This window comes from Garra rufa, chromosome 14 (genome assembly GCF_049309525.1).
Source record: "Garra rufa chromosome 14, GarRuf1.0, whole genome shotgun sequence".
NCBI classification, from domain to species: domain Eukaryota; kingdom Metazoa; phylum Chordata; class Actinopteri; order Cypriniformes; family Cyprinidae; genus Garra; species Garra rufa.
Window position 1 is genome coordinate 4,209,084 of NC_133374.1, and position 120,232 is coordinate 4,329,315.

The 120,232-nt window shown below is 34.9% G+C and overlaps 3 protein-coding genes and 1 long non-coding RNA gene across 5 annotated transcripts in view; 3 read left to right on the forward strand and 1 right to left on the reverse strand.

The window, feature by feature from the left end:
• LOC141285445 (interleukin-1 receptor accessory protein-like) overlaps positions 1-31,491 on the forward strand; it is a 47,658-nt gene extending 16,167 nt beyond the window's left edge. Inside the window, exons 3-12 of the mRNA XM_073818458.1 lie at positions 1,186-1,274; positions 9,227-9,509; positions 14,298-14,484; positions 20,751-20,916; positions 22,196-22,267; positions 22,350-22,482; positions 22,555-22,703; positions 25,299-25,442; positions 27,197-27,340; positions 30,906-31,491. Of these exons, the coding sequence (XP_073674559.1) occupies positions 1,186-1,274; positions 9,227-9,509; positions 14,298-14,484; positions 20,751-20,916; positions 22,196-22,267; positions 22,350-22,482; positions 22,555-22,703; positions 25,299-25,442; positions 27,197-27,340; positions 30,906-31,333 (1,795 nt within the window). The 3' untranslated portion in view covers positions 31,334-31,491. The remainder of the gene's footprint in view (positions 1-1,185; positions 1,275-9,226; positions 9,510-14,297; positions 14,485-20,750; positions 20,917-22,195; positions 22,268-22,349; positions 22,483-22,554; positions 22,704-25,298; positions 25,443-27,196; positions 27,341-30,905) is intronic.
• Positions 31,492-53,858: 22,367 nt separating this feature from the next.
• On the forward strand, positions 53,859-83,355 carry LOC141284971 (T-lymphocyte activation antigen CD80). 2 transcript variants are annotated; one of them, XM_073818003.1, is made up of 7 exons: positions 53,859-55,034; positions 55,486-55,529; positions 55,671-55,991; positions 79,099-79,389; positions 80,862-80,984; positions 81,119-81,155; positions 82,321-83,355. In XM_073818003.1, the coding sequence occupies exons 1-7, from the start codon at positions 54,985-54,987 to the stop codon at positions 82,361-82,363; spliced, it is 909 nt and encodes a 302-aa protein (XP_073674104.1). In that variant the 5' UTR covers positions 53,859-54,984; the 3' UTR covers positions 82,364-83,355. The 2 variants fall into 2 exon arrangements, with proteins under 2 accessions (XP_073674104.1, XP_073674105.1); XM_073818004.1 differs by lacking the exons at positions 79,099-79,389; positions 80,862-80,984; positions 81,119-81,155; positions 82,321-83,355 and adding an exon at positions 57,103-57,581.
• On the forward strand, positions 74,684-77,842 carry LOC141284972 (uncharacterized). The gene is made up of 3 exons (XR_012338522.1): positions 74,684-74,764; positions 75,949-76,001; positions 77,711-77,842. It is a non-coding gene; the product is annotated as an uncharacterized lncRNA (long non-coding RNA).
• A 3,013-nt stretch (positions 83,356-86,368) lies between the features above and the next one.
• Positions 86,369-92,703, reverse strand: fzd4 (frizzled class receptor 4). The gene is made up of 2 exons (XM_073817543.1): positions 92,185-92,703; positions 86,369-88,502 (listed from the first exon to the last, which is right to left on the reverse strand). The coding sequence occupies exons 1-2, from the start codon at positions 92,419-92,421 to the stop codon at positions 87,168-87,170; spliced, it is 1,572 nt and encodes a 523-aa protein (XP_073673644.1). The 5' UTR covers positions 92,422-92,703; the 3' UTR covers positions 86,369-87,167.
• Positions 92,704-120,232: the final 27,529 nt, after the last annotated feature.

A 120,232-nucleotide genomic window follows, 5' to 3' on the forward strand; every position in this document is an offset into this window, starting at 1 on the left:
TCACTCAAGTTTTTCATCTAATTTTTATCTTGTATTTTAACTTTATTTCAGTTACTGAAAACAATTTTTAAGCTTAAGTATCAGTTAATAACAATACTGAATGCATGTTTTAAATATGTGCATTTTTAATAAGCATTTAAATATATTAAAAAACAACCAATTCATTGAAAAGAACATTTTTTTTATGTTTTTTGCAATTTTGTTATGCACTCGTTATCTTTTTATTCTTTTTTTTTGTTTGTTTTTAATGTTTTGTATAGCTTTAATTTTTCAGTTTTAATAATTTTAAATGAAAAGTAAGTTTGTCATTTAATATTTATATTTTACTTTATTTTATTTCAACTTTATTTTTAAATACTGAAAACAGTGTTTAATATAATTTAAAATATTTGGAAAAAAATCAACAGATTCATTGAAAAGATGTAACGCAAAAGAACAATTCAGCTTTAATTTTTTATATTTCAGTTTTCATTTTATTTTTAGTTTAAGTTTTAGTAATTTTATGTTTTTTTTGTAAATATGTTTTTAAATATCTATACAGCTTTGATTTTAGTTTTATTCATTTTTAGTATTTAAGCTTAAATTTCAGTTTTTCAGGTTTTTAGTTCAAGTTTTATTTTATTTCACGTTTATTGCAATTACAATTAATTACTGCAAATTAATTTGAATAGTTTAATAAACACTAACAACACTATGCATGTTTTAAATGCTTATGCATTTTAAATATATTTGAAGAAAGTAATTTTTTTAGGAACTTTTCAATGAATAAGTTGATCCAGTTCACATAATTTAAATTGTGCTGTTCTGTTTAAATCAAACAATTTGCTAATTACTGCAAGATAATCACATTAAATGTGATCTGCTTTGGCCTCTTTTGTAATCAGATATTTTCTAAAACAATGAAATTGTAATGTACATACAGTCATAACTACAAGTACTGCCACTATTTTTTTTGTTTAGCTTTGACTACAGTAAAAATCTGAATCTGTTTTAACACGCAATTCTTGCTTTTCTTTCTGATTCCATTAATTTCTCTCCTCCTCTGGCACTCTTAAAGCTGTCGCGTAGTAAAAACACCTTCAGGAGTGTTTTATGGAGTCTGATAATAAACTGAGTGAACGTCTGATGAAATGTAGGCAGCCGATTGAACACAAACTCATTTTCTCTCTCTCTCTCTCTGTCCAGGATGCCGTTGGTGTGCACACTTCTCTGCCTCTGCGTTTTAAAGATGGGCGGGTTCTCTGCATCTGTCACTCAAGCCAGCGTCCAATCAGGTGAGAGTTGAATCTGATTGAGTGGCTGTGATTGGTCGGTTCATGGCTGGTGAAAGATGAATCCTCTATTGCTCTCTTGCCTGGAGACTATATCCATCCTCCCAATCTATCAGCAACCAATCAGATCTCACATTTGAATTATTGATCCGATCAGCAGGCTCACATTAGATCTTCCCACCAATCAGCAGGAGCGTCTCCAGAGGTCTGTGTTAAATCACAGAATCTACATCTACATCTACAGAAATAGTGCTGAATGATGCAAAAAAAAAAGGAGAAAGAGTGAATGAATCTGGTGTAAATGTTTATAAGGCGGATGGAAATGAGTTTTCCAGCTCGTTTTTTTAAGCTTTGGATATCTATGGATGTTTATTTGCATATTTTGAAAGACCCAGAGCAACGGATGTTTTATATTCACTGTAGTACTATCAAATTCATTTTGCTTTATAATTTATGTTTGTTTATTTTCATTGGTGTTTGCTTGCTAAAACCAGAAACAAATTGAACTAACTGAAATAAAATAAAATATTAAAAACTTTTATTTCACATTTAGTTTGACTTAAATACTAAAATAACTGAAACGAAATTAGTTAAAAATATAACTAAAATTAATAGAAACTGTGAAGACATTTAAAATAAACTAATAAAAATGACAAAAATGAACAAAAAAAGTACTAAAACTTTCATAAAACATAAAATTTCAAATTCAAAATATTAACAAAATTATACTAGTATATCAAGGATACTAAATTAACACTTTACTACACTTATGTGTAATAACTTTTATCATTTTAATTAGTTTTCTTTATTATTTTTGATTACATTTTTTTTTACGTTTTCTAAATAGATTTTTTTATTTTATTTAAGATTTAGTCATTTTAGTACTCAAAATTAAATTTCAGTAAGTGGCCAAGGCCACATTTCTCCTTTTTTTAAAGGTTTTTATTTAATATTATTATATGTATTATCTTAGTTTGCTTTTGTCATTTTAATTATTTTTCTTTTTTTTTCATCTTTTGTTTATTTATCTTTTTACATTTTATATATATATATATATTTACATTTACTAAATATATATATATATTTACATTTACTAAATATATATATATATTTACATTTACTAAATATAATTTTTTGATTTTAAGATTTAGTAATTTTAGTAGTAAAAAATAAATTTCAGTTAGTTGCCACGGCCACATTTCAAATTTTCACATTTCTACTTTTTTTAATTTAATATTCATATTGTAGAGTTTTAAAGTTTATATAAAAAAAATGATTTTGAAAGAAGATTGAGACAAATGTTTTAGATTTTCAGTTTATTATAAATTTTACTTAATTTTAAGTTAAAGAGTTTACTCGTTTTGATTTGAGCTTGTCATATTAATTAGTTTTTGTTTTCTTTTTTCTTTTCTTTCTTTCTTTTTCTTTTAACTTTTTTTCTTTTATTTAATACTATATTATATATATATTTTTTTTATTCAGATTTACTAAGTTTAGTACTTAAAATTAAATTCCAGCTAGTTGCCAAGGCAACATTTCCAAAATTTTTGTTAAGTTTTAATATTTATATTAAATAATATGTGTAATAACTTAGTTTTAGTAATTTTGATTTGTGCTTTTGTTATTTTAATAAATTTTTGCATTTTCTTTTTTTTTCTTTGATCTTTTTAGATTTTCAGTTTATTTTAACTTTTAAATTTTAAAGTTTTTTGCGTTTTCTTTTTGTTCATTTATTTTTTTAAATATATTTTTTAATAGTTTTTTTATAAAATAAAAATAAAATATTTTATACACTATACACTTTTATTTTTATAAATAAAATATTTAAACACTGATTGCCAAGTTAGCATTTATAATTTTCATTTTGCGTTTTCTTTTTTATTTATTTATTTATTTATTTATTTTTTATAATTGTTTTCAAAATATTTATTTATTTATTTGAGATTTAGGCATTTTTTTTTTCTTTTATGCTAAAAATCTTTAGGAAATTAAGTAAAGATCATGTTCCATGAGGATTTTTTGTAAAATTCCTACTATAAATATATCAAAATTTAATTTTTGATTAGTAATATGCATTGTTAAGAACTTAATTTGGACAACTTTAAAGGTGAACACTCAACAAATTTATTAAAGCTTTGACTAAAACTAAAGTGAAATATAAAATGTAAAGCCTATATTATCTCAGTGATACTAAACACTGATTGCCAAGTTAGCATTTATAATTTTCATTTTGCGTTTTCTTTTTTTTATTTCTTTTTTTTATTTTTTTTTTTTATAATTGTTTTCAAAATTTTTAAATAGTTTTTTTATAAAATAAAATAAAATATTTATTTATTTATTTAAGATTTAGTCATTTTAGTATTTAAAATTAAATTTCAGTTAGTTGGCAAGGATTTTTATTTAATATTTATATGTGACCCTGGACCACAAAACCAGTCATAAGGTTAAATTTTACAAAACTGAGATGTATACATCATATGAAAGCTCAATAAATAAGGTTTCTATTGATGTATGGTTTGTTAGGATAGGACAGTATTTGGCCGAGATACATCTATTTGAAAATCTGGAATCTAAGGGTGCAAAAAATCAAAATGCTGAGAAAATCACCTTTAAAGTTGTCCAAATTAAGTTCTTAACAATGCATATTACTAATCAAAAATTACATTTTGATATATTTATAGTAGGAATTTTACAAAAAATCTTCATGGAACATGATCTTTACTTAATTTCCTAATGATTTTTGGCATAAAAGAAAAATCTATAATTTTGACCCATACAATGTATTTTTGGCTATTGCTACAAATATACCCCAGCGACTTAAGACTGGTTTTGTGGTCCAGGGTCACATATTGTAAAGTTTATATTAAAAACACAACATTAAACATTCAAAACCAGACAAGACTTGTAAACAATCTTTCAAAATAGGGTTTAACGTCTAAAAACGGCACTTTCTGAAATCATTGAATAATGATGCACAGAAAGTGATGTTTCCTCCCGAGCCAGTGGTGTTTTATAGTCTGCGTCTCAAACCGAAGGCTCTTCCCAGCGAGTCGATGACTTGACAGACGGTGTGATGTATGAAAGCGCCTCCTAAAGACACCGGCTTGGTGCTTTCAGAGCACCTTAACATCACGTCTAATGATGCAGAACCCATTGGAGTGAGTTTCAGCAGTAAGCAAATAACGCAGAGGCCTTATATTGATACAATAATGCAACAGCAGCTGTTTTCAGGCTTCGTCCAGCAGCTGTATCGCATGTGCCGTTGCATGTCATAATATTAGTGCGGTCACGGGATTACAGGCCGGTTGCACCTCTAGAAGCTGGGGTTAATTAAAAACGCTTCCCGCTGCGGGACAGGAAATGGATTGTTTCAGAGGAGGGTCATTTGTAATGGCGTGTGGGGCGTGTGAGCGCTTGTACTAAGACACTCTTAATAGGAAGACTAATCCCCTCCCAGTCGCAAAGTGACAGACCAATTACACACACACACACACACACACACACACACACCGCTGGTCCTCCCCCTCCGCCGGCCCACAGACACATCCTGACATCACCTGCCCATCTATATGTGTGTGTGTGTGTGTGTGTGTGAGGGGTACCAATGAGAATCTGTGTGTGTGCATGTGTTTGTTTGTGGTTTATTCACTGTCGCTTTGATTAGGGATGGTAATTTATTTAAATGGACTTTTTGACATTAGCAGAATCAGCGTTTACACTCATACAGATTGCCTTATCTTTCATTATTTTACAGAAATTGCGTTTGCATGGAGTGTGTGTGTGTTTATTTATATATTTTATATATCTGACCCTGGACCACAAAACCAGTCTTAAGTCGCTGGGGTATATTTGTAGCAATAGCCAAACATACATTGTATGGGTCAAAATTATAGATTTTTCTTTTATGCTAAAAATCATTAGGAAATTAAGTAAAGATCAAGTTCCATGAGGATTTTTTGTAAAATTCCTACTATAAATGTATCAAAATGTAATTTTTGATTAGTAATATGCATTGTTAAGAACTTAATTTGGACAACTTTAAAGGTGATTTTCTCAGTATTTTGATTTTTTTGCACCCTCAGATTCCAGATTTTCTAATAGACGTATCTTGGCCAAATATTGTCCTATCCTAACAAACCATATATCAATAGAAAGCTTATTTATTCAACTTTCATATGATGTATACATCTCAGTTTTGTAAAATTTAACCTTATGACTGGTTTTGTGGTCCAGGGTCACATGTTATATTTTATTATTTACTATATTATTTAATTATTTATAAAAAAAATATTTATCTTATTAATTTATTTCTTTATTTTGTTATTATAAAATTTTAAACTTTAAATTGTATTATTATTAAATTTTAAACTTGGCTTTTAAACTTTAAATAGACTTTTTGACATTTTAAATGTTTTAAAAAGGCTTTTATTTTTATGTTTTCAATGGCTTTTATTTATATATTTTTACTTTTTGTATTTTAATTTATTTTAAATGTAGTTTTAGGAATTTTGTAGTGTTCATTTTTATTTTTATGTTATTATTTTATATAGCTTTGACCTATATTTTAGCTAAAATATTTTTTAGCTTTTTTCATTTTAATGTTAGTTATAGTGATTTTTGTTAAACATTTGTCATTTTATTAGTTTGTTTTAGTTTTTAGTATTTCTAGTAATTTTATTATTTTAGTTCTGATATCAGCATGTAAACTTAATTTTTTTAAAGATTTTTTAAAATTCTAATCTATTTTATTTCTTCATGTTATTATTATTATATTTTACATTTTAATATATATATATATATATATATATGTATTACACAAATTATTTATATTATATAATTTTTTTTGACATTTTTATATTTTATTATTTACTATATTTAATTATTCATGAAAAATGTATTTATCTTATTAATTCATTTCTTTATTTTCAGTAATTGTACTACAATTACTAAAACTAAAATTATAAAGAAATACATATAATTATGCAAATTGTTAATAATATAAAAATATATTTTTACAGTTTTAGTAATTTTGTTACTTGTATTTCAGTTAATTGCCAACTGTTAACTAAAACTGATGAAAACACTCAACAAATTTATTAAAGCTTTGACTAAAAACTAAAATGAAATATAAAATGTAAAGCCTATATTATCTCAGTGATACTAAACACTGATTGCCAAGTTAGCATTTATAATTTTCATCTAAGTTTTGTTTAAGTGCATGTTATGCTGTATCATATTGATTAGGGATGGTAATTTATTTAAATAGACTTTTTGACGTTTAGCAGGTTCAGCATTTAAACAAATCACCTTATCTTTCATTATAATAATTCTCTTGCATGGTGAGCGTGTAAGAGAGAGAGAGAGCGAAAAGAGCATGCCTAGGTATTAATTTCATATTGATGCATTAGTTGCTGATGTGTGAGTTTTAAGCTGTAATTGATTCGGCCTTTTTAAGGTTTTAACTTTTACACCATGTTCATGTCATAAATTTGATAGCTCAATTACCTTATATTGATTCGCATGCAATAATGTGTGTGTGTGTGTGTGTGTGTGTGTGTGTGTGTGTGTGTGTGTGTGTGTGTGTAAGGGTTTGAGTGTATAAGTGTGTGTTTGAGCCCATGCGGAGGAAATGTAATTGCTCAGATGTGTCGCTTTCATAGCTCAGGTGATGTAATAATGAGTTATTAGTTCATTTCGGTGAAGTACATTATCAGTCAAAAGTTTGGAATAATTACAGTAAAATAAATACAGAAAAAATAGTGAAATATTATTACAATTTAAAATAACACTTGTCTATGTGAACATATTTTAAAATGTAATTTATTTGTGGGATTAAAGCTGAATTTATAAAGCTGTATGAGATTACAAAGGTATGTTTCTGAGGGTGTTTGTGTGGCTTTTATTTTTATATTTTCAGTTTTTTTAATTACATTTTTAGTTTTAGTAAGTTTGTAGTGTTTGTCATTTTATTTTTTTATTGTAGTCATTTTTATTTTAGTTTTTAGTGATTTTGTTACACGTGTATATTTGAATTTGTTTGTTTTTTCTTAAATATTCCTATATAGGTTTCATTTATTTTTAATTTCCGTTTTAGTAATTTTAGTATTTTAGTTTTGACATCTGCAATCAAACATTTAAGGTTTTTGATTTTTCATTTATTTTATTATATATTTTTATTGTTTTCTTATTCATTTTTATTTATTTATTTATTTTATTATTAATATGTTTTAAATTGTAGTTTGTGTTTTGAAATGGCTTATGCTTTTATATTTCCCTTTTTGGAGAATAATTTTGTAGTTTTTGTAGTGTAAGTTTGTCATTTTATTATAATAATGTTTATATTATTGCTTCTAAGCTTTTATTTATTGTTTTCAGTTTTTGTTCGAGTTATTTTTATTTTATTTTTAGTTATTTTGTTACACATTTATAATGCTAGTTTTACTGATTATAGTATTTTAGTTCTGAAATCTGCAATTAAACAAACAGGTTTTTTATTTTTCGTTTATTTATTATATAATTTAATATTTTGTCATTTTTATTTATTCATCAGCTTTTATTTATTTTTTGTAGTTTTTTTATTTAAATTTTTACTTTTATTTTTTATATTATTTATATTGTTGTTTTAATATTTTTATATAGCTTTATTTGACTTATATTTCAGTTTTAGTAATTTTAGCTTTTATTTTTTGTTTTCAGTTTTTATTTAAATTTTAGTTTTAGTGATTTTGTTGCACATTTATCATTTTATAGGTTTCTTTTTTATGTCAGATTTAGTAATTGTAATATTTTAGTTCTGACATCAGCAAGTAAACATTTCAGGTTTTTTATTTTTCATTTATTATATTATATATTTTTATTATTTTTTTTAGATTTTTTTATTATTTATTTTTATTCATTAACTTTTTGTTTGTGTTAGTAAATTTCTAATGTGCTTTTGTAATTTTTTTAATCAGTTTTTTTACATAATTAGGGGCCAAGCACCTTATTCCGCCATTGTGTCTATGGCAGCCCATAGAACCGCTTGCGGGAAAGTTGTATAATTTGGCACACTGATAGAGGACAGTCTGAAATGTCACCATAGCCAATTTGGATTCCCTAACTCAAACTCTCTAGCGCCACCACTTGTCTAAAGTTTCACTTTCTTTTTGCTAATAATTTTTGAACCGTAAGCCATAAAATCAAAATTCCAATTTTCTCTTAATCCTTCGCTCATGCCGAGTCGAATGAACACCAAAAAAAAATCGTAAGGTTTAGTTTTTTTCTATAATTAATTGTTTGTAAAACCTACTTTTTCGAACTCGTCCTAGACGGTTTGTCAGATTTTCACCAAAATTGAATCAGATCATCTTCAGACTGTGCTGACAAAACGTTATGGATTTCATGTTGATAGATTAAACCGTTTTCATACAGCGCCTCTATAAATTTTAGGCTTGATGTGAAAATGACTCTGAGGCTTTATCTTTGGAAAACTTTGACATAATGACACCAAACTTTGTGTGTACTTTTGTCACCTCACACTTAACTCACCACATCGATTTGATAACAGCGCCACCTGTTGGTCAAACGTTATAAGCATTAAATCATATCAGTTGGCGTTCTACATTATTTTTCTGTCATTTCAACTGAAATCATCTTAAAATGGCTTCCTTTTACTCATTGTTGCAGTTGGTCTGGGGTTCAATTCCATCCTTAGTTCCTCATTTTCCCTTATGAATGCTTGGCCCCAGCTATATTTATATATTGTATTTTTTTTATATAATTGTATTACTTACATTTCAGTTAACTGCCAACAGTTTTAATATAGTTGTCTAAATAAAATAAAATAAACTGCAACTAAAATATGTAAAAAAAACTTTTGCATGCCTAATTTAATTGAGTTTAACTTGATATTCTATACTAAGTGAAACTAAATCAGGTGTGTTTGTGAGGATGTTTGTGTTATTTGTGTGTTTCAGACGTTCAGTGTTACGACTGGGGCGTGCGGAGCGAGGGTTCGGTGCGGGTGTATGACGGCGAGGTGGCGTATCTCTACTGTCCGCTCTTCTCTCATCCCACGCTCTACAGCTACAGTCAGACTCAGAACAGCAGTCTGTCTCTGCTGTGGTACCGACACACAAACACACACGATCTGGAGCAGCCCATCAACCTCAAATTACACACACTGCACAAAGACCGCGAGTACCTGTGGATACAACCGGCCACGGCGCAGGACGCCGGAATCTACACCTGCATGCTCCGGTAAACACACTATACATACTAGACATGTGCACAGACACATGTAATCAAAACTGGTAGTACATCATGATGACTAATTCCTGCAACCCCTCATATATATTTATAAAATCAGTTTTCAGTGCCATTGTACTTGTAACCTTCAAAAGCAGCAGTGATAAAGTATCTTATAAAAGTGAGTACACCCTTCACATTTCAGCAACCATTTTAGTATATCTTCTCAAGGGACAATACTATAGAAATGAAACTTGGATATATTTTAGAGTAGTCAATGTGCAGCTTGTATAGCAGTATAGATTTACTGTCTTCTGCAAATCACTCAACATACAGCCATTATTGCCAAAATAGCTGACAACAAAATTGAGTACACCCTAAGTGTCAATATATTGTGTTAGCACCATTGTTATCTGGCACTGCCCCAATCATCCTGGGCATGGAATTGACCAGAGCTGCACAGGTTGATGCTGGGATCCTCTTCCACTCCTCTATAATCACGGAGCTGCTTGACGTTAGACACATGGTGCTTCTCCACCTTACGCTTGAGGATGCCCCACAGGTGCTTAATAGGGTTCAGGTCTGGAGACATACTTGGCCACCCCATCACCTTCAGCTTCCTCAGCAAGGCAGTTGTCATCTTGGTGGTGTGTTTGGGATCATTATGTTGGAAAACTGGTCTAGTTTCTGGAGAGAAGGCATCATGTTCTGCTTTAGAATGTACAGTCGTGGCCAAAAGTTTTGAGAATGACACAAATATTAGTTTTCACAAAGTTTGCTGCTCAACTGCTTTTAGATCTTTGTTTCAGTTGTTTCTGTGATGTACTGAAATATAATTACAAGCACTTGATACGTTTCAAAGGCTTTTATCGACAATTACATGGCATTTATGCAAAGAGTCAGTATTTGCAGTGTTGGCCCTTCTTTTCAAGACCTCTGCAATTCGACTGGGCATGCTCTCAATCAACTTCTGGGCCAAATCCTGACTGATAGCAACCCATTCTTTCATAATCACTTCTTGGAGTTTGTCAGAATTAGTGGGTTTTTGTTTGTCCACCCGCCTCTTGAGGTTTGACCACAAGTTCTCAATGGGATTAAGATCTGGGGAGTTTCCAGGCCATGAACCCAAAATTTAAACGTTTTGGTCCCCGAGCCACTTAGTTTTCACTTTTGCCTTATGGCACGGTGCTCCATCGTGCTGGAAAATGCATTGTTCTTCACCAAACTGTTGTTGGATTGTTGGAAGAAGTTGCTGTTGGAGGGTGTTTTGTTACCATTCTTTATTCATGGCTGTGTTTTTGGGCAAAATTGTGAGTGAGCCCACTCCCTTGGATGAGAAGCAACCCCACACATGAATGATCTCAGGATGCTTTACTGTTGGCATGACACAGGACTGATGGTAGCGCTCACCTTTTCTTCTCCGGACAAGCCTTTTTCCAGATGCCCCAAACAATCGGAAAGAGGCTTCATCTGAGAATATGACTTTGCCCCAGTCCTCAGCAGTCCATTCGCCATACTTTTAGCAGAAGATCAATCTGTCCCTGATGTTTTTTTTGGAGAGAATTGGCTTCTTTGCTGCCCTTCTTGACACCAGGCCATCTTCCAAAAGTCTTGGCCTCACTGTGCGTTCAGATGCGCTCACACCTGCCTGCTGCCATTCCTGAGCAAGCTCTGCACTGGTGGCACTCCGATCCCGCAGCTGAATCCTCTTTAGGAGACCATCCTGGTGCTTGCTGGACTTTCTTGGACGCCCTGAAGCCTTCTTAACAATGCAGTGGAAAGGTTTTTTTCGGGATTAAGTTCATTTTCATGGCAAAGAAGGACTATGCAATTCATCTGATCACTTTTCATAACATTCTGGAGTATATGCAAATTGCTATTATAAAAACTTAAGCAGCAACTTTTCCAATTTCCAATATTTATGTAATTCTCAAAACTTTTGGCCACGACTGTACAGTACATAATGGAATCCATGTTTCCCTCAATGAACTGCAGTTCACCAGTACCAGCAGCACTCATGCAACCCCTAGAACATGATGCTACCACCACCATGCTTGACTGTAGGCAAGACACAATTTTCTTAATACTCCTCACCAGGGCATCACCACACATGCTGGACACCATCTGAGCCAAACAAGTTTATTTTATAGTCTCATCAGACCACAGGACATGGTTCCGGTAATTCATGCTCTTGGATTGGTTGTCTTCAGCAAACTGTTTGCAGGCTTTCTTGTGAGCCAGCTTCAGATGAGGCTTCCTTCTGGGATGATGCCTATGCAAACCGACTTGTTGCAGTGTGCGGCGTATGGTCTGAGCACTGACAAGCTGACCTTCTACTTCTGCAACCTTTAAAGCAAAGCTGGCAGCACTCTTGCATCAGTTTTTTAAAGCCAGGTTCTGCACCTGACACACAGAACGAGTGCTAAACTTTGTTGATCGACCCTTGCAAGGCCTGTTCCGAATGAAACCCATCTTAGCAAAGCTCGGTATGACCCTGACCACTCTAGTGTAACTCGGTTTCAGGGTGTTACTGAACCTCTAATAGCCTTGGCCATCTTTGTGGAGAGCAACAATTCTAATTCTCATATCCTCAGAGAGTTCTTTGCCATGAAATGCCATGTTGAACATCCAGTGGTCAGTATGAGAGAATTGTACATAAAGCACCTAATTTGAACTGCTCTAATACAAGATACACAAGTTTGTATGGTCCTGTTCATCAGACAAAAACATAAACATGATGAATAGGACATACGTGGCTTTGCATGGTAAACAACATACTGCTGTTATCACTTAAGGTGAACTCACTTTTGTTGCCAGCTATTTTGACAGTAATGGCTGATTGTTGAGTTATTTTAAGAGGACAGGGCATAAAAAAAATACATATTTGGATTTTAAGATGTTGTCAAATCATGCAAGGAATTCCATCATGTTAGGTTTAAGTTCGGATTTAAATGAAATAAAATAAAATTAAATAATATAAAATTAAAATACATATTATTTGGATGTTAAAATGTTGTCAAATCATGTAAGTAATTCCATCATGTTAGGTTTAAGTTTGGATATAAATAAAATAAAATAAAATAAAATAAAATTAAAATACATATTATTTGGATGTTAAGATGTAACCAAATCATGCAAGTAATTCTATCATGTTAGGTTTAGCTTAGGATATAAATAAAATAAAATACAATAAAAATACATATAATTTGGATGTTAAGATGTAATCAAATAATGCAAGTAATTCTATCATGTTACTTCTAAGTTATATAATGTAAAGTACATAAAAGATATAAATGTATTAAATGTAACAATAATTATTATGAAAAATAAATATTATTTGACCTACATAGATTTGTGTAACAAAATCATGCAGGTTATTTCATTATATTATATTATATTATATTATATTATAGTGTTGTCAAAAATATCGATATTTCGATAAATATCGATACTGAAATATCTGAATGGTACCAATACTAATTTCCCGAAGTATTGATACTAGCCGAGCTGTCACTTTCACTTGATTATGAATCAGGTGTTATGCCAACTTCTGACCCCCGCCAGATTACTACCCCCCTAGTATTGGTAGGTTAGGGTTAGCGATTTCAACGAGAGGGGTAATAATTTGGCAGGGGTCGAAAATGGGCACAACACCGGCATTAAAATGTGTTCATCAAATAATATTAATCTATTAACCAGCATTTATGAACTATGAGCAATGCATTTGTTATAGAATATTTGAATCTTTGATAACGGTAGGTAATAGAAATACAACGGATCATGTTAGCTCTGGTCCAATAAAAAATATTAACAGATATAACTTACTAATGTATTAGTAAATTTTATTTTAAATGAACTTTTAACTAAGATTAATAAATGTTTTGGAAGTATTTTTCATTGTTTATTCATGTTAACTAATGTTAACAAATATCTATTACCATTAACTTAAGTTCTAAGATTAGTTAGATATTTCAGTTAATTTTAAAAGTGTGGTCTAAAAAGAAAAAAAAAAAGTTTACGACCTACACTACCAGTTGTATTTGAACAGCAAATAAAGTATGAAGCTCAAACTCAAATGAAGCCAAGAAGCTGAACAGGTCTGTAGCAGTGTACATATGCATATACCTCTTTGTCGAATATCGATACTATTTTAAAGGTATCGTATCGAAGTTAGAAATTCCAGTATTGTGACAACACTATTATATTATATGTGACCCTGGACCACAAAACCAGTCTTAAGTCGCTGGGGTATATTTGTAGCAATAGCCAAAAATACATTGTATGGGCCAAAATTATTGATTTTTCTTTTATGTCAAAAATCATTAGGAAATTAAGTAAAGATCATGTTACGTTAATATTTTTTGTAAAATTCCTACTGTAAACCAATCAAAATGTAATTTTTGATTAGTAGTATGCATTGTTAAGAACTTAATTTGGACAACTTTAAAGGTGATTTTCTCAGTATTTTGATTTTTTTGCACCCTTAGATTTCAGATTTTCAAATAGATGTATCTCGGTCAAATATTGTCCTATCCTAACAAACTATACATCAATAGAAAGCTTATTTATTGAGCTTTCATATGATGTATATATCTCAGTTTTGTAAAATTTAACCTTATGACTGGTTTTGTGGTGCAGGGTCACATATTGTATTGTATTATTTTTTAAATTATTTGGATCTAAATATAAACATGGAGCCAAATCAACCGAATCAGATTAGATTAGGATATAAATAGGATATATTATATAGATCTAAACCAGTCGTGCAGGTGATTTCATGCTGTTTTGTGTGTGTGGCAGCAACATTTCGTCGTGTGTGAAGATCGGTGTGGAGCTGGAGGTCATTCAGAAGAACGGCGAGTGTGACAGGAGCGCTCAACCTCACCTGAACCTGACTGTAGCGTTCCAGAGCGAACGAACCCTCTCCTGTCCAGACCTGAACACACTCACGCTGCCCAACAGCACACACACCGTCAGCTGGTACCACGTGAGTCTAGCTCTCTCTGTTTGTGTGTGTGAGAATAAACATCTGAGACTATCATAATTGAATGTGATACAGAAAACTCATCCGACCGTCATGCAGAAAATGCATTTCTTAATCTCCGGAGTCACACGGCTAATGAACTGAGAAGACGTGAACTCAAACAATCAGCATTATTCAGTTTGAAGGTTGTATGTGGGCAAAACTATCAAAATGCAAATTAGCACGGGCAATTTGTCTGTTTAAAGAGTCGTAACAATGCAAGAAACGACCTGTAGCGATACTGCGTATGAAGAAAGGTCTATTATCAATGCTAGTGCTCTTCAAAAAGACTAAATTACCTATATATACTTAAGATGAGCCACTGCTATTAGAATGGCATGGATTGCCATATATGGCAACTACAGTATAGCAAAATAAGCCCCGCCTTCCAAATAAATAAGCCAATTAGCAATCAGCAAAGTTTGACCTGGCGTTTATGTGAAACTTCCATACAGTCTTCACTCTGCACTGTACATCATGCACATTGGCTATTTTTAAATGTTATTTTAGAATAAGAAACAATATTTACGATACATTTCATGCCAGATTTTAGTGCTGTTTTGCAAAATGTTGTTTTGAGATTTTAGGATTTAATTGGAAATAGTAATTATAACTCGTATGACTTAAAATAGCTGTCTGAGTGAAAAATAAATAAAGGCAGCACTGCAGGTGTGTGCATTCAGCTTCAAATGCATTGTGCCCTGATCAAACTAGAAATCTATATTTCTTGTGCAGCTGGTTAAAGGTCATTTATAGTCAAATGTCAGTGTTTTAACCACATTTTTGGTGCAGTATGTAAAAGGAAGCTGTTGCTTGTAGGAATAACAGTTGCGGGCACATTTAATCCAGCATTGTGGCAATTTGCAAGTAATACCATCATTTTTTAAATAAATTTAAATTAAATTACATATTATTTTGGATGTTAAGATGTAATCAAATCATACAAGTAATTCCATCATTTTAGGAATAGGTTATAAAATAAAATAAAATACATATTATTTTGATGTTAAAACGTAATCAAATCATGCAAGTAATACCATCATGTTAGGAATAGGTTATAAAATAAAATAATTTGGTAGTTAAGATGTAATCAAAACATGCAAGTAATTCCATCATGTTGGGAATAGGTTAGAAAATTCAAAAATAAAAGAATTAAATTCAATATTATTTTGATGTTAAGATGTAATCAAATCATGCAAGTAATTCCATCATGTTAGGAATAGGTTATAAAATAAAATAATTTGGATGTTAAGATGTAATCAAATCATGCAAGTAATTCCATCATGTTAGGAATAGGTTATAAAATAAAATAATTTGGATGTTAAGATGTAATCAAATCATGCAAGTAATTCCATCATGTTAGGAATAGGTTATAAAATAAATAAGTAAAGTAAAATAAAATCAATTAAAATGCATATTATTTGGATGTTAAGATGTAATCAAATCATGCAAGTAATGCCGTCATGTTAGGAATAGGTTATAAATGAAAATTAAATACAATAAAATAAAAATAATTAAATTTAAATGCATATTATTTGGATGTTAAGACGTAGTTAAATCAAGTAATTCCATCATGTTAGAAATGGGTTATAAAACTATATAATATTTGGATGCTAAGATGTAATCAAATCATGCAGGTAATTAATTTAATTAAAATGCATATTATTTAGATCAGTGGTTCTCAACCTTTTTTGGGCCAGTGCCCCCCTACCCATTATCCAGGTCCCTCATCGCCCCCCATCAAATAAACATAGTCTAAATGTCCTTACTGAATATTAAAGTTGATTATTCTTATCATTATGTGTTTATAACAAGGAATGCTATTATATTTATAATAATTCAAATGTTTGGGGTCATTACGATTTTTAAGAAATTGGTTTAATTCAAGGATGCATTGAACTGATTAAAAAAACAGTGATGTACTTTTTTTACAGTAAATTATTTTAAAATAAGTGAAATAACATTCATTTACAGAGTTTTTAAGCAAGTAAACCAAATTTAAAAAAACTATAAAAATTCCTGTTTAGAACATATTCAAAAGGACATTTTTACATAAGTGATTTTAGTTTGTTCTTCCATTCCTGGAACTCTTGAACACCCTTTTTTTACTGCTGTGATATGTAAGGATATTTTCAATTAGCTTTTAGTGAAAAATAATATTTATCCCTTAGTTTTAGAAAATACCTAGCCTGGGTTTCCCCACGCTGCCTTGCGTGCAGCACGATTTTATTCACGCTGCTAGGCAGCCTGGAAACCATGGACCAAATTTTCACCTCAGATAGGGAACCAATCACAGAATGAGGAGGGAGCAGCAAGACGATGACGCCTTCTATGCGACTCACCGACAGTGTTGCCAGATTGGGCGGGTTTCCGCCCAATTGGGCTTCTTTTGATCGGCTTGGAGCGGAGAATAACGCATTGGGCGGGTAGACAAAATTTGGGCTGCTTTAAAAAAATAAAAGCCGCCCAATCAGCTGCTTTTTCCTTCGCTTTTATCATTAGTCATTGTTATTTTAATACCTTCGAGCTCAAAGTATCACAGTAATATAATGTGTAGTGCAGTCATCAACTCATTTTTGCTTAACGCAACCCTTACTGGTTTAGTTTAACAGAGACCTGTCAATCAATTTACGTCTTTAATGTTAGTGAGATGTGATGACTTGTGAGTGACGGGGTTTTGGCCCTATAACGGGCAAGATTTTGAATATGCAGCTTATTCATTTATTGATTTTAAGTAATTGCGGTGGCAAAGTGGCCTAAATATAAGTTACACGATAAAAAGTCTAAGTGGATTACACATGGTGAGAGATGAATAGAAGACTTCTAAATATAATTGTAACTGAAATAAGAAAACGTGGGTGTGTGCATGAACGTAAATGCCAGCTACATTACATTTGTTTCTCATCACTTTATTGTGCAATTTTTGCACAGAAATTGGCATATTTTTACTGTGGACATTGAAAATGATGCATGTGTTTTTCCAAGGGTTAAAGTCATCGGTTAATTTCCACTTTGAAAAGAAGACATTTTATGCATATTTTCGGACTGTTTTGATCCATAGACCTGTGAAATTGATTTATCTTTATTTTATTTTGTCATTATTCTTTTTTTAAAGAGATAAAAATGGTCCTTATCGACCTTGACCTGGCAATAAAATTCTCATTATTTTGGCAGTTAAAATTTGGGCTGGTTTTTGTTGAAGTGGGCGGGTTTTGGTGAGCTTTTGGGCTGGAAATCGTCAACCCGATCTGGCAACACTGCTCACCGAAGCATTTTGTTTATAAATATGGATCCAGCATGGCAGCAGACGCGAAGTTATCTTTCGATGCAGCCTTAGATAGTTACACACAAGACCGTTTCTCAATACCAAGTAACGTTACGCAAAGTTCGGACTTGCGTCCTTCGTAGTTCGGACTTGGAAGTCTGACTTGGGAGTAAGAACACCCGAGGATGTGAGGATGCAAGTCCTGCAATTCTGCAAATGGAACAGCAGTGTACTTGATAACGTCAGTCAGCTCGCCTTTTCTACTCTGGTTATCTTCACTGCTTCACTGTATGTATTTACAATAAGACGAAATATGATATCAACCACCTCTGCCTCTTTTCGTTTTCATTTAAACATATTAATAGCTGCAAAAACGTAGTTCAGGGAATGTACAACATTACAGTGAAACGAAATATTTTATATCAAACAGCATTGCCTCTTTTCTATTTCATTTAACGTTAAACATATTAATAGTGACAAAAATGTGGTTCATGCAACTCGTTACAAAACAATAATTACAATAAAAGGAAGTGATATCAAACACCACTGCCTCTTTGTTTTCTTCAAAATATAAGCCACAACTCTCTTTTCGTACTCATTTTAAAAATAATAAAACATGTTTATACGTGATTTAAGCTATATGTGCACTGTGTATAATACTCTATGTATAATAAAATGAAACATGACAAGCACAACTCTGCCTTTTTTGTTAAATGTCAGTTTTAATGAACAATGTAAGCCATTATAAAAGTATAAGTATAAAGTATAAGAGACTTATGTAATCGGAAATAAAGACAAAAGCAGACAATTCGGTCAAATGCATGCTAAAAAGTCAGCGTTGAATTACGATTGATAAATAATTTATGAAGCATAACTTTGTCCTCAGTCAAAACTCTTCGTCTTCCTTGTCGAATTACTGTGGCTCTACGTACGTCGTCTGGTATAATTGAAACGATTGGCTATGAGCTACGCACAGGTGCATTTGATAGACATTCGTAGCCCCCAATAAACGGCTCTGGGCATTCGTAAACCACGCCTCAAATACGAGAAAATGAACATGTGGTTCCCAGACCACGAATCATGACGATGTCATGACGTGGTTTGGCGTTAGCCAGGCTAGAAAATACCTTGTTTTTTAAAAATATATTGAATTCCCCTTTTTTCTGACACAGTGGACATGGTTTTTAATACCACATTTACACATGCAAAATATTTTACACATCTCAAATATTTTGAGAATATTTCAAAGTTTGCCTATGCATATAACTTAAAGAAAACTAAAGTACAACACTAAAAGTTCTATTTCTATATTCTATTTATTCTATATTCTATTTAACTTTTTTTTAATTGACAACAGTACAAAGAAAAGATTTCCAAAGTTTTCACTGACATGTATTTTATAAATAGGCCTATAAACAAACATTTTGTTCATCAAGTCTGCAACATAATAAGGCTGAAGCAGGAGCAGTAATACCACGCAGCACATGTGCAAATGCTAAACTAGCTGGGAACTCATTTCTGATATTACTCCGCCTGCTTCGGCCATATTACGGCAGCAAACTTCCTTGACTATTACGCCGGAATGGGAGTGTAGTTCCTAATCTTATCAGCCTAGAAACTTGCAGCTTTGCATTTCCACCGGTATTAGTACACGATATAACTACAGAAGTGTCAAGTTTTAAATACAACAAATATGGAAACTCGTTGGTCATTTTTGAACGTGATGCTATTGGTCTAATAGGATTCAATGATCTATGCTAAGCTATGCTAAAAGTGATATCACCAGAACAGGAGAACGGCTGAATGGATTTAAAAACGGTAAAAATCAACTTATTAACTCGGGGGGGGAGTTGGAGAATGAGCCTATTTCCAAAAAAAGGGGAGTGTTCCTTTAATCAGGTCAATTTTGGTGAAGATCAATGAACTGTGGCTTTAATCCAGCGTAAGCGGCGCAGCAAAAATAGACTCGACGCCGAAACGATCGCGGCACTGACGCTTCTGCTATGCGCTGCCGCGTGCGGTGTGAATGCTCTAATCTGTTAACATGGGCGCCGGGAAAAAATACGCGCTGCTTACGTCCTGCTTACGCATGCAGTGTGAAACCGCCGTAACCCTGACGGTGCGTTCACACTACAGAGTTAAATTTGCACTCAGTGCCGCTGGCAACGCTACAATGCACTGCTTTGGGGTGTGTCAAATGTAGGGCTGAGCATGCCTCTGAAAAACAATGTTCACACCCTATTTACGTTCCATTGTCTTCTTTTAACGGCGGTTCACAAACTAAACTGTAGCGTATAATAACAACATGCAAAGTTCATTTACTTTTGCGTGACTTTTTCAATAATATGTGATTTCAGCTCAGTAATCCACCAGTTTCGGAAACACGCGTCACAGTCTTTCCTTGCCAACTTCTCACAGCGATTGGTTGTCGCCCAGCGTTTTGCGCTCGAGATTTGCATAAAGTTGAGGAATGTCCAACCTTTTGACGCTCTCAGATGCTCTCAACGCTTTCTTCACGCCGCTTCCAATCCCAAAATGCACCACGCGACCGTTTACGCTCAACTTCCACATAAATGAATTGAAAACGCTCGCTTATGCTACAGATAACTTGACAAATAGATATAGAAAGTGCACCTTGATGCATTCAGTGTACAAACGGAGTTGGGATGTGGAAGACCAGTTTCAGCTCATACATTTCAGTTTAAACTCGTCATAACCAAACGCCCCCAAGAACATCTCAGCCGCCCCTTTTCAAAATTTTAGCTTTCAGCACCCCCCGATGTTCTCCGAACGCCCCCGTTGAGAAACACTGATTTAGATGTAATTAAATCATGAATACTTTTGCAAGGCACTCTATTTTTTGTATTTATTTTACCACGTCAACTCCCTTCTAGAGAGTGTGAAGTGATTTAAGAAATGTGGATCATGCAGTTCAGCTTGAAGGTTGACGTCTGTTTTTCTGTAGTTATGCAGGTCTGGTCAGTTTGTAGGAGACCGAGAGCAGAAAGGAGATGATGTGGTGATCTACAGGATGATGGGGCCGTTCAAGGGTCTCTACACGTGTGTGGTTTCATATCAGATGAACGGACGCACGCTCCAGTTCACACGCACCATTAACGTCATACCTGTTGGTACGATATTATTGTTTCCATTTGCCTCATTCTGGAAGCTTGTTTCTGACAATTTTTTTTTAATCTCATTTCTGCAAATCCTCACAATTCTTACTTTTTTCTTGCAATTTTGAGTTTTTTTTTCATGAAATTCTGAGTTTCTATCATAATTCTTAGTTAATACCTCGCAATTTGTAGTTTACACCTTGCAATTGACTTTTTATTTCGCAATTCTGAATTTTTCTTGTAATTCTGATTTTTTTTCTCGTAATTCTAACATTTTCTCACAGTTCTGATTTCATATCTTGTAATTCTGAGTTCATATCATAATTTTTAGTTTGTACCTGGCAATTTTTTTTCTCACAATTCTGACTTTTTCTCACGATTGAGTTTATTTCTTGCAATTCTGACTTTTTTGCGATTCTGTCTCGCAATACTAAGTTGATATTTCTTCATTCTTAGTTCATACCTCTCAATTTACGTTTTTTCTTGCAATTCTGACAATTTTGTCACAATTCTGAGTTTATTTCTTGCAATTCTGCCTTATTAATTGCAATTCTGATGTATTCTCACGGTTCTGACATTTTTTTGCAATTCTGAGTTTGTCTTGTAATTCCAAGTTCATATTTCATAATTCTTAGTTCATACCTCGCAATTGACTTTTTTTTTCTGATACTGATGTTTTTTCACCATTCTGACATTTTCTGAGTTTGTTTTTTGCAATTCTGCCTCTTTTATTACAATTCTGATGTATTCTCACAGTTCTGACATTTTTTTGCAATTCTGAGTTTGTCTTGTAATTCCAAGTTCATATTTCATAATTCTTAGTTCATACCTCGCAATTGACTTTTTTTTTCTGATACTAATGTTTTTTCATCATTCTGACATTTTCTGAGTTTGTTTTTTGCAATTCTGCCTCTTTTATTACAATTCTGATGTATTCTCACAGTTCTGACATTTTTTCGCAATTCTGAGTTTGTCTTGTTATTCCAAGTTCATATTTCATAATTCTTAGTTCATACCTCGCAATTGATTTTTTTTCTTGCAATTCTGACTTTATTTTCTTGCAGTTCTGAGTTGGTCTCAAATGACTTTTTTCTCACAATTCTGACAATTTTCTTGCAATTATAAGTTTATAGCTTGCAATTCTAAGTTCATATCTCATTGTTCTTAGTTTATACCTTGCAATTGACTTTTTCCCAAAATTCTGTGTTCTTTTTTTTTTTAACCCGTGGCAGAAAAAGCTTTCATACATTTAGTCTCATCTGAAGATTCACACGTCTCTCTCTCTCTCCTGTAGTTCCTGACGTGGGCAGTAAAGTTCCCATCATTCAGAATCCTGCAAGCGATCAGATCTACACAGTGACTCTGGGTGAGCATGCTCTTCTACTTCTTTCTTGTTGTTTTTGCTGTGCTTTCAGCAGTGTGCATCAGTAAACTTCTCCGCATTACAGGAGATACAGCGACGCTGACCTGTTGTGTGTACCTGCCTCACCTGTACAACGAAAAGCAGGACATCTGGTGGACCATCGACAACAAAACCGTGGAGCAACTCGGCGATCCACGATTCAGTTCACCTGAGGCCAAGTACGGAAGCGTTTGCGTTTTTTTTTTTTCACTTTTTCAATCTGAGTTTTACTGACTCATATGTGTGTGTAGGCTTGTGAGCTATGATTACGGTGACGAGAACAAAGAACGAGTCCTGTATGTGATGGATTTTTCAGCTGACGACCTGCAGAGGGAGTTTAACTGCTCTGCAAGAAACAGTCGCGGGTTCCACACCAGCAGAGCCATACTCAAAGCTGAACGTAATTACACACACTAACACAATGAACACACTGTTTGTTTGGGATCAATAAGATTTTTAATGCTTTTTGAAGGAGACAGAACTTCTGCTCAAGGCTGTGTTTATCTGATTAAAAATATAGGGAAAAAACTGCAATATTGTGAAATGTTAATGCAATTTTCTATTTTAATATACTTTAAAATATTACTCCATTTCAGCATTATTACTCCAGTATTCAGTGTCACACGATCCTTCAGAATTTATTTTTTGCGTATATGCTGCTTAATATTTTTTTTAAACCTGTCATACTTTTTTCAGTATTCTTTGATGAATAAAACATTAAAAAGAACAGAATTTATTTCAAATTGAAATTGAAAGTTTGGGGTCTGTAAATGTGTTCTTTCTTTCTCCCTTTGATACTTTTATTCAGCAACGATGTGTTAAATTGATAAAAAGTGATAGTAAAGACTTCTATTGTTAGAAAAGATTTCTATTTTGAATAAATGCTGTTCTTTTTAACTTTTTATACAAAGAATTCTGAAAAAGTACCACAGGTTCCAAAAAACAATCCAATCCAACTTATAAGTTATAAGTTTTCAACAGTGATAAAGTAATAAATCAGTATATTAGAATGATTTCTGAAGGATCATGTGACACTGAAGACTGGAGTAATGGATGATGAAAATCCAGCTGTGCATCACAGAAATAAATTATATTTTATATTTATTTTAAATAGCAATATTTCATAATACTCTTTATATGGGAAAAATATCAAAATAGATTTTAAAACGGCATTGTTACCATTGAACAAAATCACAAATTCTAAATAAAAACAAAATGTTTGATGAATATAAAGTTCAAAAGAACAGATTTTTTAAATAGATCAAAATAAATCTTTAACATTATAAATGTCTTTACTGTAACTTTTAATCAATTTAATGCTTACTTAATGCATTCTATTAAGCTTTATATTTATTCAAACTAAAACTTTTAGACCAAAACTTTTTTTTTAGTAATTTTAGTTTCTTCTACTCTAAATTTGTCATGAAAATACTGCTGATGTGGCATTAAAAGAATAATTTAATTAATACATTTTATCTGCATTTGGCACTTGTATAGAATCTGCAAAATATTAATGATTTTACCAAAATAAGAGGAATCATACAAAATGCATGTAATTGTTTATTTAGTACTGAACTGAATAAGATAATTCACAAAAAAGTATATAGTATATAGTGCACAAGAGAAAAAAATAGTTGAATTTTTAAAAATGACCCTGTTCAAAAATGTACATACCCTTGATTCGTAATACTGTGTTGTTACCTGAATGAGCCACAGCTGTGTTTTTTTGTTTAGTGATAGTTGTTCATGAGTCCCTTGTTTGTCCTGAACAGTTAAACTGCCTGCTGTTCTTCAGAAAAATCCTTCAGGTCAGGTTTTCCAGCATTTTTGTGTATTTGAACCCTTTCCAACAATAACTGTATGATTTTGAGATCCATCTTTTCACACTGAGGACAACCGAGGGACTCATATGCAACTATTACAGAAGGTTCAAACTCTCACTGATGCTCCAGAACGAAAAACCATGCATTAAGAGCCAGGGGGTGAAAACTTTTGAACAGAATAGAGATGTGTACGTTGTTCTGATTTTGCCTAAATTGGGAACTGAAAGATTTTTCTGAAGTACAGCAGACAGTTTAACTCTTTAGGAAAAACAAGGGACTTTTGAACGGGGTAATTTTTATAAATTCAACTATTATTTCTCTTGTGGACTATATGTGACCCTGGACCACAAAACCAGTCATAAGGTTAAATTTGACAAAACTGAGATTTATACATCATATGAAAGCTCAATAAATAAGCTTTCTATTGATATATGGTTTGTTAGGATAGGACAATATTTGGCCGAGATACATCTATTTGAAATCAGAAATCTGAGGATGCAAAAAAATCAAAAAGACTGAGAAAATCACCTTTAAAGTTGTCCAAATTAGGTTCTTAACAATGCAGATAACTAATCAAAAATTACATTTTGATATGTTTACAGTAGGAATTTTACAAAAAATCTTCATGGAACATGAACTTTACTTAATTTCTTAATGATTTTTGGCATAAAAGCAAAATCAAAAATTTTGACCCATGCAATGTATTTTTGGCTATTGCTACAAATATACCCCAGCGACTTAAGACTGGTTTTGTGGTCCAGGGTCACATATGTAAATGTCTTTTATGTGGAACATCTTATTCAGGTCACTACATTTAATTTTGTATGATCCCTCTTATTTTGGTAAAATAATTAACATTTTGCAGATTCTGAAAGGGGGGTGTAAACTTTTGATCTCAACTGTGTTTACTTTAGACCCTGTATGCCCAAAAATCAGAAAGCAAACAAAAAATTTTGTAACTATTTATTTAAATTAGATTTTTTGGTTGAGCAGATGTCAATTATGCATTTGCCAGATGCTTTTATAAATGACCTAAAGCATAAAGCATACAGCTTTATGTGTTCCTTGAATCCATAATAAGCTTAAATAGCTAAATTTGCCCTGTTAAATGAGTATTTGATGTGTGTTGTGTGTCTATGTTTGTATATAATCCTGTATGTTTGTGTGTGTAGCGTACGTCCCGACTTTAGAGCTGGGCTGTGGTTTAGGAGTGACGCTGGCGCTCATGTTGATGATGTTCGTCATCTATCACGTGTTCTGGCTCGAGATGCTACTGCTCTATCGCTCCTGGTTCGGCTCAGATGAGAGATACACAGGTGAAAACACAAACATACACTCACTGACCTCAACGACAGATATAAACAACACTGTTTCATAGCTAGTTCTGTATTATCAGGTCTAAAATTAATGTCCAGAATCAAGAACATTTACTGTAGATCAGCTGTTTTCAGACAATCTGGCTTTTCCTAGTTTTCCAGAAGGCAGGCGTCAGTGTAGCATGAGCAAACACTACATCACTGCTGTTTACCTCACACTGCGCAGTCGCTTTTACAGCCGAGTGAACAGAAGCAATAATCAGACGCTTCTCTTTCTCATATCTAACGCTGAAGACGGATTCATTTCACTGAGCCGCTTTAAAAGAATGAAGAGATTCATTTGTGCTGAAGCGCCTCATTGAAAATGCTTCTGTTTATCACTGTGCTTACAACTTTAGTTTAATATGTTTCTAGTTAGTTGTTATATTTAATTGTATTAATTATTGCTGTCAACTTGATTGTTTCTGTGACAGATCAGGATTATTTTAGTATCATTGAGATCACTGAATTAATATATTTGTGTTTCTCACATTAATTTTAAAGTTAAATTACATAATTTTTTTTAGTTATCGTTTTTTACGAAGGCGTTTTAGTGCAATGTTAAAAAAAATCTTAAGATTACGAGATTAAAGTTGTAATATTACGAGAATAAAGTTAAAACACTATGCGAATAAAGTTGAAATACTTTCTGAATAAAGTCAAAATACAAAAGATCTCAAAGTATTTTGGCTTTATTCGCAAAGTACTCTTCATGGTATTTAGACTTTACAGTATTCTTGAAATACTTCAAGAATAAAGTGAAAATACAATGAGAATAATGTATAAATACTACGAGAATATTTCGACTTTATTCTTAAGTACTCTTCTCGTAGTATTTGGACTTTATTCTTTTAAATATTTCGAGAATAAAGTCGAAGTATTGTGAGAATAAAGTCAAAGTATTTCGAGAATAAAGTCAAAGAATTTCGAGAATAAAGTCAAAATACTACGAAAATATTTTGACTTTATTCTTGTACTATTTATTTCGACTCTATTCTGGAAGTACTCATAGTATTTTGACTATTCTTTAAATATTTTGAGATTAAAGTCGAAATACTGTGGGAATAAAGTCGGAATACTTCTGGAATAAAGTCAAAATACTTCGAGAATAAAATTGAAATACTGCGAAAATAAAGTTGGAATACTTATGGAATAAAGTCGAAATAATTTGAGAATAAAGTCAAAATATTTCGAGAATAAAATTGAAATACTGCGAAAATAAAGTTGGAATACTTATGGAATAAAGTCGAAATAATTTGAGAATAAAGTCAAAATATTTCAAGAAAAAAATTGAAATACTGCGAGAATAAAGTCGGAATACTTCTAGAATAAAGTCAAAATACTTTGAGAATAAAGTCAAAATATTTCGAGAATAAAATTGAAATACTGCGAGAATAAAGTCGGAATACTTCTGGAATAAAGTCGAAATATATTTCAATAATATATTTTATATAATAAATATTATAATATATTATGACTTAATTCTCAAAATATAAGGACTTTATTCTTGTAATCTTAGAATTTTTTTTATGTGGCAATGAAACATTGTTTTTTGTCTATATATTATGTCAATATACTTTTGTGTTTAATGTCAGCTATTAGTATGTGTTTTTTTTGGCTTTGTGAGCTGAAGTTTTACTGCATTATTTGCTCACTCTTAAAGGTCAAGCTGAAGTTTAACAGTAGTTGTGACTAATCTCTGTCTGTGTCTGCAGATGATAAGCAGTATGACGTGTATATCTCATACGCTCGCAACAGTGAGGAGGAGGAGTTTGTTCTTTCCACGCTGCGTCGAGTCCTGGAAATTGAGTTTGGTTACTCCGTCTGCATCTTTGACCGGGACAGTCTTCCAGGAGGAAGTGAGTATCAGACATAGAGTACGGGTTCACAAACAGTGGCTTATCAAAGCGGCTTCATTCACTGTAAACAAGCTGCAAGTTCAATATGCATTTAGGATTGTGCATGTTTACTTCATTAACATTCACATTCATAATTTAACGTTTGCAGCATTTCACCAGTATTCCACCAAAATAAAAGCTTGAGGATTTAAAATGTTTAAAATTTGAGGGTTTGAATGTTTGAAAGTGAAGAACTTCTGACATAAATACTAGTATTATAACTTAAATATACATAAAGTTATTATTTTCATAATTTTCTAATTATTTTAGGGTACAATTGTAATTTCTGTCTTCGTTTTTATACCACGTTTAATTTAAACTAAAAATTAAAGTAAACTCAAAGTAATATAAATGTAAGCTAAACTAATGGAAATTATGAAAGCGCTACTACAACTAAATTAAAATTAAATTGAAAATATAAAAAAATGTAAATTCAAAATGTTAACAAAATTATTAGCGTGCTAAAATAACAGCGCTACAATGTCAAAACACAACATTTACTAAAAAAAGATCAAATATTTTATCTATTTGTTTGCACGTCATGTGGCTGATAACCAACATCAGAGTACCATGAAAATGCGAATGTCATTAAATTATTAAAATATTAAAAATTATTTAAATATTATAACCAACATCAGATTACCATGAAAATGCGAATGTCAGTAAATTATTAAAATATAAAAAATTATTTCAATATTATAACCAACATCAGAGTACCATGAAAATGCGAATGTCAGTAAATTATTAAAATATTACAAATTATTTCAATATTATAACCAACATCAGATTACCATGAAAATGCGAATGTCAGTAAATTATTAAAATATTACAAATTATTTCAATATTATAACCAACATCAGATTACCATGAAAATGCGAATGTCAGTAAATTATTAAAATATTAAAAATTATTTCAATATTATAACCAACATCAGATTACCATGAAAATGCGAATGTCAGTAAATTATTAAAATATAAAAAATTATTTCAATATTATAACCAACATCAGATTACCATGAAAATGCGAATGTCATTAAATTATTAAAATATTAAAAATTATTTAAATATTATAACCAACTTAAGAGTAGCATGAAAATGCGAATGTCATTAAATTATTAAAATATTAAAAATTATTTAAATATTATAACCAACATCAGATTACCATGAAAATGCGAATGTCATTAAATTATTAAAATATTAAAAATTATTTCAATATTATAACCAACATCAGAGTAGCATGAAAATGCGAATGTCATTAAATTATTAAAATATTAAAAATTATTTAAATATTATAACCAACATCAGAGTAGCATGAAAATGCGAATGTCAGTAAATTATTAAAATATTAAAAATTATTTAAATATTATAACCAACATCAGAGTAGCATGAAAATGCGAATGTCAGTAAATTATTAAAATATTAAAAATTATTTAAATATTATAACCAACATCAGAGTAGCATGAAAATGCGAATGTCAGTAAATTATTAAAATATTAAAAATTATTTAAATATTATAACCAACATCAGAGTACCATGAAAATGTGAATGTCAGTAAATTATTAAAATATTAAAAATTATTTAAATATTATAACCAACATCAGAGTAGCATGAAAATGCGAATGTCAGTAAATTATTAAAATATTAAAAATTATTTAAATATTATAACCAACATCAGATTACCATGAAAATGCGAATGTCATTAAATTATTAAAATATTAAAAATTATTTCAATACTATAACCAACATCAGAGTACCATGAAAATGCGAATGTCAGTAAATTATTAAAATATTAAAAATTATTTAAATATTATAACCAACATCAGATTACCATGAAAATGCGAATGTCAGTAAATTATTAAAATATTAAAAATTATTTAAATATTATAACCAACATCAGATTACCATGAAAATGCGAATGTCAGTAAATTATTAAAATATTAAAAATTATTTAAATATTATAACCAACATCAGAGTACCATGAAAATGCGAATGTCATTAAATTATTAAAATATTAAAAATTATTTAAATATTATAACCAACATCAGAGTAGCATGAAAATGCGAATGTCATTAAATTATTAAAATATTACAAATTATTTCAATATTATAACCAACATCAGATTACCATGAAAATGCGAATGTCAGTAAATTATTAAAATATTAAAAATTATTTCAATATTATAACCAACATCAGATTACCATGAAAATGCGAATGTCAGTAAATTATTAAAATATAAAAAATTATTTCAATATTATAACCAACATCAGATTACCATGAAAATGCGAATGTCAGTAAATTATTAAAATATTACAAATTATTTAAATATTATAACCAACATCAGAGTAGCATGAAAATGCGAATGTCATTAAATTATTAAAATATTACAAATTATTTCAATATTATAACCAACATCAGATTACCATGAAAATGCGAATGTCAGTAAATTATTAAAATATTAAAAATTATTTCAATATTAACTTTATGAAAAGTTTATAAAACTAAAACTAAACTAAAAAGCTAAAACTAAAATAAAAATGTATTAAACCTAAATAGTAATATTTAAACAAAAGCCTATAAAACATTACAGAATGAATTAACTGAATTAAAACTGAAAACAATCTAAATTGTAATACTAAATAATAATAATAATAAATGACATAATGAGTAAAATAAAAATAAACCTAAATTGTCAATTTTAACAAATAATCAAATAAAATGACAAAAATTAAATAAAAACTAAAATTAATTTGGTAACACTTTACAATAAGGTTCATTAGTTAAACATTAGTTGATGTATTAACTAACATGAACTAACCATGAGCAATACATTTGTAACTGTATTTGCTAATCTTTATTAACATTAGTTAACGGAAATTCAGTTGTTCATTGTTTGTTCATGTTAGTTCACACTGCATTAACTAATGTTAACAAGATTTTAATAATGTATTAGTAAATGTTGAAATTAACATTAACACAGATTAATAAATGCTGTATAAGTGCAGTTCATTATTAGTTCATGTTAACTAATGTGGTTAACTAATGTTAACTAATGAACCTTATTGTAAAGTGTTACCATTAATTTTGAAAAAAAAAAAAAAATTTAATGTAAATAATATAAAAAATATATTTAAAAAAAACGAAATAATCAAAATCACAAAAGCACATAAAAATGACTAAACATTTATCTAAAATTAAAATGAAAACTGAAGATATCAAAAAATATATAGACATAAATTAAATATGAAGTAGAACTGAAATAAATTAAACGTAAATGGTAATATTAAAAATTGTTTAAATATGACAAAAGCCTATACCAAAGTGACTAAATTTGAACCCAAATAAAAATAAAACCCAATTCTAAATTTGACTAAAAACAATCATTTTATATAAACAGCACTAAACGCTAGTATATGTCAGCTCAGCTGTATATTGAACATTTGTATGCAGTGTTGAACAAGTTAGTTAAACTGTATGAGGATGTATGTGTTTAAGTGTGAGCAAGTGTATTAATGTGTATTTGTGTGTAGCGATAACAGATGATACGCTGAAGTTTGTGGGTCAGAGCCGCAGACTGGTGGTTGTTGTGAGTCCGTGCAGCGCTGTCCGCGGGACGCAGGCTCTGCTGGAGCTGCAGGCCGGACTGACCAACATGCTGCACGGCGGCAGCCTCAGGGTGGTTCTGATCCAGTTCAAACCCGTCCAGTGGAAGAGCTGGGTCAAAGAGCTGCGGCAGGCCCGTCTGGCTCTGACGCTCATACGCTGGAAGGGCGAGAAATCGGCTGCTCTGTCCTCACGCTTCTGGAAAGAGCTGCAGCTCGAGCTCCCCATGAGGAGGAACACGCAAACAAACAAGCAGCTACCGGATATCACACAACACACACCTGACACACACACACAAAACACACATCAGGCAAAAGAGAAACTCATCCATCCTTATTCTACAACTGTGCTATAGACAAAATCAGCTCTTTAGTGCCCACCAGTGTTGGAGGAAGTTGCTTTTAAAAGTAATGCATTACAATATTGAGTTACTCCCTAAAAAAGTAACTAATTACGTTACTTAGTTGCTTTTTATGGAAAGTAATGCGTTACATTATTTTTGCATTACTTTTTAAATCTGGACAGGGCTTGCTTGTTTGTTTTTAATATAAAAAGTTAAAGTTTTGTCAAATGTAAAAGCCTTTTCACACCAAAAGCCTCAGGCTTAGACAAATTCTCATCTGTACAGTAGACCACAGAAGAAAAAATGTCTTAAGCAAAAAAAAAAAAAATTTGAGTAATTTTTGCTCATTAGTATGGATGAATTGGGTCATCGAAAGTCGGCAGCAAAGACATTGGTTCATAAAATGGGATTAAATACATAAAGAACATTTGTGACCCTGGACCACAAAACCAGTCATAAGGTTAAATTTGACAAAACTGAGATGTATACATCATATGAAAGCTCAATAAATAAGCTTTCTATTGATGTATGGTTTGTTAGGATAGGACAATATTTGGCCGAGATACATCTATTTGAAAATCTGGAATCTGAGGATGCAAAAAAATCGAAATCCTGAGAAAATCACCTTTAAAGTTGACCAAATTAGGTTCTTAACAATGCATATTACTAATCAAAAATTACATTTTGATACATTTACAGTAGAAATTTTACAAAAAATCTTCATGGAACATGATCTTTACTTAATTTCCTAATGATTTTTGGCAAAAAAGAAAAATCAATAATTTTGACCCATGCAATGTATTTTTGGCTATTGCTACAAATATACCCCAGCGACTTAAGACTGGTTTTGTGGTCCAGGGTCACATTTGTATTATTTAACATATTTAATTATTGCAGGTTTGCGTTGAAATTCACTGTTTCTATTCATTTTAATGAATACTGTTTTTTTAGTGAGTGAAATAATTTTTTTGCATGTTCACATTTATTCTAGAACTAAAGTAACATCTTACTCACAATTTCTCTCAACATGAGGACAGGAGAGCTTTTAATCCATAAATGGGGGGGAAAGTAACTGACGCTACTTATGTGAAAAAGTAACTCCGATATTTTCTTCTCAATTAAAAAGTAATGCGTTACTTTACTAGCTACTTGGAAAAAGTAATATAATTACGTAACTTGCGTTACTTGTAATGCTTTACCCCACAACACTGGTGCCTACACTCTTAAAAAATAAAGGTGCTTTAAAAGGTTCTTCAAGCGATGCCATAGAAGAACCATTTTTGGTTCCACAAAGAACCATTCAGTCAAAGGTTCTTTAAACAACCTCTTTTTCTTATCTTTTTATAATCTGAAGAACTTTCTTTTGCCGCAAAGAACCTTTTGTGAAACAGAAAGGTTCTTCAGATGTTAAAGGTTCTTTATGGAACCATTTAGACAAAAAAAGGTTCTTCTATGACATCGTGAAGCACCTTTATTTATAAGAGTGTACATAGTCAAAATTTAATTGTCACAATATGCATCATTTCAAATCAGCTTTACAGAAAAAAAAAAAGAAATGGTGCATGTCATGTACGATTTTTAGTGTAAGTTTTGTATTATATTTATACTATCATGGCATTTAGTAATATTTACATACATACATACATGTATACACACACACACACACACACACACACACACACACACACACATATGTGACCCTGGACCACAAAACCAGTCATAAGATTAAATTTGTCAAAACTGAGATTTATACATCATATGAAAGCTCAATAAATAAGCTTTCTATTGATGTATGGTTTGTTAGGATAGGACAATATTTGACTGAGATACATCTATTTGAAAATCAGAAATCTGAGGATGCAAAAAAATCAAAAAGACTGAGAAAATCACCTTTAAAGTTGTCCAAATTAGGTTCTTAACAATGCATATTACAAATCAAAAATTACATTTTGATATGTTTACAGTAGGAATTTTACATAAAATCTTCATGGAACATGAACTTTACTTAATTTCTTAATGATTTTTGGCATAAAAGAAAAATCAAAAAATTTGACCCATGCAATGTATTTTTGGCTATTGCTACAAATATACCCCAGCGACTTAAGACTGGTTTTGTGGTCCAGGGTCACATATATATATATATAATATGTCAGCTTTTTATATTTCCGTTAGTTTGCCATAAGTTCCGTTTAAGTTAATTATGCTATTATGTTTTTATTGGGGATTCCTGGTGTTAATTTGGCGTTTTTATACTATTATAGTATTATTTGATATTTAAAACTTTTATATTTACATTTTTTGTGCATTTATATTCATCATTTATTTTAAATGTAGTTAACGATAACAGCACTGGTGATCCTTTGAGCTAAAATATTTACTTGAAGCTTTATATTTATATTTCTGTAATGTAACAATAAATTTGCATATTCACCGTTATATGACATCTGTTAATGATCACATGACACACAGGTAGGCATAAAATAAATCTATATTTTTCTTGTTTTCATTTTGATGTTTTTTTTTTTTTTTTTTTTACTTATTTAATTTTATGATTTATTGATTTTTATCAGCTCGCAAACACCTTGCAGTTCCCTTATGAACTCACAGGGGGGTGTAAAACCCTGCTGTAATGAGTTTCTGAGGATTGGATTGTAGATCATCTCCACTATGGCTTCAAATGCCACTTCTGCCAATGTCCAACACTGCACTATATAGGCTGATTTTGGGGACTGCTGTTTTTTCCAAAGACTTAAATTAGAAAATGCTTGACTGATAAGGAATAGTCAGGGTCAGTTGGGATCAAAGGTGTGAAGTGTACTGAGCATCAGCCACAAGAGGGCACAATCCTACTGCAAGTTTATGGGACTGCAAAGGTTTCATTCCCTCTTTCATGCTCCATAACAAACTTCCAGCTGTTTTCATTCAATTGCATTCGATTCTCTGTATGTTTATTTTGTTGTTGCTGTTGTCATGCATCACTGTGTTCATATATATGACCATGTCATGTCCAGTATGCTCTGTGATCATGTTTTGATAAATAAAAGTTTAGTTTTGCATTTACATCCGTTTCATTGATTCATTCCATTTCATTTCTCGTGTCCAGATCATTTCGTACTGACGTGATCATCCCATGACAGCAGCTGAGGTCTGTCCTCATTGTTTACACCCATGATCGTGGATGATGATATATTTGCGTAAGCATTTCCCTTCAGTCATTGGTGAATGGAGGAAGTGGAAAAAGCTCAAACGATCACATGCCGTCTTGCTCCAGTGAATCTGGTTTTGCATGTGTTTCTCTGGGTAGCTAGATCAGCTCTGATTCCCTGGAAAGAAAACCCCCACAAATGTCTAAATATATTGCAACAGTGAATGCATTTTGGCAGTATTTTTTCTATTGAGCTTTCAACCAAAACAACCAGCTTTGGGATGATTTACATCACTGAATTGAAATTCAAAGCAAAAAAAGATGCCTTTAATGCAATGAATTACTCATTCCATAAAGTAAAATATTTTTTTTAGTTTGTCTTTTATGCTCTAATGCATGAAACAGATGTGAAGAAATTTAGTGTTCCATCATTTGCTCACAATGGATCCTATAGTGAATGGGTGCTGTCAGAATGAGCATCCAAAACAGCTGAAAAAATCATCACAATAATCCACACCACTCCAGTCCATCAGTTAACATCTTAAGAAGCTAAAAGCTGCACGTTAGTAAGTAACAGATCCATCATTAATGAGTTTGTAACTTCAAACCATTACTTTGCCACAAGCCAAAATACGAGTCCATAATCCATAATAACACTTCCTCCAGTGGAAAAAGTGGTCTGGTCTGTATCAGAAGAATTCAAGAACCATTTACCAGCCAAAACCAGTTAAAACAGCTCTAAACAAACATTTGGGTGGATTTTGATGTGAGAGACAACAGGAGATGGACTTCTGTTTTAGTTGGAAGCAATGGTTAAAAATGTCTTAAAGATGGATTTGTTTCTCAAACATGCAGCTTTTGGCTTCACAAGCTGTTAATTGATGAACTGTAATCAATTGAATTACTTGTGCATGTCTGCGATGTTTAATTTTGTTGATTGAATGGTTAATTTCAAAAACAATAGGCAAAGCTGAAAAAAGTGTTGGGGCAATGATCAACCCAAAACTAAGCATTGCAGTTTGGAGCAAGAAAACTAAACTGCATGCAGCGATGAAAGAGCCCTCACAGGAAAACAGCAAACGATGGGCAATATGCTTTTAATATGGGATATATAGGTGGAATATGTCAAAGTCATTTATATGTGCCAAACTTCCCGTTGCCAGCTGGTGGCGCTATAACTATAACTGTTGGTGGCATGTAAGTACATGGTAATTTCAGGCCAGGAATCTTACCAAACATGTCAAGTTTGGTGCAGATTGAACTTGTTATATTTGAGTTGGTATAAGACATGACATATCCTGCTGCCACAGGTTGGCACTATGATTATATATGAATATTGGTGTCTTCAGGACAGGACTCTTGTCAAACATGTCAAGTTTGGTGCAGATTGGACATGACATTTTTAAGTTAGTGTAAAACAAGTCTTTTTTTGTTGTTGTTGCCAGCAGGTGGTGCTATGAGTATAACTGAATGGGCTCATATGGGCTGAATATGGGACTCTTATCAAACATGTGAAGTTTGGGGCAGATCAGACATTGTATGGTGCCACGGACACGCCCTTCAACGAAAACTCAAAATCTTCTCAAATTAACATAGCTAAGGCCTTTAGATTAGACTGACCAAATATAATGCTGATGTGATCGAATCTCTAGGAGGAGTTTGTTACAGCATAAAACATGTGACTTCCTGTTGCCAGCAGGTGGCGCTATGATTATAACTAAAAATGGGCATGTATATGTCTTCGGGACAGGAGTGTTATCAAACATGTTAAGTTTGAGGCAGATCGGAATTGTATGCCTGAGTTATAACAACTTCCTTCTTCAATGCGAAACATTTAAGTTTGTCAGGCCACCACGGACACACCCTTCAAAGAAAGCTCAAGATCTTCGAAATTTAACGTCACATGGGCCTTTAGATTAGACTGACCAAATTTGGTGTTGATCTGAATAAATCTCTAGGAGGAGTTTGTTCAAGTATGATTCTTGAAAATGGCAAAAATTGAAAAAAAAAAATGGAAAAAAATGGCACTTCCTGTTAGGTTTCGGACTTCCTAACGAAGGACTTTTTTGTAGGTTTTGTTGTGTTACATGTGTGTACCGTATTTTTATGTAAAACATAACTCAAGGTGAACCTCCTTAAAAGTTTATAGATGGTGCAATCGAGCCATTTTGCCACTTCTGAAATCCATTTTAGATGTAAATTTTTAGCACTTTTGTTGTGTGTGCAAATTTCATGAGTTTCTGGGCATGTTTAGGCCCTCTAAAATGCGATTCATTTTGGAGAAAAAGAATCTGAGCAATTCCAATCTGGTCCTTGAACCATCGGATATTGTGAAATATTATTACAGTTCAAAATAACTCTTTTCTATGTGAGTATTCACATCATCATCATCACTCTAGTCTTCAGTGTTACATGATCCTTCAGAAATCATTCTAATATGCTGATTTGCTCCTCATGAAACATTTCAGATTATTATCAATTTTGAAAACAGTTGTGCTGCCCAATATTTTTGTGGAAATGGTGATGCATTTTATTTTTCAGAATACTTTCATGAGTATAAAGTTCAAAAGAACAGCATTTATTTGAAATGGAAAACTTTTGTAACAATCTTACATTTCTTTATTGTCACTTTCAAATAATATAATCAGTGGTGCCACTATAGTTTCTGGGCCTCCTGAACTTGACTTGGGCCCCTTGGGCCCTCGGAATCGTCGTAATCCAATATAAGTGTTGAACAAGAAGTTTACTTCCAGAACAAAAATTAACAGATAATGTACTCACTCTCTTGTCATCCAATATGTTCATGTGTTTTTTTCTTCAGTCGTAAAGAAATTATGTTTTTTGAGGAAAACATTTCAAGATTACTCTCCATATAATAGACTTCTATGGTGCCCGTGAGTTTGAACTTCCAAAATGCAGTTTAAATGCAGTTTCAAAGAGCTCTAATCAATCCAAGCCAAAGAAGAAGGGTCTTATCTAGCAAAACGATCGGTTATTTGTTCAAAAAAAATTACAATTTATATACTTTTTAACCTCAAATGCTTGTCTTGTCTAGCTCTGCATGTACTCTGTGTATTCCGGTTCAATACAGTTAGGGTATGTCAAAAAACTCCCATCTCATTTTCTCCTCCAACTTCAAAATCGTCCTACATCGCTGCAGAAGTACCGACCCAGGGTTTACAAAGTGAACGTGCAAAGAAGATCAACACCCTTTACAAATAAATAAAACAGCGTTGTAGGATGATTTTGAAGTTGGAGGAGAAAATAAGATGTTTTTTCAACATACCCTAACTGTTTAGAACTGGAGTTCATGCAAAGCTAGACAAGATGAGCATTTGAGGTTAATTGCATGTTTGTCACACTTTAATGTTTCAGATCATCAAACTAATTTAAATATTAATCAAAGACAACACAAGTAAACACAACATGCAGTTTTTGAATGATGTTTTTATGAAGGGAAAACAAAATCCAAACCCACATGGCCCTGTGTGAAAAAGTGTTTGCCCCCTAAACTTAATAACAGTTTGGGCCACCCTTAGCAGCAACAACTGCAATCAAGCGTTTGTGATAACTTGCAATGAGTCTGTTACAGCACTGTGCAGGAATTTTGGCCCACTCATCTTGACAGAATTGTTGTAATTCAGCCACAATGGAGGGTTTTCGAGCATGAAACGCCTTTTTAAGGTCATGCCACAGCATCTCAATAGGATTCAGGTCAGGACTTTGACTAGGCCACTCCAAAGTCTTCATTTTGTTTTTCTTCAGCCATTCAGAGGTGGATTTGCTGGTGTGTTTTGGATCATTGTCCTGCTGCAGAACCCAAGTTCGCTTCAGCTTGAGGTCACCAACAGATGGCCGGACATTGTGCTTCAGGATTTTTTGGTAGACAGCAGACTTCATGGTTCCATTGATCACAGCAAGTCTTCCAGGTCCAGCAGCAAAACAGCTCCAGACCATCACACAACCACCACCATATTTGACCGTTGGTATGATGTTCTTTTTCTGAAATGCTGTGTTACTTTTACGCCAGATGTAATGGGACACACACCTTCCAAAAAGTTAAACTTTTGTCTCGTCAGTCCACAGAGAATTTTCCCAAATGTCTTGGGGATCATCAAGATGTGTTCTAGCAAAACTGAGACAAGCCTTTATGTTCTTTTTGCTCAGCAGCGTTTTTCGTTGTGGAACTCCTGCCATACAGGCCATTTTTGCCCAGTCTCTTTCTTATGGTGGAGTCATGAAGACTGACCTTAACTGAGGCAAGAGAGGCCTGCAGTTCTTAAAATGTTGTTGTGTGGTCTTTTGTGTCTTTTGTCGTTGCTGCGCTCTTGGGGTAATTTTGTTCAGCCGGCCACTCCTGGGAAGGTTCACCACTGTTCCATGTTTTGGCCATTTGTGAATAATGGCTCTCACTGTGGTTCGCTGGAGTCCCAAAGCTTTAGAAATGGCTTTATAACCTTTCCCAGACTGATAGATCTCAATTAATTACTTTCTCATTTGTTCCTGAATTTCTTTGGATCTCAACATGATGTGTAGCTTCTGAGGATCTTTTGGTCTACTTCACTTTGTCAGGCGGCTCCTATTTAAGTGATTTCTTGACTGCGAACAGGTGTGGCAGTAATCAGGCCTGGCTGTGGCTAGAGAAACTGAACTCAGGTGTGATAAACAACAATTCTTCCAAGATGAGTGGGGCAAAATTCCTGCACAGCGCTGTAACAGACTCATTGCAAGTTATCGCAAACGCTTGATTGCAGTTGTTGCTGCTAAGGGCGGCCCAACTAGTTATTAAGTTTAGGGGGCAAACACTTTTCCACACAGGGCCATGTGGGTTTGGATTTAGTTTTCCCTTCACAATAAAAAACCTTACTTGTGTTCTCTTTGATTAATATTTAATTTTGTTTGATGATCTGAAACATTAAAGTGTGACAAACATGCCAAGAAATCTGGAACACTTTTTCCACACCACTGTATATAAATTGCAAATTTTCTTTTAAGAAAATGACTGAATGTTTCACTAGAAAAGGCCCTTCTTCCTCGGCTTAGAGCCCTTTGAAGCTGCATTTAAGCTGCATTTTGGACGTTCAAACTCAGGGGCACCATAGACATTTACATTACATTTATATTTATTCATTTAGCAGACGCTTTTATCCAAAGCGACTTACAATTGGGAATACAACAAATGATTCATCCTAAGGAGGCAGATCGACATAGGAAGTGCTCAAAAATACCATATGTCAGGCGTTGTTAGATGAGTACGGGCTAGAAAGGGAAGATCAGGAAAGAGAGGAGAAGAAATTTTTTTTTTTTTTTTTTCAGATAGTCAGATAGTGTCGAAAAAGATGGGTTTTCAGCAGTCGCTTGAAGACAGTAATGGAGTCAGCGTTTCGGATGGGGGTGGGAAGATCATTCCACCAGGCAGGGACATTGAAGGAGAATGTTTTGGAAAGTGATTTCGTGCCTCTCTGTGGTGGTACAATAAGGCGTCTTTCACTAGAGGATCTCAGACTTCTGGAGGGAGTGTAGATGCGTAGTAGTGAATGGAGGTAGGCCGGTGATGAGCCGGTGGCTGTCCTATAGGCCAGCATCAGTGTCTTGAATTTGATGCGTGCTGTAACCGGTAGCCAGTGCAGGGATATGAAGAGAGGTGTGACATGGGTCTTCTTGGGCTCATTGAAGACGAGTCGTGCTGCTGCATTCTGAATCATTTGTAGAGGCCTGATTGTACATGCTGGAAGACCAGCTAAAAGAGCATTGCAATAGTCCAGCCTGGAAATGACCAGGGCCTGGACGAGGAGTTGTGCAGCATGCTCTGTTAGGAAGGGCCTGATCTTTCTGATGTTGTGCAATGCAAACCTGCAGGATCGAGCAGTTTTAGCTATGTGTTCTTTAAAAGTCAATTGGTCATCAAAGATTACACCAAGATTTCTGGCTGAAGTCGATGGGGTAATTGTTGATGAACCTAACTGGATGGAGAAGTCATGTTGTAAAGTTGGAGTGGCGGGAAAGACAAGGAGCTCAGTTTTAGCTAGATTGAGCTGAAGATGGTGATCCTTCATCCATGCAGAGATATCCGCCAGGCAGCCAGAGATCCTTGCAGCTACTGATGGATCATCTGGTTTGAAAGAAAGATAGAGCTGTGTGTCATCAGCATAGCAATGGTAGGAGAAGCCATGTGCCTGTATGACGGGGCCCAGAGATGTAGTGTATATGGAGAAGAGGAGGGGTCCAAGAACTGATCCCTGAGGAACCCCAGTGACCAGTTGATGAGTTTTGGAAACCTCCCCTCCCCAGGCCACTCTGAAAGACCTACCAGAGAGGTAGGATTCGAACCAGCGAAGTGAAGTCCCTGTGATGCCCAACGATGAGAGGGTAGACAGAAGGATCTGGTGATTTACCGTGTCAAATGCTGCAGAAAGGTCCAGTAAGATGAGTACTGATGATTTGGAATCAGCTTTTGCAATCCGCAGGGCTTCAGTGACAGACAGTAGTGCCGTCTCAGTTGAATGGCCACTCTTGATAGACATCCACTATATGGAGAGAAATTCTGAAATGTTCTTTACTGACTAACTTTAAGTTGAAGCAGATGTTAGTCGCAGGTGTAATCAGTGCCTGCTGTGTGTTTTTGTCTTTGTCAGATCTGATGGAGTCGGTTCTCAAGTGTATGCAGGCGTGTCGGCGGCTGCTGGTGGTTTTGAGCTCGGACTGTTTGTGTGAGAAGAGCATCAGTCTGCTGGAGTGTCGTCTGTGTTTGTACCTGCACCACACGTCGCGCGCTCCCATCATAACCGTGAGACGGCGCTCACTCAGCGCCTCGTGCAGCGACATCGCGGAACTGCGCAACATATCCACCTCCATCCGCTGGCACGGCGCGCGCTCCGAGCGAACGAACTCGCGCTTCTGGAAGCTTCTGCGGCTCGCGCTGCCTCTGCGACCCCTCGCTCTTGGGAAAAGACTCATCGACAGCACTTCCTCCCATTCGGATCTGGCGTCCGTGGCCACGCGCTACACGCAAGCGCAGACTGTTTCGCTCAGTCGGCGTAGCAAAGGGGGGCGGGGCGGAATGAGGCAAGTGGGCGTACGCGACAGAAACGGGCGGGGCTGTGAGCAAAAGGGGCGGGGCTGTGCGATCTGCGTGAGTTTTCAGGAAAGTCATCGAATTTGGGGCGGAGTTATCGCTACTCAGTGGAGCACACACCTGCATCAGCCAGTAGCCAATGGGACGATACCTCACGCCACGCACAACTCCAACAGTGAAGCTGGAAGTGACCCCGGCAATGAGCTCTGCCCCTGCGAACCAATCAACAACAACCAGACAAATGAGCTACAAACCACACACTGTTGACGCACACTGCTGGACAACAAACCAGCGAGTATTATGAATGCAACGTGTAAATCGCAATAACTTTCAGGTTATATGTAAGTACTGTCCATGAATTCAATAAACTAAATAAAACCAGGCTGATCTTTGACCTCAGAGTGAGAGTTTTATTTTTACTGGCATATTGCATACTGCAGTATACACGCTTCAAGCAGTAGTATGCTGCATTGCATTGTGGTATTTAATGCATTGAGCTTTGGTTGTCTATTTCACCTACTATATTTCTGCAAACATTTTGTATACTACGTATTTTATGAAAAAGGGATGATATGCTATATTAAAAGAGGTAAATGCTTCAGTTCATTTAATTCGAATGAATTAGAATAATTATCTAAGCTTAGAATAACATTTTAAGACTTCAGACTTGGTTAATAATAATAATAATAATAATAATAATAATAATAATAATAATGATAATAATAATTAACACTACATAAAAATAAAGCCCCCACTATTTAAACTTTAGTAGACTATGTGAAACAATATTTATGTACTATGCCTAAATATTGTCACATGACCTAAAAACATTAAAAATACAAACAATAAATGTGTTTTTAAGCTCTTTAATTTATAGTGAGATAACTATATTCGCCTCAGATCAAGCAGCATGTGAATCAATGATCTTTTCCTCTTTAATATTTGCAGCATGAGATAAAATATTTGAATGCATGTTAAAAAATTTAAAAAACAATGTTTCATGAAATCAGAGTTAAAAAAAAAAGTCAATAAAACATTGCTAATAAGTTTGCTAATAAGTCATAGCCTTATAGTAAGAACATAACATTTAGCCTACCTCAGAAAAGCCATCAAGCCTATAACTTTGCCAACATTGTTTTATTTATTAAATCACCCAGTTAACTGAGTAGAAGCCTACATTTTTATTGCTGTTTTTCAGTATAAATGTGAAGACAGGTTGGATGCCACAGACATTTTTTGGGCGGAGTAGGTGGAATTTTTACATTAACTTTATGCAATATAACATTATTTTATTACACTAATTCTTTCATTTTAAAGTAGTAATTTAAAGCATTCTATAGATATATTTATCATGTCTGTGAATATTGGCTGAGTTTCGGGTCATGTTTGTGATGCGCTCCTCCTCAAGACAAAGACGGCAGAAAGCGGATATTTTACAAAAGCACAACGTTTTGTTGATATTGTGAGTGCCCACAAATAAAACATCAAACATGCTCAACTCAAACCGCTTGTTTGTTACTTTGAAAAACAAAAGCTTCAATTTAACAAACATAAAATGTTCAAAATAAACTAATTAGAAACTAAATGAAATCTAGCCACTTTGCCTTTAAAAAACAAAACTGAACTATTTAAATGGCTGCAACACAGACTCTGTTCTGATAAGTTGTCGGACAAGGGCAGGGCTCAGGCTTAATTTAGTAACTTGTTGTTTAGCCCTAGTGAAGAGTTACACATTTTAAGTCTTTGAAAGTCACTTTTTTTGCTACCTATTATGGAAGTCAATAAGATGACAGAACTTTACATTTTACTTTAAGTTTACTTTAGTCCAGCTTAGTTCATTTTTATTTTTATTTCAGATCGTTCAGAAGTAATAATATTACTTAATTCATTTTTAGCAGTGTTTGCCTCTATGTATCAGTTGTGTGAAACTGTTGATCTGAGGTTACTCACTCAGTAAAGATCTCTTTCCCTCCCTCCCTCTTGCCCACACTCTGTCATCTTAAGGAACTGTTATATGTGTGTTTTATTTCATCTGTTGCACACTGGAGGAGAAACCTGTGAACCTTAGTAAGTGATCTCTCGTTTTAACCTCTCTTTTATTTCTCTTAGTTTGTTAGTGCTATATGTCTGCGATCAGCCCACATAAGATTTTATTTCCTTTGAACAGTTTCAGTTTAACGTGGAGCTTTTATAAAACTCTTTGATTTCACTGAAGATATGTTGCACATGAACTCTAAACTATATGCCTCCAGATCAGCACCTGTTTAGTTTAGATGAACTCTCTTATAACGCATTTAGTTCAGTCTAGTTTACTTCAGTTAAATGCCCTATGCAATAAAATCAGTTTCATTTAATGCCCTCTTGGGTAAAGCAAAAAAAAAAAAAAAATTGTTTAGCTTAATTTAGTTTAGTTGAATTCTATCTGCAGTAAAGCCGCCAGCTTGCAGCAAGTTTGATTTTGTCTAGTTTAGTTTAGATTAATGACCTCTGTTGTAAAACAACACCATTACATTCGTTTATTTTTCAGTTCAATTTAGTTTAGTCTGGTTTACTGTAGGCATGGTGTAGACAACACGTTTTAGTTTAGTTTAAATGAATGTCATCTGGAGTATAGAAGCATTATCAATTCATTTCAAGCAAATGTGTTACAGTAGTAAACTACAAAGTGCATAAAAAGTAGCCTGAAAGTATACTTTATCTTTTTAGTGTACTAACAGCACACTTGAATAAACTAGTTAGTTTAATGTTATAATGACCTTTAAAATAAACATATTTAGTTTATTTTGCTCTATTTAAGTAGTAAATAATGGCACAGTCAGCTTTAGTTTATAATAATGCCTTTTAAAGCAACGCAATTTTAAGTTTAGTTTGCTGTCATCTGCAGTAAAGCAGAACTATCAGTTTAGTTTAGTTACATTCGCTCTGCAATAAAATGGTACAAGTAGCTTAGTTTATCTTGGTTTAATTCATTCTGCAGTAGAGCAACAAAATTGTGTTTGTGTTTATCTCACTCTCTTTAGTTGGGCATCGTTTAGTTGTTTGACGGAGGGCATGGTCTGTAGGAATTCTGTCTGACGGTATTGATGTTAAGTGGAAGACATCACATCACTACCTTTCTTTCTATGTAGGTGTAGTTCCTGTTTCGAGTGTTAATGCTTAATGCTGAAACTGTAGAGGAGGACATGAAGCCAGTCTGCTCTCTGTAAGTGTTTCTTCTGTTCACTCACATCCATCAGCATGAGTTTACATATGATACTGTCTTTCAAATACTTACAGGAATAGATTATACTACAAAGTATGCTTACTTATGAGGAAGTTGTACACATGCATTCTTAAAGCTTTCGGGTTTCAAAAAGAATATTTCAGTGAGCAGTTCTTTTATCTCAGTGTAGGACCACATGCATTCTTAAAAATAAAGCTTCCAAAATGTTTTTTTTTTGGGGTTCCAAAAAGAATATTTAAGTGAGCAGTCCTTTTTTCTTAGTGTGCAGAACATTCCAAAGAACCTTTTTCAACCATAGAACCCTGGAAAGATTTCAAAAAACACTGAATGTTCTTCATGGAAACATCAAAATGCAAATAAAGAATGTTATTTTAAGAATGTAGATCGGTAATCAACACCAAAGCCTGAAGTTGCAGATATTTTGTTTAAGCATTATGAAGTGAGAATTTTTTGAGGAATATGCAAATCCACATGATGAGTGTTCATGCTTGTGTCCCTAATTATTGTTTGAGTGGTTTTTTTTATTATTTTTTCTTAGTTTGGCCTTGGTCGTGACCACACTGCTGCTTTCGGCTGCATCTGGTAGGAATGACAGTTTGCAGAATTTCACATTTTTTACCTGTCAGTGTTTAATTTGACTGAAAAGCTGAACATAAAGCTGAATGCTTCTGAGATTTAAGTTCTTTCCGTTGTGTGATTGTGTAGGTGACAGCGATGTAGTGATCATCACAGCTGTTTTGGGTGACAGCGTTAGCCTACATTCAGATGTCCTTCGACCTACAGCAGTCCTGTTGAACGCTTGTACATTCAGAAAGTTATAAATGATAAAGATGATGTGTTCATCAACGGGTTTATAAAAGGCCGCCACATACAGCAAATCCTGAGTACCAGAACAGAACAGAAGTGAATGAAATGGAGCTCAGCATGAAGATGAGAAACATCTCAGTCTCTGATGAAGGATTGTGCAAATGTGTTGCTTTGTCAACAGCGAAACTAAAATTTCAGGCATTTTCCTCGATGTCACAGGTATGACACAACATACAGATGACAGGGATGGGCATATGTAGATTATATTTTATTTAAAATGATCAGATATTCCTCTAAACTAATTTCAATACTGTTAAAACTATTAACAGCCATCAATACAAATTAATTTTTATATTAATTTTTAAAACAAATTTTGACACAATATCCAAGCTGTTTCCAGTTGTTTGCAATATGATGAATATATGTTTTTTTTTTTTTACTAAGGACAGAGCTTTCTGGCTCTAATGAATTAGTGAATATTATTTCTATAAATACTAAATATGTTATGCATGAGAATATATGTTTATGTGTAATTCACAGTCTTGTTCACATTGGAAACCCACTGCTGACTAATGATTGTGGGATTGTCATAATCTGGGCTGTGGGGCTTCCCTCAGCCACCTGTGGTCGCTGTTCCCTTTCCTTGCACTGCACTTCCCTGATTGTTCACTCCTGTCGTGTCATTAGCAGCTCATCATCTCACACCTGTTCACTATTACTCAGACTATAAGAAACTCTCATTTCCCACCCATCATCGTGTCTGCATTGTCTCCGTATGTGTGTCTCTGGCTCCTGGATCTCCTGATCGTGTTTTCGGTTCTGTTTACTTTCTTATAGTCTGAGTAATAGTGAACAGGTGTGAGATGATGAGCTGCTAATGACACGACAGGAGTGAACAATCTGGGAAGTGCAGAGCAAGGAAAGGGAACAGCGACCTCAGGTGGCTGAGGGAAGCCCCACAGCCCAGATCATGACATTTATATTTTAAAATAGTTTATTTTAATTTTATTATTAAGGTTTAATAGCTTTTTAACGATTCTCAAACCCCCCGCAGTTCCTTTACTAACCCACAGGGGGCGTGAAACCCTGTTGAAGTGAGTTTGGATTGTAGTCCACTTATCTAGTGCACTTGAAGATCATCTCCACTATGGTTTTAAATGCCACTTTGCCAATGTCCAAAAAACCTTTGCTGATATAGGATTTTGGACACTATTTTTTCTCAGACTTAAATTATAAAATGTTTCACTGATAATGAATGGCGGTATTGCTGATAAAGGGTCCGTTCAGATCAAATCAGATCAGAGGTGTGCATCAGCCACAAGGAGGCAGAATCCTACTGCAATTCATGCTTGTCATATTTTGGATGAGTTTATGGGACAGCGTGGGTTTCATTCCATCTTTCATGCTCCATAACAAAATTCCTGCTGTTTTCATTTAATTGCATCCGATTCTCTCCATGTTTATTTTTTTATTTTTTATTTTTTATAAAAGTTTATTTTTGCATTTACATCCATTTCATTTATTCATTTTATTACTTTTCTCATATGCAGATAATTTCATAGTGAAACCAATCATTCCATGACAGTGTATTATGTCCGTGTTCATTATTTACACTCATGGTTGATGATGAAATGTTTGCGTAAGCATTTCCCTTCAGTCATCAGTGAATGGAGGAAGTGAAAAAACCTCAACCAATCACATGTCATCATGCTCCAGTGAATCTGGTTCCCTTTCGATACTTTCACTCGTACTGCGTCGAAGACGCTTATGGGGAAAAGTTCCTTTTTCTCCAAGACTGAAGCATTTCAATAACGCAGTGTAACTGCACGGCCATTGGCCATTGATGATACGCGCCAGATCGCGCCAAAAGGGGCGGGGTAACTGGCTATATAAGCGTGCATTTCGCCATAGGATCTCAGGTTTCTTCTCCTTTAGCGACGGTTTTTCTTGCTGATCTACGAGACACGCCTTCGCAGCGGATCAAGCTGAACGAGAGACCCTATGCTTGGCTGATTAGCCGCTTCTCCACCGTCTTCAGCGTCACAGCAGCAGCGGTCCCAGCTGATTCCCTGCCGCCATCCGGTGAGTCTAAAAGAGCTTATTTCTAAAGAGCTAAGTTCTAAAAGAGCAAATTTACTAGCGACGTTGTTGCAAATGTCACTGTGCGAGTGGCTCGTGCAGGGCTCTGCACGATGTAGAAAGGGAAGTGAGTGCACGCTCACTGAGACGGAATGCTTTCGCTGACAGTGTGAATCTTGCTCTTTTCGCTCGCTAGCCCCGTTCTCCCGTTTCTTCTCTCTCAGCAAGGCTCGGAGAAAGAGACCGTGGAGTCAGGGAGCTAAGCAACAGGGTCTGAACGATCTTACGCCGGCACTGAGCCCGTGTGTTCGCTCTTCCCGTTGCGCTTTGATCTGACAGCTTCGCGTTTGTGTGTGTGTTGCTAGGGAGACGGACTGCTTTCACTATGAAAGCTGTCTGCCCCGGTTCGCTCGCAGAAGGCGCCCCAACCTCCCCAGCTCTCTTGTTTCTCTCCTCCCAGTAATCTCGGAGGAAGCAGCAGCGAGTTGTGAGCTGAGCAATCAGGCATGAGCATTCTAATGCCGACACACATTCTGCATGCTTTATTGATTTGCCAGCGTGTGTTACTCTTGAGGATCAGATGCGCTCGTTACAACAAGCGGCTTTAATCCTCCTAGGCAGATCAGAGCAAAGCGCTGTCACATCTATTACTGACAGCTTTGTGTTCGTGTATGCGTCGTTTATGCTGCGCTCACAGAGGCGAGCTGCTTGCTTGCTTGACTCGTGGGAGTCGCCCCGCCTCACTAATTCTCGCGTTGCTCTTCTCTCAGTTACTTCGGAGAATGAAACGGTGAACGCGCGATCAGACTTAAGTGATGTAACGCCGGCAAAGCTTTGATCTGCCAGTGTGTTACGTGAGGATCTGCGCCTCTCGCTTTATTGAGCGGCTCTATCCTTCTGAGCAAATCGGAGCAGAACTCTGTCAGGCTTCTATAGCCGTTACTTCCTCGTTACAAAGAAGGATGACGGTCTAAGACCCATCCTCGACCTCAGACGCCTGAACCGCACCCTCATGAGACGGCCGTTCATAGTGATCACGCTGAAACAGATCCTCTCGCAGATACGCCCACGGGACTGGTTCTGCTCACTGGATCTGAAAGATGCATACTTTAATTTCCAGATTGCCCCCCCATCACAGGCAATTATTGAGATTCGCCTTCGAGGGAGTGGCTTATCAATATACAGTCCTCCCGTTCGGACTGTCCCTAGCTCCCCACACGTTTACGAAGTGCATGGACGCAGCACTTTTCCCCCTGAGACAGATGGGAATCCGTGTCCTGAACCACCTCGACGACTGGCTCATTTTGGCCCAGTCGGAGGATGAGCTAATACATCACAGATCCATAATCCTCAGCCACTTGGAGTGCCTAGGACTCAGGATCAACTTTGCCAAGAGCGTTCTGTCCCCCAGCCAAAGTATTCGTTCCTGGGAGTAGTTTTCGACTCCACCAGAAGGCAGTAGTTGTGCCGCAACGAGCTCAGGCTATCCGGAAGCTCGCGGCCTCCTTCAAAGTCGGAGCCTTTCGCCCTCTCAAAACTTTCCAGAGGATGCTGGGCTTTATGGCCTCTGCATCCCCAGTACTCCAGCTGGGCCTGCTACGAATGCGCCCTCTGCAGTACTGGCTGAAACCAAAGGTTCCTCCTCAAGCCTAGCGTTCTAGGACGCCTGCGTATCAAGGTAGATCAGGCCTGTGTCACAGCCCTGACCCCTTGGAAGAACCCTCAGTGAATGGAACAGGGCGTTCCCCTGGACATGGTATGTAGAAGGAAGGTGGTCTCGACAGATGCTTCCAACTCAGGTTGGGGAGCACTGTGCGACGGCCAGCCAGCATTCGGCCAGTTGTCGAAAGCAGAAAGTTGCCTTCACATCAACTGCCTAGAAATGCTAGCAGTGTGTTTAGGCCTTCTCACCCTTCTGCCGGTCTTAAAGGGTCACCACGTCTTAGTCCGCTCGGACAGTATGATGGTGGTGTTCTACATAAATCACCAGGGCGGTCTTTCGTCGAGACGTCTGTTCACGCTAGTGGAACGTCTCCTAAGATGGGCTCAACTCAACTTTCGCTCGTTGAGAGCAATGCATGTGCCAGGCAGACTGAATCAGGGAGCAGACATGCTATCTTGGAGCAACGTCTCCTCAGATGAGTGGACGCTTCATCCCCAAACGGTTCAGGAAATATGGACGTCTTTGGCAAGGCGCAAGTCGACCTTTTTGCCTCAGAAGACAATTCTCACTGCCCAATCTATTTTTCAAAAGATAAGGATGCATTGGCCCATGAGTGGCCCAATCTCCTCTTGTACGCGTTTCCCCCGGCTGCCCTGATACCACAGGTCATCAGGTGAGTCAGGGAGCAGAAACTCAAAGTCTTGTTGGTGGCCCCATTCTGGCAGGACCAACATTGGTTCCCAGATCTGCCTCAGCTGCTTTCGTCAGCCCCATGGCCCATTCCACTGAGACGAGATCTCTTGACATAGGCAAACAGAACGCTATGGCACCCCCAATCGGAATTGTGGGCGCTGCACGTATGGTCTCTCGATGGGAGCCTGCAAGTCTCCCCGAGACCGTTTTGAACACTATTTCTCAAGCCAGAGCACCCTCTTCAAGGCGGCTCTATGACCTTAAGTGGTCTGTCTTTTCCGCCTGGTGTTCCACCCGCAGTGCAGACCTGAGTTCATGCGACATATCAGTGATATTGTCCTTTCTTCAGGAGATGTTGGATAAGGGACGATCTCCCTCAATGCTTAAGGTCTATGTGGCGGCTATAGCAGCATTCCATGACCTTATGGACGGTCAATCTGTGGGGAAGAGCGATTTGGTCGTTCGTTTTTTGAAGGGGTCGAGAAGGCTTAATCTGCCTCGCCCCATGACAGTTCCTTCTTGGGACCTGCCCACAGTGCTGAGAGCTCTAAGGAGCCCTCCTTTTGAGCCGCTTCAGTCCATTGACCTTCGCCCTCTGACGCTGAAAACTGCCCTGTCTTTGGCACTGGCATCAGTCAAACGCATGGGTGACCTACAGGCTCTCTCTGTGAACCCTGTATGCTTGGAATTCGGGCCTAATGGCTCTAAAGTCATCCTGAAGCCAATGTGTGGTTATGTACCTAAAAGTATCGACGCCGTTCAGGGACCAAGTTATTTCCCTCCTGGCACTTCCCCTTCGGAGCAAGACCAAGACTTTAACCCCCTCTGCCCTGTTAGGGCATTGAGGTATTCCTCCTTCTTATATAAATCTAGTGCTTGCAAAAGACCACTGAAAATAGGTTCAATTCCAACATAACACCGACTGTTACGCAACAGTCCTGGGATCGTTAATAGTTATGCCTCCAACATTTGCATCGCCCAATCATCATTAACTTCAGTACATCAGTAAAACAAGGCAAGCCACTGAAGGGACACGGTTAGCTTAATGCTAGCGCTAGCCTGTTACATTGAAATACATAGAATTTCACTTACCACATAAACAGAGAGATGACTGCGCTGATGATGGTGAATGATTTACAGATCTTGAGAATCACTGACAAGCAGCTGAACTTGTGTGGTAAGCAAGCACTCCCTCTGCACTGTAACTTTACGAAGAGCACATGCGATCACAGTAATGAGACTAAAATGTCCGCGATTCAAAACGGCAGATTTAACAAACCGCATATTAAAAGCGGCTAGAGCTCCTAATTAAATATATATTTTTATCCATGTGCGAGCTATAGAGATGAGCAGCTCTGTGAAACATCCAATCAGAGCAGAGCTCATTAATATTCATGAAGCTTCCAAATAAGGCAAAAACAGACTGTTTCATTCTAGGGACAAATCCTAGGGTTGTAAATTGTCCTGTAAAACCATTTCTGGAGATTTTTTGCCCTTTCCTATGCCATATACCTTCTATGTAGATATCAGAGAACAATTTAAAATATTGTATAAATGCATTATATGGCACCTTTAAATTAGGAGCTTTCAACCAAAAAATTTAAAATAAAAACAGCTTTGGGTTGAATTAAATCATTAGATTCAAAGCAAAATGAATTATTCAATGAATTATTCATTCCATAAACTTGTTTTTTGTTCACAATCACAGATTTGCAGAAATTTAGCATTAAATCACTTGCTTCATCCTCTGCAGTGAATGGGTGCCGTCAGAAAGAGAGTCCAAACAGCTTATAAAAAATCACAATAATCAAGTAATCCACACCACTCCAGTCCATCAATTAACATCTTGTGAAGCAAAAAGCTGCGAGTTTGTAGGAAATAATTCCATAATTTTGCACATTTTGCAGCAAACTGACTGCTACTCAGGGGCAGAATATTCTCCTGATGGCCTGGCAGCCAATTTGGCCCGCTCCCATTGTTTATTTTTATATTTTATATTGTTGTTGTTGTTGTTGTTGTTTCTGTTGGATGAGTATGAGATTTCACGGCTTGAAATTTTGTCCCAGTCTGCCACTGCTGCTATTGCTAATATTTGCAAGCAGTTTAATGCTTAACTAAGTACAGGTATATGCCAAAAATTTTTAATATTGAGGGAAAGTCCATTTAATTTAATAATTTGTTTCAAAAAGTGAAACTTGTATATTATATTAGTTCACTACACACAAAGTGAAATATTTCAAGTCTTTATTTGTTTCAATTTTAGATTAAATATATAGATTAAAGATAAAAAAGAAAACAAATCCAGTATTTCACAAAATTATAATATCATGACAAAGTTCAACATTTTAGGCTCCCTGTGTCCCAGCTGCAGAGGTTTCCTCAGCCTTTAAATTGGCTCAGTCTGACTTCATATTCATGGGGAAGACTGCTGACTTCACTGACACCCTCCATAAGGAGGAAAAGTCTCAAAAGGCAATTGCAAAAGAAGCTGGATGCTCACAGAGCGCAGTATCAAAGTATATTAACAGAGTGTTAAGAGGAAGTGATAAATGTGGCCGGAAAAGTTGCACAAGTGACAGGGATGACCGCTGCCTTGAGAGGATTGTCAAGCAAGGGCGGTTCAGAAATCTGGGGGAGCTTCATAAGGAGTGGACTGAGGCTGGTGTCAGTGCATCAAGAACCATCACATACAGACGTCTACATGACAGCGGCTACAGATGGAGAATTCCATGCGTCAAGCCACTCCTGAACCAAAAACAATGTCAAAATCATCGCTGCTGATCTGGTATTGGTCTGTTGTCCAGTGGTCCCAAGTCCTGTTTTCAGATGAAAGCAAATTTTGCATTTAATTTGGAAATCAAGGTCCCAGAGTCTGGAGGAAGACCGGAGAGAGACAAAAGTCAAGCTGCTTAAAGTCCAGTGTGAAGTTTCCACAGTTAGTGATGGTTTGGTAAACCATGTCATCTTCCATGAAATTTTAGAGCACTTCATGCTTCCTGTTGCCGACAAGCTTTTTGGAGATGATGATTTTATTTTCCAGCAGGATTTGGCACCTGCCCACAAAGCCAAAACTACCAGTACCTGGTTTAATAGCCATGGAATAACTGTACTTGATTGGCCGGCAAACTGGCCTGACTTAAACCCCATTGAAAATCTATGGGGTATTGTCAAAACAAAGATGAGGGAACAGAGACCCCGAAATGCAGACAAGCTGAAGGCCAATATCAAAGCAACTTGGGCTAGCATAAGACCTCAACTGTGTCAAAAGCTGATCGCCTCCATGCTACGCCGCCTTGATGCTGGAATTAGTGCAAAAGGAGGCCCAACAAAGTACTGAAGACATAATACAGTACATTAACACCCTTTTCAGAAGGCCAACATGTGTTTAAGATCACATGAAATATTCTAATTTTGTGAAATACTGTTTTTTTTTTTTTGTCTTTAATCCATAATCATCAAAATTGAAACAAATAAAGGCTTTTAATATTTCACTTTGTGTGTAGTGAACTAATATAAAATACAAGTTTCACTATTTGACACAAATTATTGAAATAAATGGACTTTCCCTCGATATTACATTTTTTTGGCATATACCTGTAAACAAAGACAAAACTAAAATAGTCTATTTACAGATGTACAGATGTACTTGAAGTGCTAAACAGGACAGTTTCGACACTCTGCTCCACCTGGGCACTTTCACTCCATTCTTGAGTCTTGCATTCTTTTGCGCGATGGCCAGTTCACCCTTGACTACTATACTTTTACCATAGGCCTAATAAAACCAGTTAATTTTCCTGAGGACAAAACATGACCCATAATAATGCAAAAACATGTTCAGTATAGGATTTCAATAAAGATATACAGTATTGAAGATTTAGCTATTATTATAGGCTAATAACTTTGAGATTTAGGCTAGATAAAATGGTCACATGGTCCTAATGCAATACTTATATTTTTGTAAAATAAATGTATACTCCAAACACGTCCAAACAAATTACAATGAGGTGGTTGTTTAGCAACAAGGTGGTAGACATGTTGAGAAAAAAAGTGACAGGTACAAGAAAATTTGCGAAAAAAGACATACATGAAAGACTGAAAGACGTCAGGAAAAATGAAGAGAATAAAAAGGTAAATGGAAGGGTTTTTTTGCGCGGCACCAGTCTTGGGATTTAAATTTTTTTATGAGATGATGATGGCCATACAAAAAATATTGTTGTCTGTGGTTTCAGAAATTGTTGTGGGTTTATGGGATGGCCTGGATGAGTGTGAGATATCCCGGCCTGAAATTTTGTCCCCATCTGCCCCTGCTTCTATTGCTAATATTTGCAAGCAGTTTAATGCTTAACTAAGTAAACAAAGAAAAAAACTAAAGTAGTCTATTTACAGATGTATCTGACCTGTACTTGAAGTGCTGAACAGGACAATTTCGACTCTGGGCACTTCCACTCCATTCTCGAGTCTTGCATTCTTTTGGCGGACAAGTGGAGCGTGCATGAGGCGAAATGCACTGTCAGTCAAGACTAACCATAAATAATGTATACTTTATTTTTTTTTTAAGTGTACTAATAGCACACTTGAAAAAAAATAGTTACGTTAAAATAAACATATTTTGTTTATTTTACTCTAGTTTAAGTAGTAAATAATGGCACAGTCAGCTTTCGTTTATAACAATGCCTTTTAAAGCAACGCAATTTTAAGTTTAGTTTGCTGTCATCTGCAGTAAAGCAGAACTATCAGTTTAGTTTAGTTACATTCACTCTGCAATAAAATGGTACAAGTAGCTTAGTTTATCTTGGTTTAATTCATTCTGCAGTAGAGCAACAACATTTTGTTTGTGTTTATCTCACTCTCTTTAGTTGGGCATCGTTTAGTTGTTTGACGGAGGGCATGGTCTGTAGGAATTCTGTCTGACGTATCGATGTGAAGTGGAAGACACATCTCTCCCTTTCTCTCTGTGTAGTTCCTGTTTCGAGAGTTTATGCTTAATGCTGAGACTGAAGAGAAGGACATGAAGCCAGTCTGCTCTCTGTAAGTGTTTTTGCCATTCACACATCCATCAGCATGAGTTTACATATGATATTGTCTTGCAAATACTTACAGGAATTGATTTTACTACAAAGTATGCTTGCGCATGAGAAAGTTGCACACATGCATTCTTAAAAATAAAGCTTTTGGGTTTCAAAAATAACATTTCAGTGAGCAGTTCTTTTATCTAAGTGTAGAACCTTTTTTAACTCCAGAACCTTGGAAGGATTTCATAAATGTTGAAGGATCTTGATGGAACCATCGATGCAAATACAGAATGTTATTTTAAGAATGTAGATTAGTAATCAACACCGAGTCTGTTGTTTAGTGATTAAGTTGCAGATATTTTGTTTAAGCATTATAAAGTGAGGAATATGCAAATTCACATGATTGTGAGTGTTCACGCTTGTGTCTCTAACTGTTCTTTTTTTTGTGTGTTTTTTTTTTTTCTTAGTTTGGCCTTGGTCGTGACCACACTGCTGCTTTCGGCTGCATCTGGTGGGAATGACAGTTTGCAGAATTTTACATTTTAAACCATTGTCAGTGTTTAATGGTAATTTGGCTGAAAAGCTGAACATCTAAAGCTGAATGCTTCTGAGATTAAAGTTTTTTCTGTCTTCTTGTATTGTGTTTGTGTAGGTCACAGCAATGAATTGATGAACATCACGGCTGCTTTGGGTGACAGCGTTACATTCAGATGTCCTAGAACCTACAGCAGTCCTGTTGAACGCTTGTACATACAGAAAGCTATAAATGGTAAAGATGATGTGTTCATCAACGGGTTTTTTAAAGGCCGCCACATACAAGCAAATCCTGAGTACCAGAACAGAACCGAAGTGAATGAAATGGAGCTCAGCATGAAGATGAGAAACGTCTCAGTCTCTGATGAAGGATTGTACAAATGTGTTGCTTTTGTCGACAACAAAGCTAAAATTTCAGGCATTCTCCTCGATGTCACAGGTATGACACAACATACAGATGACAGGGTTGGGCATATGCAGATTATATTTTATTTAAAATGATCAGATATTCCTTTTTAACTAATTTCAATACTTTCCAAACCATTAACAGCCATCAATACAAATGAATGTTTTTATTAAAGTTGCCATAGAATACATTGATACAATATTTTAAAGGTGCCATAGAATGGAAAACTGTATTTAGCTTGGCATAGTTGAATAATAACAGTTCAGTACATGGACATGACATACCGTGAGTCTCAAACACCACCATTTCCTCCTTCTTATATAATTCTGGTGTAATAATTCCTAGCTGCAGAACTTCTGATGATTGGGCTATGCAAATGTCGGGGGCGTGACTATTAATGATCCCGAGACTAAAACATCATAGTCGGTGTTATGTTGTAATTGGCCTCTTTTTCAGTGGTCTTTTGCAAACACTAGATTTATATGAGAAGGGGGAAACAATGGTGTTTGAGACTCACATGTACATGTCCATGTACAGAACTGTTATTATTCAACTATGCCAAGGTAAATACAGTTTTCCATTCTATGGCAACTTGAATTTTTTAAAATTATTTTTTGACACAATATCCAAGCTGTTTCTGGTTAATTTTTTTTTTACACAGGAATATGTTTTTTTTATTATTATTAATGACAGAGCTTTCTGGCTCTAATGAATTAGTGAATATTATTTCTACAAATACTCAATATGCTGTGCATGAGAATATATGTTTATGTGTAATTGACGATGAAATATGAAATGCATTGTTGAAAACAGTACTTTTTATTTTCTTTTAATTCCTGGATTTTGATGCACCCCATTAGACACTTCAGTTCAAATGCAATTCCTATTTTCAGCCATTTTCAGTTCAGTTCTAAATAAACTCCTACAGTGTTTTTGTGTTCATGTGTGTATAATGAAGCCATTCTGCGAAATATAATTTGAGTGTGTACATGTCTATCTGCGGAAAATACATTGGAAACCCACTGCTGACTGATGATTGTGGATTCTTGTTTTGACGTTGGTTTTGGAGAAGTGAAACACTGAAGGGGGGACCTCTCCGGATCTCTAAAATGTCACTTATTCCACTCTTCTCTCATTTTTACAGCTGAGTACAGTGTTCCCACAGTCAAGAAACACTGCAGTGAACATAAACGCAGCGATGGTGGCGCGGGGACGAGCTGTCAGTTAAGTTGCTCAGCATTGGGCGGATACCCGCAGAGCACCGCCACATGGCCGGGGCTTAATCCAAGTCTGGTGAGTGTAGTTTATAACTGGAGTTCAGCAGATACAGACTCCAAAACATGGACCATCATCCAAACCATCATATTCAACTGCAACCAACCAACCAATGTCAGCTGTGCCATAGGGGGCGCTGTTTCTCACACCATCACCATATGTAAGTGTGATGTTGGATGGGACTTCGTAACATCTTGCTTTGTTTTCACTGTGTTGGTGTGCCTCGTGATGTTGATATGTTCCCTGTCTTGCATTGTACATGTGCATTTAAAAAAGGCAAAATGTGCCTTGAAAAAATGAAAAGGACTGTAAACACATTAATAATGTCAATAAAGATTTCTATTTTAATCAATTTGAATTAATTCACAGTTCTATTTTCCATTTCGTATTTATATTTCAATCTTTCTGTGCATCAAAAAATTGAAACATCTCAACACTTTTTATTTAAGACCCATATAATAATAATACGAAATGTTTCTTGAGCAGAAATCAAGAAAAAGCTGGAGTAGGCCTAGGTAATGTGTCAGGCATTCACCACAGCCACAACAAGCCATCATCACCTGAATTCTGAACACCTGCACCTCATCAGCCACACCCTATAAAAGACTCTCCCACTCAGTGCACTATTGTCTGGTCTACCGTTCACTACCTGATGTTAGCTCTAGACCTCTCTGCTTTCCCTGGCTGGATTTTCCATGCAATCTTCCCAAGCTGCTCATCAACCTTTCTACACGAATCTTTTCAACCAAACCAACAACTACAACACAGACTTACAGATAAGCATTACAAAACTCTTCCCATATCTGCATGCTTATGTTACTATCCGTTTAATAAAACTCCTGTTTGCTTTGCACCTTATCTCAGTCTTTGGTCTCATCCCTGCCTCAGTGAGACATAATGAGGGAAAAATGTTGGTTGTTTTCCTATTATTACAGTTTTAAAGGAACACTACACTCACATTCTCCAACTCCCGCCAAGTTAATAAGTTTAGTTTAACCGTTTTGAAATCCATTCAGCCATTCTCCTGTTCTGGCGATATCACTTTCAGCATAGCTCAGCATAGATCATTGAATCCTATGAGGCCAATATAGCATCACGTTCAAAAATGACCAATGAGTTTTGATATTTGTCCTATTTAAAACTTGAATCATCTGTAGTTATATTGTGTACTAAAACTGGCGGAAAATGTAAAGCTGCAATTTTTCTAGGCCGATAAGATAAGAAGTGCGGTCACAAATTCAAAAAGTCGGTCACATTGGCAGTTACCTAGCTGGGAACTAATTTCAGGCGGTCATATTTGAACGCGATGCTATTGGCCTCATAGGATTCAATGATCTATACTAAGCTATGCTAAAAGTGATATGGCTGAATGGAGAATGAGCCAATTTCCAAAAAAAAGTGGAGTGTTCCTTTAAAGAAGTGCAATTCCAGAACAGAAATTTACAGATAATGTACTCATCCCCTTGTCATCCAAGATATTTATGTATTTCTTTCTTCGGTCGTAAAGAAATTGTTAAACATTTCAGGATTTTTCTCCTTATTGTGGACTTTTATGGTGCCCATGAGATTGAATGTCCTAAAGGCAGTTTAAATGTGGCCAATGGCAAATGATCCCAAATGCGGTTGTAAACGATCCCAGCCGAGGAAGAAGATTCTTATCTAGTGAAATTATCCATTTCTTTTTTAAATTACAATTTATATACTTTTTAATCTCAAACGCTGATCTTCTCTTGCTCCGCTTGAATTCTGTTTTTCCCAGTTCAAGGCAGTTAGGGTATGTTGAAAAACTCCCATCTCATTTTCTCCCTTAACTTCAAAAAATATTTTAAAATCGCTGCAGAAGTACCAACCCAGTGTCTACAAAGTGAACATGCAAAGAAGGTCAGACACCCTTAAATGGGTCATTGGATGCAAAACTAACTTTTACATGTTGTTTGAACATTAATGTGTGTTGGCAGTTTGTGTACGCAACCACCCTACAATGATAAAAATCCTCCCAGTGGTGTTTTTTTAATCTTTAAAAGTAATATCCCCTTTTTAAAATTCGGTCATTCTCAGCTTCTTGTCAGTGTGATGACACACAGACAAGACCCACCCTCACCGAGCTGAAACAGTCCGACTCTGATCGCCATTGTGTGACTCAGGTGCAGGGGAAGACAAGAATGTCTCAGATTGAGCGATTAAGGTGTTCTGTTGTTGGATGTAATAATGAACATAGCAGACTTCACTTACTCCTGACATCTGAGCCACTGAAGACGTAGAAGATTAACGTTACTTTCATTTTTAAAAGGAAAGCGCCGATCCCGATCTACATATGCATCTATGTTCGTGTGAATCGTTCCTGATGCAGCTTCATGCACAGTAGAAGTGAGTATGAGGGTTTTTTATGCATCTTTGCAAATAACCTTTATTAATAATGTGCTTGTTGGCAAGTTTTGCTGCTAAACCCAGATGCCACTACATGTGGCTAAATGCAGCTAAAGTTAACATTAGGACTTATCATCCCAGGCAGAGAGGGGCATGAAAATGAGTTGTTTTTCGACATGGTAAAAGTCTTTTTTTTACACTATTATTGAGAATTTTTAACAAAAGTATGTTATAGACTTTTCATTAAGACCCTAAAGAATCATATGAACTTATGGAAACTGGGCATCCGATGACCCCTTTAACACAAAAGTTAAAACAGCGATGTAGGGTGATTTCAAAGCTGAGGAAGAAAATAAGAAGGGAGTTTTTCGACATTGCCTAACTGTCTTGAACAGGAAAAAAACAGTTAAGGCAGAGCAAGACAAAACAAGTGTTTGCTTGGCCAGATAAGACCCTTCTTCCTCAGCTGGGATTGTTTACAACTGCATTTGGGATCATTTGAAGCCACATTTAAACTGCATTTTGGAAGTTCAAACTCGGGGCACCATAGAAGTCCACTATATGGAGAAAAATCCTGAAAAGTTTTCCTCAAAAACTATTTCTTTATGACTGAAGAAGGAAAGACATATACTTTTTAACAGTATTTGTAAATTAGTTTTCTGAAAGTGAACTTCTCCTTTAACTGAGGGTGCTTTTGACTGCATAAATAAGTCCTGGCTCCAAATAAAAGAGCCAATCAGCAGTTTTCTGGCATTTATGTGGTATTTGAGGGTAAATAACAATATTCATGATGCATTTCATGCCAGATGTAGCGATGTTTTGCAACGTTAAAATATTAGTTAATTATTTCTAATTAGTTTGGAGCTGTACTTGTACGACTGAAAATAGCTAGTCTCCAACATGTCTTTGAATAAACTAACTTACCTTGAAAGGGACTTTAGTTTTTTGCTTCTAGGAAAATGGACTAATAATATGAACAACGTCATTTTTTAAAGAGTGAATAGACTGTGATGTCCAATCAATTGCTTTGTAAAATAGGAAAATTGCCTTCCATCTAGCTAATTTACAGTGTTTTGTAAACTAGAAGCTATTACCTTGGAACAACTTAATGCCACAACAGGAAATGTTTCAGCAGAGGAAAGAAAACAGACATTGTGGGATACTGTAAAGTACAAAGTTTGGTCTAAACCATGGAAAGAGCCAGTAAAGTAGAACTAGTTGCACAGGTTTTCATGAGCACTTGTGGTAAAAAAAAAAATAATTTACCTAAAAAAATGTAGCAGATAGAAACAGCACTGCAGATGTGTGCATTCAGCTTCAAATATATTGTGCCCTGATCAAACTAGAAATCTATATTTCTTGTGCAGCTAAAGGTCATTTCAGTCAAATGTCACTGTTTTAACCACATTTTCATGGTGCAGTATGTATAGCAACAACCACTCCATCCCTAATATAATTCTAAACTTTACTGTGTTATTTTATCTGTTATCTGATTAGAACAAGCAGAAAAAAAGAGCTGTCACACCTGCAATAACGTGGGCAGCGCTGTGTGTTACACTTTCAGATAAACATCATTTACTATTTTTAATCATTTTTTCCCCTTATGGGCAAGTATACACACACACACACACACACACACACACACACACACACACACACACACACACACACACACACACACACACACACACACACACACACAAGGGTCTAAGATGAAAAAGGGTTTAAGCATAAAAACAGTAAGTGTGATATTGCTTTAAATTATTGTTGTTTTCCAAAAATATTAAAAAGTTTTCTGTTTAATTTAATTGTATTTTTGTTTTTGTTTTTCTGAGCAAAAAATAAATATCACACATTTCCCCCTAATTTACAGAAAGCACCCCCTAAAATGTCATTCACTGTAACAATCTTGTTAGGCATATTTACAACAAAAAATAAGTTATACTATTTACTAAGTTATATTTCATTCTTAGTACTTCAGCTTGTATTTCCATTAGCTGCTAAGGCAACACATCTAATTTCCATTTAAATTAATTACGTTGTTTTTAATTTACTTTTTTTTTTTTATTGGGGATTCCCATTGTTAATATAGTATTTTTATACTTTTACAGCATTATTGATTTTATATTATCAGTTTCATCTAATATTTATATTTAATTTCAACTTTATTTCACTTAACAAAAAATGATTTTCAATAGTTTTAGTTAATGATAATGTCAGTCAACAGTCACTTTGAACTAAAATGTTTACTTATATCAATAATTGATCAACAAATTTAAATATTCACCATTCTCTGACGTCCATTAATGATGACACATAAGTAGTCACATAAAATAAATATATATTTTTATTGTTTAATTTTTTTTAATTTTTTTTATTTTTTTATTATGGTTTATTACTTTTTTATCGAATCTCAAATCCCCTGCAGTTCCTTCACTTGAACCCCTGCTACTTCGCCAATGTCCAAAACACCTTTCCTCATATACTGCACTAAGGCAGGATTTTGAACTGTTGTTTCTTAAATTAGACTTAAATTAGAAAATGTTTCACTGATAATGAATGGCATCAGATCAGAGGTGTGAAGTGTGTTACTGAGCATCAGCCACAAGGAGGCAGAATTCTACTGCAATTCATGCTGGTCATATTTTGGATGAGTTTATGGGACTGCGCAGGTTTCATTCCCTCTTTCATGCTCCAGAACAAACTTGCCGCTGTTTTCATTTAATTGCATCTGATTCTCTGCATGTTTATTTTGTTGTTGTTGTTGTCATCCATCACTGTGTTCATCTTATATGACCGTCATGTCTAGTATGTTGTGCCACATTTTAAAAAAAAATAAGTTTATTTTTGCATTTACATTTCATTGCATTTCTCATTCCAGATAATTTCATAGTGATCAATTATTCCATGACAGCGTATGATGTCCGTGTTCATTATTTACACTCATGGTTGATGATGAAATGTTTGCGTAAGCATTTCCCTTCAGTCATCAGTGAATGGAGGAAGTGAAAAAAACTCAACCAATCACAAGCCATCATGCTCCAGTGAGTCTGGTTTTGCATGTGTTTCTCAACTCAGGTCTGGAGAGGCCAGATCAGCTCAGTTCTGAACTTCACACCATTGATTCTGGCTAAAATAGTCCATAATCCATATAATGCTTCCTCCAGTAGTTTGGTCTGATTCAGTAGAGAAATCTGCACAGATCAAGCATTTTTTATAAGCCAAAACAGCTCTAAACAAATGTGTATAGTATGCGATGCAGTATGCAACTAAATTTGTAGTACGTTGCATTATGTTATTTAATGCATTGAACTCTGGTTGTCTGTATTTCTGCAGACATTTTGCATACTCCATACATACTATGTATATTATCAAAAAGAGATGATCTAATGAATTAAAATAATTATCTAAGCTTAGAATAACATTATTAAATATCAGATGTGGCAAAAAAAAAAAAAAAAAAAAATTTTTTTTAAAGTACTTGGATTTGACTTTTTGAAATATAAGGGCTGGAAAACCCTTGAATCATTTGATTCAGATGAGGACTTTGGTGCTGCTTTGTGAATCATTTGATTCAGTTCGGGAGTTCAGAGCGGTTTCGCAAATCATTTGATTCAAATCGGGGCCTTGGTGCAGGTTTGCGAATCATTTGATTCAGTTTGGGAGTTTGGAGCGGTTTCGCGAATCATTTGATTCTGATCGGGACTCTGTTGCGGGTCTACGAATCATTTGATTCAATTTGGGAGTTCAGAGCGGTTTCGCGAATCATTTGATTCTGATCGGGACTTTGTTGCGGGTTCACGAATCATTTGATTCAGATCGGGACTTTGTTGCGGGTTCACGAATCATTTGATTCAGATCGGGACTTTGTTGCGGGTTCACGAATCATTTGATTCAGTTTGGGAGTTTGGAGCGGGTTCGCGAATCATTTGATTCAGATCGGGACTTTGTAGCGGGTTCACAAATCATTTGATTCAGTTTGGGAGTTCAGAGCAGTTTCGCGAGTTATTTGTTTCAGAACGGGGACTTTGGTGCAGGTTCGCAAATCTTTTGATTCAGTTTGGGAGTTCAGAGAGGTTTCGCATATTTTATTCAGATCGGGACATTGGTACGGGATCGCGAATCATTTGATTCAGTTTGGGACTTTGGTGCAGGTTCGCAAGTCATTTGATTTAGATCGAAAATTCGGAGCGAGGATCACATCTTTTGATTCAGATCGGGACTTCGGTGCAGGTTTACAAATTATTTGATTCAGATTTTTTTTATTAAACAGTAGAAAACATCAAACCCGTTTTTTTTTTTTTTAAATATGGGATGTGTTGCCAGGTTAAAAAAAAAGTAATGCATTACAACTTAGAGGACACATAGGATGTATATAGAGATATAGGTTTTATTTTAATGTTTATCAGAGCTTAAGATAGTTTCCATTTTCTTGTCTGGATCAACTTTCAATAAAGAAATGAGAGGTTTAGAAACATATTTTGTTTATGTATGTGAAATGTAGCTAGCAGGAAACACTAACTGATTAAGTTCCTTTTTCCTATATTCTATTTTGAGCGGCCAAACAAACGAAAGGAACATTTTGAAAGTCCAAAACAGATGTTAAAACTATTGTATATACGTGACCCTGGACCACAAAACCAGTCATAAGGTTAAATTTGACAAAACTGAGATTTATACATCATATGATGTATGGTTTGTTAGGATAGGACAATATTTGGCTGAGATACATCTATTTAAAATCAGAAATCTGAGGATGCAAAAAAATCAAAAAGACTGAGAAAATCACCTTTAAAGTTGTCCAAATTAGGTTCTTAACAATGCATATTACAAACCAAAAATTACATTTTGATATGTTTACAGTAGGAATTTTACAAAAAATCTTCATGGAACATGAACTTTACTTAATTTTTTAATGATTTTTGGCATAAAAGAAAAATCTAAAATTTTGACCCATGCAATGTATTTTTGGCTATTGCTACAAATATACCCCAGCGACTTAAGACTGGTTTTGTGGTCCAGGGTCACATATTAAAAAATAATTTTAAATACCACTCAGTTCAAATTCTTGAATTGTTACATATTTCCATACAGTGTCTTGCTGGATATTGTACTTGTTGTTTAATGTGTATGCTTATTATATACTGAAAAAATAATACCTGTAGTGCACAATGCCATTTCAAAGAAACTATCTAGCCACTAGAGGGCAGACTCTTCCCAGAATTCCTGCCTGTGTGCATGTGATGTGTTGTGGTTTAATGGCCTTTCAGAGGCAGCAGGCCGCACAGGACAGTAGTGCATTTACTAACACTCATTTGCAGACATGGGTGTGTGTTTGTGGCGTGTTATTTAGCAGTTCTCAGGAAAGCCGTCCTGCCTGACGTCATGTTTATTAGGTATCAGGAAGTAAAACTTAAAGAAAAAAGAAACATCAACAACAACAGACAAGCACATGAGGGCTGATTCTCATCTTTACTTATGTTCAGATCTCAGGTTGTGCCAGCCGTCGGTAACTCTTAAAAATCCCTCTTTTAAGTACTTTTTCTTCCTTTTTCTAAATGAAGGCTTATCACTAAGATATTTAAAAGAGTTCAGGAAGAATTTCCCTAAAATATTCATGATATGAGAAATGATGAGCATCAGCTATGTTTGATGTCACTTTGTGTTTGTGCGTGTGGGAGGGAAAGTGTGTGTGATGGTGAGTACTAACAATCAATCACAGCTGATACCGATATGACTGATAACAAGAACTGCGCTGTAGGATTGAGAGAAGCAGGAAAGGAGGGTTATGGAATAGGGCGGAGTGAGAATAGAAAGTGAGCGACCAAGAAAAGGAAAAGGAGAGCTGAGAAGAAGTGAGTTGGAAATGCCCTAAAATTCCTGTGTTCCAGTAAAGAGTGTCATCCTGGTGCTGGTGACTAATCATGTGACCAGGTGAGGAGCCTGAGACTCCCGTAATGTTGTTAGTAACATGACTTCCTGAGCAACCTCAAACCGTTAGTGATGTTTACTAAGGTAAGTGTCACTACTATTATGGATTTACCTATTCCAAAACTGAATATGGCTATGAATAGCATTAGTGAGAGAGAAAAATCAAAGAGACTTAAGGGTGGGGCATTTTCACTTTAAATAGTAAGAAACCACCTAGCAAACATTGGAAATCCTTAGCAAGCATATAGTAATCCACTGACAACCCCAAAATAATTTAGCAACTACATAGCAATGCCTTGGCAGCCACTTAGAAAACTCTACATAGTACACATAGTAATGCCCTCAAAACCACCCAGAACCCCTTAGCTACAATTCAGAACACCCCAAATAAGAGAATACCTCAGCAACACTGCATAGCAACACCCTGACAACCCCCTAAAACTCCCTATCTACCTCTTAGAACACTCAGTGACTGCATATCAACACCCTGGCAACCATTTAGAAGACCCTAGCAACTGCTCAGAAACTCATTAGCTACTAAATTCCCAAGCCACTATTAGCATATCTTTGCAACACCCCAAAAACCTTTCAAAACTCCCTAGTTACCTCTTAGAACACTCCATGATTGCATATCAATGCCCTAGCAACCACTTAGAAGAACGTAGCAACCACTCAAAAAAAGTATCTACTAAATTCCCTAGCCAGTATTAGAATACCTTTGCAACTGCATAACAACATCCTGACAGCCACTAAATACTCTCTAGCTACCTTTCAGAACACTCAGTGACTGCATAGCAATGCCCTAGCAACCACTTAGAAGACCGTAGCGACCACTCAGAAACATATTAGCTACTAAACTCCATAGCCACTATTAGAATACCTTTGCAACTGCATAACACCCTGACAACCACCCAATACTCCCTAGCTACCTCTCAGAACACTCGGTAACTGCATATCAATGCCATAGCAACCACTTAGAAGACTGTAGTGACCACTTAGAAACACATTAGCTACTAAATTCCCTAGCCACTATTAGAATACCTTAGCAACTGCATAACAACACCCTGACAACCACCAAATACTCCCTAGCTACCTCTCAGAATACTCAGTGACTGCATATCAGTGCCCTAACAACCACTTAGAAGACCATAGCGACCACTCAGAAACACATTAGCTACTAAATTCCCTAGCCACTATTAGAATACCTTAGCAACTGCATAGCAACACCCTGACAACCCCCAAAACTTCCTAGCTACCACTCAGAACACTCAGTGACTGCACAGCAATGCCCTAACAACCACTCAAAAACACATTAGCTAATAAACTACTTAGCCACTATTAGTATACCTTAGTAACTGCATAGTGACATCCTGATAACCGCCCAAAACTCTGTAGTGACCACTAAGTGACTGCATAGCAACACTGACAACCCCCTAAAATGCTAAAAAATCCCTAACTACCACCCGGAACACTAAGTGACTGCATAGCAACACCCTGACAACCCCACAAACTCCCCAACTACCACCCAACACACAGTGACTGCATAGCAACGCCATAGCAACCATTTAGAACTCCCATTCTACTCGTCATTTGGGCCAAAGTAAGGTGTTGCAAATGGTTGACAGGGCATTTTGCAACTTCAACATTCTCATTTTCTTCATAAACTGTTCAAAGTTAGTTATACTGACTACTGTTATGGTAAAATGGAAAAATGGAAAATGTTATGGAAAAATTCCCTAACTACCACTCAGAACACTCAGCGACTACATAGCAACACCCTGACAACCCCTAAAACCCCAAAAACTCCCTAACTACCACTCAGAACACTCAGCAACTGCATAGCAACACCTTGAAAACCTCCTAAAACTCTCTAACTACCATCCAGAACACTCAGTCACTGCATAGCAACACACTGACAACCTCCTAAAACTCCCTAACTACCATCTGGAACACTCAGTGACTGCATAGCAACAGCTTGCAACCCTTAAAACTCCAAATATTCCTAACTACCCTCCAGAACACTCAGTGAATGCATAGCAACAACCTGACAACCCCTAAAAGTCCAAATATTCCTAACTACCACTCAGAACACTCAGTGACTGCATAGCAACACCCTGACAACCCCTAAAACTCCAAAAACTCCTCAACTACCACTCAGAGCACTCAGTGACTGCATAGCAACACCCTGACAACCCCTAAAACTCCAAAAACTCCTCAACTACCACTCAGAGCACTCAGTGACTGCATAGCAACACACTGACAACCCGCTAAACTCCCCAACTACCACCCAACACACAGTGACTGCATAGCAACGCCCTAGCAACCATTTAGAACTCCCATTCTACTTGTCATTTGGGCCAAAGTAAGGTGTTGCAAATGGTTGCCAGGGCATTTTGCAACTTCAACATTCTCATTTTCTTCATAAACTGTTCAAAGTTAGTTATACTGACTACTGTTATGGTACTTTTATGGTTCTTTTTATGTTGGTTACTTTTTTTTTTATTGTATGGAAAATGGCAGTCTGGACATTCTGATAAACATCTCCTTTTGTGTCCTACAGAAGAAATAAAGTCATATGGGTTTGCAGTGGCATGACAGTAAGTACAAATTTGCAAATAGCTATTTTTGGGCAAATAGTTTAAGTAAATGAATTCTTCTTTAGATAACATTACTGGACATGTAGAGATATTATCAATAAAAGCAAATCAGGTGGGGAATAAACAAATGTCAACGTCACAAACAGCAGCTTCAGATAGAGTTCATGTTATGAGAATGCCTTTCACTAGGTTTATTAATCAGGTTCTCACATCGAGCCGTGACCGCATTCCTCCACTCGCTGATGTCCCAACCACATTGACATTCACAATACACACAATATGCTCTGGATATCATGCAGCAGGAAGTAAAATCACACAGCAACACATCCCGTAAGAGAAGGACGAACAGAAAGTCTGTGACTGTGAGTGGGCTTGACATTCATGACAGTACTGTAATATCTCCTAGTAGCTGCTTCTCCTAGTAGCCTTAAATATATAATGTCAATTTTGACTGAAGTCTCCTGCTTCCCAGGCGATTCTACTGACATAAAGATCCCAAGAGTCTCGCAAATGTCCCCTCTGGAGTTTGAAAAGAGGAACAATGTCTCAAACTGTGCTCAAATGTGCTCATCATACCAGTGCTGCATGTACGTTTCTACAATATATAGTATAATAGTAGTAGCTTATTAGTGGTGACTATATCAAGTTGGTGTAAATATGGCAGAATTGTAAAGTAAAAATAAATTGCTTAATGATATATAATCGAACAAATGGCAATGATTATATGTTGCAGTCCAACTTATAGCAAAATTTGGTAGTTCTGTATGTTGTTTCAGGGTTGGCCTCTTCTGTTTGGTTAACAATTTAACGCAATTGTTGTCATAGGAAAAAAATATTATTTTTCTGACCCCATTGGCAGATTTTTGTTGTTGTTGTAATTTTAAGCAAAAACTCACTTTTGACACATTTCTCAAGTAAATGTATCTTCATTTAAGAATGTTTAGATATTTGTACTGAAAATACACCTGAAATCAATAGTTCTCAATATCAACTCAAACACTTCTCTTGGAATTCTCAGAAAATCAAATGATCTCAGCTGCTCCGTATCTCTGGGACTTTTTTCCTGTAGCTCAAACTGTAGATCATTACACTTGCAACGATCAGGGTTCGATTCCGAGGGAATGCAATGTAGTCCCTTTGGATCAAAGCATCTAATATACGCATGAGTAAAATCTGGGTAAAATGCTAGAACTTGCATTCTAACGGTGTCACATTGCAGTAGTTGTTTACCAGTTTCTCAGGTATTGTGTGGGTGGACCAGGCCAAATTTATGCAGTTCTTGTGAAGCTATGAGCTGATAGCGAGACGTGTGTAGTTGTGTGTGTGATCACTGATCCATCGCCACAGGAATATTTTCAGACTTATCATTTGATCAGGACTAAGAAGTCAACTAATCAGCGCTCAGGCATGTACGTGACGCCACATCTGTGAATGAGCTTGCCGTGAATCCGTCTCACCTGAATGCACACAAACATTTGTTTACATTTCATGCCGGAATTTCCCAGTGATGTCTATTGTTATTCAATTAGCTCATTTCTAATATAAAACGACGTGAAAACTGTTTTCCTTCAGGGAACCTTAAAGGAGCAGTTCACTTTCAGAACAAAAATGTACAGATAATGTACTCACCCCCTTGTCATCCAAGATGTTCATGTCTTTCTTTCTTCAGTCGTAAAGAAATGGTGTGTTCTGAGGAAAACATTTCAGGATTTCTCTCCATATAATGGACTTCTATGGTGCCCCCGAGTTTGAACTTCCAAAATGAAGTTTAAATGCAGCTTCAAAGGGCTCTAAATGATCCCAGCTGAGGAAGAAGGGTCTTATCTAGTCTCAGCCTCAACGAAACGTTGGCTAAACGTCTGATGCATATGGTACACTTAACTGGAAACACTTCAGGAATGTCGAAGTCGTCATCTGATTCGTTGAATTTGACCGGATTTCCAGGAGACGCGAGTGTCGCGTTTATATTCGGTCCGCCGGGAAACAAAGCACAGACTGATTAATTCAGCGTTTTGCTAAAAGGTGCTTATGCAGACGCCATTGTTGTTATACACATTTGCCACGTTCGCGAACAAATTACTGACTTACTGCTTGTTCTCCCTCTTCTTCGTTATCTTTCAATGCTGGTTATTTCAATGACTGACTTGTTGCACGCTAGTCTGTTGTTGTGGGAGCATCTCCACGCCCCGAAACGTGACACTGAACGAAACAAACTGTGATTGGTTGTTTGACATGTCGATCAAACCGCCTTATGGGCGGGCCTTGGCCAACTAAAGCTTCCATGAATTCCAGACCTTCAGCCGTCAGTCTGAAGGTCAGGCTACGCGAGACTAGGTCTTATCTAGCGAAAGGATTGGTTATTTTCTAAAAACATTTACAACTTATATATTTTTTAATCTCAAATGCTCATCTTGCAGAGCTAAAAAGTTTATAAATTGTAAAAAATTTTTTTAGAAAATAACACATCGTTTTACTAGATACTGTAAGACTCCTCTTTCCTCGGCTGGGATCATTTAGAGCCCTTTGAAGCTGCATTTTGGAAGTTCAAATTCGAGGGCATCATAGAAGTCCATTATATGGAGAGAAATTCTAAAATGTTTAACTCAAAAACATAATTTCCTTATGGCTGAAGAAAGAAAGACATGAACATCTTGGATGACAAGGGGATGAGTACATCATCTGTACATTGTTGTTATGAAAGTGAACTGCTCCTTTAAGGCACGTCCCGACAATGTCAACACTAAGACGTCTTTTATAAACAGCCTACGGATATTTATCATGAATGAATTCTGTCATAATATCTCTTATTTGTGAAGACAAACAACTACTGAAACCCTACAATCATAGGATTAAAATGTATTGTAGTTTAGATCAGTTTAGTGAAGTATATAATTTAGTTCACTCTTGATCATTGTTTCATGGTTTTCAACCCAAAGTTTTTGTTTTTTTTTATTATTTAAACTTCAAACCAATACATTATTGGTCCCATTGACTTCCATTGTTTTTTGTTTTGTTGTGGTACATGCAATAAAAATCAGTGGGACCTGGAATCATTTGGCAACCAACACTCTTCAAAATATCTTCTTTTGCTTGTAACGGATGACCAAAATGTCTGTTTAAGTTTACTGTAGTCCATCTTAGTTTAATTAAGTCAACACTTTCAGAAACCTTATATGATTAAAGTTCATTTTCAGCAGTATTTGTGTTCATATGCAGTGTCTGAGGTTACTCGCTTAATAAAGAGCACTTCCCCTCTCTCTCTCTCTCTCTCTCTCTCTCTCTCTCTCTCGCTTTCTGTCTCTCGCTCGCTCTTGCTCACTCTTAAAGGAACTGTTATATTTGTTTGTTTCATTTCATCTCTTGGCGAACTTGAGGACAAACCTTGAACCTTAGTAAGTGCTCTTTGATTTTAACCTTTTAAGATTTCATCATTTTATTACTCTTGCTTCACAAACACACTTTCACACACTTGACTTTCACTTGTTTGCGGATGGTTTATGAAGGCTTTTGTGGATCTGGACACGATCTGTTTAGTCTGACACTGTCTGTGTGCTGTGAAGCGTGTCTGGTTTGGTTTTTCACACATATAGGCTGGATAATGATTAGTTAAGCTGGCGTTTGTCGTTATTTCTCTTCCCTTTTGTTAGCTCTGTCTCTGTGATCTGCCCACAGAAGCTTTTATTTCCTTTGAACGGTTTCAGTTAAATTCGGATCATTTATGAAACTCTTTGATTTTACTGTAAATGTGTGACACGTGAACTCTGAACTATCTGCCACATCACAGGTGGTTTAGCACCAGTTTAGTTTAGTTAGGTGAATTCTCTCTCATTCATTTAATTCAGTCAGTTTACTTTAGTTAAACGCCATATGCAAGAAAAAATGGCACAACAAGTTTAGTTTAGATTAATGGCCTTTGTGGTAAAACGCCATTAGTTTGTTTCAGTATAATTTAGCATAGCAGCGTTATCGGTTTAGTTTAGTATAGCTCAGATTAGTTTAGTTTGGTATAGTTTAGTTTATCCTTTAAAAAGTACAGTTGTACACTTGTAGTACATGTACTAATATTCCTGAATTAAACTTGCCCCCAGTTTTACAGACCAGGCTTGAGCCTAGTCCCAGACTAAAATGTTAGTCTGAGCTGTTTTAACTCAAATAAACTTGACATGGACTGATCTTGCAATATATCAGTGCTTTTGTTTAGTCTCAAGATGCACACCAGTAATGTTTTTTTGTAAGGCATGTTTTTAAAAAAAAATTACTTAAATGTCCTTGAACTATGGTCTAATGCTGGCTTAGTCTAAGCCCTGTCTATGAAACCAGGCCTATGTGTACTTTTTAATACTTCTAAATTGGCCCACTTTTTTTTTAGCTTATAAACGTGTATTCACAAGCGAATAGTAAACTTTAAATTTCTGTACAGAAAGTAAAAAGTATACTACGTTTAGTTTAGTTCAGGGCTGCTTTTGGGAAACGCAGCCCAGTTCAGTTTATTTTAGTATAGTATAATATAGTTTAGTTTATCCTTACAAAAAGTACACTTCAAACTCATTTTAAGTTTAGTTTGGTTTGGTATTGTATTGTATATTATATTATAGTATATTTCAATTTAGTTTATCCTCATTTTAAGTTTGGTATATTATAGTATAGTATAGTTTATCCTTTAGTATAGCTCATTTGACTTTTAGTTTGGTTTGGTATAGTGTAGTTTATTCTTACAAAAATAGTGTACTTCGAACACATTTAAAGTTTAGTTTGGTTTGGTATAGTATAGTATATTACAGTATAGTATAGTATAGTATAGTTTATCCTTTCAAAAAAGTATACTCTGAGCTCATTTGACTTTTAGTTTGGTTTGGTACAGTATAGTTAATCCTTACAAAAAAAATATACTTCAAGCTCATTTTAAGTATAGTATAGTATAGTATAGTATAGTTTACCCTTTAAAAAAATACCCCAAGCTCATTTTAAGTTCAGTATAGTATACTTTTTTGCCAAAAAGTATACTTCAAACTCATTTTAAGTTTAGTTTGGTATAGTATAGTATAGTATAGTATAGTATAGTATAGTATAGTATAGTATAGTATAGTTTACCCTTTAAAAAAATACCCCAAGCTCATTTTAAGTTCAGTATAGTATACTTTTTTGCCAAAAAGTATACTTCAAACTCAGTTTAAGTTTAGTTTGGTATAGTATGGTATAGTATTGTATAGTATAGTGTATTCTTACAAAAAAGTATACTTCAAGCTCATTTAGTTTGGTATAGTATAGTATAATATGTGACCCTGGACCACAAAACCAGTCTTAAGTCGCTGGGGTATATTTGTAGCAATAGCCAAAAATACATTGTATGGGTCAAAATTATTGATTTTTCATTTATGTCAAAAATCATTAGGAAATTAAGTAAAGATCATGTTCCATGAAGATTTTTTGTAAAATTACTACTGTAAACCTATCCAAATGTAATTTTTGATTAGTAATATGCATTAAGAACTTAATTTTGACAACTTTAAAGGTGATTTTCTCAGTATTTAGATTTTTTTGCACCCTTAGATTCCAGATTTTCAAATAGATGTATCTAGGCCAAATATTGTCCTATCCTAACAAACAATACATCAATAGAAAGCTTAATTATGAGCTTTCATATGATGTATATATCTCAGTTTTGTAAAATTTAACCTTATGACTGGTTTTGTGGTCCAGGGTCACATATAGTATCGTTTAGTTTATCCTTACAAAAATTATACTTCAAGCTCATTTTAAAATTGGTATAGTATAGTATAGTATAGTATAGTATAGTATAGATTATCCTTTCAAAAAAAAGAATACCTCAAGCTCATTTAAGTTTAGTTTGGTTTGGTATAGTATAGTTAATCCTTACAAAAAAGTATACTTAACTCATTTTAAGTTTAGTTTGGTTTGGTATAGTATGATATTACAAAAAAAGTATACTTGAGTACAGACTGTATACTAATATCCGTGTACTAGTAGTATACTTAGTATTTATACTTTTGAATACTACTTGGGACTAAATTGGCCCACTTTTTAGCTTTAAAAAGTGTACTTACAAGCATACTTAAAGTCTAACAGTAGTAAACTTTAAGTACACAACTTTTACACACAATTTCTGTACAAAAATACATTTAAAAAAATAGTATACTACTGAATAAATCTTTTTGTATGAGTAATTTAGTATAATGTACTACTGTGATAAAGCAGCATACACAATATTGTTTTAGTTTTAGATTAATTCCATTTGCAATAAAGCAGAACTATCAGTTTAGTTACATTATCTCTGCAATGAAACAGTAGCTACAAGTAGCTTGGTTTATTTTGGTCTAATCCATTGTGCAGTGAAGCAACACAATAATTTTAGTTCATTTTCTCGGTCTAAAGCAAAACAGCGCAATCGGTTTCCTTTCTCTTCTTCTGTTTGTCTCGTTCTCTCTGAAGCTGAGCATTGTTCAGTCGTTTGACAGAGGGTGTGTTCTGTGGGAATTCCCTCTGACAGTATCGATATGAAACAAATGACATCACCCTCTCTCCCTTGCTCTCTGTGTAGGCGTAGTTCCTGTTTCAAGAGTTTATGCTTAATCCTGAGACAGATGAGGACGACATGAAGAAGCCAGTCTTCTCTCTGTAAGTGTTTCTGCCGTTCACACATCCATCAGCATGAGTTCACAACTGCGCTGCTTAGACTCTCATAGATACAGGTACAGAGCTCTGTGTTGATGTGTATGTGTATGGGAGTGTGTTGTCACGAGATTAAAAGGCTCATAGCTGATCCAGATGATGTTTGTTTTTAAATGTAAAGACATGCACAGGTTTCAAAGGGTTGGTTTAAGGGTTTAGAAGATGGATATCATTAATCTAATAGAAAAACAATGGAAGATGGAAGTACAGAGAGTGTGTGTTAGTCTCTTAATTCTTAAACCAAGAGGGAAGTACACTTCATAGTGTGGCTGCTCTTGTTGTGTTTGCGTTTGCATGCACCAGGAAATATTTTTTTCTTCAGGCATTTTCCTGCTTGCATTGCATTAAGCCGTTGTTTAGAGAGATTTTGTTCCTGGTCATTGCATCTTAAAAATGCGCTCAGGTGCTTTCATAGCCGTGAACACATCAGTCTAAATGATATGATTAATGATTTCTGCCAAGCTAATGCCAGACATTCAGCTCTCCTGTTTCAGTTCACCATTCAGCCATACTGACGTTGATTTATACGTCATTTAATAATGGTGCATCCGCAAAGTCCACAGATCAGAAACACTTAATACATTTTTGCTGCAAACGATATCCTCTTTCAAGTACTCGCATACTACAAAGTAGACTTGATTATGAGGAAGTGAGATGCTGTACCATTTGCTTAGTTATAATAAACACGACCGCATGCAGCAAGAGTTGCACGCATGCATTCTTAAAAATGAAGCTTGCGAAATTGTTTCTTTTGTAGTGGGGAACCGTTTTGTGTTCTAAAAAGAACTTTTCAGTGAGCAGTTATTTCATCTCAGTGTGCAGAATGTTCCAAAGAACCGTTTTCAATTTTAGAACCTTGGGAAGATTCCATTAATGTTGAAGGTTCTTCATGGAATCGGCAATGCAAATGAAGAACACTATATATAGTGTAGATTAGTAATCTACCTCAAGCACAAGTCGATTGTTTTGCGATTTAGGCCTGATGCTGCAGTTATTTTTGTAAAAGCATTATGATTATGAAGTGAGTCATGGGAATTTTTCTTTTTTGAGGATTATGCAAATTCACATGATTGTGAGTGTTCATGTTTGGCTGTTTCTAAATTGTCGTGTTGCTTGTGTGTTTTTGACAGCTTGGCCTTGGTTGTGACCTTGCTGCTGCTAACGGTTACATCTGGCACATCTGGTAAGAATTTTGCAGAATTGCACATTTTCACCTGTTTTTAATGTGTTTCATGGCAATTTGGCTGAAAATCCAGACAACCATCCACCTATTAATGATTTGAAGAGGACTATCGATTATAATAGTGTTCTAAATGTAGAGATTGAAAGAGAAACGTTACGGGAGGATGGATAAGTTTGGATGTGGGGATGAATTATTAGAAGCCGTAGGAGGTGGGGAATATACCTCAATACCAGCTAGTTCAAAGAACAAGGAAGCAAAACTCGGACAGTAAGAAAAGGACTTATAAACCACTGAAATAAGTCATAGAGAATCACCCTGATTGAAACAAACATGCTTTTACACCCACATAATACACATGTTTAGCTATATGGGACATACCAGAGACTTATATTTAAAATAAACCCACTTCTACCCACTTCTTTACTAAAGTTTGCAGTGTGAGGACTGGTTTCTGACATATACAACACAATCTCACTAATACCATAATAGTATATGGGTCAAAGGCGTTAAGATGTCCACGTCAAAAGAAATTTACAAAAGTGATTTTATGTCTATAGAAAGCACATTAAATGTAACTAAATTGTCTACCTTTAAGGTTTAAAATTAGATTTTGGAGAAAAGGTCAAAATTTGGTTAAAATAATGTTGAAACTTCAAACAAATGTCAAAAATTCAAACAGCATGCTTATTTTGACTTGTACATATTAAAATATATAAAAGAATAAGGGAGCATATTACATTTTATTGTATTTTAAATTAGTAAAAAATCTGTCTGTAGGTCTGCATTTATTTGATCAAAAGTACATCAGAAAGAGTAATATTTTGAAATATTTTGACTATTTAATGTAACTGTTTTTTATTTGAGTATATTTTAAAATATTTATTCTTGTGATCAAAGCAAAATTTTCACCATCATTACTTCAGTCTTCAGTGTCACATGATCCTTGAGAAATCATTATAATACGCTGATTTGCTGTTCAAGAAACATTATTTATATTATTTTCAATATTTAAAACAGTTAAGTAAAAAAATTTTTTCAGGATTTCTTCATGAAGATCCAAAGATCAGCATTTATCTTAAATAAAAAGCTTACATATAAGAAATTAGAAAAAAATAATACTTTTATTGAGCAAGGATGCTTTAAATTGATCAAAAGCGATGATAAAGACATTTATAATGTTACAAAAGATTTCTATTTCAGATAAATGCTGTTCTTCAGAACTTTCTATTCATCAAAGAAACCTGAAAAAAATTCTACTCGGCTGTTTTCAGCATAATAATATTTTTTGAGCAGCAAATCAGAATATTACAATGATTTCTGAAAGATAATGTGACTTGAGTAATGATGCTAAAAATTCAGCTTTGAAATCACAGGAATAAATTAGATTTTAAAATATATTCAAATAGATAGCAGTTATTTTAAATAGTAAAAATATTTAACAATATTAGTGTTTTTGCTGTGCTTTGGATCAAATAAATGCAGGCTTAGTGAGCAGGAGAGACTTCTTATATATAAAGTAAAATATATAAAATATATACAGAATAAAAAATATAACATTAATATGTTTTTGTATACAATTTACACAGTACATGTTACTTACCATTTAGCCTAAAGTAAACCTGCCTTATAATAATTAGCTATGATGATCAATGTCAACTGAAATGCTTCTGAGATTTAAGTTGTTTCTGTCTTGTATTGTGTTTGTGTAGGTGACAACAATGTATTGATGAACATCACGGCTGTTTTGGGTGACAGCGTTACATTCAGATGTCCTTTGACCCACAGCAGTCCTGTTAAAGGCTTGTTCATACAGAAAGTTATACATGGTGATGAAGAAGATTTGTTCATCAACGGATTTTATACAGGACGCGAGATGAAAGTGTTGCCTGAGTACCTGATGAGAACCAAAATAAACAAAACAGCCCTCAGCATGCAGATGAGAAACATCTCAATCTCTGATGAAGGACTGTACCAATGTGTTGTTTTTTACAAAAATCAAAAGACTGATATCTCAGATATTCTCCTCAATGTCACAGGTATGACACAAGATACAGACAACAGGATTGGGTTGAATTCAGAATTGAAGAATCGCCTCACATTCAGTTTATTTTGAGTGTGATTTTGAATCAAATAAAAAGACAGGAAGTTGAATTCGAATTTGAATCAAAATGACAGAAAGAGGAATTTACTGGAGTGCAATTCAAAGAAATTCAACAAGATAACAGGAATTTAAACAAAAAAACAATACAGAAATAATGACATATTAATTGTGGCTGTTTATTGCCTGATATGTAGAATATATATTATATCTCAAATGATCAGATATTTCTCTAAACTAAATTTAACACTGTCAAATCAATTAACAGCCATCAGTACAAATTAATTTTAATTATTTTTGGCCACACAATATCCAGATATGTTTTTAAATTATTGTATAAAAATAATAATAAAACATTTTAAATTCATGGCGAGGAAATGACTAATTTTTGCAAATTAGTAAATATATTTTTGTAAATACTGAAAAAAAAACAGCAATGGTAATATTTGTAGCAACTGCCAAAAATACATTATATGGGTTATATTTCCTACTGTAAATATATCAAAACTTTTTAAAAACAAGTTTTGCAGCTTTCAGATGATATATAAACTCAATTTTGAAAAACTAACCCATATGACTGGCTTTGTGGTCTAGCGTCACAAATATGAAATGCGTTTAAAAAGTACGCTTTTAATTTTGTTTTACTTCCTGAATTTTGATGCACTCCATACTTAAATTCATATGAGCCATTCTTAGTTCAATTCTGAATGACACATAAACTTAATATACTCCTACAGTGTGTTTGTGTGTGTGATTAAGCCATTCTGTGAAATATCATTTGAATATGCATATGTATTTGTGTGTGAGTACATCTGTTGGTTTATTTGCGTATGTAAGTCTGCGGAGGCCGCATGTTTGTACGCATTGGAAACTCACTGCTGACTAAGGATTCTGGGATTCTTGTATTGACGTGGGTTTTGGGGAAGTGAAACACTGAAGGGGGGGACCTCTCCGGATCTCTAAAATGTCACTTATTCCACTCTTCTCTTCTTTTTACAGCTGAGTACAGCATTCCCACAGTCAAGAAACACTGCAGTGAACATAATCGTAGTGAAGGTGGCGCGGGGACGAGATGTCGGTTAAGTTGCTCAGCGGTGGGCGGATACCCACAGAGCACCGCCACATGGCCGGGGCTAAATCCAAGTCTCACAAACGTTGTTTACAATTGGAGTTCAGTAGATAACGACTTCAAAACATGGACGGTCAATCAAACCATCATATTCAACTGCGACCAACCAACCAATGTCAGCTGTAAAATAGGGGGCGCTGTTTCCCACACCATCACCATATGTAAGTGTGTTGATGAATGTGACTCCATAACTTTAAATTTGTAATTGCCACATGTCCAAAAAGCATCGAAAAGGTAGTTTATATGCATTTGAACTGACTGAATTTGAAGCTCATGAATATTAATTAGGTTACACCTAAGTAATATCAGGGTGAATATATAATGTCAGAATAATGTTCAAAAGCGAGGGACCCAATGCTAAAATTTAAAAGACATCTATAAATTTTCATGCATAAACGATCTAATTTATACTAATTTTAATATTAGAATTGAAGTAGTGTAATATGTACTATAACAATTTAAACTATAACAATACTGTTGCATGTATTTTTGTTACCAAGTTTTTATTGTTTACTTACTTATTTTGAATTGGTTTTATATCATTGTTATTTTTTGTTATTCATTTTAAGGGGAGACACTGCAGGCAAAAACGCTGTTTTTTTTCGTGCACCTACACTTTAAAAAGTGTTCACCAGTTTCAACTTAAAAACTTAAGTTTAGCAGCTGCATTAAAATTTTAAGTTAAATTACTTTACAAGTACAAGTCATTTCAACTCATTCATTAAATCAACTTAAAATTCATTTTAACTCATTTTATTGTCGTGAGTTGAAATTAATAATAATTTGAGCTGCTGAACTTACGTTTTTAAGTTGAAACTGGTACAAACTTTTTACAGTGTATCAAGTTTGAGATTTTGGGCTTTTTGCTTTTTCATAACGTGTTTTTTCAGACTAGTGAAATGAAAACATCTAAAAAAAACACTGTTAAGTGTTTCTTTTATAGTACTTTATCTATTTGTGTCAATAGATTTCAATTACAATGCATATTTTTAAAGGCCGTTTTCTCAAAATGAGTTTTCCTCCTACACCGAACCATAAATCTCCACTTCAGTAGCACTTACACACACCAAACTTTAGAAACATTTATTTAAACATTTTTATTCCTGTTCATATCCTGAAGGTTTTTACAGAGGGATTTGTTTATATATAATTTGCTTGAAAAATTAAATATTCCGAAAATTGTAAAAAATAGTGTTTCCTGTCTGTTCTACATTTTTTTTCTCAATTATGGAGTGACAAAATGAGACACCCAAAATTCCCTAAAAATTTTTGATTCTAATATGTCAAAAAAATAAACAAGAATTTTGAAACTGACTTCATCCAGTGTTTAGATTTTTTTACTAGAAAGGTATGCAAATTAGCTCATATTTCATTAAATAAGGGCTCATTTGCATATTTAAATGTAACATTTTCGAAAACTTGTAATACAAAAAATTTCGCAATTATCAATGTAGTCAATCAACAGGGTAAGCAAAGTGATAACTATTAGTTATTTTTTTTACCCTATTCACCTGCAGTGTCTCACCTTAAACAAATTTAAGTTTTTTAAAATTATTTATTTAAATCTAATTTATTTATTTGAACTTTTTCTACATTGTTTTTTTAAACTTTTCCCATTTTTGTTGTCTTGCAGGTGGAACAGAAACTTTCCCATTAAGGGTGATCGCAGCTATTGCTTTCGTGCTTGTCTTTGTCCTGTTACTCATTATTTTTGTTGTGGTGATGAAGTGCTGCTGTAGAAGACCTTCAAACTTAGGTACACAAGAACACACACACACACACACACACACTGATTTATAAGGAGACAACACTCTACTACTATATTATACCAGTAATCCCTCAAATAGTCATCAAATATCTGAACATGCTTTGCATTTCTCTCTTCCACAGAGGGTCGAGTGAATGGTGCTGAGGTTGTTCCTTTAGCGTAGGTATCTTCTCACTGCATTCTCATATCACCAAAGCAATAGTTCACCCAAAAAGGACTTTACATTTATTTTCATCTTCTTTCAGATCTGTATGCGAAATATGGCAAGAATATACGAATCTCTGTTTTCCATGTAACTATAAGGAACATGTTCTGAAGCTAAAAAAGCACCATTGAAATTTTCAATTTCAGGATATTTACAGTTCAGTAAATATGCATTGATATATATGAATATATTGAAATAAAATAGACATTAACAGAAAGAATTAAACATTTTATTTCAGCTAGTTTTCATTTAGTTTAATTTGATGTAATAAAATATAGACATAGAATGAAAATGTAAAAAAAAATAGACATGTTAAAACAATGTGACCAATGTACCACAAAACCAGTCATAAGGGCTTAATTTTTTTTAAAAATTGAGATTTATACATTATGTGAAAGCTGTATAAATAAACTTTAAGTATATAGTTTGTTAGGATAGGGCAATATTTTGCCGAGATAAAACTATTTAAAAATCTAGATTCTTAGGGTGCAAAAAAACTAAATATTGGAAAAATCGCCTTTAAAGTTGTCCAAATGAAGTTCTTAGCAATGCATATTACTATTTAAAAATTACGTTTTAATATTTTTAAGGTAGTAGATGTACAAAATATCTTCATGGAACATAATCTTTACTTAATGCCCTAATGAATTTTCGGCATGAAAGAAAAATGTATAATTTTGACCCATACAATGTATTGTTGGCTATTGCAACAAATATACCCCTGCAACGTATGACTGGTTTTGTGGTCCAGGATCACGTATAAATCACAAAAACACAGAAATTGACTCAAATTTTAATCAAAATGTGAATAACAACTAAATTTAAAAACAAAAACTGACTTGAAGTATTAATGAAAACTGGCCCGTACAACTATATTCCACATCTTCTGAAATCATTTGATAACTTTGTATCAGATGCAGATGGAAATTTAACTTATTCACAAAAAATTTTGACATTGTTTTTAGATTGTAAATAGCGACTGGGATATTCGAATTTGTGATTAAAAGTCATTAAAAAAAATATTTTTATTTTTGGGTGAACTATCAATTTCATACACAAGTGATTTCATGTACCATTGATGCCAAGAATAACCAGTGGAATTCCTGTATTTCTAACTAGCGACTGCCATTCACAGCTTCAGAACGTGACGACGAAACCCTGAGGAGATGCGTCAAGATTTTCGCCGTTCTGTCCAGCGGAAGTGCATCGGCACCCAGCGCTCTGACTACAGACGGACATAATAGGGCAGAGTGTCCAGCTGAACGTTGTGACTTCAAAGCAGCTTCACTTCAGTATTGAAGCAGGCCCTGATGGACGCTTTCACAGAGCAATGCTGGCACATTTGAACAAGCTTTTGAGAACGTTCCCTTCCTTTCCTCAGTCATTCATTCATTTGGAAGAGCACATTTCCTCAGCATCCTAAAGATTCTTGAAGAGACATTTTAGGTTTATGTTGTTGGAAGAGGAGCTTATAACGGTGCTTAATAAAAGATTCAAAGATGGATGGCTAAAATTGCTTGCAATCCTGTATCGTGTTTCAAACTGTGCCACTTTAGTCCAAGGAGTGGGAATTCAAAAGTTCAGTCTTTTTTTTTTTTCTGAACTGACTAAATATTCTGATTTGGGCCAGTTGTATGGTTGATAAAATAACAATAAAAGACAGTTTTGACGACTGTTGTCTATGTTCATTGAAGAATATAATGTTGAAATGGTCTTACACTGGCACATTTCATTTGCTTCTAGAAGCTGATGTGTTTGAAGCTTTATTTTTTAAAGCCAGTTCTCAGACGAGCTAAAGATACATAATAGAAAAAAAAAAAAAAATCAAATACTGTTACAAGATTTTGCTGGTCATTCCCACAAATGCAATGTGTACCGTCGCATTATCTGTCTTGTTCATGTGTACAAAACTGTTTTATTTTTCTACACCACCACAATGATATTTACTGACATTTTGAGTTTTTATTTTTTGTAAAACTGTTCTCAAGGTGACAGTAGTAGGATATTTAATTTTCAATTAAAATGAAATCTGTTTCCGTGTGGAAATATGCACTTTGCTTTCTGACTGCTTGAAACGACTCTTACTGTAATTTATGACTAAATTATTCTGTGTATTTCTTAAAAAAGATGAAATAAAAACTAAATAAAAATCAATGATGTCAATCATTCTTTCCTCGGACTTTCTAATTAGCATCTCAAACTAAAGATGTTACATAGCTTTTCAGTGCCATTTCTTGATTATGACCATGTTTAGTTTATTTAATTAGACTTCCAATTAGATTTGGTAACTTGACATTCGAAAAGACAACTGTTCAAAGTCTAAAATCGGCTATACTTAGGTTTGGTTATAGGCTACATAAGTTAGCATATCGCTTATATTTTTTATAAAATTTCTTGTGCGCATGCGTCGAGCATTGGTATTTGCGCGCTATAAAATGGAGTATGACAACGTACGCGTAAAAATTACCATCGGTTTAGTAATGTAAATAGTTCACGTTCAGAAGTTTGTGTAATTAGTTTTAACCAGTAGGAGAAGTTCACGTTTAGTTAACAGAAAAAAGTCCATCAGTAGTCCTCGTTTGTTAGCTAAGTTAGCAGTTAGCGTTGGTTGAGTTGACGCTAGTTTGTTTGGTCCTGAGTTCCACAACATTTCCACATCCTTTCTGTAAGTAACAGTTACATCTACAAAACGTTGTAGATGTAAGCTAGTGGAGTTTGCTAACTCCACAGAAACGTGTTGTAGAAGCTGTTTTCAATATGTTTTTGGTTAAGTCTTGATAGGAGTTCAAACTCTAATAAGCTCTCTATATTTATATTTAGATCAGTTACAGTAGGTCGTATTAGACTTTATAACCATAAATTGTTGGTTGTTAGATGGTTAAACTATCCCTGGTGAAAAAAACAGCTAAAACCAGCCTAGGCTGGTTGGCTGGTTTTAGCTGGTCAACCAGCCTGGTTTTAGCTGGTCATAGCTGGTCGTCAGGCTGGTTTTAGAGGGGTTTTGGCCATTTTTCCAGCCTGGCCAGGCTGGTCAGGTTGGTCTTAGCTGGTCAGGCTGGAAAACCACCAGCTTGGCCAGGCTGGGAGACCAGCTAAAACCAGCTACTTCCAGCTTAAACCAGCTAAAACCAGCCAACCAGCCTAGGCTGGTTTTAGCTGTTTTTTTCAGCAGGGATGTACTGAACACTTTTTACGATATAAGAAATATGTTTACCTTTGAATTTATACATTTTTTTACTGCCAAGTGCCAAAAATCAAACTTGAATGAGGGCGTTTCTAGTATATATCCATCTATATAATAATCTGATCAAATGAAGAAATGCTTCAATCTTGTGTATTCCCCTCTATTTTTCCCCCCACAAGAAAAGTGGAAATGATGGCCCAAATTAAAGGTCATCACGGGCCAGTTTGGGAATCTTTGCTGTGATGGACACAATCAAGTCCCACTTTTTCTTTTGTTTCACATTATGACAGTCAATGGGTTGCAAGTGCCACTTCTTGTTGCTTATTTCAAAAGTAGCATTTGGATAATTCTATGGAAAGGTCAAATTTTCTGTCCCTAGCCTTTACGGAAATATTACACTTGAAAAACACTTTAGGGTTACATTTCTTTATATTTTAAAGTACACCAATGTGTTATTTAAACAGTTAAACCTTCTTGAGCAATCAATGCAATATTTGTTTTATTAATTAAATACTGCTCGTCCTCCCTATAGCCATGTACATTGGGAAAGTACTTTATTTTGAAGTCAAAATGTTTTTTTTTCTACCATTAAAAATACAAAAATGTATTTATAACTATCAAATATATGATATAAATGCTGAAAACAAAATGTTGAAAAAATATTATAAAATATACAATGAAAATAGTGGTCCCTGGAGTTTTATTTAAGTTAAATCTTTTATTTTAAAATAAAATAATACCGCTGTCAACACTTGACTTCCTCCTTCCTATTTTTTAATAATCTATGAAGAAAGGCCACTGTCCCTTTTCAGTTTTCAGAAAATTTCTCATTTATCTCTTGATTTCATATGAAGTTAGTTGAGGTCACTGGTGTTACCTACTTTAGTGTTAGGGAGTTCAAAAAACTATACAAATGAATTAAACGACTTAATTTAGTGAGAATACCATGATTGACAACATGTGGTTTAATACCTCGCAGCACTGATTTTGTAAAATCAAATTTTCATGAAAACTGTCACTGGTGTTATACTGTGTTTATTTTCTGTCACATGAAATAAAACATAATCTCCTTATTTCTTGTATTTTTCATAAAAACCTTTAATATTGCCAAAGAATTAAGGTAACACCAGTGACCAAAAATGGTACATATGGTCATTAAATAAATGTACAAAAAAAACATTAAGCTCTCATTTATATGTATTCATAGTTAATCTAATAATGTGGCCTATGTTTAAATGTTAGAAAAATAAAGTGGACATCTCTGTAGAATGACCCATTTACTGTTATTAAAGCACATTTTCTGGAAGTTACGCATTAAACCATCAGACAACTATCACCACAACTGTTAAGTGTCTTAAAATGTTACCATTTTGCTGTTTAATTTATAAAAACATAAGTTTAAAACCAAAATGCAATGCAAATCTAAAAATAATTTAAATTATATTTCACTGCAAAAGTCTGTTCTTCTCAGTAGTGCTTCAAATGACCAGTAGGGAGCAGCATTATATTAAAAAATGGCTGATGTGACTTCAATCATAAAAACGGGTATTTATTTTAAACTGGCCATATGCAACTGTTTTGGAACATTAAATGTGGTCATTTAAAATTCCCGTATTGATAGTGTATATCTATGTTTAGTTTGGTGGGTTACTCAGCATATTAAAGCATTTCAAGACAAACCACCATGAAAAACCTAAAACCGTCTGACATTGTCTTACAAGAAACCCTGAGCCGGGTGTGGTGACCCCGAGGGGGAAAGTTGGACCGGTGGATAAATCTTTGTCCAAATGATTTCTGGGTGGAGGAATTTAAAAAAACGATAAAAAAAGAGTCAAGCCTCTAATTCTGCGAACAGAGATTTGCTACTTAATGCCCAAAACAATCCTTTAATTCCTGGTCACACAGTGCAGATTTACTGCAGTCACAAGGCATCTGAAGTAGTTTTATTACTCTGTAAACAAAAGATGCACATGGAGTCAGGAATTGATTTTCAAAGTTTTAATTTTCATTTGATACAAAAGCATTCTTAAATAAATTCATTTTTGTTCAGTTTCTTAGTTTTTACAAAGATAAATTAGCATTTCATAACACAAAAATAACATATTACAACTACAAACATCCGTTTATGTACAAATCGATCCAGAAGTCCTTCATGAAATCCAGGACTGTACCACCTGCATGTGAGTTTCTGAGGCACTTTTTAAAAGGCTTAAGAGTTTATCATCGGTCAATACATTCATCGACCCTACGGGAGGCCCGTACGGCACGGTCAGTGATTGTCACGTGTCATATTCAGAGTGAATGTGTGTCTGACAGCGCAAAAAAAAAACAAAGTCCAATCATAGCTTTGTCATATCAAAAATAGACAATAACTAAATAGTGAAGGAAATCTCTGCACAATAACTTATAACACGTTCACGTTTTGAGTTTTTGACCTGTAAAACCATTCACGGATACTCGTAACAGTTAGCACACTTACATTTTGCATTTCCAACACAACGTGAACGTAGCATTAACAAGTCTCGTAAGCATTCCGGCAGCTGTGACGTGTTGCGAGGTAAACGGCGCTGATCGCTGAGGAGTAAAGAACTACGTTTCCCAGAATCGGCTGAGTAGCTCGTCCACAAAAACGAAGGCACTTCAGTGAGAGTTTGACGTAGTGCATATTTACACGGAAAAACTGCTGCACCATGACCGTCCAGTGTAAGATCATCTTAAGAACATTTTGCGTAAAGTGAACGAACGATAGTGCTACATAGGCATGGGCGCCTCCGTGTCTTTATCACACAACCGTCTCGTTGCCTTTGCCCGGTTTGACCCAGCCGTTGGCGGTCCGTTTGACGCGGTTGTTTCGGCCAGTGTGCACAAGTCTGTGAGAACATCGCTGCCATGTATGAAGCGTTTTGGCGGACCAAACCCACATTCCTGATGTGATTCCCACCAGCAGAGACATAAAAATCCGCAGCATCTCCGCCGCCATATACGAATCCCGTGCCGACTGACAAAAGTCAGCCCAGTTTGAGATTTCGTAGAAGTAGCACGCAATGACGCAAGTGGCCGGCACCGTATAGAGTACTGAAAAAACACCAATTTTAACCATCAGCCGCTCTAGCTTGTCCGTCTTCGTCCCGTCCTTTTGCAAATTCGAGCGGATCTTAAAAAGCGCAACCAAGCCGGCGGCAATGAACAGCGTCCCGATTACCAAGTACGTAAATAGCGGAGCGACTACGAACCCTGTGAGTGCGTCTAGGTTCTGGTTGCCCACGTAGCACATCCCAGAGAGGTCGTCAGCGTCCACCAGCCGCATGATGAGGATGACGATGGTCTTGACGGCGGGAATGGCCCAAGCTGCGATGTGGAAGTACGAACTATGCATTTCGATGGCTTCATGACCCCACTTTAATCCGGCCGCCAGGAACCATGTGAGCGTAAGGATCACCCACCAGATTGAGCTCGCCATGCCGAAGAAATACGTAAGGAGGAAGACGATGGCACAGCCTGTGTTTTTCAACCCCTCGCGCACTAGCACGGGTACAGCTGCTTCTTCCAGGTCGCAGGAGATGCGCTCGCGCCCAACGGTTAGCCGTACAATGTAGGCCACGCTGTAAATATTGCAGCACATGCTGAGAAAAATAATAGGTCGCTCTGGGTAGGAAAACCGTGAGGAGTCCACTAGGAAGGTCAAGACGGTGAACGTAGTGGAGATGAAGCAGAGAACAGCCCACACTGCCATCCACACGTCGGTAAAGACTTTAGCCTGTCGCCGGTACAATCCCGTGTCGTATCCACACTGAAGCGAGCAGCTGCCTCTGCGCTTCACCCATGCATACTGCTCCACGCCGGCGCCCAACGCCATGCACTCTTCCTCCTGTGGCGGCATTGGCCGCATGGCGTGTAACGGCGGGTCCTCGTCGCCTGGACCCTCCATGCACATGTGGTTCTGGTCGTTGGTCGGTGGGAACAGGCTGCAGTTCAGGAGCTCGGGCCATACAAAACCAAACTCCTGCAGGACCGGAAGACACTTCCTCTTTACAGACATGCACATGCTTCCACACGGGCCGATCGGGATGGGAACCTTCTCCGTGCACATGGGAACGTAGACGGAGCATAGGAAGAACTGCAAGAAAGCGAAGCCGGGGAGAGAATTAGATGTTTGCAGACACTTGAAACGTTTCTTGGAAAGTCAGGAGAGCATATAAATCCTTATAAGCAGCTCAAATCTGAGACATGCACGAATTTGTGCTTGTTTTCTAGAAATACTAGCTAAATGAGAAGAACATTGTGCCTTCATAGACATGCAACACATGCCATCTGCAGTTGCATGCTTTCAGAAGCTCTACCGGAGATAAATATAGCTTTGTCGCATCATATGTGTGCAGCATCAAATGTGTTTTCTAGAATTGCATGTTTTCAAAAGCTCTAAATATGAAAAAACATTAATTTGTCGCATGTGTGCAGACAACGTGTTGCATTTCTAATTTGCACAAACTTTTGCTTTTGAAATGTGTTTTTCAAAGCTGTTAAGGGGAAAAGACATTGGTTTGTTGTATTATATATGTGCAGATGACATGTTGCATGTCCAAGCGTCACAAATTTGTGCTTTTCAAATGTGTCGTTTTTAGTATTGCACATTTTCTGAGGCTGTAAAGGAGAAAAAAACACTGGTTTGTCACATATGTGTGCAGATGGCATGTGCTGCATGTCTGCTTTTTAAATGTGTTTTTCGTATTGCACATTTTCTGAGGCTGTAAAGGAGAAAAAACACTGGTTGGTCACATATGTGTGCAGATGGCTGCATTTCTGAATGGCACAAATTTGGGCTTTTCAACTTTTTCAAGCTTTGCATGTTCTCTGAAGCTCTAAAGGATAAGAAAACATTGGTTTGTTGCATTATATGTGTGCAGATGGCATGTGCTGCATGACTAAATGGCACAGATTTGGGCTTTTTTACTTTTAAGTATAGCATGTTTTCTGAAGCTCTAAATGAGAAGAAAACATTGCATTATATATGTGCACATGACATGTTGCATGTCATCATGGCACAAATTTGAGCTTTTCAACTTATTTTCTAGTATAGCATATTTTCTGAAGCTCTAAAGAAGAAGAAAACATCACTTTGTTGCATTATATGTGTGCAGATGGCATGTGTTGCATGTCTGAATGGCACAAATTTGGGCATTTCAACTTTTTCAAGTATTGCATGTTCTCCGAAGCTCTAAAGGAGAAGAAAACATTGGTTTGTTGCATTATATCTGTGCAGTTGACATGTTGCATGGGACAAATTTGGCCTTTTCAACTTTGTTTTCCAGCATAGCATGTTTTCTGAAGCACTAACTAAGAAGAAAACATTGGTTTGTTGCATTATACTTGTGCATGTGTTGCATGTCTGTTGCAAGTGGCAAATAATTCAAAGTTTTGTCTATTATGGGTTTCCCTGCTGTGTGCACGAGTAGGGAAATTCTGCGGTGCAGGACTGAACTCATAAGAGGAAGCTACAGACTTTCACTGTGGTCACATACACTTTTAAGAAATCAGCAATTGTGGACTGCAAAACATGCATCAGTGTGCCATATTCCTATCCAAAAGCAGCTTTGGGCAGTCACAGAAGTGCTCTCACTTTTAAGATGTTTGTGATAACCGGGCAGCATCTAAAGCGGCTTTAATCACGAGATTCTCCAGCAAACACACATGGGAATCTGAGTGGGAGGTTCTTCTCCACGCTGAATCAATAAAACAACAACTGCCTCTGTCTTCGATGCTCACACACACACACACACACACACACACACACACACACACACACACACACACACACACACACACACATAGGAGGACTTCATACTGTCCTCAAATTAATCGACTTAGAATTATCCCTATTAAGATACATCATACATTTATGCTCTTACAGAAGGCTTCTAGTATGTTAAGAGATCATTTGATCCGTTTATGAACACCTTTCACTAATGCAGACCAGCACAAGTTCGTTTTAAGATTTTTATGCTATTTATGAGGATAATTCCAGGAATTTGGTCGTCACAAGTATAATGAGACAAACACACTGTGTGTGTAGAGCCAAAATACAGTCTATGATTGTGTGTGTGTGTGTGTGTGTGTGTGTGTGCAGCCCCTGGGAAAGTCTTGTGTCTGTGTGTGCATTTGTGTGTGTGTAAATTCTGGGTAAAGTTCCAAATCGGTATTACTTGTGGCATGATTTTTTTTTTCACATTATTGTTTGTAAACATGACTGGCACCTTAATAATAATAATGATGCTGTTATTGTCTTAAGCATATATGTTAATATTAATACAAATATCAAACTTTGTCACAATAATATGAATAATAATAATATTAAAATATTTTATACATGGGTCAAAGACGAAAAACGTTCTAAGCATAAAAGCTATAAGTGTAATACTGCTTTAAGTTGTTTTTTTTAATATTAAAAAGTTTTCTGTTTAACTTAATTGCATTTTTGTTTTGGTTTTTCTGAGCAAAAAATAAATATCATGCATTTTCCCCTGATTTACATACGACTCATGACCCACTAAAATGTCATTTGGTGTAACAATCTTGTCACGCATATTTACAACAAAAATCAATTTATGACATTTAAAAGATGAATTACTTTCACCCCAAATACTAATTAGTTGTAATTTTACTTTTTTTTTTAATTTGCCCATTTGTCAGTAAGAATTTTGTACTCATTTAAAATACAATAAAATGTAATATGCTTCCTTATTCTTTTATATATTTTAACATGTACAAGTCAAAATAAGCATGTTGTTTGAATTTTTACACAAATATTGTTACACTGAATGACAATGTAACATTATTTCAACCAAATTCTGACATTTTATTTTCCAAAAACATATTTGAAACCTTAAAAGTAGACACTTACTTACATTTTAAGTGTACTTTCTATGGACATAAAATTACTTTTGACGTGGACATCTTATCATCTTTGACCCATATTTTATATATATTTTTTCATATTATTTTGTCATTTATGCTTTATCATTAGATTATTAATATTTTTCATTATAAATAATCATCATCTGAGTTTCTATGAATTGTTTTATTATAAATATAATTATTTTTTAATAATAATGTTATTGTTTTTATTATGTTGTTGCTTTCATATCATGTCAAGGTGTAAAAATTAAGTACAGTCTAATGTGTACACTACCGTTAAAAAGTTTAGGGTCAGTAAGACTTGTAATAGTCTCTTAAGAAGTCTCTTAAGCTCATCAAGGCTGCATTTATTTGATTAAAAATACAGAAAAAAAACAGTTATATTGCAAAATGTTTTTACAATATAAAATAATGTTTTTTATTTTAACATATATTAAAATAGAATTTATTACTGTGATGAAAAGCTGAATTTTTATCAGATGTTACTCCAGTCTTAAGTGTCACATGATCCTTCAGAAATCATTCTAATATGCTGATTTATTATTATAATGATCAATGTTGGATAATATCAACAGTTGTGCTGCCAACTATTTTTTGAAACCTGTGATTTTTTTTTTTTCAGGATTCTTTCATGAATAACAAGTTTAAAAAGTACAGTGTTTATTCAAAATATAAATATTTTATAACAATGTAAATGATTTATTATTAACTTTTAATAAACTTTTAATTATTAACTTAATACATCCTTGGTGAATAAAAGTATTAATTTCTTTAAAAAAAAAATGTACTGACCCCAAACTTTTGAACAGTAGTGTATGTGTGTGTGTAATGTGTATGTGAGTGAGTGTAGGGTCTGGTTACTGTGTGTGTGTGTTGTAAAGTCTCACCTTCAGCTGGCTTGAGCAGCCGTACTGTATCAACGGTGTAAAAGTGGTCAGTTGCAGTTCGGCGTCGGACTGCAGCACGTTTCCCACCAGGTTCGGCATCTTTGTCACATTGTATCCGAGATCCTGACACATGGAGATGCGGATCGGGTCGCAGGTCATCTCCTCCTCGTCCCCGAACGCGTGTGCGAGCCCAAATACGAGCGCCAGCAGCGCGATCCCGCAGCCGAACCGAGCCATGACGCTATCGGCAATCCGCTTGATAAAATCCCTCCGAATCACGGGAGCGCGGAATTCCAGAACGAGCTCACCGGAGTTCAGACGCGCCTGGCCAAAACTTTCTCACAGTCCTGTGCCAGAGCGGAGGGGAGGGAGCGAGCGAGTCCGTTCAAGTGTGAAACGGCACCGTGTTCCGTTAGTCCCGGTTCGGAATAAACCTAACGAGCTTCCTTAGAGCCCGTGTCTACAAGTAACAATCCTTATCGGGATAGTCCGTGGCTTCTGAGTGCTCCGGTGTGTCCGTGGCGCAGTCGCGCGGGTTCTGCCCGGTTGAGGTCTAGACGGAGACGGGACAGCTGCCCCAGGACCCGCGTCAGCCAATCAGAGCGTTAGTTGGAGAATGGGGGCGGGGTTTAGAGTAGCCATAATAACATCACACAATAAAACACAAAGTGAGACGGGCTTCTTTTTTTCATCTTTATCACTTAGATTAAACGGTTTTTTTAAATTACTTTTAGTGTTTTTATTAGTTATTTTTAAATCAAATATTTATTTAACTTTGATGATAACTTTTTAATCACCAACAGTGCTATATACACTACTAGTCAAAGGTTTTTGGACAGTAAGATTTTTAATGTTTTTTTTTTTTTTTTTTAAAGTCTCTTCTTGGATTTGATCCAAAGTATAGCTGAAATATTTTTACTATTTAAAATAACTGTTCTCTACTTGAGTATATTTCAAAATATAATTTATTTCTGTGATTTCAAAACTGAATTTTCAGCATAATTACTTCAGTCTTCAGTGTCACATGATCCTTCAGAAATCATTCTAATATTCTGATTTTCCGCTCAAAAACATTTATTATTATTATGTTAAAAACAACTGAATGTATATATTTTTTTCAGGATTCTTTGATGAATAGACAACATTTATCTGAAATAGAAATCTTTTGTAACATTATAAATGTCTTTATCATCACTTTTGATCAATTTAAAGCATTCTTGCTAAATAAAGCATTTCTATAATTGGTTTATATCATCAAAGAATCCTGGGAAAAAATGTAATCAACTGTTTTATCAAATCAGCATATTATAATAATTTCTCAAGGATCATGTGACTCTGAAGACTAGTAATGATCCTGAAAATTCAGTTTTGATCACAGGAATAAATCACATGCGAATATATATTAAAATACAAGGCAGTTATTTTAAATAGTAAAAATATTTCAGAATTTTACTGCTTTTTGCTGTATTTTGGATCAAATAAATGCAGGCTTGGTGAGCAGAAAAGAATTCTTTGAAAAAAAAACATTAAAAATCATACAGTTCAAAAACTTTTGACTGGTAGTGTATGTATGAATGTACATGATGTTAAAAGTTATTATAAAGTCTTATTTAGAATTATAAGCAACAATCCATGATAGTATCTTAAATTTTAACAAAGATTTAGTTTTCCATGAGCAGGTACACTCTTAAAAATAAAGGTGCTTCACGATGCCATAGAACCTTTTTGGTCTAAATGGTTCCATAAGGAACCTTTAACATCTGAAGAACCTTTCTGTTTCATAAAAGTTTTTTGTGGTGAAAGAAGGTTCTTCAGATTATAAAAAGGTAAGAAAGAGATGGTTCTTTAAAGAACTTTTGACTGAATGGTTCTTTTTGGAACCAAAAATGGTTCTTCTATGGCATCGCTTGAAGAACCTTTTAAAGCACCTTTATTTCTAAGAGTGTACCCAACAAAAAAATGTTATAAGAACTTCTGAATGTTATCCGAAATGTTCTCTTAGTGTTTTAAAAACGTTTTCCTGATCTTGAGAATGTTAAGGGAAATTCTACCAATTTGCAAACATTGTTACATTTGAATGTTCTCTGAACATTCTAAAACTAGTAACATTTAAAAAAAAATGTTACTAGTTTTAGAATGTTCAGAGAACATTCAAATGTTTCAAAAGTTTTGTATAAAAACAATTCATGAATGATGTGAAATGTTTTTTTTTTTTTTCAAAAACAGGAATGAACATTCTCTGAACGTTGCTAGAAGAACCTTGCCGGAACGTTGTGAGAATGTTCCCTGTTAGCTAGACTTTTCCGTTATCTTAATAAAGCTAGTTATTGAGTTTCGTGCAGCGGGGATCCAAACTCTGATTAAAGTGATCCGTGTGAAGAAACTTCTCTTTTGGACAGATATGGGGGTCTGAACCCAGATTACAAGCGTTAGATTGATGCGTCTCCTCCCTCTGTTTCGCCTCACTGGTCACTAACTATCAGAATAAAACCCCCTGCCCGACACCCGGCCTGCTCCCAACCCCCTCCCGTGACCCCGACGGGCGGAGGTCAGCAGTAATTAGCAGTTTTTAAACGACAGACTGGGAAAAAGGAGACAAGCAGGCTGGTATCCGTGGAGCAGCTATTAAAATGCTAATGAGCCGATAGATTGTGCTGCAGTGCTGTCAGGACGACTATCCCAGCAGCCTTCGCTCGCTTCAGCTGATTGTCCGTGAATATTCTTAGTGATCGAGATGGTTGTAGAATGATAAACATGATGCACAGTATGCAGGGTGTGCGACACAATAGTCTACTGAGAGACATTAGTGCTTCAGTGTCATTTAGCGAAGCCATAATGACTTTAAATGAGCCTGATGTGTGAAACACAATAGACTAATTCACAGTCGTTAGGAGTTAATGATGCACTTCCAAAAATGCTTTAAATGTGCAATTTAAATGTGTCGGATAAACAAATAAATGCACTAATATTAAGATGGGTTATGTTAATCACAACAGCAATCAAAGTTTTAACCTCCTGACTACCAGCTATGGAGTTTTGTCCTCTGTTGAGGACATACGTTTTTAGCAATTTCTTTATATTTTAAATCTGAATAATTTTTCATATTGTTTCTCATAAAACAACATCTCAGGAAAATGTTATGGTGTTTGAAATTAAAATATGACTTTCTGTTATGAAACGGGACATTCATTTCATGCATGTCCACTGTAGAGGACACCAGGACTTGGGGCATGTTTATTACGCATTTTGGAAAACACAACGAGTTAATAGGGAAATAAATTATATTTCAATATTGCTATGAAATATTAGATATTATTATGAAAATCATGCCAATTATTACTCCCATTATTACACTTACATGTTGCCCATTAACATGCAAATTATATACAGTTTATAGATGCATTGTTTATAATGGGAAAACCTGTTCATGGCCATTTTACACACATTTTGCAAAAAGAAAAATGGTTTATCAAATCATTCTGTTATATCTTTTAAAAATAGTTGAGAATCATCTTTATATAAAGTTTGGTATAAAAATTGATTTGTGGTTAAAACAAAAAATCCTTTTTATTTAGTTTTTTTAAGTCCTGCTGGTGTCCTCTACAGAGGACGTAACATAACATTTGACAAAACTGAGATGTATACATCATATGAAAGCTCAATAAATAAGCTTTCTATTGATGTATGGTTTGTTAGGATATGACAATATTTGGCTGAGATACATCTATTTGAAAATCTGAAATCTGAGGGTGCAAAAAAATCAAAATACTGAGAAAATCACCTTTAAAGTTGTCCAAATTAAGTTCTTAACTATGCATATTACTAATCAAAAATTACATTTTGATATATTTACAGTAGGAATTTTACAAAAAAATCTTCATGGAACATGATCTTTACTGAATTTCCTAATGATTTTTGGCATAAAAGAAAAATCAATAATTTTGACCCATACAATGTATTTTTGGCTATTGCTACAAATATACCCCAGCGACTTAAGACTGGATTTGTGGTCCAGGGTCACATATGATTAAAATATAATTTTTCAAAATTTTTATTTCAAAATTTTTTTTTGTAAGCTCTAAACAATGTAATGACATGAATAATACTAAAATCTTAAAAAAAAAAAAAATTTGATGTTTGGAAAGCATTGCATGCTCTTCCGGTCTTCCAAGTTTTTAAATTAAGGTTGCGAAAAAGCATTTTTTTTAATGCAAAATGTTTTCTTACTCAGTAGTCATAATTAGCTGTAAATAAAACAATGGAAGTCTGTGGTATGTCCTCATTCAGATAAGTAAACGCATGTGAAGCAGCTGCCATGGACGCAATCCAAGTTGAAACAGAAGGAACGTTGAATCAACAAGATAAAAAACTGTGTTTGTATTGTGTCTAATGAAATGTGTGTCTGTGTGTGCGTGTGTGTACAAGCTGTAGCAGTGTAAAACTTTCCTGTTTAATTAGTACGGTGTCCGAGAAGCGGAAACTAGGCGACAAGGCCTGGCAACATTTTATCTGAGGTTGTCATGGACACAAACTCTGAAGCTTGTTTACTCGAACACTTGATTTGTTGAATAATAACTGAAAACTTTATTTCTCGGAGTCCTAATGGAGTTCTTATTAGCATATTTCAGTCTCATTTTTTCAAGTTCATTAGGAGAAATAATAATGGACACAAATAAGTCAATCAGGTAAATAGGGTAAAAAAAGTAACTAATAGTTATCGTTTTACCCATTTGATTGATTACATTGATAATTGCAAACATTTTTTGTATTTCAAGTTTTGTAAAATGTTAGATTTAAATATGCAAATGAGGCATTGTTTAATTAAATATGCGCTAATTTGCATCTTTATAACTTTATATACTTTATAACTCACAACTTTGTATCTCGCACATTTTTTCTCACAATTGTGAGTTATAAAGTCCATTTCTGAGGAGAAAAAAAATCTCACAATTCAGTTTTTTTTTCTGCAATTGCAAGTTTATATCAAGCAATTCTGACTTTATTTCTCAGAATTGCAAGTTTATATCTCCCAATTCTGACTTTATAACTCAAAATTGCGAGTTTATATCATGCAATTCTGACTTTATCTCACAATTCTGTTTTTTTTTTCCGCAATTGCGAGTTTAAATTCTGACTTTATAACTCGAAATTGCAAGTTTATTTCATGCAATTCTGACTTTTTATTCAGATTTTTTTTCACAATTGAGAGTTTATATGCAATTCTCACTCTATTTCTCAGAATAGCGAGTTTATATTTCACAATTCTGAGAAAGAATGTCAGAATTGTGAGATAACAAGTCGCAATAACCTTTTTAAAAAATTTTATTCAGTGGCGGAAATGGGTTTCCATACATTTTTGTCACTCTGTAATTCAGAATTAAGTATTCTTAGAACAGACAGAAAACAATATATTTTCACATTTTTGGGGAATAAAATGTTGCATGTAATCAAGCAAATTATATACAAACAAATCGTTCTGTAAAAACCTTCAGGACATAAAAATGTAAAGTCTGGTGTGTGTAAGTGCTACTGAAGTGGAGATTTATGGCTCGGTGTAGCAGAAAAAAACTCATTTTGAGGAAACGGCCTTTAAAATATGTATTGTAATAGAAATCTATTGACACAAATAGATAAAATGTTATAAAAGAAAACTTAACAGTGTCTTTTGGATGTTTTTATTCCACTAGTCTGAAAAAAAAAAACACTTCATGAAAAACCAAAAAGCCCAAAGTCTTGAACTTGACAGGTGCATGAAAAAACAGTTTTTGCCTGCAGTGTCTCCCTTTAAAGTTGTGAACATTTGTTGAAAATTCACTTACCGTCAAGTCATCCAAGATGTAGATGAGTTTGTTTCTTTATCAGATTTAGGGAAATGTTGCATTTTATCACATGCGCATATATGGATCTTCTGCAATGAATGGGTGCCGTCAGAATTGACGGACTGAAGTGAATGACTTGTGGATTATTGTGATGTTTTTATCAGCTGTTTGGACGCTCATTCTGACGGCACCCATTCACTACAGAGGATCCATTGGTGAGAAAGTGATGGAATGCTACATTTCTACAAATCTGATAAAGAAACAAATTCATCTACATCTTGGATGGCCTGAGGGTGAGTACATTTTCAGCTCATTTTTATTTTTGGGTGAACTGTTCACCCAAGTAAGCTGAAAACACCCTCAGTTCTTGCAACCAATCCAATTAAATCATTTATTGTGTTCAAATCAACCAATTAAACAAGCCAGTTTGGGTGCGTGTGCGTGTCAGTAGCAGTTTGACAAATGTCTCCTCGAACACATCATAAATCTGAGCTTGTTGGCGAGTTAACCCCCCTCAACCCATAGATATCTTTAGACGCATAAGCCTCCAGAGTGTGTGTGTCTATGTGTGTGTGTTTGTTGTGGTTGCATTAGAGCGCTTGTCAGAAATATAGTTGTTTTCTGGGAAGGCTGCCGGGCTGCTTGTGGGTTCATGCGTCTCAGAGCAACAAAACCACAACATCTCTTTCGCTCGCGCTCTGCATACAGATGCAGCTTTTTTTCTTCTTTAAACATTAGTGGAATGTTTCTGTATGATTGAAACGCGGCTGCTGCTTTGATTTTGGCTAGTAGCGTGGTTTGTGTGGTCTGCGTGTGTGAAGCTGAAGTTTGCCAAGCAACAAACTACTCATAATTTAAGTAGTTGAACTACAGTCAAGCAGCCCTTAAGCTCTGCACAAACGCTGGCTGAATACAATGAAGCTATTTAAAGAGACAGTATCGGTTTAATTAGGGTGAATTGATGTCAAAAAAGACTTGTCATTCTCAGTGTTAAAAAGTAGCACACTTTAACCTTTTGTTCACCACTTGCTCACCAATGAATCCTCTGCAGTGAATGGGTGCCATCAGAACGAGAGGCCAAACTGCTGATTAAAACATCACAATAATCCGCAAGTAATCCACACCACTCCAGTCTATCAGTTAACATCTTGAGAAGCCAAAAGCTGTGTTTGTAAGAAACAAATCCGTTATTAAGAAATTTTCCAGTTAAAAGTCCATAATCCATCATAATGCTTTCTGCAGTTGTCTCTCACATCTAAATCCATCCACATATTTGTTTAGAGTTGTTTTGGACGGTTTGGGCTTTTAAACAGTGTTTTATCTGCGAATATTTCTCTTTTAATTCAGACCAGACCACTTGTTCTTGACGGCACCCATTCATTGCAGATGATTCATTGGTGGCCAAGTGATGGAATGCTACATTCCTCCAAATCTGATGGAGAAACAAACTCAAATTCATCTCGGACGGCCTTAGGGTGAGTACATTTTCAACAAATTAAAATTTTTAGGGGAACTATTCTTTTAACTAAATGTCTTGCTATAGAAAAGAAGCATGAGCAAATGAATCAGTAAATCATTTATTTGATTCAGTGCCACTCAACCATCTGCGCTAGACTGATTAAATCAACAGCATATCAAAGTGGTGTTTTGTTGTAGGAAAAACTTACTAAAGACTTTTCACACTGGTTGTGACTAATCCATTGTTATCCATGTCTTATTATATTATTGCAAAAAATACCAGTCCATAATCCATAATAACACTTCCTCCAGTGAAAAAGTCCATCTATTGTTGTTTCACATCAAAATCCAGCCATGTATCTATTTTGGACTGTTTTGACTTTTAAAATAGTGATTGATCTGTGCAGATTTCTCTCCTGATTCAGACCAGACCACTTTTTCTGGAGGAAGTGTTATACTTGACTATGGACTCATATCTTAGTTAAAATTGTCTTAAGGATGGATTTGTTCCTTCAAGATGTTAGCTAATGGACTGGATTGCTTGTGAATTATTGTGATGTTTTATCAGCTCTTTGGACTCTCATTCTGACGGCACCCATTCACTGCAGAGGATCCATTGGTGAGCAAGTGATACAATGCAACATTTCTCCAAATCTGATTAAGAAATTACCTCAAATACATCTTGTATGGCCTTTAGGATGAGTACATTTTGGGTGAAATGTACTTTTAAATAAATGTCTTCCTAGAGAAAAGAAGTGAATCAGTGATTCATTTGTTTGATTCAGTGCATTCAACCATCTGTACTAGACTGATTAATTCAACAGCATATCAAAGCAGTGTTTTGTTGCAGAAAAAAACTTAATAACTTATTAAAGACTTTTCTACCTAGTTGTGACTAATCCATTGTTATTCATGTTTTCAGCTCCATAATACATAATAACGCTTCCTCCATTGACAAAGTCCATCTACTGTTGTTGTCTTACATCAAAATATAGCCTCATATTTGTTTAGAGTTGTTTTGGACTGTTTTTGCTTGTAAACTGTGCTTGATCTGTGCAGATTTCTCTCCTGTTTCAGACCAGACCACTATTACACAGGCGGAAGCATTATTATAGGCTATATTATGGATTTATGGATTATGGACTGAAAACATTTTAATGATGGATTTGTTAATTACAAACACACAGCTTTTGTTTTCTCAATATGTTAATTAATGGACTGGAGTGGTGTGGATTACTTGTGGATTGTTGATGTTTTTATCAGCTGTTTGGACTCTCGTTCTGACGGCACCCATTCACATCCATTGTTGAGCAAGTGATGGAATGCTACATTTTTCCAAATCTGATGAAGAAACAAACTCAAATACATCTTGGATGGCCTTGGGGTGAGTACATTTTCAGCAGATTTTAATTTTTAGAGGAACTATTCTTTTAAATAAATGTTTTGATACAGAATAGTAGCATGTACAAAGGAATCAGTGAATCATTTATTTAATTCAGTGCATTCAACCATCTATAAGAACTGTTTGAAGCAACAACAAAATACTGTTTTGTTGTAGAGAAAAAACAACTAACTAAAGACTTTTCATACTACTTATGACTAACGCTCAGCGATGTGACGTTTTACAGGTTTCTATTCTGCTGAGTGCAAATTCCATCCCCTCACTGGGGCGTTATACATGCGGCCATATCTCAAAATACACACACTGCCACTGCGTGTAGACATCTGAACTGCAGTCATGTGCAGACACACTATTGTGTGCGTCTCTGTTGTTATTCAGTGTGTGGGAGAGTATTTGTGTAATTTTGTGTGTGTGTGTGATGTGCCCTCTGGGTATGTTGTGTGTCTGTAGGTGTTATGGTCAGTATGTTCACTTGCAGGACAATGGAGACAGGAAATGTCTCAGTGGCGATGGGAAGGGAGTTGCTATGCAGTTTTGTATGTGTGTGTATATATGTGTGTGTTTGTGTGTGGTCTCTGATGCTATCAATAGGAAATCCTCCACTATACAGTATGGGTCAGTAAGAACATGAATTGTTAATTTTGTCTGCTGGTGGTTTTGTTTGTTTATCAGACTTCCAAAATAAACATTTCCTGACAATTTACCCACCCTCATGTCATCCAAGATATTCATGTCTTTCTTTCTTCAGTCACAAAGGAATTATGTTTTTTGAGGAAAACATTCCAGGATTTTTCTCCATATAGTGGACTTCATTGGTGCTTAATGGATTGAAGGTTAAAAATGCTGTTTCAATGGGCTCTACACCATCCCAGCCGAGGAATAACGTTCTTATCTAGTTATTTTCTGAAAAATCTACAATTGATATACTTTTCTTGTCTAGCTCTGAGATGCACATGCATACTCTGTGCACTGCGGTTCAGTACAGTTAGGGTATGTTGAAAAACTCCCATCTTATTTTCTCCTCCAACTTTAAAATAGTCTTACATCGCTGCAGAAGTACCAACCCAGTGTTTACTAAGTAAACATGCAAAGAAGGTCAAACAGCCTTTACAAAAAAGGTAAAACAGGGATGTAGGAGGATTTTGAATTTGGAGGAAAAACTGAGATGGGAGTTTTTTACCATACCCTAACTGTCTTGAACTGTACAGAGTACGCATGTGCATCACAGAGCTAGACATGATGAGCATTTGTGGTTAAAAAGTGTATAAATATTAATTTATTTAGAAAAAATGACCAATCGTTTTGCCCGTATTCTTTGGGCTGGGTTCGTGTAGAGCCCATTGAATCTGCATTTAACCCTCTGGGCCTCCTCGTTTAGGAGTCACTTTCGGCTCCAAAAGAGACCAAAGCTTTAAAAAGTAACTTTTTTTGTTTTCTTCAGGAAAATTAATGAAATAATTTTTTTCATTAATATTTTGTGATTTTATTATTTAGAATTTTGAGAAGTTTGTATGATACTATGCAATATTTATACAAATTTAATGAACAATTTTTCGACTGTAATTAATATATATTTTTTTAATTTAAATATTTATCATTTCTAAATAAATGCAAGATTTCACATTAAAATTGCTTGGTTGCTGAACACTTTTTCAGCACAGTGGCTGATTTGTAGCCTGTACCACCACAAGATTCTCTAAATTATTGCATTTTTTGTATTTGCTTTTCATTTCCTATGTCTAATTTTTGACCGCAAAGGAGCCAAGTGTAACTTTTTTTGACCCTTTAACATATCTGAATCATATCAGTGTTTTTATTTTGTGTTCTCACACAGCTAATTTATCAAGTCACCAAGTGTCATCTCATTCCAATGAAGCTACGATTTTTAAAATTACAAAAACATGCAGTTTTTCGGTCAGAATGACCAAAGAGGCCCAGAGGGTTAAACTGTATTTTTAACCATCCATCCATTAAGCACCATTGAGTACATTTGAAATGATCATGGAATCAAACCGCATGAGGTCATATAAAGGCTTTTACAAAATTGTTATTTTACAGATAAAAGAGCACATATGATTGAAAAAATGTGCTTAATATAAAAAACATGAATTTTATATGCATTTTGATATGTTTTACCTTTTTCTCTAACTGAATTGTAATATGCAAAGACAATGGACATCCATCAATCACCCTCAGATTTGAACCAGTGACCCTGCTAACCCTGATCCTGAACCATTAGACCATACATCACTGCCTTCAGCAAGTACAAAACACATCTGTATGTGGGGGTCTGCAGATCAAGGTGCATGCTGGGAAAGCAGAACTTGTGAAATAAAGATATGTTGCAAAATATCATATTACTCATATTCAGAAATGCAGTAAGTATTTACTGTATGCATGCAACATACTGCATTTGCCAACTTGTGCACTGTACTAAAAGTGTATTATGTGAAAATTGATATCCTAAAATGCATTGTGGCTCAAGTATTCATGAATATCAACCACAGTGTCCTTTTTGACTCATTATTTGGTCTGACTGCAAAAAAATAGATTTTTTTTTTTACTTAAAATTGGCTTAAAAAGTGCATGTCACTTATAGAATAAAAAAAGGCCACAAACTATAGTCATGTGATGATTTTTAGGGTTGTATACTGTTTTATATACACATTTTCAGTGTTAAGGGTTATCACATTACAAGTAACTAGTAAAGTAACGCATTACTTTTTCATTTACAAGAAAATTTCATTTAGAAGTTAATTGTTTAATCCCATTTTATTAACAAATGTATTTGCTGCTGACCTTTGTTCATTCAATTCAACCATAAGCCTTATTTATTTCACTTTTCGGTGTGAAAATACTTTTACATTTGCTAAAAAAATCAAACTTTTTATATTAAAAACAAACAAGCAAACCCACCCCAGATTTAAAAAGTAACGCAAAAGCAATGTAATACATTACTTTCCATAAAAAGTAAGGGAGTAGCACAATATTGTAATGCATTACTTTTAAAAGTAACTTTCCCCAACACTGTTTTTTGTTTTTTTAAGTATACTGAATATAGTATATACTTTAGTAATGCTTACCTCCATGGATGAGCAATTTGAAAATGATAAGCAGATTTATTTTAGTCGTCTCTAATTGACAGATTTAACTCAAGTTAAGTGTTCCTCCCTCAGGATGTCATTATGAAATTAAAGTTGGCGTTAGTGGCCAGACAGAATGAGGTAAACACCTGTTTATATGCACTGAGCGCTGCGATTGGTCAGAACTGATGAATATGCTCCACCCCCAAATTTGTTAGGAATTCTATTCATGAGCACAGACTTTAAACATGACATTTCTTAAGTTTCAGTGAATGTTTTTATACAGGCAAAGACTGTCCTTAGGGTTTAAGCCTAAATTAAATGGCTTTAAAACATGACTGTCACTTCTCTGACCCGATGACGGGTTTACAGTCATGTGTTTCGCCCAACTGCATCTGCTCAATTCAAACACACACTAACAAAAATTCACTGGCAGGAAGTCCAAGTGTGTGTGGATGTTTTGCAGATATAATTGACTTATTCATGTAGTTCAGTCTGCGAGCCCCTCCCGCACACACACACACACACACACACACACACACACACACACACACACACACACACACACACACACACACACACACACACACACACACACACACACACACACACACACACACACACACACACACACACACACACACACACACAGAGCTTATATCCACCACAGCCGGATTTCTGTATTTCCTGTCTTTGTGTAAAGGCTACACCAGACTAAGCATCTCAACACACACACAGGACAGGAAAAATAAAATATGTCCAGAAACAGAGGAAGTGTCCAGGGTCAAACTCGCTGTGTAAACGTCTGTCTGTAAAACAACATGTCTGACTGGAGATTCTTGAACGGGTTGATATGTTTTGATGGAACTTTATTAAGTGTTTGCTATGAAATTATTTCTATCTTTCTCTACTGGTGCACTGGTTATTAATCTTCTATGTTTGTCTAGACTCTAGACAACCATAGAAGATTAATAACCAGTGCACCAGTAGAGAAAGATAGAAATACTCTAGACATCACATATATTTAAATAAACTAAAAGTAATACAAAAAGACACAAAAGATGAACTCAAGAAAAAGCCACAGCAAAATGTTTCACAAAAACAACAGCTAAAGTTATTTATAATAAGTTATATATAACTAATATGCCAAGTACTAAAAATAATAAATGTATCAAAATAACTAAAAGTTACACAATAAAATGTAACTAAGCAAAGGTTTTCGGTTGTTTTCTTTTGATACTTTGTATATTAGTTTTTGTGTTACTTTAGTTATATTTTACTTTTATAACTTTTTGTAGTGGCAATTTCAAGTTGATGTTTTGTGATATTTTTGTGCTGCCTTTATGTATTATTTTGTGTTTATTTAAACTCTGTGTGGTTTTTGGACTTCCCAATAAAATGTAACCAAGCAAATGTTCGCAAATCGTTTGATTCAGTTCGGGACTCGTTTGATTCGGGACTTGAGTGCAGGTTCGCAAATCATTTGATTCAGCTCGGTACTCGAGTGAGGGTTCGCAAATCGTTTGATTAACTTTGGGACTTGAGTGCGGGTTCGCAAATAATTTGATTCAGTTCGGGACTTGAGTGCGAGTTCGCGAATCATTTGATTCAGTTCGGGACTTGAGTGCGAGTTCGCGAATCATTTGATTCAGTTCGGGACTCGAGTGCGAGTTCGCGAATCATTTGATTAACTTTGGGACTTGAGTGCGGGTTCGCAAATCATTTGATTCAGTTCGGGACTCGAGTATGAGTTCGCAAATCATTTGATTCAGTTCGGGACTTGAGTGCGAGTTCGCGAATCATTTGATTCAGCTCGGTACTCGAGTGAGGGTTCGCAAATCGTTTGATTAACTTTGGGACTTGAGTGCGGGTTCGCAAATCATTTGATTCAGTTCGGGACTCGAGTATGAGTTCGCAAATCATTTGATTCAGTTCGGGACTTGAGTGCGAGTTCGCGAATCATTTGATTCAGTTCGGGACTTGAGTGCGGGTTTGCGAATAATTTGATTCAGTTCGGGACTCGAGTGCGGGTTTGCGAATAATTTGATTCAGTTCGGGACTCGAGTGCGAGTTCGCGAATCATTTGATTCAGTTCGGGACTTGAGTGCGGGTTCGCGAATCATTTGATTCAGTTCGGGACTCGAGTGCGGGTTCGCGAATCATTTGATTCAGTTCGGGACTCGAGTGCGGGTTCGCGAATCATTTGATTCAGTTCGGGACTCGAGTGCGGGTTTGCGAATCATTTGATTCAGTTTGGGACTCGAGTGAGGGTATGCAAATCATTTGATTCAGTTCGGGACTCGAGTGCGAGTTCACGAATCATTTGATTAACATCGGGACTTGAGTGCGGGTTCGCAAATCATTTGATTCAGTTCGGGACTCGAGTGCAGGTTCGCAAATCATTTGATTCAGTTCGGGACTCGAGTGAGGGTTCGCGAATCATTTGATTCAGTTCGGGACTCGAGTGCGGGTTCGCGAATCATTTGATTCAGTTCGGGACTCGAGTGCGGGTTTGCGAATCATTTGATTCAGTTCGGGACTCGAGTGAGGGTACGCAAATCATTTTATTCAGTTCGGGACTCGAGTGCGAGTTCGCGAATCATTTGATTAACATCGGGACTTGAGTGCGGGTTCGCAAATCATTTGATTCAGTTCGGGACTCGAGTGCGGGTTAGCGAATCATTTGATTCAGTTCGGGACTTGAGTGAGGGTTCGCGAATCATTTGATTCAGTTCGGGACTCGAGTGCGGGTTCGCGAATCATTTGATTCAGTTCGGGACTCGAGTGCGGGTTCGCGAATCATTTGATTCAGTTCGGGACTCGAGTGAGGGTACGCGAATCATTTGATTCAGTTCGGGACTCGAGTGCGGGTTTGCGAATCATTTGATTCAGTTCGGGACTCGAGTGAGGGTACGCAAATCATTTGATTCAGTTCGGGACTCGAGTGCGAGTTCGCGAATCATTTGATTAACATCGGGACTTGAGTGCGGGTTCGCAAATCATTTGATTCAGTTCGGGACTCGAGTGCGGGTTCGCAAATCATTTGATTCAGTTCGGGACTCGAGTGCGAGTTCGCGAATCATTTGATTAACATCGGGACTTGAGTGCGGGTTCGCAAATCATTTGATTCAGTTCGGGACTCGAGTGCGGGTTCGCAAATCATTTGATTCAGTTCGGGACTCGAGTGCGGGTTCGCAAATCATTTGATTCAGTTCGGGACTCGAGTGTGGGTTTGCGAATCATTTGATTCAGTTCGGGACTCGAGTGCGGGTTTGCGAATCATTTGATTCAGTTCGGGACTCGAGTGAGGGTACGCGAATCATTTGATTCAGTTCAGGACTTGAGTACGAGTTTGCGAATCATTTGATTAACATCGGGACTTGAGTGCGGGTTTGCGAATCATTTGATTCAGTTCGGGACTCGAGTGAGGGTACGCAAATCATTTGATTCAGTTCAGGACTTGAGTACGAGTTTGCGAATCATTTGATTAACATCGGGACTCGAGTGCGGGTTTGCGATTCATTTGATTCAGTGCGGGACTCGAGTGAGGGTACGCGAATCATTTGATTCAGTTCAGGACTTGAGTACGAGTTTGCGAATCATTTGATTAACATCGGGACTTGAGTGCGGGTTTGCGAATCATTTGATTCAGTTCGGGACTCGAGTGAGGGTACGCGAATCATTTGATTCAGTTCAGGACTTGAGTACGAGTTTGCGAATCATTTGATTAACATCGGGACTTGAGTGCGGGTTTGCGAATCATTTGATTTAGTTTGAGACTTAAGTGCGGGTTCACAAATCATTTGATTCAGTCTTTTTTTCAGATTTTTTTCATAAACAGAAGAAAACAAACAGTGTCAAACAACTAAGACAGTACAGTTATAAAAACTAAACAGGAAGTATACACAAACACAAATCCCTTAAGAAGATGAACCATGGTATTACTATAGTAAAAGTGTGTTGTATACTTTGTAATACTTTGCATGTGCTTCACTTTATTTTTGTCATCTTGTTTTATTAGTATATTTTTATTTATCCATTTATGAAAATGGAGACGTTGTTTGATAAATGAGATCTCTGATTAAGGTCCTTGTAAAAAAAAATGTGCTTAAAGTCCTCCAAAGTTCTGGAACTTTATGTTACAGTATCTGTACGATCCCTGTGGTGTATGTATAAATATTACAAAACAAAATATAATACAAACAACAAAAATGCTTAATGTGTCACACACACACAAACTATATAACATCAGTTAGTAGCCATTAATATAAATAATGTTTAATAATATATTTGTTTATTATCACTTTTTTTTAGTTGCACTTAAAAAGTGTGAATAAGCATGTAGAACGTTTGCTCAGCATCATCATTAAACAGCGAGATGAACTCTGAGTATATTTACATTTGAAATAGAATAGCGTGTGAGAGCCGTGTGTGCGTGTGTGTGTGGCGGTCGCTGCGGTTGTGTTTGTTTTGATGATCAGCCATCGTACAGCAGTGTTCTGTAGAATGCCATCATAAACTAATTACACATACACACGCTGCCAACACTCCACTCGCTCGTCCAGAAATAACATCAGCTTCCTCACTGATACACTACATTACCACCCAAGAGCCCTGACACACACACACACACACACACACACACACACACACACACACACACACACACACACACACACACACACACACACACACACACACACACACACACACACACACACACACACACAACACTGAATAACACACAGCTCAGCATAGATAGATAGTTTAACATGAAGCTGGATAAAGACTGTAGGGCCTATGTGTGTGTGTGTGTGTTGTACAGGAAGTGCTTTCCACGTTAATGAGGTCACACCACATCATTAATCTAGTGTCAGATTCATCTTTTCAAACACACACACACACACACACACACACGATTGTATCTTAGTTTTGTAACTAGTTGAGATCATGCAATTACGTCTGATTATAATGATTACACAAAATTACTAATAAAAGCTGCAAATGTATTTGTGCATGCAGTTTTTGTGTGTCCAGCCCTAAAGGCATCACACAACCCATCCACCCCCACACACACACACACACACACACACACACACACACACACAAAGCTGTACTGCTAGAATTACATTAGAGAGAAACAGACCATTCACTCGACTGAGATTCATTTCAGTCTCATTCAGATAATTGCACATGATTGCACACACACACACACACACACACACACACACACACACACACACACACACACACACACACACACGCACAGAGGAAAACTTGAGTTGTTTATAGACCTGTGTTACATTTAATTACAACAACTACATCAGCTTTTATTGGCCATGTTGGAATTTAAAGACACACACACATAGTTAAAAGCTTGAATTACAGGGGGAAAACTCTTAGTTACACACACATGCACCCTATTGAGTGTGTGGGTGTGTGTGTAATTGCCCCTCAGGACTGTTTGGTACATGTTTTTTCTCCCTCTACACATTTATTGTGTAGATAAACACACAATTAGTTGTGTTATATATTTAAGTTTATTCTGTTGCATTTCTGACTCCAAGTTTCCGTTCGGTATTTCATGTCGTGTCTCAGTGGACAGCGAGTCAAACCTGTCTGTTCTTTTCTACATGTGTGTGTTTGATTATACAACCTCGTGAAAATTGCAAGAAAGGCTCATAATGAATGCGGGATCATGAAATAACCCAACCTGAAACACACGAACATCTGGGGCCTGGTGAATAAATGTGGTTTGACGTAAAAGTCCATTTACACATCGCTGAACATGTTAAAGAGACAGTTTATCCAAAAATTTAAATGCTCTCCTCATTTACTCATCCTTCAGGTTATTCTAAACCTGTTTGAGTTTTACAAAAGAAGATATTTTGAAGAATGCGGTTAACCAATTTTACAGGTTTCTGGTCCCCATTGACTTTCATAGTCTGTCTGTCTGTCATGTTATCGAACTGAATTGTACGTGCGTGCATTTACGTATAAATGTGTTGGAGGTGTATTACATGTTGTTTTCACGCATGTTAATAACTGAAGTGGGTGTGTGAAGCTAACATGACTGACATACTGCGAAAGCTGCTTTTCTTACTTAGATTTTTTGCCTTGTTTCTAGACGAGTACAAATTATTGTCTTGTTTCCAGAAAAAAAACAAGTCAAAATTAAGTGAGTTTTTCCTGAGAACAAGCAAAATAATCTGCCAATGGGGTAAGCAAAAAAAAAAAAAAAAAATCAGATTTCAAACAGAAAACAAGATTATTTAGCTTGTTTCAAGCAAAAAACGCACATAATTTTGACTTGTATTTTCTGAAAACAAGACAAAAATTTTTATTAGTCTTTATTATTTTAAACTTATTCTCAAGCTTTTACTGAATGAAAGCACCACTCAGGTACTGACAGTCTGTATTCTGGGATGCAGCTCGAGAGACAGTGAAAGTCTCATCTGGTCCTGATTTGTAACGTTTTGGCGACTTCTGTATTAAAGCATGTTGAGACTGATTCTTACACAGCTGTTAACACCCACCCACCCACAAACACACACACACACACATATACACACATATAGACATACACACACACTCGCTCAGTGACAAGTCCAGGTGGGTTTTATTGCTCTGTGGGAATCGGTTCCTACCGCGGTCCACTTGTTGAACTAATAGGGTATTACTGTGTGTGTGTGCTCTATTATAGCTTGTTTTATAGTGTGTGTGGAACTGACTTTAATCGCTAGCAGACATTTCCCATAAAACCCTGTTTCTTTGTTTCTTCTGCTACTTTTTCTCTCTCTTTCTGTTCTCAGGCCCGGCCCTCATTATAAGGTCATAGGCTGAGCGGCTCGTCAATCACACACTCATTAGTGCAGTTTAATGACGCTGTGACCCGCCCACCTGCCTCCGGGGCTCCAGCAGGGGAAGTGAATGGGCCGCGGGGCAAACGTCTGTATTGTTTCTCCTCGCTGCGCCTCCCTTTCTGAGAGAGTCAATGGATGCTCAGTGACTGCGTGCTGGCGGTCATACGGAGAGAATGAAGGTACCGGTGAAATATTCACACACAACAGGATTGTTATATGCAAATAAAACTATCTGAAGCAGTTTTGTGAATTGAAATAAAGCTGAAATATTATTATTTATCATTATATGTGACCCTGGACCACAAAACCAGTCATAAGGTTAAATTTTACAAAACGGAGATGTATACATCACATGAAAGCTCAATAAATAAGCTTTCTATTGATTTATGGTTTGTTAGGATAGGACAATATTTGGCTGAGATACATCTATTTGAAAATCTGGAATCTGAGGGTGCAAAAAATCAAAATACTGAGAAAATCACCTTTAAAGTTGTCCAAATTAAGTTCTTAACTATGCATATTACTAATCAAAAATTACATTTTGATATATTTATAGTATGAATTTTACAAAAAATCTTCATGGAACATGATCTTTACTTAATTTCCTAATGATTTTTGGCTTAAAAGAAAAATCAATAATTTTGACCCATGCAATGTATTTTTGGCTATTGCTACAAATATACCCCAGCGACTTAAGACTGGTTTTGTGGTCCAGGGTCACATATGAATAGTAGATGAGAAATTTTGACTAAGTAGAAATTAGAAATGTTGCTTACTAACTCAAACTAAACTAGAAGTAAAACCAAAAATGAATTAAACTTGAAAAATATGTAAAAAAAATCATTAAAAAAATCTCTTAAGAACCAGTTTTAGCTAAAAGTAATTTAGCTAAATCAAAATTAGACAAAAGCTAAAAAAAAGAAAACGTAGTAATTTATATAGTAAATAGAAAGAACTAATTAAAATGACAAAAAAATTACTAAAAATTAAACAAATTTTAACATTAAAATATACTTATAATACTTATAAGTAATGTTTATAGCATTATTAATGGTAATATATGAATAGTAAATAAAAATTTTAGACTAAACAAAAATTAGAAATGTTGCCATAAGTAAAACTACAAATTCTAGAAGTAAAACATCAAATAAAAATCAATAAAACTTGAAAAATACACTAATTAAAAATCTTATCAAAACCAGTTTTAGCTCAAATTAATTTGGCTAAATCAAAATTAGACAAAAGCTACAAATTAAATAAACTGAAAACATGTAGTAATATTTATAGTAAATAGAAAGAACTATTCAAAATGACAAAAGCATAAAAATGACTAAAAATTAAACTAATTTTAAAATTAAAATATACTTATAATACTTATAAATAATGTTTATAGCATTATTAATGGTAATATTATATGAATAGTAAATAAAAATTTTAGACTAAACAAAAATGAATTAAATTTAAATAGTAATATAAAAAGAATAATCAAAAACTAATAAAAAACTTATCAAAACTAGTTTTAGATACAGATTTGTTCAGCTTAATCAAAATTAGACAAAAGCTAAAAGACTAAAAATGTAAAAAGAATAAAAAAAGTATACTAAAATTAAAATACACTTATAAGTTGTATTATTAATAGTAATATTATATGAATAGTAAACGAAAAATTTAGACTAAACGAAAATTTGAAATTCTAGAAGTAATACTGAAATTAAAATGAATTAAACTTAAATAGTAATGTAAAAAATTATATTACTATGAAAAAATTAAATAAACTAATAATAAATTGAAAACCTAAATACAGTAATATTTATAGTAAATAAACGCATTTTAAAATTAAAATATACAAATAATAAGCCGAAAATATAAAATAATATTTACAGTATTATTAATAGTAATATTTAGAAAAATTACAAAAACACATAACATTACTAAATATTAATTAACAATTTTAAGATGAAAATGCATTAATAGCACTAAAAACTGAAAATATAAATACAGTAATATTTATAGTAATAAAAATATTTAAAAAGACAAAAACTAATAAAATGACAAAAGCATAAAAAACTAAAATTTCAACTAACTTTAAAATGAAAATATACTACTAATAAAAAGCACAAATTTGACACACCAAATTAAAAACAAAAATGTACTGAAATATAAGTATAGTAATAATAATAGTATTCATTTTTAAAAAGCCAAGATTAATAAAATTGACAAAAGCACATAAAATTGCAAAAAAAATTAACAAATTTTAAAACATAAATATACTAATAAACTGAAAGTATAAATAGTCAAATTTATAGTATTATGAATAGTATCATTTAAGAAAAAAATATATATAATAAAAAAATACAAATATTTGTAGTAGTATTAATAATAATATTGAAAAACCTTAAAACTAATAAAAATGACTAAAGCACATAACATTACTAAATATTAACAGTTTTAAAATTAAAACATAATGATAAACTGAAAATATAAATAGTAATATTTACAGTAATATAAATATTAAAATTAGAAAAAAACATGACAAAATTACACATGGCACAATTACTGAAAATTAAACAAAAAATAAAATACTAATAAAAAACTGAAAATATAAATATAATGTGTAGTATATTTATATTAATAGTAATGCTTAAAAAAACCAAGACTAAAAAAATGGCTAAAAGCACATAACATTAACATTACAAAAAAATATTCCAATAATAGATTGAAAATGATTGAATTATGAAAACTAATTCAAAATATTAATAAACACTAAAAAATAACACTGCTAAATAAAATTGAGCTAATAAAAAAACACCAACACATACAGCAAATGCACATGCAGACACACTGTTTTGTGCTTGTTTTATTTGTGCTTTTGAAACATTGTATGAAATATTCCAGCAATGATGGGATACTCTGGCTGTGGACCAAGGTCATGGCTTAACTTCTCAGTGGAGTGTGTGAAACTGAGCTGTTCATTCATTGTCTCACACACACCCACACAGAGAGAGCTAACTAATTCTAATGGCTTGAGCCACTAATAGGCCTGAAACTGTGGATGTGAGTGAGGTCAGGGGTCGTGACCTTCCACCCCTGACAGCTCGTTGGCCTCTCCCGCGAAAGGTCGCCAAAGAGCACGTCTTCCTGACTGCGAGCCGATTGGCTCCTGGGGAATTCCTCCGAACGGAGGGAGTGGAGGAACATTCCAGCACGCGGAGGAGGGACGCCGAGTGATGGATGATGCAAACACAGCAAGAGGAAAAGAAGACAAATTGTTGCGTTCACTGCGGCATCTCTGACCTCAGCCTCGCTAATCGCTGTCTACGGTTTCACGCCGCAGCTGTTGCGTTAGTGGCGAACGCCTAGCACAGCAGACGGATACAAACGTGTGTGCTTCTCAGAAAAACATACGCTTATTTTATGCAACAGAAATGCATCACTTGCAAGAATTCTTGCAGTTTTTAATTTTTTAAAATTTTATGCCATATATTTGATGTATGCACTTGTTGCCAGTGTTATTATAGCAAATTAATGATTTTTCTTACAAATATAACGTGTATGGTTTTTTTTTACTCATTTAGAAATTATAATTATAATTTATTTGTTAAATGGATGAATTTATTTATTTGCTTATTCATTTATTTAAGAATTTGTGCATTTATTTTATTATAGACTTACTTTTTTGTATAAATAAATGTATTTATTGACTTATTTACTTCGTTATTTATGTATTTAATTTTTCCCTTATTTTTCCATATTTATGTATAATATTACTAGAAAAATCATTATAAATATTATTATATTAATATTTTCAGTGTTAATTTAAGTTTTCATTTTTAGTAATTGTATTTACTTTTATTAGTGGTGCTTGCCATAGGCAAAGCATCACTATTACTATCTCACATACTTATTTTTCTTCTTCTTCCGTGCAAATTTCGGCACGTAACTAGTCCCGCAGTTTTTGTCATAGACCCTCGAAACGGGCGCCAAATCGTGCGGCCTATATGGGAATGGTGTGCTATGACTTTTATAAGCGATCGGGGGTACGATGATGTCACACGGGGGGCAAAAGCGGCCCAAAGCGTCCCATAGACAACGCATTGCGGCCAATTTTGACGGGACGTAGCGCCGAGCGACAATTTCATAGAAACAAGTAATTCGCCACATTTGGAGAGGCTATCAAGCTGTGCAAGAACACACCTCTCAATGGGGTATAAGTTGTACCCCAGGGGTGTAAGAGCCCTCCAAATTTGCCCCATTGACTTACTATGGTGAGGAACGGCCCATGAAACACATGTTTTTCCTACTATGGTAATTTACATAGGGATTTTGCATTGAATATAACTCTGCATCACAGTGTCATAGAGACATGGGGGCGGGCTCATTTTACTCAGACAACCAATTAGACTCTCCGGATCACTGAGAAGCTGTCAAGCCACGCCCTAGCAACCATTTACAGCACCCTAGCAACTGATCCCATAGACTGCTATTGTAATTACCCATATGTATATCTTTGGATCACAGTGTCATAGAGACACGGGGGTGGGCTCGTTTGATTCGGGCCAATCATGAATCACCAATGACACTTCCTATCCACGCCCTAGCAACCATTATCAAGCACCCTAGCAACCAAAACCCACACAGGCATATCTTTAGATCTGAATGTCACAGAGACATGGGGGTTGGTTTATATCACTCATACTGGCAACTACACTTTACAGTGTCGTCATTGGCCACTCCCTAGCAACCAAACAGAGTACCCTAGCAACCCAAAGCCACACAGGCATATCTTCACACCTGAATGTCACAGAGACATGGGGGTTGGTTTAAATCACTCATACTGGCAACTACACTTTACAGTGTCGTTATTGGCCACTCCCTAGCAACCAAACAGAGTACCCTAGCAACCCAAAGCCACACAGGCATATCTTCAGACCTGAATGTCACAGAGACATGGGGGTTGGTTTAAATCACTCATACTGGCAACTACACTTTACAGTGTCGTCATTGGCCACTCCATAGCAACCAAACAGAGTACCCTAGCAACCTAAAGCCACACAGGCATATCTTCTGACCTGAATGTCACAGAGACATGGGGGTTGGTTTATATCACTCATACTGGCAACTACACTTTACAGTGTCGTCATTGGCCACTCCCTATCAACCAGAGTACCCTAGCAACCAATTAGCAAGACCTATATTTTTGTATCAGAATGTCGCATAGACATGGGAGTTGCTACTTTTGACTCATGCTAGCAAACTCTCAACATGCTACACATGCTAGCACTCAATAGCTTCATTTCTAATAGCAATTAGCTAAGGGCTAATCAGGCAAAGACCTCTATAACACTCCATAGTAATGATCTTTGACAAGTAGCAACTGCATACCAATGCCATAGCAACTAGCCCGGTTACCTTAGCAACGGCCCTAGCAACCACCCAAGTACCCTAGCAACCGCATAGCAACTGCCCTAGTAATCACACGAGTACCATAGCAACCGCATAGCAACACCTTAGCAACCACCCTGGGTACCCTAGCAACGGCCCTAGCAACCACCCCGGGTACCCTAGCAACCGCATAGCAACACCTTAGCAACGGGCCTAGCAACCACCCGGGTACCCTAGCAACCGCATAGCAACACCCTAGCAACAACCCTGGGTACCCTAGCAACGGCCCTAGCAACCACCTCGGATACCCTAGCAACCGCATAGCAACACCCTAGCAACCACCCTGGGTACTCTAGCAACGGCCCTAGCAACCACCCCGGATACCCTAGCAACCGCATAGCAACACCCTAGCAACCACCCCGTGTACCCTAGCAACTGCATAACAACACCCTAGCAACCACCCCGGGTACCATAGCAACGGCCCTAGCAACCATCATGGTTGCATAGCAACTGCACATCAACACCCTAGCAATCGAGGGCCGAGTTTTGCCACCGCAAGCACCACTCACATTTTCTTCAGGAAATGTACATATCTAGTTATTATTATTATTAATATTATAAATATTACTGGATATTTAAAATGTATTGTTAGTATGTTTTATTGTAATTTTATTTGCTTTTGTCATTTTTTTATTTCATTTTATTTTAATTGAATTTGTATATTACTTTTTTGTTTATTCATTTATAAATTAAGTTATTTGTTAAATGGATGAATATATTTACTTATTTATTTATTTAAGAATTTGTGCATTTATTTTATTATAGACTTACTTTTTTGTATAAATAAATGTATTTATTGACTTATTTACCTACTTCATTATTTATGTATTTAATTTTTCCCTTATTTTTCCATATTTATGCATAATATTACTAGAAAAATTATTATAAATATTATTATATTAATATTTTCACTGTTCATTTTAAGTTTTATTTTTTACTAATTGTATTTACTTTTTATGTTTTTTACTTTTTTATGCATGAATTTATGCATGATTTTTTTTTTCATTTATTCATGAGTAATGAATGAATTTATGCATTTATTTAGTTATTTATTAATGAATTACCTAATAAGTTTAGTACGTTAGTTACTCAACTCACTATTAATACCAATAGAGTTTGGCAGACAAAAATATTGTACAAGATAGTCAATTTTTTAAATAGACTGATCTATTGTTGTCCATTTTTCAATATTGAATAAAACAAAAAAATATATATAGCCAACATTTATTTCAGCTCACAGGACACTGGTTTCTGCAGTGTGTTTTGCTGACTCTCTTGTGATACAGTAATTCTGACAGCAGTTCTGTGGCTACAATGAGCTGTATGACCTCTGACCTTTAGACTTAATGCATTCAACGTCTGTTTCACTGCTTAACATCAGGACTGAGGAAGAATGTGTGTGTGTGTGTGTGTGTGGGAGAGACAGTAACTCTGTTCTTAGCTAGTGAGTCATCTACATAGATGGCATCCTCACAAGTGACTGATTTGAAGTGTTTTACATAGGCCATATTAAATGTGCATTTGCAATTAGATTGAACAAGTGGCCTTTTAGTGTCATATATATAGTTTTTATTAATATTTTTTATATATATTTTTTAATTTTAAAGTTTTATTAATTTTTATGTATTCATATTGTTCTTTAATTACTATTGTATTAATTCTGATCATTTTTATTTTATTTTTTTTAACATTACAATTAATGCTATTATAAATATTACTATAGTTATATTTTCAGTCTATTGTTGGTATATTAGCATTTAATTTTTTTTGTTTTTAGTGATTTTGTTATATACCTTTCATTTTTACTTTTTTATTTTTTTACTTTACTATTAACATTATTATAAAAAATTACTATATTTATATGTTCAGTGTATTGTTGGTATATTTTTATTTTACATTTGTGATTATTTTTTAGTAATTTCATGTATTTTTATTTTTTATTTTAATGTTTTAAATATTACTATTAGTATTATTAGATTACTATATATTTTCAGTGTATTGTTAGTATATATATTTTTTAAATTTTAGATTATTTTTTAGTAGTTATATTATGTATTTTATATGTTTTATTTTAATGTTTTAAATATTACTAATAGTATTATTAAATTACTGTATATTTTCAGTGTATTGTTAGTATATTTTATTTTACATTTTAGTTTAATTTGTAGCAATTTTATGTATTTTTATTTTTTATTTGAGTGTTTTAAATATTGCTATTAATATTTTTAGATCGCTATATATTTTCAGTGTATTGTTAGTATATTTTTATTTTACATTTTAGTTTAATTTTTAGTAATTTTATGTATTTTATGTTTTATTTTAATGTTTTATATATTACTGTTAATATTAGATTACTATATATTTTCAGTGTATTTTTATCTTAAATTTCTTATAATGTTATGCATTTTGCTATTAATATTTTTAGATTGTTATGTTTCCAGTGTATTGTTAGTATATTTTTATCTGAGTATTTTTATTAATGTTATGAATTTTAATTTTAATGTTTTAATTATTACTATTAATATTATTAGATTACTATATATTTTCAGTGTACTGTTAGTATATTTTTTCTTAAATATTTAGCAATTTTATGTATTTTTATTTTTTATTGTAATGTTTCAAATATTACTGTTAAAATTAGATTACTATATATTTTCAGTGTATTTTAGTATATTTCCATTTAAAATTTTTAGTTTAATTATTAGTAATTGTATGTATTTTTTATTTTAATGTATTTAAATATTACTATTTATATTATTACATTCTTTTATATTTTCAGTGTATTGTTAGTATTTTATTATTTAAAATTTTATTTTAATTTTTAGTAATTTTATATTATATATATATATATATATATATATATATATATATATATATATATATATATATATATATATATATATATTTGTTTTAAATAATTAGTATTATTAGATTTTTACATATTTTGTGTATTGTTAGTGTATTTTTATTTTACATTTTAGTTGAATTTTTAGTAATTTTATGTTGTATTTAAATGTTTTAAATATTATTAATTTTATTAGATTACTATATATTATAGTTTAATTAGATTACTATAAATTTTAGTTTAATATTTAGTAATTTTTGTGTATTTTTATTTTTTATTTAATGTTTTAAATATTATTAATTTTTTTAGATTACTATATAATTTTCATGTATTTTTTAGTATATTTCCATTTTAAATGTTTAGTTTAATTTTGAGCAATTTTATGTATTTTTTAACGTTTAAAAATAAATGACTATTAATATTATTAGATCACTATATATTTTCAGTGTATTGTTAGTGTTTCCATTTACAATTTTTAGTTTATTTTTTGAAATGTTATGTATTTTTATTTTTAATTTTAATGTTTTAAATATTACTATTAATATTATTGATTGCTATATATTTTCAGTGTATTGTTAGTATGTTTCCATTTAATATTTTAATTTTTAGTAATTTTAATGTTTTTAATATTATTATTATTATTATTAGATTACTATATATTTTCAGTAATATGTTTACATTTTTAATTTAACTTTTAGTCATTATTTTTGCTTGCCATTTCTTAATTGTAAGTTTTTTTATATTACTGTTTAGATTTGTTATTTTTGCTATTTTTTTATCAATACCTGTCATACTAAATAACTTAAAGTATATTTATAATCAATGCATTCAGGCACTGGATATAAGCAATTCCACCTAAAAATGATTCCAAAATAATGTCTCTTAGTAGGCAGCACAATTTGAAGCATATATAATCATGCTGCCTACCTTTGACAAGTTCAGGACCGCACCTATGCTGCCTTAAAATGCTGTCTAGATAGGCGGTGTGTGGGTTTAAACAGAGCTTGTGTGTGTGTGTGTGTGTGTGTGTGTGTGTGTGTGTGTGTGTGTGTGTGTGTGTGTGTGTGTGTGTATATGTGCATATATGTGTAAATGGGTGTATTCAGGTTCATATATCAGTTTTTTTGTCCTTGTTT

Bases quoted from the DNA above. Each gene is read 5' to 3' on its own strand.
- fzd4 (XM_073817543.1), bottom strand. From the start codon at position 92,421: ATGGCTCGGTTCGGCTGCGGGATCGCGCTGCTGGCGCTCGTATTTGGG. The intron at 88,503-92,184 runs GTGAGACTTTAC...GCTTTCTTGCAG, and splicing joins GCTGCTCAAGCCAGCTGAAG to TTCTTCCTATGCTCCGTCTA.
- LOC141284971 (XM_073818003.1), top strand. From the start codon at position 54,985: ATGCTTAATGCTGAGACTGAAGAGAAGGACATGAAGCCAGTCTGCTCT. The intron at 55,530-55,670 runs GTGGGAATGACA...GTGTTTGTGTAG, and splicing joins GCTGCTTTCGGCTGCATCTG to GTCACAGCAATGAATTGATG. The intron at 80,985-81,118 runs GTACACAAGAAC...TCTCTTCCACAG, and splicing joins TAGAAGACCTTCAAACTTAG to AGGGTCGAGTGAATGGTGCT.